This window comes from Mirounga angustirostris, unplaced genomic scaffold (assembly GCF_029215605.1).
Source record: "Mirounga angustirostris isolate CCGP_5_RB_7025 unplaced genomic scaffold, mMirAng1.0.hap1 SCAF_8, whole genome shotgun sequence".
In the NCBI taxonomy this organism is placed as follows: Eukaryota; Metazoa; Chordata; class Mammalia; order Carnivora; family Phocidae; genus Mirounga; species Mirounga angustirostris.
The window spans coordinates 113857439-114001617 of NW_026991716.1; the positions used below are offsets into that span (position 1 = coordinate 113857439).

Sequence of the window (144179 nt, forward strand, 5' to 3'; positions counted from 1 at the left end):
GAGGAGGGCACATTCTGCATGGAGCACTGGGTGTTATGCACAAACAATGAATCATGGAACACTACATCTAAAACTAATGATGTAATGTATGGGGATTAACATAACAATGAAAAAATTAAAAAAAAAAAAAGAAAGAAACACAGGTAGGCCCGACTCCCGCCGTGAAGAAGCTGCACTGGCCTCGGCTGCATCCTTCTCCTCCTCCCGCTCTATTTTGGGGCCCCATGATCTCATGCCCTCTGCAGACCGCACTCTGCAATTTCAGTCCAGCCCGCGCCGCGAGGCCAAGCAGGGCGATTCCTGCAAGTGTTCGGAAGGTGCCCGGGGCGCGGGGAGGGGAAGGCTTTGGGGGAAGTTGAAGACGCGCCCACGTACAGGACCCAAAATAACCGACACGCAGAGTGCCCGAAATCAGACAGGAAGCCAAATAATCCGGGGCGTTGAGTTGCTTTCCCCTCACTTCTAGCGCTGGGCGGGGGGCGCGGAGCCAAGGGCCTGGCGGCGAGGGGCGGGCGCGGCGGCGGGCGGGGCGGGGCGGGGCGGGGCGGGGCGGGCGCGGAGCCTATTAAAGGCGCGGCAGGGCGGCGGGGCCGAAGCGCCGGGGGCCACGATGGAGCGCGACGGCTGCGCAGGGGGTGGGAGCAGCGGCGGCGAGGGCGGCCGCGTTCCCCGGGAGGGCCCGGCGGGGAACGGCGACCCGAGCGTCGGTCGCGCCGCCGCGGCGCCCGGGGACGGGCAGGCGGCTGAGTCCTTGCTGGCCCCCATGGAGGTGGGGGAGGAGCCGCCGGAGAAGGCGGTGCGCGCCCGCACGGCCAAAGACCCCAACACCTATAAGGTGCTCTCGCTGGTAGGTCCGCGGCCCGGCCCGGCGCCCGGGAGGGCGGGGAGGGTGGCGCCCGGCTCCTGCGCGCCGAGCGCGGTCAGCACCGGGGGCCCGGAGAGAGGCAGCGTTGCGGCCGCTTCTCTTCGCCTGCACGCGCTCGCCTGCGGGCGCGCAGACCTGCTCCGCGCTCTGTTCCTGCTCTTTACCCCGGGGGAGTAGTGCGCGCTCCCCTGCGCCACGGATGCTTCTAAGGGCCGCGTTTAGGAAACCAGGCTGTTAAAATTGCCACCTTTTAGAAATACCACTCGTCCCCAGCAGAGTAGGAAGATTTTAGAAGGGAAAAATGACCCGCCCGAAAGTTGTTGGTCTTAGAAAAGGCCAACTTTTCTTTTTTTTTTTTCTTTTTAATCTTTTTTGGGTGACTCTGGGGGTAGTATTGATGACTTTCTTTGCATTAACTGATTTCACTTGAAAAGATTGAACAGAGTTCTTTAAGTTTTATCAGGAACTTTAGGAAATGCCTTTTCTTTTGGCTCTGCTTAGGAATTTCCTTGCAGCTGTTACAGAAATTCCATCAATATTCATGTTATGCGAATGTGAAGAAACGTTGACGATTATTTGTCCACTCTTTTAACCGTAGGTTACATGGTTTTTGTTGCTAACAAAAGTAGCCATTATTCCTCTGCTATTTTGACAGTTGCAAGATCCACAATCAATTTGATGAAATGTGGGGGTTTTCATTCCTATGGTAGGAAGTGCTGGGCTGAGAGTCAGAGCCTGGGTTCTTGGTTTAGTTAGTAATTGCTGAGGCCTTGTATAAGTCTCCCAAACCTCAATTTCTTAATTTGTTAAAATGAGGTCAAAAACTAATGATGTATGGTGACTGACATAATAAAATTAAAAAAAAAAATGAGGACATCACCTCCATTGCCCATTACATAGGATTATTATGAGAATCCCATGGGAACAATGTGGGGAAGTAAATTGAAAATTACAAGTAGACAGTCATTTTTATGCATTATATAGAAGTAACATCACTTACTATGATTGAACAATGCTGTGTAGAGAATATCTTTTCTGATATTTGAAACCTACTTTCATAAGCATTTCCATTTTCACTATTTTTTAGGTATCATGGTGATGTTACAATACTTTGAGGAACCAACATTCCTAAACTAAAGAGATGATGTCATATGCTTAGTAATTAAAACTTAAGCCTAAGGTTCCAAGAGTCACAAACCACATAATGTTTATATCTCAATATATATTTTTGCATCAGGATGAGAACTTACTTTTGGACTTTTGAGTCACCTTTTTTTGTTCCTGTTAATGGGAGACTTTTGCTTCTATGACATGATCACTAAAATTATTTAGTATCCTTTTTTCAGGTGTTTAGCACACTACCAGGTATTCAATAATTGTACATTGAATCTGTGTGCAACTCTAATGTGAAATCATTTCTAAATGCCTATAGCCTTGGAGGATTGCTAAATTGCCAATTGCTATATTCAGTTTTTAAATCTTTCCTATTCATTTGCTTATAGATCCGCAATAGGTATCAGCAAAGACCTACCTTTGCAACATGCATTTCAGTCTTTGACACGTGCAATCAGCTGGTCAAACAGCATTCCATTGTGTTCTGATGGTGTAACTCTGGGTACTGGACATGGAAGTGTCTTAGGTCTTCCTTTCACAAGTAGTATAATCATGAATATTTCTTATTCTATTAGGTGGGGTCTTTTGCTGTAACACGAATCAGCAAAGAATTCTTACCTCCTATCTTCGATGAAATACTGTGGGACATTAAATATACACCTAAACTCATTGCTATGTTTTAATTAGTAATCTTAATTAGTAACACAAGTGAATGTGAAAGCTTTTACCCATTCTTCTTTTTCTTCCCTACGTCAATACCCTACTTCCCCCCTCCCCACCAAATGATGCACTTCTAAAGGGAAAAGTCTCCAGAAGGAATTTGACAACTGACATCAAAGAGTTCTGGGACAAATCTTCTGGAAAGGAGCTGCAATTATGGGATTCCTTTTTTCAGGTTAAACATCAACACACTTTTCATAAAGCTGAAGAAGTGAGTTGACTGACTGAATCCAGGGTTGGGATTATTAGAGGCCAACTACTGATCTGGTTCTCAGCCACACAGTTTTTATCTAGCAGGATAATTATTATAAGACTTGCCTTCCAGAGAGATAATCAGTGGCAACTCTTGCATTTTTCTGAAGATATTTCAGATAAGCTTAAATGATGTAGTAATGAGAGAGTGGATGAAGAAGGGAAGAGGTGTTGAGTCCAGGGAAAGAATTGTAGGCTCTGGTGGCTTTTGGCCCTAGGCCCTGGAAATGCTCATGCCCAGGCACTAAGCCAGACTGCAGAAAACTCAGAGGGCAAGTAGAAGTACTTCTCTGTATATGCTCCAGTAGATGTGTTAAATACTGGATGCCTTTCCTTAGTTCCGAATTAAATTTTGAACTGAAATTTTGACTTTCACTGAGGTTAGACTTGAAGATTTATTTGAAATAATCCTTCTTATTCCCTGGTATCATTTTAAAGGGCAGAGAATTTTCAACCACAGTGCAGTACATTTTTCCACTGACCAGTGAGTCCTTCTACAGCATTATTTTGTGTTTGTGACCTTCTGCAGTGCTTATGAATACGTATACCTGTGTATGTGAAAAGGGCTTTATGTGTGGGTGGTGGTGGTTAAAGACTACTTTCACCTTTCAGTGAAAGAGTTTTTTGCAAGTGGCAGAGGTTGCCCTTGTTTATCGGAGGTTTGGGTATGAAAGTTACTAATTCGGTAAGCTCTTCTCCCCTTTTTACAGCACATTGTCTTATCTCTAAAATACAGTTTGGAGAACATTCAAGGTAATTCTCTACTCTTTTTTTTAGAAATTTATTTATTTGTTTGTTTGTTTATTTATTTATTTAGAGAGCCTGAGCGGGGGGAGGGGCAGAGAGAGAGGGAGAGAAAGACTCTCAAGCAGACTCCATGCTGAGCACAGAGTCCGATGTGGGGCTCCATCTAACAACTCTGAGATCAGGACCTGAACTGAAATGGAGTTGGATGCTTAACTGACAGCCACTAGGTGCCCCTAATTCTCTGCTCTTAATCAGACCTGGAATTGACATTTCTCTTTGGCTCGTAAAATTTAATATCCTCCAGCCATAGTTTAGCATCTTTCAGAATGACCAGAGCATCTTAGAGGCCAGAGAAGTTTCCTGTTTGCCCCTTTTGGTATTTGTCTCACATGTTGTGATAAAATGAATCAAACATTCCTAGGAGGCAAGCAAGATGGTTGTGTTTACCACTGGGCCTCAGACAGTGCCTGACACTCAATGTCGGCTTTTGGTTGAATGAATGACTGCACTGCATTTTTACTTAGACCAAGCGACACTTTGCCTTGGAAAAGAGCAAGATGGGAAAACTTTCTGACCACAGACCCATATGACCAGTTGAAAGTCAGGAATCTAAATATAGATGCGCTAATAGATATGATGCTTGGGTAGAAATTCAGGGATAAGATCAAAACTGCGATATCATTTCATTAGGGCCTTGGGAGACGGAAGAGGCCGTGAAGGAGCTATAAACCAAAGTTTCCAGCCAAGGCCAGCATGCTTTAGGACAGGCCAAGCAAGGCCTCTGTGGTCGCTTGGATTCAGAAGTAGGATCTAACTGCCTGCCATCCTCTTAGGTACAAACAAGCCAGGTGTGGCCGTCAGGCATGCACAGGTTAGGTCATCCTGCAGGTACAGATGGGAGTCGGCTTCACGTGTATTGTGGCCTCTTCTGTGTTAGTGAATTTGCTCTCATACCCCACATTCAGTCTTCATGTCTTTTGTGGGGTACTGTTTTCTTCAGCATTGCTTTCAATTCCTTTCTGCTCTGAGTCCCATTCTGGTCTCTCTCTCTCTCTCACCATTGATACCTCAGCAGGTTTCTGCTCCATGGATACACAGCCATCCTTTCAACGTTTTCTTTATTCCCTTGCGTTCCGCTTGTTCAGTTCACTCTGGACACTCGGTTTTGCTGTCCCCTGCCTCCTTTATTCATCACTCTGAAGAGAATCCCTAATGGCCTTGTTGAGAGACCTTATGCATTCTGTATAATAAAGAACTGAGGACCATTGACCCATTTAGAATAGTTACAGAAATTTTTATCTTTCGCCTTCTCATTGTCCCCCAGCTTACTTTTTTCTCAGATATCAGCATTAAAGGTAAATGAAAACCGTTTTATATTCAGATTGAGTTTGATAAATTTCACTGCAAAATATTCTTGTAACTTCTAACTCATTTGGCAAATGTATTTCATATGTATTATGGGCGTTTTGGACAAGTTAGAGAACTTAATTGTGATCTATAATTTTTTTTTTTGGTAGAAGAGGCATTTCATATTTCAAATGATTTAGGGACATATAAGCTTTTGGAATACAACTTGTAATTAGAGATCTACCTTTGGTTAAAATAAACATGCCTTTATCAACTATGAAATATCCCCAAACAACAGAAAGTAAACAAGAAACCTTTTAGCAAATGAGTTCAAGGCAGAACGTAGATTACTCTTTTAAGCTTGAGTCCTATGCAGCAAGAACTGATATTCAGAAAGCTGACTCAAATGAAAGCCCTTTGGCATCAAATAAAATCTAAGTTACATATTTACTACTAAAGTATAATAACATATTTAAAAGGGCTTTTCAAAAGAGTGACCAGAATGTTCAGCTACATATTAACTAGAACACTCTGTTTCCTGAGAATTTTAGTTATTTGAGGATTAATTACAAGCATTAAGATAACATCTATAATAATCTTTATTTTATCCTCCTTAATTTTTAGTTTTTCTTAAGATTATTTATTTATTTTAGAGGGAGGGGAGGGACAGAGGGAGAGGGAGAGAATCTCAAGTGAGGTGTCCCTCACTTTTAGTTTTTAGTTTTTAAAATTTTTATTCTTTTTTTTTTTTTTTTTTTTTTAGAGAGAGAGAGGGAGGGAGGGAGAGAATCTTAAGCAAGCTCCACACTCAGTGTGGAGCCCAACACGGGGCCCGATCTCACAACCCTGAGATCATGACCTGAGCCGAAATCAAGAGTGGGACATTTAACTGACTGAACCACCCAGGCGCTCCTACTTTCAGTTTTTAGGAAAAGATTTGGTGGAAATGTAGGTGGTAACAGTTTAGATGATGATTATTCACAAAGCACTTTGCAATTTTAGAAAGCATTTTCCCATATATTCTTAATTGATCCTCAACACATCAGCAACTCTGAAACACGAAGGTATAGTGATAATCAGCCCTAGTTTACAGATTAGGAAACAGGCTCACAGGGGTGCAATCAGGTTTCTCAAACTGCAGTGTGCTTAGGAAAACAGCCGGAAACTGTTAGGGACAACAGATTGCTGGGCTCCATTCCCAGAGGTTGTGGTGTGGAAGGCTTGAAATTGTTATGGACTAAATGTTTGTGTCCTTCTCACATTCATATGGTGAAGTCATAATTCCCCCAATGTGATGATATTTGGACCCAGGGCCTATGGGAGGTAATTAGACTTAGCTGAGGTCATGAGGGAGGGCTGTTATGAAGGGCTTAGTGGGCTTAGTAGCCTTAGAAGAAAGGGGAGGAGAGGAGATGTGAGCTGTCTCCTTCCCTTCCCTCATGCCCCTTTCCAACACACCCTAAGAAAGGGTCCTGTGGAGACATCATGAAAGACAGAAGAGTCTTCACCAGGATGCAGTTTGGCCAGCACCTTCATCTTCAACTTGCCAGCCTCTAGGAAGTGAGAATTTCTGTGGTTTAAGCCACCCAGTCTGTGACATTTTGCCACAGCAGTTTGAGCAGACTAAGATAGGAATGGACCCAAAGAATCTGCAGAATATATTAAGTACCTCAAGTTATTCAGATGTAGTTGGTTCATTTACTCTACTTCTAGAAACAGTGGGTTAAATTTACAGGTGAAATTTGGAAGTAGAAAACTTTGATAACCAAAAGGGCTTTTAACTACAGATTTTTATTCTGGATTAATGGCTAATGGCATCCCATTCGTTTGCCTTTTAATCAGTGTGATGTCAATAATCACATGTTACTCTGAGCTTCCAATGTATACAAATTTGGGGGAAAGTGGTTTTCATCTTCTTGATTTGAGTTTCCTTCTTAATACATTTTTAAATGTAGATTAGGAAAATAGAGAGGCCTGATAGAAAGTCATTTTGGAGGGAGTGAATTTTCAGAAGCATATCTCATTTGTGGATGGATCATCTTAGGATGGTATCTTATGTATCTTAGGATTTTACATAGATTTAGGTGGCAAACATTCTATCACAGGTGTGGTTTGAGATCCTTCAAGAGCATGGTTTTCAGGAAATATTTCAGAGACAGAAGCTTGTTCCTAAAGCTGATTTCTCCCTTGAGAAGCTCTGTGGCATTAGCAAGCATCTGGGGCCTACGGTCTGTCGTGGAGAGAGAGACGTGGCAAGGAACTCAGGTAGTTTTTATGGTGCTGTTGTGCAGCAAAAGAAATAGGACTGTCATTATGACATTTTTCCACATAGAGTCTCCCATTGCTCCAGATTACCTTTATTTTGAATACATATGTTTATAAGCAAAAGACAGCACAGGTAGAACAAAGTTGCAAAAGCCAAAATAGCTCAGGCAGCACTCTCAAAGTGTGGTGGGTGGGTCCCTGGGGTGTCCCGAAGTTAAGTCTTTCAGGGGGGCCATGAATTCCAAACGATTTTAACAACAACAGCATGATGTCATTTGCTCTTTTCACGGTGCTGACATTTATACTGATGGTATTAAAGCAAGGGCAGGGGCCACTGCTGTCACCTTAGCAGGCGTCCGGGCAATGGGCAGCCCCACTTACACGCGTGGTCACGTACTTGCGATTATGCCAAAAAGAAATCAGTTTCACTTAAAAGAGTGTAGAGCCAAGATGTTCATCGACAGATGAATGGATAAAGCAGATGTGGTGTATATATACAATGGAATATTATGCAGCCATAAAAAGGAATGAAATCTTGCCATTTGCAAGGACGTGGATGGAACTGGAGGGTATTATGTTGAACGAAATAAGTCAATCAGAGAAAGACATGTATCATATGACCTCACTGATAGGAGGAATTCTTAATCTCAGGAAACAATCTGAGGGTTGCTGGAGTGGGGGGTGGGGTGGGAGGGATGGGGTGACTGGGTGATAGACACTGGGGAGGGTATGTGCTCTGGTAAGCGCTGTGAATTGTGCAAGACTGTTGAATCTCAGATCTGTACCTCTGAAACAAGTGGTACAATATATGTTAAGAAAAAAAAAAGAAGAAGAAGAGGGTAGCGGGAGGGGAAGAATGAAGGGGGGGAAATCGGAGGGGGAGACGAACCATGAGAGATGATGGACTCTGAAAAACAAACTGAGGGTTCTAGAGGGGAGGGGGGTGAGAGGATGGGTTAGCCTGGTGATGGGTATTGAGGAGGGCACGTTCTGCATGGAGCACTGGGTGTTATGCACAAACAATGGATCATGGAACACTACATCAAAAACTAATGATGTAATGTATGGGGATTAACATAACATAATAAAAAAAAAGTGTACTAGATGAAGCAGTAACAATGTCTCCTGGATGAGGCAGATTTTCTTAAATCTCAACCCTGAATGACCTATCTCTGTAGTGTGTGAAGTGGGAAATACACATCCACACGTCTGCCGCACACTGCAGAGCTGTTGTTTTCTGGAGGGAAACTCTGATTGAGTTGTGAGCTGAACTAGCTGCTCCCCCCCCTGCCCCCACCTCAGGCCACCATTTTTATTTGAAAGAACAACTGACACACTGTTATTCAGACTTTCGTATTTGGTACACATTTTCTCAAAATGCATAATGTTAGCTTGTCACTTCAAGCAAAACAAATTAAGGTACCTGTTGCCCCTGATAAAATCCAATCTTTTCAGCAAAAATTAGAATTTTGGAGAATCTTGTATCTGCTACTGTATGATCGATAGCTTCCCAATTTTTAAAGACTTCTGAAGAGGGGCACCTGGGAGGCTCAGTCAGTTAAGCGTCTGCCTTCAGCTCAGGTCATGATCCTGGAGTCCTGGGATGGAGTCCCGCATCAGACTCTTTGCTTAGCAGGGAGTCTGCTTCTCCCTCTCCCTCTGCTGCTCCCCCTGCTTGTGCTCTCTCACTCTCTCTCTTGAATAAATAAATACAATCTTTAAAAAAAGGCTTTCTGAAGAAATTGATGGAAATAGTAAGGAATGTGGTTTTTTTCCCCATAAGGTATAAGACATTGTGTCAACATTTGGAAGAACTACATAACTCAGTAAACTCATGTTTTCCAAGAGACCAATGGAGGATTTACAAAACTATGAATGGGTGTAAGTTTCATTCAAAGTGCAAGATAGACTAAGAGATTTTAATGTAACAGCATGAAAAATGTATTAATATTGTCTCAAGTTTAATGTTGGATTTTGCCTTTACAGAATTACCACTTGTAGAATTTTGGTGTGGTTTTAAAGAATGTCCATGATTGTCTGAAAAGGCTTCTTAGGGTCCTCTGTAAGAGTATAAAGGAATTCTGAGACCAAAAGTTTTAAGAATATCGACTTTAAGGAAAGGTTTACGTTCAATGCTATTTTAAGAAATGAGGGGCGCCTGGGTGGCTCAGTCAGTTAAGCATTTGCCTTTAGCTCAGGTCATGATCCCGGGGGTCTGGGATTGAGCCCTGCATCAGGCTCCCTGCTCCGGGGGGAGTTTGCTTCTCCCTCTGCCTGCCACTCCCCCTGCTTGTGCTCTCTCTCTCTGTCAAATAAATAAATAAAATCTTAAAAAAAAGAAATGAGATTTAGGCATATAAAAAGAATCAGCTAGTTACGACTTACTGTATCTTTATATAAGGTCCTTTCTACATTTCAAAATACTTACACATCTAATACCTCTTTTTGGTCTAAACCACAGCTCTGCCATTATCTCCATGTTAGAGATGAAAAACATGGCTCAGAGAAACTTGGGGGACTTTCTAAGAATTTCTAATAATTCTCTTAATCTTATCCCTGTAGCTTATTGATAGTTTTGAAGTCAGACAGATTTGAGTTTAAATCCTGGAACTGTTATTAGCTGTTTGAATGTAGGCAGATAACTTAAGTTTCCTGAATATCAGCTTCTACAACAATAAAATAGAGACGATCAAATCTTACTGGATGTTGTAAGGAGAATTAAATTAAACAACATATACAAAGTGGGACACAAAATCTGCCCTAAGTGGTTGTTTTTCTTGTGATTACTGATAAGCTTCGGTGTGACTGAATTTTTTATTTTTCTTACTCAGACAGCATGCACATCCTGGCTACCCAAAGTATAGTCCGCAGACTGGAATATCAACGTCACCTCCTTGGCATTTGTACGAAGTGCGGAATCTTGGGTCCCTCTCCAGACCAACCAAACCAGAATCCGCATTTGTGCAGATCCCCAGGGATTTGTCAACACATTAAAGTTTGAGGAGCGCGCTCCTAAGGATGACAAAGTGGTACAGAAGGCACACCAACCCGAATTTCTCTAGCTGGGGGTGCTCGTTCACCTTTGTGCTTCCACAGACTTCATACATGATGCTATGCTTAAGAAAAAATTACTAAATGTTCCTTAACTGTTCAACTTTGTTGGCTTTGGGTTGAAATGGTGCTACTGCTGGGTTGCCTTTGGCCCCTTTCTTTCCTCGGACCTCAGGGTGCCTTGATTAAAGTAGCCCATAGCCCTTGTTGTGTGTACAGGACATGACATAAACGGTCTCTCACCCCCTTTCACGTGTACAGTTTCCGTGTCTCAGGAGCTGACTTGTGCTCTCCTTTGTTTCTTGCACTTTTAATCCCTCTTCCTTACTCTGCCCTGGCTTATCCTTTAATTGCCCTTTATTGCTCTCAGAGGTGCCAATCTTCCGGCTTTGCTGCGATCTGATAACATGGGGATGTTCCTTCCAATTCAAGCATCCATCTATCAGAATATCAAGCAGATTGCACTCCAACATTGCACCATCAAGTAGAATTCTTCAAGTCAGAGTTTCCACGGCCAGTACCTTCTCAACAATCAACAGTACACCTGACACAAAACCAAAACAAAGAAATCTTGGGCCAGGGCTTTTTCAGGTGGCATTGAATCACATTAAATGTCCTTGGCACAGAGTTTATTCCATAATACTTCATTGTCCAAACACATTGGTTTCCTATAGAGTGGACCCTGCATCGCTGAGATTAGAATCTTCTGGAGACTAGGAAACAGGTGAATGAAGTGTATTCAGGTGGGAAGGGTGTGGTTAACATTATGAATACTATGCAGGTCTTGTCTCTTTGAATTAATAAGGGAACTACAGAACAATTCTACTTGTACACTAAAATGCCTTTCCGATCAGTTCAAAAGAAGTAAACGTGAGGAATGTTGATATATAAAAGTATTTACACATTTGTCATCTCTTGGAAACTTTCAAAGGAAAAGAGAACATTGATTTTCCTGGGATGATTCAAGCAAGTCTTAGGAGACAGGGGCACTTAAAGAGTCTGAAACTTGGACTCACAAGAATTAGTTGCTGTGTGACTTTTGAACATTTGCTTTGCTTCTCTGACTTTTCAGTTTCTTTAACCACAATACAGGGGTTTTGGACTAGGTGGCTTTCTTCTAGGTCTAAAATCTTTGTATAGTATCGAGAGCTTATAGTATTTCCCCCTTGTTATAAAAATACTACATATTACAGAAAGTTCAGAAAATGTGGGAAAGTATAAGGAAGAAAATAAAGATTGCATTCTTCTTATTATCTGCTATTAATAGTTTCTTTGATTGTGTTTGTTTTCTACCTCAGGACTTTTCTGTGTGTGTATCACGTTTTAGCAAAAATGGGATCATGCTACAGATGCTGCTCCATTTCCTTTTTTTCATTTATATTCCATTATTAGATTTTGTTATTGCTAGACAGCTTTTTAACCTTTCAGGAATAGGATTTTGAGACTTTTATGAGTTCATGGAGTAATCTTTGAAAGCATCTCTGCTCATACCTCAGACTTACTTAGTCCCCAAGAATTAAAAAAATGTTTAGAACACTTTTTTTTTTGTTTTTGTTTGTTTGTTTTACCCATTCCTCAGCCTCCCCTCCACTGCTCAGGTCTCTTTCTTATGGTTGAATGATTAGTTTTCCTAAACATAACGTACAAGGGGAGATGCACACCCCTAAGCTCAGTCTTCTTTCTGCCTCTTTCTCATTGATTCAGTAACAGTGTTACCAGATGGGAGCTGGGCATGAATAGCTTCATCCATTCCCAGCAGTCCTGGAGGTCTGTGACATATATGTGTGGGCACGGATCAGTCAGTATTTGTCAAGCACTTGGAGTAGACCCTTGTGCATGGTAAGAGCTTTGGAAGTATTTGGTGATTTTATACATGACTTTATGGAGTTGACTCTTTGTCAGACTTGATGGGAAGCACTTTTCCTCCTTGGATTGGCACAATTGTGTGATGTAAGAGGGAGCACAGGTGATGGCTGATAAGTCCGGGCTGGGACCCACACATCAGTAGGACTCTGTGTCCCTCTGTAGTATATGGGACATGCATATGTTGTGTGCCTAACTTGGACTTAGATATTTGAAGGACTCCAATAATTTCCACCTTCGGCTCTTACGGTACTGTGCCAATTGAGAGTCAGCCAAGATCTCAAGGTGCCTGTGTTCCACAATGTCCCGGCTCTGCTGAAACGTACCTCCCATTATGGTCAGCTCAGACTTGTTCTGTTTTCCAGATACACTTTGTATTGATTATTTCTGTTTTCTACCCCAAGAGTGATTTTTTTTTTTTAACCTCCCTTTTTCTTACCTGATACCAGGCACTCCCTGGGATCCGACTCCGTTTCTCCTCTCACAGGGAAACATTCCTTAGCTGCTCTTTGGCTCCATCTCCCCTGTCCGCGACGTGCTCAGTTGCTACTTAATCATAGAAGCCATAGAGTTTAGCGGTTAAGGGCCAGACTGCTGGAGTTGAAACTCACCTTTGTCAGTAACTGCTGTGTGCCGTTGGACAAGTCCCTTAGCTTCTCTGTGCCTTGGTTTCCTCACCGGTAAAATGGGGATAAAAACAGTAGCTAGCTACCTCATTGGTTTAAGGATTAAGTGAATTAATATATGTAAACTAATTAGAAAAGTGCCTGAGAGAGTGTAGATGCTAGATTAGGGTTGCTTGTTATTGTTAGGGTGGGTAATTTATTTAACAGCTATTTGGGGTTCCTACTGTGTGAGCAGTCTCCTGCAAGAAGCTGGGGGCTAAATAGCGGCTAGGGCAAGGGAAAGACGTCCTCCTTGCTCTAGTTATCCATCCCCACAGGACCAGACAGTTATCAAAGAACCTCTAAGATTGTCTCAGGTTGCAGCAGTGATAAGAGCTGCCTCCAGAGCCTTACCCAGGGCCATGAGGGAGAGTCCTGGGGCGGGGGTGGGGGGGTGGGTGGCTTAGTTATAGAGGTTGAAGGTGTCCTGGGGGAAGTGACTGGTGAGCAGAAGAGGCTTCTGAAGGGGGGCGGCTCCACGCATGAAGGCCCTGGACTAGCAGGGAGCATGGTCCATTCCAGAATTGGGAGGAGACTCGGGCGGCTGGTAAGCAGAGGTGTGTGATGGGTGACGAGGCTGGAAAGGGGGTCTGGGGCCAGGTCCAGGCAGGGCCTTGCAGATTGCCATATGGATTTTGCTTTTTGTTGCAAGAGCAATTGGAAATCAGTGAAATATTTTTCTGTTTGTTTTTATTTCTATTTTCATTCTTAGTGACAAAATCTGATTTACAGTTTGTAAAGATCATTTTAGCTTTAGTGGTAGTGATGAGGAAGCAGAAGGCCAGCTGAGGACAAAGCACAAGCTGACCCCCTCCCCCGCCCAAGGTGGGATCTCTGTGACATTCCTCAGACAGCCCTGGCTGCCCTAAGACTAAGCAAAGGAAAAAAACAAATGGTTAACTAATAGAGATCACAGTCCAAAAATACAGGAGCCTCTCTCAGTTTACAAAATGTCTTAGTGATTTACAAGAAAAATGCAATCTTATATATAACCTAACTTCCAGAAGGAAACTCCCAACTGTCTTCATGTTAATGCTTTACTAGAGGGAAAAACAACCTGAACATGATGATGGCAAGGCCTCCAGTATCTTGTAGGTCCTCTTCAGCATACAAAAGAAAATCTCCCTTTTCTTTACCTCTCCTAACTCCCAAGTATATAATCCATCACCCCTCATAACCCAGGAGCTCTTTCTGCCCACGGGGCCTGTGATTTAATAAAGCTACCACGTTGCACCAAAGACATCTCAAGAATTCAGTCATGGGCTCTGGACCTCACCCCACCAACACCAACTCACCTACATTCCAAAACTACATCAGTAGGAACAAATTAAAGAGCATGGTGGATGAAGAAAGAATACGCTTTTACTTTCACTTGGCTGTTTCATAACTACTTCCTCTTTTCTGCTAGGATGTAAATTCCACAAGTATCTATTTAAATTAAAATTTACATTAAGTTTAAATAAAAAGGAATTCAGTTCCTCAGTCACACTAGCCATTTTTCAAGTTTTCCACACAGAAGAGTTAGTCATGACTAGACTGGGCAATAGAGGCAAAGAGAACATTAGCATCTTACAAACTTCTGTTGCTAGAAGGTTGTGATACATAGGGGTTTTTGTTTTTTTTTTGACTTTTATAGTTCTTCCAGCAAGTGATAACATTTACATAGAACAAATGTTCTTTGTTCGAGAAACATTTGTTGGAACAAAAGAAATTGCTCAAAAGGTTTCCTTCGTGAATGTTCTTACAAATGTAATTTCAGGATTTTTTTTTTATCCGAATAATTGAGTGTCATTAAGTTGACTAAGCCTAAATATACGCATTAAAAGGTGACACATTAAATTATGTTCCGTCCTAAATTATAAACCTGTGTATCCCTTACCAGTTTTTAAGTTCCACTGTAATTGTGATTGAGTAACCATGGTGTTATCTCCTTGTTTTTCCCATTTTCTGTCCTTGGGAAGAATTGCCAGGAATCCTCTGGATAGTTGTCTTTTTTTGTTGTCTATTACCGCCCCCCCGCCTCCGATGCCCATCTTTCAAGAATAAATACAAGTTGCTGTGGTCATTATGGTGCAAAAATTATTTGGGGTGGGAGGGGAAACAGAAACAAATCACATAAACTTACCTGAGCACAATGTCCTTTCTCCACCTTTTGTATTTTATCTCTGACCCACCATCTGTGAAGGCAAGATACCTGCCTAGGCAAGAAAAACTGTCTTTTGGATAAAATCCATGGCTCCTTACCTTTTAGCCCATCTGTTTTGTCCTCGGCCTCAGGGTAGAAAGGGCTGTCCTGTCCCATAAATGAACCACTTTTCCTCTTTTCTGTCTCATGAGCTTAACTTAAAACATTTTGTTTTCTAAAATCATTTCATAGTACTTTTAATGACTCATATCTTTCTTGGTCGTAACTTCAAAAGAAATAAACCTTTTTCAGGATTATTTTGGCAATGATATTTTTTTTCTTCTTGAAATCCAACTGAAGCAAGACTTAATTAAAATATGTATTTTTTTTTTGTATCTAGTAGATAGAGAATTAAAAACAAATGAATCCTCAAAATGGAAAGTTCTTTCCTTATATTCACTTTAGTTTAGATTATGCCTTGGGATGTGTGTGTGTGTGAGAGAGAGAGAGAGAGAGAGAGAGAGCGGGGGAGATCCCTTCCTGTATGGGCCAGCATCCAATCAGAAAAACAAAGGCCATACTTGGTAATTTCATCAAGAGAATTTAATATAAGAAACAGGTTGCAAAGCTGTTGGAAAGACTGAAAGCCAAATGGGATGGTGTGGCAATGAGGCAGCCCCATAAAGGGTAACAGAAAGAACCTGCTACCACCTTGAGAGCAGGAGGGGCAAAGGGAAAAGTTTGGTGAAACCAGAGTTGGGATGATTAGCATCTCACATTACTGTGGTGCATTTGTCACAACCAATGAAACCATATTGATACAGCCTCATTAACTAAAGTCCATGCTCTATTCATATTTCCTTAGTTTTCCCCTGATGACCTTTTCTGTTTGGTGTTCCCATATCCCATCCAGGAATACCACATTATGTTTGGTTGTTACATCTCTGTAGGTTCCTCTTGGCTGTGTTTTTCAGACTTTTCTTGTTTAGATGATCTTGACAATTTTGAGGAATACTAACCATGTATTTTGGGGAATGTCCTGCAATTGGGATTTGTCTGACATTTTTCTCATGATTATAGTGGGAATGTTCACTTTTGGGAGGCAGACCACTGAGGTAGTGTTTTTCAATGTTCTTCACTGCTAGAGATACTCTTTTTTGTACTTTTCCATCCTGTACCCTGGAATCCCAGCCAACACTTTTATTAGAGTAGAGTATGTTCTACCTTGAGGGTGGAGTATCTACCTAAATTATTTGGAATTTTTCTGTATGGGAGATTTGTCTGTTCTTCCCCACTTATTACTTATTTATTCAGTCATTTATTTATTTTAGTTTGTACTTACTGATATTTATTTTATACTTTGGGCTATAATCCAAAAATATGTTATTTGTATTTTTGCTCAAATTGTTCTGGCTTTGGCCATTGGGAGTTGGCCCCTGTGTCCCTTTGACCTACCCCATCACTTTGTGTGTGTGTGTGTGTGTGTGTGTGTGTGTGTGTAACACTTTCTTACTTTCTGGTCCTACAAAATGTTTCAGACTTTCAGGCTCATCTTGACCTATTTTTTTCTCTTAAATGTTTACTAATATTGTTTTCTTTATAGATGCACAGGTTTTTAAAATTATAGCTGGCTTTTTTTAAAATTGAAGTACAGTTGACAACAAAAATTGCTTTAATTTCAAAATATTGAGAGTTACAATGTCATGAAATGGAGATGTTCACACACTGGATAATTGGATTGTAATTTTTTTATTGAGTTATAATTGGCATATAACTTTTTATTAGTTTCGGTTGTATAACATAATGGTTCAATATATGTGTATATTGCAGAGTGATTACCACAGTAAGTCTAGTTAAAATCCATCATCACACATAGTTAAAATTTTTTTGTCTTGTGGTGAGAACTTTTAAGATGTACTCTTAACAACTTTCAAACATATAACAGTATTTTTAGTTATAGTTACCATGCTGTACATTAATGACATTTCCAGGACTTATTTATTTTATAACTGAAAGTTTCTACCTTTTGACATCCCTCTCATCATTGTGTGTATGTGTGTGTGTGTGTGTGTTTAGCACTTCATTTACTTTCTGGCACTACAAGATGTTTCAGACTTTTGGCCTCATCTTGTTATATTTTTTCCCTAAATGTTTACTAATATTCTTGATACTCATAACCAAAAGTCTACTTTCCACTTGAAAATTGGGAGTGAACTAACAGAAATGTTTGTGCCTAAATTCTCTGTGCCTGTACCAAAGGAAGCAAAGTACACATCCCATCACTCACATCCCCAAGTCGCTATGTGGAGTGTATTTCAGGCATTTCCCTTTCTTCAGTGAAGTGATGAAGAACCAGCTCATTACCTCTGAATGAAGCTGGCCATTTGTGTGCTGTAAGCAGAGTCAACTCTTACATTCCTCCATTGATCATTTGACCTTGGGAATGATGTAGGCATAAAATCTTGGGAGAAAGAAAACTAAGCATGTTCTCTCCCGTGTTCAGGGAGTCATACTAGTTGGTCCTACCAGCTCAATAAATTCCTCCCTGCTCCGTATCTGGTCGTCAGTTTTATAGATTCAAAACCCTCTCGTGGTATTTGATGGGTCAGGAATTTGGGGAAAGCTTGGCAGGGCAGATGTGGCTCAGGGTCTGTCATGGGGTTGTAGTCAGATGGAGAGTTGCAGCAGCAGGGGATGGAGCATCTAGAGCATCTAGAAGCTGGCTGGGCATCTCGCTCCCACTTCATGTAGTTTCAGGACCTTCCCATGTGATCTAGATCTATGTATAGGATAATTTGGGCTTACAGCATGATAGCCTCAGAATAGACTGCTTACATGGGGTCTGAAGGCTTTAAGAGTAAGCATTTCAGTGATGGATTTACATAATTTCAAAATAATTGATCAGTATTTTATATCATTTGGGTTTACCATAATGCGTTACATTTATTCAATTGTTTATTATCAGAAATTTAGGTTCTTTGCACATTTTTGTTACTACAAATAATGCTATGTAAATAAATATATCTGTATGCATAGCCTTATGCACTTATGTGAAAATTTCTATCAGATAAATGATTAAATTTCGAATTGCAGGAGTGGAGATTATGCACATTTTGATTTTAGGTAGATTAATCTAAATGGCCTTTTAGAAAGGAGCATATACTTCTATGAAGGCAGTGTGAAAGTGCGTGTTTCTCCTTACATCCTTGCCAACACTTGTAACTATTAATCTCTTTAATAATTGTTCATTTCATTGGCTAAAAAAGGACTCTGATTTATAGTTATTTGATTTGTAATGAAGGTGAATATCATGTTTTTATTAGCCATTTTACTTTGCATAGACTAGTTTATTACTTTTGGTATTTTAAAACTGCAGATTATCTTTCTCTACTTGTTTATGTGCTCATTATGTATCATGGATGTTAACCTTCCGTCATATGTTGAAAAAAAATTTTTTTTAATTTTATTTATTTATTTGAGAGGGGGCAAGGAAGGGGCAGAGGGAGAAGGAGAGGGAGAGAATCTTCAGCAGACTCCGTGCTGAGCATAAAGCCTGACATGGGGCTTGATCCCACAACCCTGAAATTACGACCTGAGCTGAAACCAAGAGTCAGACACTTAACTGCCTGAGCCACCCAGGCACCCCTGTTGAAAATGTTTTATCCTAGTTTCCCCCACCCCACTTCTCTTATGTCTGATGTTCTTTTTCTTTGGCATTATAGACATTCCTTATTTTTATGGATTAAATATATTAACTTCTCCTTTCTAATTTCTGAATTTTGTACCATCCTTAAAATAATGTTCACCACCCTAAAATTATAAAAATATTTGCTCATATTTTTCTTCTAGTGATATCATGTTAAATCTTTAAATATTTACTCCATCTATCATTTATTTTGAAACTTTATTTTTATTTCTTTTTTAGAGAGAGAGAGAGCATGAGCGGGGGTGGGGGAGGAACAGAGGGAGAGAGGGAATTTTAAGCAGGCTCTACGCCCAGCGTGGAGCTGACCTCACGACCCCGAGATCATGACCTGAGCTGAAATCAAGAGTTTGAGAACGCTTAACCAACTGAGCCACCATTTTATTTTGTTATAAGTCAAGAGATAGAAATCCAGTTTACTAAACACTTTCCTCAAGATCTTATCTCAATAGACTCCATTTCTTAAGAAACTGAAGTAAGTGAGAAGATACATAGAAGTCACAAAAATGTCTTTGGTGAACTGAAAACAAACGATGGTTAAATAAACCATCAAACCAAGAACAAAATATTGATATTTAATAATTCTGTGATCCCTCGTGGGCACTTTCCATTTGTGGATATAAATGCAAGCTTTAGTGGTAGGAGGCTGTATCTGAGGACTTACCCTCTAGCCTTTTTAAGAATGATCCTGCTTTGTGTTGAGGTATTTTCTGTTACTGATCTTGTTGATGAGGTGCTTACATCCCAAGATTCAGCGAGGGTGTACAGGTCATGGAGTGAAGTTGCCATCACAGCTAAATCCCTTTCCTGAAACCGTAACTTTATACCACCAAATGGCTGTTGCTTTACCCTTTGACCTTTAACTTCAGAGAGAAATGGTCTGTGAAAGCAATTGGTGAGATCTGAGAGAAGTGATTTGCTCACTCAGCCAGAAGTTACAAGTACTGGATATTCTTCTCTTTGAAGGGCTTGGTACTTTTTGAAACAAAAATAAATGAACAAATTTTTCTTTTTATTATATCTATATGAGATGATAGATGTTAGCCGAACCTACTGTGGTAATCATTTCACAGTATACATCAATCAGACCATCGTGTTCTATGCCTTAAACTTATGGTGATGTATGTCAATTATTTCTCATTAAAACTGGAAAGAAATTAAATGAACGTAATAGGAAAAAGAGTTGCTGCCCTGGATAACTCAGTTCTCTGGAGGCTCTGCAGCATTCCAGGAAAAATTTTGACAATGAAGGGTATGGCTCAAGTGAGTTCCTGACTCCCACTTCTGATTCGCCTGAGGAAGTACGTCTCCGGGGCTGGTGTTTCCAGTTCTTTTCATGACAGACCTAATAGTTATTCCACTGGCCTGTGTTCAGTCAAGAATCTTTTTTTTTTTTTTTCTTTTTTGGGTTTTTATTTAAGTTCCAATTAGTTGACCTACAGTGTATAATATTAGTTTCAGGAGTAGAATTTAGTGATTTATCACTTACGACATCTAGTGTTCATCCCAAGTGCCCTTCTTAATACCCATCACCCATTTAGCCCACACTTCCCTCCCACCTCCCCTCCAGCAACCCTTAGTTTGTTCTCTGTAGTTAAGAGTCTTTCTTGGTTTGCCTCTCTTTTTTCCCCCATCTTCATCTATTTTGTTTCTTAAATTCCACACATGAGTGAAATCATATGGTGTTTGTCTTTCACTGACTTATTTCACTTAACATAATACTCTAACTCCATCCACTTCATAGCAAATGGCAAGATTTCATTCTTTTTTATGGCTGAGTAATAGTCCAGTAGTGTGTGTGAGTGTGTGTGTGTGTACCACAACTTCTTTGTCCATTCATTAGTCGATGGACATTTGGACTCTTTCCATAATTTGGCTATTGTTTATAATGCTGCTATAAACATCGGGGTGCATGTACCCCTTCAAATCACTATTTTTGTATCCTTTGGGTAAATACCTAGTAGTGCAATTGCTGGATCTTAGGGTAGTTCTATTTTGAACTTTTTGAGGAAACGCCATACTGTTTTCCAGAGTCAGCCAAGAATCTTAATACATATACATATTTGGGGTAAAATTCCTTAAGAAGAGGCGAGTATAGGAGATGGGGTCGGGAGTGATCCAAATAAAGGTAGGATCAATTGTCAGAGAGAAGTAGATTCACAGATATTTTAGATTTATCAGGGACCATAGAAAATATTCAGTCCAGCCCAATGTGGGGACTATAGATGATGTGGCTTCCTTGGTATTACAAGGCTCCAAATGTAATACATATCCTTATTTGTAATATAAAGGCATGAGACTTATTGGTCTTTTTGTGATTAGGGCCACAGTTTTGCTATACTTATATTTTTATTTGAAAATGGTTAGGATTTTAATAATTTCCTTGCAGCTTATGGTAAAGTAGTAACATTATTTCTGTTTTCTTAAGCCAGCTTTTAATCTGATATTTTATTTTAACCTGTCCTAAAAAGATTATTTTTTAATTATCATTACCAGCCCCTATTGGCTGTTGATATGAGCTTTCTTTGATACTTTTCTTCAAATGTTTGCTTAGCTAGAATAAGTCTTTGAAAATCAGGGCATTGATGAAATGACTTTTTGCTTAAATATCAAAGGTGCCAAAAAAAAAAAAAAAAAACCTTTTCTGGACCATTAATTCTAGTTTAGGGAAGAATCTCCTAGTTTTATCAGCCCAAGAGACTAGTTCAACCAAATATGAAATGTGTTCGTTCAAAATAATGGTTTTAAACTGTGTGTTCTTTTATCAGCATCTCCTAACAGATTTATGTTATATTGGGGGCATTGTCTTCTCTGTCTTTCATGAACATAGTATCATACCTGAAAGTTACAAAATATCTATTTGCTGTTTTCTTTCTTTCTCACTTAGGAAAGGGTTAAATGCCTAGACCTCCACAGTGACACATGGTAGCATTTAAGAGAGCCAGTATTTAAAATAATAATAATTAAAGGTTTCTATTTTGTGTCTTACTAAATAAACTGCTGTACCTCTTAACTTTATTTCTCTTCTGTTTATTTTTTTAAAGATATGAAAAAAAGAACATAAATATTCCAAAGAAGCGTGTATTGGTTTTCATTGGGGACATAGTTCTCCTTACTCACAACTAGAATCTAGGTTTATAAAGTCTGTTAAACTAAGCCTGCTGCAGATTTCCCCCTTTACTAAATATGAGAAGTATTTGCCATTTAAAAAAAAATGCAACAGATTTAGCACTATTTCTGACAAATTAGAAGCAAGTACTATTTGAAATGATGGCATACATTCAGCAATTCTGTTAACTGGTGTTATTAAAAAATGTGTTGATAATGGAGTTTTTGAAGGTCCAAAATTTCTGTGATGTCTTTGGAGATTGTTTTTGTGGACTCCTATCTTAGTATCTCTCATTTTAAAGCCAATATTTTCCCTTTTATGTTTTGGAAAGTGCTATACTAGTATCTATGGAGATTTTTTTATCTGCAGTTCTAGGAATCTCTCTGAGGGACAGTGCTATAGCTTGTGATGTGAGCTTACTTGTAATCGAGAGGTCCTAGAAGTACTTTAGCCGCTGGGTTTGAGCAGGTAGTAACAAGTTGCACCTCATATGCATGGATCTTTGCAGATCCAAAGGAACTGCCGTAGTATTTCCCCTCTGTTATGTTGTCTTTAGTCTTCTGATTGGTCCTTCTAGTTGCTCTTAGAAGCAGTGGTTTGGTAACAGATGGTAACAGATGGCCTTGTCCACAGTGACCCCTCGTATTTTTGGGGTTTTGTTGTCATTCTGTGTGTGTGCTTTAATAAATTGCTAGTTATTGCTTAAAACATCACAAAATGACTGTTATATTTCTCTTTTGTTTTAGCATCTGTTCCTCCTCCTGTCTACAAATTCTTGTCTTTAACCTATACTAGTCGTAAGATGATAAATAGTACTAAAATGACTTTTCTGTGATTCTTAATTGGGACCTGTTAATGAGATAATAAAAAATATCACTATTTCCATAATTGCCAAAACTAACATAATTGTGAGGATAAAGGGCATTATACTTAAGACAGTTATCATACTGGATATGGTACAGGCAGGCATTAATATTTCTTAAACTGAATTTGATGAGCTTGACCATAGATAAGAGAGACAGAAATATAAAACATACATTTCTGGAAGCTATCATAATTCAGAAATAAAGTTTTGAAGTCATAATTTCATCCTGTAAAGAAATTGTGTATGCTTATATATCTTATATGCTATGAAATGTTATAAATGTATTATATATGTATTATGTTGTATGAAGTTAGAGCAGCCTGTGAAGGATCTAGCTGTTGTGTAATTTATGGTGTATGTCCCATAAATAAAGATATATGCAAGTTGATCACACTTTATCTACCATAAGTTATAAAGGTGGTCTCAAACTTGAAGTTTCTCTGTCTAATGTTTTTGGCAGAAGCAAATATAAATCCGTTTTGGATGAAAACATTTTCATCCCAGGCTTCTAAAGAATCCTGAAAATTTTTAACATCAATGAACAGAACACAGTTAAAAAACAACCTGGCACACAGAGGAAAATGGCACCATGAGCAAAAACCAGCAGAAATATCACACAGCAGAAGCAGACAAGTAATGACATGAGATGGTATTGTTACCAGACACAGATTATAGAACTCTTGACTATTTTTGAAGAAAATATAGAAGAAATAGCGCCTGGGTGGCTCAGTCAGTTAAGCGTTCAACTCTTGATTTCAGCTCAGGTCATGATCTCAGGGTCGTGAGATGGAGCCCTGTGGCAGGTTCCGTGCTGGGTATGGAGCCTGCTTAAGATTTTCTCTCTCCATCTGCCTCCCCCCCAACAAAAAAAGAAATTTAAAAAATAAAAAAATAAAAAATCTTAGTAGTTGGGGAGGGTGTGTGTTGTAATGAGCACTGGGTATTATATAAGACTGATGAATCACAGACCTGTACTCCTGAAACAAATAATGCATTATATGTTAATTAATTGAATTTAAATTAAAAAAATAAAAATTCACTTATTTAAAAAAAAAGAAAAAAGAAAATATAGAAGAAATAATAGTGAATTGGAAGAAGGGTAATTTCTTATGATCTTTCTTTTTGTGGTACATGATAGATGATGTTTTCTGAACTATCTTTCACCTTACTAATTCTGTTTTTCACTGTGTCTCTTCTGATGTGAAGCCTTGTCATTGAATTTTGTTCATTTTTTATTCCTAGAAATTTTATTTGGTTCTTTAAAGACTTTCTAGGTCACTTTTTGTAGTTTAATGTTTTCCTGTTAAAATCCATTTCTACTTTTATTTTGGATACTATCTGAAGAGATGACAATTTTCTAGAACTGATGAAAGATACCAACCCTCAGATTTAAGTAGCTCATTGAATCTTAAGCAGAATAAATAAAAGAAATATATATCAACAAATGACACAATAACATTGCAGAATACAAAAGTAAAAATAAAAAGTCATTAAGTGTCTGCCTTCGGCTCAGGTCATGATCCCAGGGTCCTGGGATCGAGCCCCGCATTGGGCTCCCGGCGGGAGACCTGCTTCTCCCTCTCCCACTCCCCCTGCTTGTGTTCCCTCTCTCGCTGTGTCTCTGCCTGTCAAATAAATAAATAAAATCTTAAAAAAAAAGATTTTAAAGGTATTGAAAAAGACACATTTCCTTCAAAAGTGCAACAGACAGCTGAATTCTCAATAGTAATGATTAAAAGCATAACATAGTGCAACGATACCTTCACTGTGCTGAAAGAAGATCATTGCCAAACTGTAATTATGTACCAGAAGAAATATCTTTCAAGAATGAGAACAAAATAAAGACATGTATAAACTAACAAATACTGAGAGAATCTGCCATCAGGAAAATTCTAAAAGAAATACTTTAGGCAGAAGGAAATACATTCCAGATGATTCCAGATAAAAGGTGCAAAAGAAAATGTGTTAAAATGCATAAAGTCATAAATATTTGGGTAAATCTAAACGAACTTATAAAACAACAATGACTTAAGGAGTTTAAAAATTAGAATAAAAGTAATATTAAAGGAGAAGAAAGTCTTAAAGCTATAACCTAAGTAGCCATATCAGTAACTTGGGAAAAAACCCAAAACAAAATGGAAAATTAAACATAGGCTACTGAAGGAAAGAAAAAATAAAGATAAGACCAGAAATCGGTAAAATAAAAAATAAACATGTAAAAGAGAAGACTGGCAAAGAAAAAGTGATTCTTTAAAAAGGAGTATTACTTCTGGTGAGCCTAATTAAGACAAAAAGGAAAGAGGGAATGAAAGAAGGACCACAAACACAGATCTACAGACACTGAAGAAATAAGAAAGGGCTATCACTTTCTACCAATGTATTTGAAAATGTAGATGAAGTGAAAAAGTCCAAGAAGAAAAACAACTTATCAAAACTGACTCAAGAAAAATTAGAAAATGTAAATAATTCTATAACCCATGAAGAGATTGAACCAGAATTAATAAACTTATACAGATCTTTCTAGGCCCAGAGAGCTTCACCAATGAGTTCTACTAAACCTCCAAGGAAAAAATTAACTCTGATCTTATACATCTTTACTGCTCTTTTTAAATTTTATTTTTATGAAGTTGGCATGGCTTAAAGATCTTTTTGTCAGTCGTGTTCTGGAATTTTATAATGATGTGAATAAGTATGAGCCTTCTTTGATTTATTATTCTGGATACTTGATATTAGGACCTCTGATTTGAAGATTTGCATATGTCTTCTTGACTCCCACTGAGAATACTAATTAGGTGTTTTTATTTATTTATTTATTTATTTATTTATTTATTTATTTAAGATTTTATTTATTTATTTGACAGAGAGAGAGAGACAGAGAGGGAACACAAGCAGGGAGAGTGCGAGAGGGAGAAGCAGACTCCCCCCTGAGCAGGGAGCCCGATGTGGGGCTCGATCCCAGGACCCTGGGATCGTGACCTGAGCCAAAGGCAGACGCTTAATGACTGAGCCACCCAGGTGCCCCAGGTGTTTGTTTTTAATATATTTTTCTCTTCCTTTCCCTTTTTTTCCTTCGTGTTCATCTTACACTTTTTGTTTATCTCATATTATAGGCTGACTTCAAATGAGTGGTGAACCATGACTGTTCGCTGATATTTAAGAATGAGGGATTGGGGGTGGCGCTTGGGTGGTTCAGTTGGTTAAGCGTCCAACTTGATTTCAGCTCACATCGTCAGCTCACAATGGAGTCTGCTTGAGATTCTTTCCCTTTGACCCTTCCCCTGCTCATGCACATGCACTCTCTTTCTCTCTCAAATAAATAAATAAACCTTAAAGAAAATAAAAAAGAATGGGAGGAGCTTCTGGTTGGGCTGAAGTTCCCTAAAATGCCAGAATGGGAAAACTTTTGCTCTGGGTCACTAATACCCACATCCTAGCATCCTTAGTTCTCTGGCATTTGGGTTTATCATGGAAACTTTGGAAAATAAAGGTAAGTACCAAGAAGATAAGGAAAATCACTTGTGAGCCCATCAGGCAGAGAGAAGACTATTTATAAAAGATATATCATATATAACAGGAAATTAGAATCATACTGCCCATTTTGTTTTATTATTTGCAATTTGTAATGTGTAGGTGTCTTTCCTCATGCTGTAAAATTTCTACATCATCATTGTTAATGACTATATAATATTCAACTACATAAATATATTTTCTTTAGCCATTTTCTATTGGAGATTGTGTATGTGTCTATTTTTTTTCTTATAAGTGTAAGTGGTGCTACATGTAAACATTTGTAATAAATATTTGTACATAATTTTTTATCTTAGGATAAGCTGCAAGAAGTGTAATTTTGTGAGCAAAAGAATATGAATGGTTTAAGGTGTGTGTTCTTACATTCACAGTGCTTGGATCAGTCTAAGGCTATACTTTGTTAAGTGTGCAGACACGGATCTGTAGTACTCTCCAATATGCAAATTGTTGTTTACATAGATCCCTTTGTCATCAGCATGGGTTGGAGAGCTGCTGTATAGATATAACTAAAATTACCAGTACCACCATCCCATGAAAAACAACATTTTGCCTTCTTTCTCTCTCTAGTGCATCTTTTGGGTAGATTTTTTTAAACCACTACATGGTCTTCAACAGCTGTTGAAAACAAATTTCTGCAGAAAAAAAGGAGGGGGAGGCGAAATGTTAATATACTAGTTCATGGCATTTCTTTTACCAACATATTAAAAAGAATACCCTGTAGTTTGCTTCAACATTGGTTATATTGTCCCTGTGGAAGACTCTTTAGTGGGCTCAAGTCCTCTTGGTGAGTTGGATAGTCCTAGTAGGAACTGTCTTTTATTGACCCCTCGTTGCCATTTATTGAGCACAGTCACCAATCTGGGCACTTTCTGTACATTATGCCCAAAGTTTGTGCCAACTTTGTGAGGTAGGTATTATCACCCCTTTAGGGGTTTTTTAAAAAAAGAAGGTTTAATGAATATATTAAATGTTCCCAAGTCCCACAGTTTCTGGTTGTCTAGAAGTCACTGGAACACAAGCTCCATGAGAACACTGAAATCATTTTGTTCACTGGTATAGTCCCAGCATTAGATCAATCTTGACATGCAGCAGTCTCTCAAGAAATATTTGTGGAATGTTGACAAAATGAATTAAGAGAGGTGGAATTTGAACCCTAGCCATTTTGAACCTGAAACTTTCTACCAGGCAGAAGTCAACTTCTTCAGAGTTTTAATGTTTCACTGAGAGATTAAATGTGAGGTTTGCCCCAGGGTGATGTGCTATTTCAGTGCTTGGTGTCTCCTTCCTCATTTTCATTTGCTCATTTGTATAAATTGCTTTATATAAAATGTCACTGCCACTTAGGAGAATCTACAGTTATGTCAAATATAACTAAAATGATACTGAGTATGTAAGAGGCCAAGCAAAAATTAGAACTATTTCTTTAAAAATTCCTAAATCCACTCAAGCAGTTGTTCTAACATATACTTTGAACTTTGTAATACTTAAAAGTTCTTCAAGAATATGACATTTTCTCTGGTGTCCCTTCAAATGCCCTGTGGAAGTTTCTGAGGATCTAATCCTCATCTTCTAGGGAAAAAAAAAAAAAATTTTTGCCTGAAGACTCAGCCCTGTGTAGAACTGAGTTCTCACAAAGTTCTCTTGAGAGAGCATACAGCTGTGCTCAGAGATCAGAGGACTGATTCATCTTCACCTCAGATGAGCATTTATATTCCATCTGTCACATGTGAATACCAAATACAGCAATCTACCATTTCCTGAAAAAGATGTTTTTCATGTACATTTATTGTAGGCATCATTTATATAAAGCAGATACCAAGGCACTTAGACTGACTCTGTCAAGTCAGATGAAGAAAAAAGATTATGGTTTCCCCTCAAATTACGTTTAACGAAGTCACAGTTTGCCAATTTTCAGTTCAACAATTATTTGTCGAATGTCTGCTGTGTGCTGGGCACCATACTAGACATGGAGAATACAGAGATGAGTAAATTACCCCTCCCTGGAACTCACAGTCTGGTCAGAGACAGATGGATCTCATGGAGCATGGTGAGGGCAGTGGTGCTTGGGAGTGAGGGAGACAGAAGAGGACAGAGCATCTCCTGAGAAAGGAGAGGTGGGTGAGTCCAAGCTCTCATTTCACACTTGGACTCATACCAGAACCTTCCACAATGTTGCCAAAGGCTTTTTCTAGAATTTGTCAATCCAGTCATGTCCCTTCCATATTTAAATACCCCAACAGCTCCCCACTGAATGCCCCTAAGACCATGGCCCCCTTTCAGCCACTCCTGTGTCCCCCGACTGCCCCACTGCTTTACAGCCTGAGTGCCCAAGTTCAAATCTTGCCCCCCGCGGTTTGTCAGCTCTCTGAGCTCAGTTTCCTTAAACTGGATTAATGTCAGTAATCTGTCTCATAATGTTATTGTGAAGATTGAATGATTTGATCTAAAACTCTGAGAAAAGTGCCCTGTGCATAGGACTGGAGAAGTGATGCTTATCACACCATTCCTCTCTGTGTCCCAGACTGGTGGTAGTTTCTGTACCTCCCTGGCTTTGCAGGAGGTGCCAATTGCACGCATTGTTGCTACCATGTGATTTAATTCTTCAGCTGCTTCTCACCATTTCCTGTCTTTAACATCGACAAATTCTGGAGTTGTCAGCCTGATTAGATGGTAAACTCTGAAGATTCGGCATTTCGCCACAGGTGGTTTTTTGTTTTATTTTTGTACTTCCCCACAGAACCTAAACACAGGGCTTATTGCAGACACTCAAACATCTCTTTGTTGATGGAGGGGGAAATCCCTTTTTCTCCAAGTCTCTGTGAAAAAAAAATTTTTTTTTTATCACCATTCTCTCCTTTTCTTCTCTCCACTGTGCTATTAGCATGTTAATGTTTTTTGCATATTTCTGCTGTAGCTCTCCTCCCATTCCATTGTAATCATTCATTTCCATGCCCCCTCCCCCCCCCCCGCCCCAGCTTCATTTCTGTTGCTTTCATTTGTCTCTCTGGCCTTTAGCAAAGGCACTGCGTACAAATAGACACTCCTATATGAGTCAGTGCTCAATAAAGAATAATACATGTTATATTAATGCCACTGTATTTGAGGGAATCTGTGAGAAAAAAAATTGAGTGCTTTCTTTGTATCTATTTCTTTTGGTTCACTAAATGTCCAAGAAAGACCTAATGATTTAAGTACTCCAACTAAACAAGCAGAAAACTCTCAAATATTCTTCTAATGTAGAGGCAAAACATTCCAACAATTTACTTGTATGTCTGGTAGATGCATGTGTTCTAAGATAAAATGTTTTGTCTCTAGTTTCTAAGAGAATATCAAAATATGAAACCTACCTAAATTGTTAGAGAGGTAAAAATGAATAGTGAATTTTGACATTGCTTTTTTTTTTTTAATTTTATTTATTTGAGAGAGAGAGAGCACACACATGCAAGCACGGGGAGGTGCAGAGGGAGAAGAAGACTCCCCGCTGAGCAGGGATTCCCACGCTGGGGCTCAATCCCAGGACCTTGAGATCATGACCTGAGCTGAAGGCAGATGCTTAAACGACTGAAGTTGCAGTTGGGTGATTTTCAGCGCAACAATTATTTGTCCACCTGAGCCACCCAGGTGCCCCTGACATTGCTTTTTTAAACTACTTTGAGAAGAAATTAAACTTGAATTAGATTTCACAGTTCTGACATTTTCTACTAAAAATTATTCTGATTAGGTATTGTATAACACAGTAGTAGATGATACAAGTTTCATCTTTTATGGATGTGATTATAGATGAGAATTGATTGTTCCTTATTTTTTGTTTCATTTCCATGCTTTGCATTATCTTATAAAAGATAAATCTAGGGGCGCCTGGGTGGCTCAGTCAGTTAAGCATCTGCCTTTGGCTCAGGTCATGATCCCAGGGTCCTGGGATCAAGCCCCAAGTTGGGCTCCCTGCTCAGTGGGGAGCCTGCTTCTCCCTCTCCTCCCCGCTTGTGCCCTCTCTCACTGTCTCTGTCGCTATTTCTGTCTCTCAAATAAATAAATACAATCTTAAAAAAAAATAAATCTAAGCAATATCTTTTAGCAGTGGAGAGGTAATGAAAAAAAAATCATGTCCGTTCTGCAGCTTCATAAGAGGGTGGAGACTGCATATATCATGTGTGTTTTAAACTCATGCTTACAATTTACTTACTTAGTTTTACTTATGTTTTTAAAGTAGGCTCCATGCCCAGCATGGAGCCAAATGCAGGTCTTGAACTCCCGACCCTGAGATCAAGAGTCAGATACTTAACTGACTGAGCCACCCAGGCACCCCAATCAAGAATACTGTGTATTTCAAATTTCTCTTTTTATTAACTTTTTATTGCTTTTCAGTAAAGTTCTGTAGTTTTCATTATCTAGGATTTTTAAATTATTGGATTTATTTTTAGACATTTTTGGCTGCTAGGAGCAGTATTTTTCACAAGGTATTTCCATTGGTTGTTAACTGTGTGCAGGACAGGTAGTGACTGTTGAACATTGATTTTTCCCTCACAGACTAACTCACAATCAGACTAGATCACCCACCTACTTCTTCTTCTTCTTTCTTTTTTTTTTTAAGTGGGCTCCTTGCCCATCATGGGGCTTGAACTAACTGCCCCAAGATCAGGAGGTGCACACTCTATGGACTGAGCCAGCTAGGCGCCCCTAATGCTTGTGATTTAAATGCTTGCCTACCACCAAATCTTCCCATAGTTTTTCTCAAGATGAGACTTAATTGTAACAGAACCATTCGCAAGTTCTGTTTTATGTTTAGTAAGAACACTGCAGTTGTTGGTAATACATCTCCATGACTAAATTTCTTACAGCAGTGAGGGAATGTGTATTTTAAGCCAGTACATTTCAGAATATAAATAAAGTTCTCCTACTGTGATTTTTTATTTGTTGGTATAAACTTAACTCTGATTATTAGTGTAAGTACTAGAACTTTTGGGTCTTCTTACTTCCAACAAGTATTTTATGCCAATTTCAGGTTTCTCCTTTTAGTTTCATCTCCGTTCCAAACTGTCCCACTTCTGAGAACTCAATCATAACCTCCATTCTTCCTCCTTCCTTGCTCCCTCCTTTATTCCCACTCCCACAGTTGCCTGATCCCCAGTCTTCTCCCAGTTCTCAAACCTTTGTATCCACATGGTCCCAACCCTGTTCAGCCACTACAGCCACATTTTGACTCTGATTATCAGCTTTTCTGCTCAGTTTCCCCTGCCCTCCCATCTCCCCACGCCATGTTATCTTTTTGTCCCAAACCTCCACTCCCAGCTTTGGGATTCCAGGCCACTTTGTGTCCATTACAGTCCATAATTTCACATTCAGCCGGGCTCCCAAAGCTTGAAGGTCTTTTCACTCTTCTCTTGTTGACTCAGTCTCCTTTGTCTCCATGGATTTGCAACCATTCTTCACTTGGGATGTCCTACGCCCCCTCATTACAGAGCCCCGCTAGGGATGTCCTACGCCCCCTCATTACAGAGCCCCGGCTAGACTTCTTCACTCCCAGGAGATATTCTTACTTGCCCAAGAAGATTGAGGGCATCCACCATCAGCTGCTTCCAACTTCCTCTGGCTGTATCTCAGTTTTGTATCTTCCTCTCAGCCTTCTTCTGACGTGTCTATCTTTGAGGCTAACCTCCTGAGATTGTATAGATTAAACTGACTTTTTAAGCCAGTTTCTTAAAGTGAACTTATTTCTTGGTTTGTGTGTGTGTGTGTGTGTGTGTGTTTGTTGTGAAGACAAACAGTTTTGAAATAAGCAGTCTTGGACAACTCTATTGCCCACTTGTGAGAGTATGGACGGCCCTGGTTTTGCATGAGTCTGTGGCATGCTCAATTTCAGTTACCACAGTTTAATTAAATAACACCAGTCCCCCAACAACATGGTTTAAGTTTCAGTTACCAAGATTTATTAACTGTGAGGAGTTGCATAGAATACAGTCTTTGCTGCTAGCGTTTTCTGTCCACAAATCACTGTGTAAATAACAGATGCATATGGTGGCCAGTGACCAACATGGTTTCTTTTCACGTCTGTCAGTGATTGGTTATGATGCATCTATTGGTCGTTCACAGACAGCAAAGAAAGTGGTTGCGTTGCTTCTTTGTCTGCTGGTGGTAAATGTACATGGCATTTTATACAGATAGATGATCGAAAGAGAGAATTGGCTGATAAAGATGAAAATTCAGTAAAGGAAAGAAAAGTGATAATGCCAGAAGTGAGATTCAGTTCACATGTAAATGGGGTTCTGGAAGAAAAAGGCAACCGTGGGAATGTTAACACTGCCTCTGTTCAGCAGCCTCTAGCTATGCAGCCAGAAGAACTGAGTGATGGTGAGTTTATGGACATAGTGAGGAGCGTGGCTGTGATGGAAAGGATGAAGATGTCCCAGAGGAAGGGACCCCGGCACAAGAATTCATATTAAAGGAACTTGTGGAGATATTTCATATTATTAAAAGTGCAAAGGTTAAAACATGGAAAACTGATCTAAGCTTGGAAAGGAATGTGGCCAGTTGCCAAGGCATGGAAAATATACTCATTCTGTATTATAAGCTCTATGATGAGAAGGAGAAGAAGATAAAGCACTGTTCAAATTGTTCTTGATAAGTTTATTACAATGAAAACTTTAATTCTCCATGTTTTAAATGACAGAAAACTAAATACAGATTAGCTTTACAATTTTTTCATTTCCCTATATGTTTATGTTCAACAGTAAGAGTTTTTAGTGTTTTTGATAGAGACTTAAAAATTACCTTTCATATGTTTGTGTCCACTTACGCCACCATCAAAGATTTAGGGGAATCTGTTAGTGCTCTCTGCTGGTACCTTGTTCTGTTTGCCATTGTTTACTTGTTTGTTCAAGCTCTTCCTCTGGTGGCTCCCTACTTCAATGCACATACATGTACTTAGGTTTTTGATTTCCTAAGAAAAAGGCTTCACCTCGACCCTGTTGTGTTTGAGACCCACTATACTCTTGCTCTCCCTTCCTTTACCCTCATTTTTTTCTGAAATAAGTTAGACCTGCTGATTCAGTTTACTTAACCATTTTCTTTCTCTTTAGTTCTTGTAGTCACTTGATATTAGGCACCTCGAGGACAAAGGTCATGTCTGTTTTATTACTGAGTATACAGTACCTAACCTGGCGACTGGCATATATGGTCAAGACTTGATATGTCTCATTTGAGGAGTGAGTTCATAAAAGCCTGCACCCACCATCCACCCTGTCCCATTCACCCATTCCTCATCTCTATTATCTCTTTAGCTTGGCTTTTGGGAAACACCACTCCACCTGTCCCCACTACATCCATTCCCCTTTGCATATTCTTTGTTCTAGCCAAAGTAAGCTGCTCGTTGTTTATTTGCTGCCTTCCATTTCTTCCTTCAGACCTGTCCTTATGCTGGCCTTCCTCCTAGAAGTGTGCTCTATTATATCATTGATCATATCATATCATCATCTCCCCCTTTCAGAGCCCTGCCCAAAGTCTTTCTCTATGAAGCCTTCTCTGATTTCCTTCTCTTCAACCACTGCAACCTTTCTCCTTCTTTAAACAACTATGGGACTGGAGCTGCCTCCTAGGACTTGCCAAATATGAGCCATTTATGCTGTTATATTTACCTTTTCCCACACAAATAGAAGCTCCCTGAGGCATCTGTTACTCTTTCCTATGTATAACACAGTCTTTACCCATAGTTGGTACTGAATGCATGGTTTGTCGGATTTTCCTGCAAAGTGAGATTCCAGAGAGCTCTCAGGGAAACTCCATGCCACTAAAAATATTGAGGGTTCTCTGGATTTTTTTTTCTAATTCTCAAATAAAAATTCTGTGTGGTGTGTCTACTTATCTTAAAATGTCAAAGGCCACAAGAGTGGAGACTGAGAAAGTGGCAAAATGTTAGAGCTGGAAAGAATTTTAGCGATCCATGAAGTCCAGCCCTTTAATTGTAAAGGTGAGTAATCTGATGTCTAGAGCATGTAAGTGATCTCCCCCAAGTCACACAACCAGTTTGTGGTAACATTTGGGCCCACAGCGCAGTTCCCAGCCCTGTCTAGTGCCTGTCCCCACAAACTGCCGTGGGGCATGGGGCATGTGAGGATATTGTTTAGGGTTTATGTAGTTAAACTATGGAAAAGAGGCATCTAATAGTCTCATATTACCTTTTATGGATTAACAAATAAGAAATTGAATCTCTAATTAGATTTTTTTCCCCCTCTCTCCTTCCCTTAATTATTTCCAAATTCTCTGACTGGATTTATTTGCATTAACTGGGAAATTTCTGGAAGCATTAATCTTCGATGGCATAGATTCATTTGCTAACACTTAAGTAAACTTTTTCTTGAAATAAAACATACATACAGAAAAATGCACAAAGCATAGGTATGCAGTTTGAATTTTCACAAAGCACACACATCCATGTGACCTGCACCCACATCAGGAAAGAAAGCAGCACCAGCAACTTTAGAAACATTTGACGAAATAAAAGCATTTAAAGCTATATAACTTTCTTTTTTCTCCCCACAGGTATTGTCAGTCTGTGTGTTAACAACAATCCTTGGTTGTATATTTGGGTTGAAACCCAGCTGTGCCAAAGAAGGTAATTACTACAGTAATTCGTGTGCACATGTGTGTGTGTGTGTGTGTGTGTGTGTGTTGCTATTTAGACTTCTTCAGAATATGATTAAGAAAGTGTTATGTCCTAATCTGTGGGTCCTCAGTAGTTACTGCAGATTTGATGCTGGTTTGAGCCTTCTTGAAACTCTTTTGTTGAATTAGCCATATAATACTCTATTTGCAAAACTTCATCCTAAAACAACAAAGGGGCTAGGACCAAAAAATCAACCAAGCAAAGCGAAAACCCCCAAAGCAACAAAAAATAAATTAAGAACAGTGAAACAAACAAGCAAATATGGCCTAAAGATTCTGGTGCTGGGCCCCTGGAACCCTCTCCCTGACTTTGTCCAGGGACTCCGAAGACACTCTTTTTCCCCAGGGAGTTAGTTGCTGAAGCAGCTCTGGACGGGTTACTAGGTAACCAGGTAGCATCTCTGGGCAATCAGAAACTTATTGTTACATGCCCTTGGCTTTTAAAATTGCGGGCCTTGGTGGTCAGGAGCTAGGATTATTCCTTTTTTCTGTTGGATTTGCATTATTTTACAAGTGGATTTTAGTAATCTAATGAAAACCTAGCTTTTTCCAGGTATCTAGTAAACAGTTACAACATAAAATTATTGTTTTTGATAAGAAGTCTTCCTTCCATATTCACCATGTATCCATTTAACAAAAACTTGCTAGTACCAACTAGCATCTTGTGGGGTGCCAGGATGCAGTATGCTGGGCAAAATCCACGTGTGGTCTTTGTCCTTAAGCTGGGAGTCTAGTGTGAGACTGGGATAGTAACCAAATACTCTAGTTCGGATGGAAATAAGTGACGGAGGGGAAGGACAAGGTTTTATAAAAGCTTAAAAAAAGTAAATCAGACCTTGACTGGGAAATTTGGGCACCACCTGGATCTGAAGGCCAAATCTGTATTTTAGGTGATGGGGGGAGGGGTACTCCTGCAGAATGTTCGTACGTGGACATCACTTCTTTCATACACCAAGCCTGGGGGTGAGGTAAGTCAGGCATTCTTTCTCTTTCTCTGAAATATTCAGAAAATTAATTTTAAAACTTTATCTCACATTTTGAAATTTTAGAGAACTTTATGGCTGTGTAAGCCAACCTTTTCTGAGCATAAAACATTCAGCACAAGTCCTTCTTCTGACTTTCTTTACCATGCCATAAGGATTTAAGTCTTAGCAGCCCCAGTTGGGTTTGTCATAAATTTTAAAAGTTCTTTTTTTCTATGGCAAGAGAGAAAATCAAAACTCTGTGCCTTCTTTTTGTGCCACTTTCTTCGTGTATTTGTGAAAAGATTTTTGGGTACCTTTATTACGCCATCTGTGTTTTCTAAGGTAGGATTTGAATCTATCTTAGGTATATTAGTTGATGTTTGCTTTGTGCTTCTATGATCTGAAAGCTCTAACTCATTATTCTATATTTTCAGTGAAAAGCTGCAAAGGTCGCTGTTTTGAGAGAACATTTGGCAACTGCCGCTGTGATGTTGCTTGCGTTGACCTTGGAAACTGCTGTCTGGATTACCAGGAGACATGTATAGAACCAGGTAAATAAAACTATGCAGGGAGGGCACCTGGGTGGCTCAGTTGGTTAAGCAACTGCCTTCAGCTCAGGTCATGATCCTGGAGTTCTGGGATCGAGTTCCGAGTCAGGCTCCCGCTCAGAGGGGAGCCTGCTTCTCCCTCTGACCCTCTCCCCTCTCATGCTCTCTCTCTCTCTCAAATAAATAAATAAAATCTTAAGAAAAATATGCAGGGAAAAAGATGGGGATCAGGGACAAGTTCTTTATCTTTTAGGTATGTGATTTATCTAACTCATTTGAGATTTTTAAAAATTTGGCCTTTGTATTTCCTTAGAGAAAAAAATGTCACGAGTTTTGCCTTTGTTCAACACTTTATGGAGAGCCAAACCATGCCTGTTTTTAATGTATGCAGAAAGCCAATATAATCTAATTTGTACTTTAACTTCAAAAAGACTGCTTGAAATATATGAATATTTTCAGTGTGGGCTCATTAAAACAAGAGTTCTTAGGCATCCACTTCTTTTTATTGAAGTATAGAGTTGACACAGAATGTTACATTAGTTTCACATGTACTTACATGTCTACTTACACTTCAAAATAAAACCATCAGAATATGTATGTTTTCTCAGTTTGATTTGGATTTCTCTACGTAGGTCATGGATATTTAATATTTAAATGAGAATAAACCAGATTCAGGTGAAATTTTGAGAACCCTGAAAACGGCTGGTGGGAAGAAGCCAAGAAAGATCTATATAAGAATTGTACGAGGGGCGCCTGGGTGGCTCAGTTGGTTAAGCGACTGCCTTCGGCTCAGGTCATGATCCTGGAGTCCCGGGATCGAGTCCCGCATCGGGCTTCCTGCTTGGCAGGGAGTCTGCTTCTCCCTCTGACCCTCCCCTCTCTCATGTGCTCTCTCTCATTCTCTCTCTCTCAAATAAATAAATAAAATCTTTAAAAAAAAAAAAAAAGAATTGTACGATAATAATGTTTGTCCATGTTTTAAAATGACGAAATTCTGTTCTTTTTAGCAACATAATAACACTTATTGCATGCATGTTTTCTGTTAGTTCACATCAACCACTGTGGTGGCCGACCCTGCGAGGAACTCTGAGGAATGAAAGAGTTCCTTGTGTCTCGTGGATCTTGCCCCGGAGGAGAGCAAGTCTGCGTCCACTTCCAGTGTGTTGAATTTGGACCATAACGTGTATTTTGTTGTTTGTTTCTAGAACGTATATGGACTTGCAGCAAATTCAGGTGTGGGGAGAAAAGGTTGTCCAGAAGCTTGTGCTCCTGTTCAGATGACTGCAGGGACAAGGGCGACTGTTGTGTGAACTTCAGCGCCGTGTGCCAAGGTCAGCTCTCCACGCGCCCATCTGGTTCCACAGCAGCCTGCCATCCTCCTTGGTGGTGGCGGGGTTTTGCAGAGCTGTCATTTTTTACATTAGGGATCCTATTTATTGACCAACTATGTTGGCCGAAAAGATATTGAAAAAGCATTTTATTAAAGAAAAATTCAAACATGAGAGTCAGGAAAGTATGCAGTGAATCTTGTAGCCATCCATCAGTTGAGGAATTCCTATGACCTACACACAGCAAATCTTGTTCTGTGTAGAGTTACTCCCTCTCCCGCTACACCCCTTCATGTTATTTTGACATTAGCTACACATTTAATGCTGCCTTGTGGAAAGATGGCTTTTGCAGTCCTGGCTGATTTCTATGTCCCAAGTGCCCTCGTTGTGAATGAGGACAGTGTCTGCCACATGTTGAAAGAAGAGATGTGAAATTACTGCCCAGGGTTATGGGTATTATGTGAGCTGATGCTATTGTGATGTCTTGTCCAAGGGTTCTTTGAAATTGATATGAGGGGAACTAAGATATCCAGGATTTAGTACTAGAAGATGTTGTTGGGTGGATAAAAGGAGGCTTGTAAATTTTGGCTGAAAATATCAACCACTCAAGAATGAAAAAGGTGCCTTTGGGCGCCTGGGTGGCTCAGTTGGTTAAGCGACTGCCTTCGGCTCAGGTCGTGATCCTGGAGTCCCGGGATCGAGTCCCGCATCAGGCTCCCTGCTCGGCGGGGAGTCTGCTTCTCCCTCTGACCCTATCCCCTCTCATGTGTTCTCTCTCATTCTCTCTCTCTCAAGTAAATAAATAAAATCTTTAAAAAAAAAAAGGTGCCTTTAAGTTCCCACAAATACAGTAATATGTTTTAGTCTTGCAATTACACATTTTTTTTCTTCCTGATATCAACTAACTCTTACTATGAGACATAGTAACTTTCTGTATTTGTTGTATTTCCCTAGAATCATGCCCCATATTATCTACATATCTGTTAACATTTTGTTTTTGGAATCTGTCATAATATGTCTCACAGCATCACAGTTATTGTTACTGTTCAGTGTGTTCAACTTGTTTTATTTCTTGAAAATATTTTAGGACAGAAAAGTTGGGTAGAAGAAACTTGTGAGAGCATTAATGAGCCACAGTGTCCATCAGGGTAAGATGATATTCTGAAATACTATTTTTTTAGAGTACTATTTTTTTTCTCTTTCCACAGAATAAAAATAATAATCAATCATTCGTTCATTAAATGTTGTTTTTAGTCAGGCCTTGTGTTGGTCACTGGTGGTGTAGAGTTAATTATGGAATGACCCTTCACTCTGGAAGCTAACAGAAAAAAAGGAAGGTCATGACTATTTAGTCTTTACTGGCCATGAGCAGTGGGTGGAAATCTTTTGTCTTTCTCATTAGGAAGGAAGACCTTTTACTTTCTTTCTTTTTTTTTTTTTTTTAATTTAATTTTATTATGTTATGTTAATCACCACACATTACATCATTAGTTTTTGATGTTGTGTTCCATGATTCATTGTTTGCGTATAACACCCAGTGCTCCATGCAGTACGTGCCCTCTTTAATACCCATCACCAGGCTAACCCATCCCCCCACCCCCTCCCCTCTAGAACCCTCAGTTTGTTTCTCAGAGTCCATAGTCTCTCATGGTTCGTCTCCCCCTCCGATTCCCCCCCTTCCTACTATCTTCTTCTTCTTTTTTTTTTTTTTCATTTGTAGCTTTGAGAGTTAAACCTGTAGCAAATTACTTTATAGCTTTCTTTTTATTTTTTGTATTTTGGTTCACTTATAAATTTTGGGGGATAAGCAATGTATCTGTGAGAGAATGTTGCATAATTTTTATTATTCATATTGGTTCTTTTTGTCCATAAAGTATTTTGCACAGTACCTTATGTATACTAGGCCATCAAAAAAATTTGTGTGCAATTCAAAGAGGGGAAATTTTATGAAGATGTTAGATATATTTATCTTTGCTCCACTTGAGATCTACTGCCTTGTATAATTTGAATTATTCATCTTCAGAAATACATTTTTACCTTTTTAAAGTCATGATCTTTTTCCAAACTATTAAAAATTTTAAAGCTGTACTTTAGCTTATTTTGTTTGTGTATATAATTTATTTTTGCCTTATAGGATGTGTATTTTTTTTCCTTTGGATGAGAGAGCACTTTTTCGTTTAAAACAACAGTAGTAGCAACAAAAACTAAACCCAAACCAAAAAATTACAATAGAAGAGACTTTTTTCAAAGGGACCTCTCCTGTACCTTGAGCTGTCCTTTAATTCCAAGGTATATTGGAAAATTTAGATTTAGTGAATTTTGAGTCTTTCTTTTCCTTCTACACATTGGTCATTATTTTTCAGTGGTAATATTGATCCTTTGAGTGGAAATGTAACTCTTCCTTTCTTTACAATGAGATCATAATTGGGAACATGTGCTATTATACTGCAAGTCATGCTAGTATATTTACCTGGTGGCACAATGAACTGTTTATGTTTTATGTTGAGTGAATACAAATAATTTCATACAGTTATGGACCATTGAGACCCTATGCAGCTGGTTCTAGAATCTTCTAACTGAGCTATGGTACAAACACTAGTTAGTGGAAGTTACATACCAATTTTTTTTTTCTTTTGTGTTTATGTGTGAGAGTAAGCTGAGGAGGAGGTAGAATTGAAAAAAGGCAAGGCAAAATTAAGCATTTACTCTCAAATTTTAAATTACTGAGTAAACTGCTTTTTACAGTTATCCTGTTATGTACAGATCTCCCATCATCCCCCAGATATCATTAAAAGTTCAAAATTTCTGAACCATGCCTGCTCTGGTTTGGCCATGTAACAGTTGCCCATAAGTTATTCGCTTTGATTGCACACATCATTGTGTTTTTTGCCTCCTTCTTTGGATTTCCACACCACATACATTGTGTGTGTGTGTGTGTGTGTGTGTCTGTGTGTCTGCATGTACGTACACGTGCACCCTCATTGTTCATTCCTAGCTTTGGATCATTTCTTTTTTTATTTAAAAGTAGTGAATACATCTCAAACTTCTCTACTAAATAGTAATATCTTTCAAATATAGTAAATTTAAAAACTAAATTTTATATATAATTTATGTGATATGAGGTACCATCTAGTAGATTCACGTAGAGACAATATCAGAAGATAGTTGTTCAGGAAAAAACTTGATGGAAACAAAAACATATTTAGAAAATGCAGTTTATTAACATTTATTCTCCTGCAAATTGGGAAAATATTACTACATTTTAGTAGCATTTGGTTCAGCTTTTGGAATAGCGGGGACTATGAATATTCTCCATATAGTGGCTCAAAATGGTATGAGTGCTTAAGAAATACTATTTGTTGATATATGTATATATCATATATATTTAATGAAATGTAAAAGCATGTATATAAATGTCAATGTAAAATCTCCTTTATAAGGATGCTTGCTGAGCTTGTTAGTTTACTTTAGATTACATAACCAACCTCAGTGAGAAATCTTCACTGGACCTGTGCCAAGGAAGGAAAAGAACCTTCATGGATGTTTGTCTTCCTTCTCCTTCTTTAAACATTGTTTTTTTCTTTTTCATTATCCAGGTTTGAAACGCCTCCTACCCTCTTATTTTCCTTGGATGGCTTCAGGGCAGAATATTTACACACCTGGAGTGGCCTTCTTCCTGTTATTAGCAAACTAAGTGAGTAACTTCAGAGTTCTCTGTTGGGGGTGTCACCATTTTGGTGAGATAGACTAGGGATGCTGGCTTTTTTTGGAAAAATACCGGCAGAATGTGTTTTACCAAACATCACTACTGCGAAATAGTTGAACCTGATGATAAGGAATTAGTCTCCAATATTATAATTACTTATACTTCTAAGATAATACAGTTTATATATTTTTTTTCTTAGAATTTTGGATTCCTTTTGTGGAAAAACCATTTATTTAATATTTATCACATCTTTAGAATTTTCAAAATGAAAGTATTTCTGATATGATTCTAGTAGTGTGGACATTGAATATTTCCAGGTATCCTATAGTATCGTATAGTATCCTTCCAATTTCTTTGCCTCATACAAAGACCTTAATGGAATGATTATTCTATAAGTTATCGATGTAATAGTAGAATGGTCTTAATATTAATGCTGAGGTTTTAAATCACATTAACCCCCAGTTATGGGTATCACTTGTATCATCATTTTTATTGAGAAAGGAAAAAAAATTGTATATGCGTATAAAAATTGTAGAACTTTGCACATTATCAGTGATCAATAGTTAAGTAGTTACAGTGTAATACAAGGCTGAAATAGAAGTAAATACAATGATTTTAGTGTTCTGGAATTCTAAAATATTATTTACTAGACTTGAGTATATGAGATTAGTTTAAACATTAAAATCATTCTCAGTAAATACATGTGTGCATTTATTTTACTTCTTTTATGAGAAACCTGAAGTATTTTGGGAAAACGTTTTAAAATTTCTGTGTTTAATTTCTACCTAGAAGAAAATAATTTTTATACATAATCATTGACATGGAAAAAAAGTCTTCAGCAAAAAGCAGGCATCGTCAAGGAAGGCTCTGTTCTTACCAGTTCGGCCCATGGGCTTTGAAGCTTGAATCTGGTCCTTTGTGACCATTAGGAGGGAAGTTTGTTTCCATAGCACCAAATATGCAGCCTGAGTTCAGAATTAAGGAGTTGTGGATACTATGTGTGAAGTTTAAAAGAAATCAGCACACAATTAGCCTAAGCCCCAGCTGTGGATAATTGGGGGACATACTTTGTAGCTTTGCACTGTTTGGAAGGCATTGAGATAGATAGACGCTTGCCAATTGGAGGAATGTTTTCAGCAGCGATGTACTGAAATGCTTGATTCATTAGTTTATGTAGTCTTTTCCTCAATAGTAGAGACAGGAGAAAAGGAGCATGATATCAAGGCTAAATCCGGAGCAGTCTGACTTCTGTGCTTTCTCTGGCATGAAGCCAGACGATGCCTTTTATCTTTAGAGACGTGTTGAGTTTGTCCAGAGTTAGCTGGTTCTGGATTTTCACACTGGGACACTGTCCCCCACCCCAGCTACTGCTTCACCCTTGTTTTAATTTTGCAGATTTTGCTACCAGTGCAGTTTGGTTTTGTTTGTTTTTTAACTACCTCTTAAAACTTAGGTATGTGACCACTAAGTAATATCAGACAAAGATCTAGTAGGCATCATTATTACACATGGTCCATCTGGAACTTCATGTTATTGATAAGCATGGGATAATTCTTTCATTGGCTTAATTATCTTGTTTAATATTTCTCTGAGAAAAATTAACTTATCTTAACATTGAATTGAATCTATAGTGTTGCTTTATAATTAACCCTAAAGTTTTATATGGTTTTAATACTATTCAGACTTATTTACTAGCAAAGCTAGATGAAGTAAACAGATTGTCAATTGCATTTAATAGCAATCTTTAATTTTTTTCCCTTGTAGAAAACTGTGGAACGCACACCAAAAACATGAGACCAGTGTATCCAACAAAAACTTTTCCCAATCACTACAGCATTGTCACTGTAAGCTCCAAGTTTCAACTTTATATGTTGTTCACAGAAGTGAGATGTAAATGTTACATTTTTTGAGGGAATAATTAGACATCAGATCAGAAAAGAATAACTTCTTTTCCAGTATATAATTAAGCAAGGAAACCTAGCCAAATCTGCACTTTGGGGAAGGTCACTTTACCTTCTGGTCTCAATTTTTCCATCTTGAAAAGAGACTATAAAGACTCCAACAAATGATTTCTTGGTTTCCTTTCGGTTTTAAGATTTCTCCAATTTTTGTGTCTTGTTTCTTCTTATAGTTTTGTAGCTTGCTGTATTTGTAAAATTTGTCCTACACTCATGGGTTCTCAACTTGTCTTTCCAATCATCTTGATGTATGAGTTTAAGCAATCCGTTTTGCCTGACTCTAGAGAGGATTACAGGCCTGTTTTTGTTTCAAAGTTTCCCAGTTTAATTGGAGTCCAGAAAAAAAGTCAAATTCATTAGGCATTAGGTTGAAGCCAGAAAATTAATTCTTTAGCTTGTAGTAATATGAGCTATTCTCAGACTCAACTAAAACAAAATTTGTTCTACAGAAATGCTTTACTCAGCAATGCAAAAGGAAAATACAACACTTTTTTAAAAATTGGGGAGGCTGTAGGGGTGCCAGGGTGGCTCAGTTGGTTAAGCATTCGACTCTTAATTTCGGCCCAGGTCATGATCTCAGGGTTGTGAGATCTGGCCCTTGTCAGACTCTGTGCTTAGTGTGGAGTCTGCCTGTCCCTCTCCCTCTGCTCTTAGCCCCGCTTGCACTCTGTCTCTCTCAAATAAATAAGTACATAAAAATAAAATCTTTAAAAAAATTGGAGGGGCTGTCATTTATATAGACCCTCATCCATACGATTCCTCACTTATTTTCTCCTGTTACATAATTTACAACACAAATACTATATAAGATCTTGAGTGTTTGGTTGTGTTTTGACAATCCCATTGTTTTGTTCTTCTCTCCTTAAACTATGTTAAGTTTCTTGTAGCTTCAGTTACCTGTTTCTCTTCGATGATTTTGTTCTTTGACTTTTACATTGAAAACTCACAACTTGCATAAAACCTGTTTTTGTCTTTTTTAGGGACTTTATCCAGAATCCCATGGCATAATTGACAATAAAATGTATGATCCCAAAATGAACGCTTTCTTTGCACTTAAAAGTAAGGAGAAATTTAATCCTGAGTGGTACGGAGGAGAACCAGTGAGTTGTTTGTTTGTTTGTTTTAGCTACTAAAATAGTTTGTTTTTTTTTTTTTAATTCTCATCTATTTCAATTAGAGTAAAATAACAGATTCCCTGGAGCTTTTAATAACCTACGTCATTGATCTTGTCCGTGGCCATCCTTTTGTAGATGGGGATGAATGCTGATAATCCTAAATACAGCTTGTATCATTGTGTAATGGGAGTAGTTTTATTTCATAGCTGCATTGGGGAAATTCTGAATCATTTTTTTTTTCTGCTTGATTCTACCTTCTTGTACTAGTAGTTTATAGCAGTGGTCTGGGGGCCATATTTTGATCCACACAAAACTAACTGTTTCTAAAGGAGGTCAACTTTGACTTCATTTGTATATGCTAACTTAGAAGGTTCTTTCTGGCCATGATTTAGATGTGTTCTTTGTATTTTTTTAAAAATTGCCACAAAAATTCTGTGGGGTCTTTTTGGATAGTCTCGATATTCTTCTAAGAAGGAAAAAGAGCATGATGTTTAATTTGCAGGGTATAAATTCAAATTTCTTGCTGATATTTAAAATGATGTGACTTTGGGCAAATTATTCTTTCTGTGGCTCAGTTTTCTCAGATTTATACTGTAGATGATATCATTAACTACCTCGGGGTGTGATTCTGAGGATTAGCCAAATTAATAATTGGGATGCTTATGGAGATACTATTTAGAATTGTAATTGGCAGTAAGTACTTGTAAATGTTAGTTACATAACAAAAATGTCAACAAATTATATACATGTATGCTTGGGAATATTTTCTTCTTTCAAGGGGAGCCCATTAAGTAAGGCCGGGGCTCTGAAAGTTGCAGAGGTTGCCAACTGATGGTGTCTATATTTTTTAGGTTACTTTAATCTCTGATTATTTCATTTCATTTTGCTGCTGAGTCCTACTAAGTGATTATTTTATAGTCTCACTGCTGAAGCTCCTTAACCTCAAAAACACTGTAACACTGGAGAGGAGTGCATTGATGTCACATGAACATGTACTTTCCTAACATGCACGGTTGTACATTTCTGACTTGCCTTCATTCTCTTCCCCAGATTTGGCTCACTGCTAAACATCAAGGCCTGAAAAGTGGTACATTTTTTTGGCCAGGATCAGATGTGGAAATTAATGGAATTCTCCCAGACATCTATAAAATGTATAATAGGTATGTATAGGTGTACTTTTTTCAGAACAGCTAATCTGTTTTAAATCTCAGCTTCTCCTTTTTATCAAGTCCCAAGTTCCAGCATTTCTGTGATGTGTTGGCTGAAAAATGAGAACAGTCAGAAAAAGAACTCTACCTTTTAGATGGAGGGTAAATAAGTTTTGGGTAGTTGGATGGACAGTAAAAGTAGACAAAGTTTTTTTCTCGAAGTTTTGTAGAAAGCGCTGGTAACATGTTGGAATTTGCATTCAGAATCTTTGGGCAGGAATAAAAAATGAAGTTGTGGGGACTGACTCCAACTTTTATTTAAGAGTCACGAGTGAGTGAGCTGTCCATGAGGTACCCTTTGTAGAATGTATTGACACATGGGTTATTCACCTGGTAACAATCGCTGTTCTCAGATACAGGAATAATATCCTCAAGTAGATATAAGAAGCAAATTTTTATTTTTATTTATTTATTTGAGAGAGAGAATGTGTGAGTGGGGCGAGGTGCAAAGGGAGAGGGAGAGAGAGAATCTCAAGCAGACTCCTCACCGAGTGGGGAGCCCAACACAGGGCTTGATCTCACGATCCTGAGATCACGACCTGAGCCAAAATCAAGAGTCATATGATTAACAGGCTGCCCCACCTAGGCGCCCCAAGAAGCAAATTTTTAAACCCAGTTACAGGTTTCATATGTGTAAAGCTTAACCTTTGTTCTTTTATTGGGGAAACAAATTTGAGTTTTCAAATTAAACTTTTGCATTGTTTTAAACACAATTAATGCATGGGATTGTTTTAGTCTTTCAGTGCTATTTTGGGTAAGAAAAACACTGATATTTTAAACTCGGATAATTGTCACAAATTGTTTCATTTTGCTTATTCTTAATTTTAGTTCAATACCATTTGAAGAAAGGATTTTAGCTGTTCTTAAGTGGTTGCAGCTTCCTAAAGATGAAAGGTATGTAAAGGCCTAATTTCTATGGTAAATACTCCTTCGTTTTATAGAAATTACACAATATTTTAAAATGAGCTGCAAGAAACTTGGCAATTGGCTCTGGCCCTTTATATCCAAATGAACTCTTTTTATGGAACATTTTGAAGAATTCCAAACCTGTAAATTATTTCTCAGCAAGTTTAGAAATGTTACCCCAGTGTTGTAGACTTTTTAATCACTATCGATTATTAAATTATTCTTTCCATTCTGTTTTACAATGTGTTTATAAAATATTACATTTTGATGCTGTTTGATTTAGACCACACTTTTACACTCTGTATTTAGAAGAACCAGATTCTTCAGGTCATTTGTATGGACCAGTCAGCAGTGAAGTAAGTACCTTTTTATCAGTGATTACTTCTAACTAAACCTTGCTTTGAAGCATGTTTCTAGACCACTCTCTAAGATTCCAGGATTTGGAATGAGTAGTAAGCACAGTTTTACTAAACCAAAGGATGCGCTTTCGTAAAAATAACAGTAGGGAGAATTTGTCTTGTCTGTACTTTCCACGGTGCTAAATCGAACTGATGGTAAATTCTATATTCTCAATTCCAAAGCCTTTATCCACTCCATTTCTCCCTACATTGACCTAAAAACTAAGGGCTCTTTGGAAATGTTGTAAATGGGTAAGACTCCAGTTTTCTATGTAAATATAGGAGAATTAGCACAAGAAGCCTCCCATGACCTTTCCACCCTAGGAGATACATCTCTGATCTCTGAGCTCAGGCTCACAACAGAGCTCGGGCATCAAAAAATAGGAAATTTTGTCAGAATTGTAGAGAATTTGAAATAACTCTGGTTTTATTGAGCGGTTACTAGTAAGCTAGAGATGGGGAAACAGCTCACGGACTAAGGCTGTCAGTGTAAGGTCTTACTTGACCTGACACTCTTTCAGGAACTTAGCTCACTCCTGGCTATGTTTGTAATCGGTATAGTGCTTTAAAAGATCAAATACTGCTTTCAGTTTTTGTGTGGCCATATAATTTTTGTATCTTGGAGCAGAGGAAGCATTAGAACAGAAAACAATTTGAGCTTCTTTCTTTGTACCTCTAAGCTGACTTCCCTTATGATGTCTGTTTAATCTGTGACCCTAGATCTGAAAAGAAACAAGAAGTAAGGATCTGTGAATATTGTTGGTCATGACGAAAGGAGAATCAGTATAGCCAGCATCCCTAATCTCAGAATCTTTGTTATCTTTTTCCCCATGTGACTCCAAGAGATAAAAGACTAGGAATAGCTAGAATTTCACCTTCAAGCTGGATAGTTTGTGAGCCTCAAAGACTCTTTAGCACCGAGCCTAGACCAGAGCCTATCCTAAGGTGTCTGTTGTGAGCTCCAGTTTGAGACTGCTTCTTGCTCTAAATGCTTGCTTCAGCAACAGCAGAACGAGGGGAGAACATAGGCTCATTTTTCTCACTTGAATTTAAAACACCTGCCTAAACCATCTTCTCCTGGTTTCCCTTACCCTGGGTTTACTCCAGATTTGCCCCTCTTAGAGCATAGGTTCCTCTTAGGCGCCATCTTGTCAGCTAAAAGCGAGCAGAGAGAGAGGGAAGTTAACCCTCAGTCTAGGTCTGTATTTACTCTCTGGATTTTTTTCAATCAAAATCCATCTGCAGCAGCTCTAATGTAGTTAGTGATTCCATGTGCCCTTGCTTGGCTTCTGTCCTTCAGCTAAGCACAAGTGCTCCTTAGAGGGGCAGGAAGGAGGACACCTGGTGGACAACGCAACCATGCCATCATTGGTGAAAGAGAAAAGCTTCTTGTCAGTGTTGTGTTGGTTTGACAGTTGGCCAGATGCTAGGGTAATTTTTATTCGTTCACTAAATTCCCCGACACTTAAGGCTCCTGTCCAGGTCAGTTTGGCTACAAGGAAGTCTAAGGCTCATTTGGTAATTATTAGATTATCAGATCATATGAATTGTAAAGTCAGTGCTTTTCTAATTTCACTGAAGATTTGCCAAAGTACTACTTTGCTGATTCATCTGCATTCAAGATTGAGCCCATTGCTTTTCATATTATATTCACCAACTTGTAACCTCTGTTAAATTCTAATATTACTGCCACATCGAAACCCACTTTAATACTTAAAAATTCCAACTCGAATTACTTGGGTAGTTTTGAGTGAATGAAAGACCATATTGAGGGAGTTTGTTTCATATTACAGTGAAATTCATTGACCATAGAAATAAGACTGATTTGATACATAACAGAAAGCGCATGTAGAATTGCAAAGAATTTTCCTCCGGTGGTTTTGCAAGGAGAGCTGAAAAGAGAAATGTCAAAAGCAAGTTGCTAAAACCATTTGCTCTTTTGTGTCCTTGTGATATGTCATATCACATGCAGTTTGTAAGGAAATACATGCAGTTTGTAAGGAAATAATGGGTTGTATTCCTAGTTCTAATCTTAAAAATCAAATACAAGAACTCTAAAAAGCATTTCATGCATAATTTTAACATTTTTAACAGTTTAGACAATCAGGTCAGCTGGTGTCATTCCCAGTACTTATAATTGAGCACATATGTATGGGATTTGGACCCTTCTTTTATTAATGGGCATTGTTTTACCTGCCCTGTCTTAGCCTAATGTCAATCAGTTCATCATAGTAGTTGTATCCACTGAACTTTCCTTGTATTCACAGAGATAGCTTTGTATAGAAATAGCCATTAGTATGGAATCCATCACATGAAATCGCTTCCCTTTCATAGGTCATCAGAGCATTGCAGAGGGTTGACAACATGGTTGGCATGCTGATGGATGGTCTAAAGGAGCTGAACTTGCATCGATGCCTGAATCTTATCCTTATTTCAGATCATGGTAATCTGACTTTGCATCATTTACCCTTCAGGTTAAATGGTGCTCCCCAAAAAGTTTCCTTGCTTGGTTATTGTTTCATTATTTCTTCTGATTGTTATAGTTAATTTTTTTAATGTGGTTTCTTGTGGAAAGTTTTTAGGAAAAAATTATATTAAACATAAAGTACAAATAAAATACAGAATTCACAGAAACCTAAGAGCCTATCAGTGACAATGTACCCATCTCCTGATTTGGGGAAGGTTTATACCAGGAATTTTAAATAGTTACTTACTTTGACCTTTAGAACATGTTTGTGTAACAGCCTTGGGAGTACAGAAGCAATGAGTGCATAAGAAAATAGAAAACAAGTTCTTTTTGTTTGTTTTTCTTGTTGTTATTGTTTGCTTCAGAAATAATTACTAAAAGCTATTTCTAGAAACGGTTGTAAGAAGTTCTGTTCCAAAGAAGCTACAGTTCTGGAATGAGACTGAGAATTTTATGCTACCATTCGTATTCTAGGTGATCTGGGGAAAATGAGTAGGCTTTTATATTCAGTCTGAAACTGTGATATTCCTCCTCACATAAAGATACTGTAATACATATATAAGAAGAAATATTAAACTAATTGTGGATGAAGGAAGGGAAAAAGTTGGTTTTCTTTGGAAGTAAAGGGGTATAAATAGTTGAAATTTTGTGTCTTACCTATTAGATGCTTAACTAACGTGCGTACTGAGCACATAGTAATTGAATTAAATTCTGGAGGTGAAAGAAATTCTCTTCTATACGTTAAATTCCTTATTAAAGTTGCAACCATGTTTGGGGATTTTTTTCTCCCAGGCATGGAACAAGGCAGTTGCAAGAAATATGTATATCTGAATAAATATTTGGGAGATGTTAAAGATATTAAAATTATATATGGACCTGCAGCTCGATTGAGACCCTCTGATGTCCCAGATAAGTACTTTTCATGTAAGTATATATGATGCTAATTTTGAATATGATTACATCCAGAATACATTCCTCTAACTTATTCTATCTCTACACTAAAGTGCATCAATTAGAGTTAATTTCCTTTTCATGCTTAATTTTCCAATGCAGATCTTCTGCACCCAAAGGGATTTTATAAAGGCACTGGGTGTGAGGACACAGGTCTAACCACTTATCTCTGTTATTGATTGCTAAGCATATTATTTGATGAGCTTAGTACAATTTTATGTTGTAGTGTGTGTTTTACTTGTGTTAGATTCGAGATTACTTGTACTAAAAAAAAACCCCGAAAAGTTCAGCTATATGTATTCAAGTTTAATTAATGACATTCCACTAAAATAGCTTAGAGCTGTTATAGAATAATATTCTATTATGAGGAGGAATGTTGGCAATTCTGTAGTTCTTAAAATTCTATAAACAACTGGTTTCTGTCCTCAGAAATGACTTTCCTTGACCATTCCAAAACACAGTAAGAGTGTGTTTTGTAAACAGAGAAGAAAAAATTTCACATTCTGTCTTGACTACATGTGGAACCCCAACTGCCAAGAAATTTTTTAAAATATTCTTTTGGGGCGCCTGGGTGGCTCAGTCATTAAGCGTCTGCCTTCGGCTCAAGTCATGATCCCCGGAGGGTCCTGGGATCCAGCCCTGCATCAGGCTCCCTGCTCAGTGGGAAGCCTGCTTCTCCCTCTCCCACTCCCCCGCTTGTGTTCCTGTTCTCGCTAACTCTCTCTCTCTGTCAAATAAATAAATAAAATCTTTAAAAATAAATAAATAAAATATTAATTCTTTTGCAAATGAAGTCCATTTCCTAATTGTTTGCACCTCCGTTATGGCCTCCTTTTTGATTGGCGTCTTTGGTAACTGTCAGATACCTACAGCAAGTCTTGTTTATCTTTTTGTTATAGTTAACTTTGAAATAGAGAAAAAAGCTTGTCCGACTTTTATCGGAATTGGTTAGGTTTGGGCACTGCTGTGCTGTACGTTTCCATAGATACTTTTGAATATTCATGAGGAGACACAGATTTCACTGCAGGAAAATGTTTATGCAAATATTAAACAGTGTGTTAACATAGTGACACTCAGCAAAGACTCTGTATATGCTTGGCAAGTTTTAATTAGTATTTTTTTTTTTAATTTATGAAAGTAGTATACAATTGTTACAAAGCCTGTTATAAAAACTGTACAGGTCGGGGCAGTGAGATAAGCTTTGACCACACCCTTATCTCATTAGGTCTCTGTTTTCCAAATTAATTTATCAATATACATACATAAGATATATATATAATACATGTTCTTTTATCTGAATAATTTCCTCAAACTTATGTAAAGTATAGCTAGAAGAATCTTTGGAAAGCTAGACATTTATTGATTTGTAGCATAGAATACACTACATCTGTGGTCTTGCTATACAAATTCAGTTTCAAAACTAGTCTACTTGCACTCTCTTCTAAGATGCCCCATGTCCTTCTTACTTGGAAGTTCTGGAATTATCAAATATCAAAATATGTAAAGTAAAAAGTAACAGTTTCCCTAAACCTCCCTAATTCACAACTCATTTCCTCTCTCTAGAGATAAGCATTGCTAGGCTTGGACAATGTGTTCCCAGATATCTGGTATGCGTATATAAGACATGTTTGTTTTTTAATTTTATGCCATGAAATCGTACTACATCTAGATGCATGGACAGATAGGATGGTCAGATGGATGGACGCATATGGATGCACAGATGGATGGATAGATATTCTGTAATTTGCCTTTTCATTTAACAATATGACACAATTTCACAGGCATGGGGTGGTTCCTAACGATCTCTCTCATTCCTGCCAATGACTAATACATAATGATTTAAATAGGCTGTTTGAAACCTCTTTTGATATTTAAATATAGAGTTTGATTCTGACATTCAGCATTTTTGTTTTATTTTTAATTGTAGCATACCATCAACAATTAATTCTTATCTTTGTCCCCCCTCAGTTGATTATGAAGACCTTGCCAGAAATCTTTCTGTGAGTCTCTTTATGTTTTCATTATCTAGTTATTGTTAGTTTTGTTTAATATATATTTAGAAAAGAGATTCAGTATCTGTTCTTGGGATTTTAGCATTAGAATTTTTGAGTATGTGGGCCAGCATTTAAATGCCCTATTGTTTTTAAAGATCTTTAAGGACATGTCCCAGTAAACTAGCATTGAAAGTTTTTAAGGGGGTACCTGGATGGTTCAGTGGGTTAAACGTCTGCCTTCAGCTCAGGTCATGATCTTGGGGTCCCGAGATTGAGCCTTTGTCAGTCTTCCTGCTCACCTGGGAGTCTGCTCCTTCCTTTCCCCCTGCCCCACTCATCCCTCTCTCTCAAATAAATAAATAAATAAATAAATAAATAAATAAATAAATAAATAAATAAATCTTTTAGAAAAAGTTTTTAAGGATTCATTTATTGTCATTGTTTAATTTTTATGACAGTAAAGAAATAATTGGAAAAAAAACAGAAGGAAAAAAATTTATAGCTATATCACCATAGGTACTGTTAGCATTATTATATATTTCCTACCAGTCTTTTTTATGCCCTTTTAAAAAATAAGTTTTTGTCTTGGTGGTGAGTTATCTATAGTACATTTTTTTACTTGATATGTTTTAAGTATTAAAGAAAATTCTTGATATTGTAGTTATAAGTGTTTGAAAAGAATATCAGTAGTAACTCATAAAAACTCAAAAAAATGGTCTAAGAATTTTGGGGTTTTTATGCAGCAATTCTGATTTCCTGTTAAAAACATGAGTATTGAATTGTGGGAAATGGTCAACTGGGCATTATATAAGTAGTAAGAACTTAGTTATTTTTGCATCTGTGACTTATTGAGCAGGCTGGTAAAACTTTTTATCAGAAAAAATTCATACAGAATTAAGCAATTTCAAGAGAAGTTTACACCTAAGAAAATAATGGAAATAAGAGTATTTCTTTACCTTCTATAATTTCAGTGCCGGGAACCAAACCAGCACTTCAAACCTTACCTGAAACATTTCTTACCCAAGCGTTTGCACTTTGCCAAAAGTGACAGGATTGAGCCCTTGACATTCTATTTGGACCCTCAGTGGCAACTTGCATTGTAAGTTCTAATGGTTTCCAGGTAAACTTAGCCTGATATGTTAGTGATTCAAGGTAACCACTGGGTCCTTTCCAACAATGTTGTTATATGAAAACTGTACAAATATGATTCTCTTCACTCTATCCCGGGGTTTCTCAACCTTGGCTTGTTGACCTTTTGGGTCAGATAATTCTTTGTTGTGGGGAGCTGTCCTGTGCATTGCAGGATGTTTGAAAGCATCCCCAGCTTCTACCCATTAGATGAAAAAGCATACTTTCCACAGTTGTGCCAACCAAAAATGTCTCCAGATATTGCCAGAAATGCCCTGGGGAGGACCATCCACCCCCAGCTAGGAACCGCTGCTCTGCTCACATCCCTATTGATTATTTCTTTTTTTTTTTTTTCCCTATTGATTATTTCTTATGTTCTACATTAGTCTTATCACTTAGCCATTGTATCTCTTCTGCACATTACAGCTATACTAATAATACCTTTAAATCCAGCAAGTAACTGGTAAAAGCTCTTTATAATAACAAGCAATTACTTTCTTCATAGAGTAGTTTTTTTCACCTCAGTTTTTTGGAGTGTTAGAAAATTATTCGGATGGTTAATATTGTTAATATCTCAAAATATGATAATTAACTCTTTTGATGGTTGCCAGGAAGCCAAGGATGATAAAGCAAAACCTAAGCAGTGAACAAGGATTGAGTGAACATTTCACTGTCTCTCCTTTCACTAGAGAGCTGTGCTTTTAGTGTTTGGAAGAAAAACATGAAGGAAGGGATGGTCCTTACCCTCATATGAATAATATACTAATATTTCACGAACATCTACTGTATTCCAAAGATTTCTTTAGACTAAGCCATTTAATTTGTACAAACAACCCAACATGAGGAAATTGAAACCAGGAGAAGATAACTAACTTGCCAAAGTCACAGCTAGTAAATAGCATAGTCAGGGTTCAAAACTAGTTATGTGTCAATGCTGGTGGCTTTTCCCCTCCAGCCACACTGCATATAGAGTTGATTTATCTACAGAATAAAAGATAAAGGTGGCCCTTAATGCTTTCCAAGCCTGGTGGTTTTGTTTACCTTTTTTTGGTTTGTTTAACAAAATAGTTACTTATTCTTTATGGACAGAAATAATGTCACGATTATAAATTTGGCGGTATGAATAGACTTTACATCATTAATTCATATTATGTCAAAATTAGGAATCCTTCAGAAAGGAAGCATTGTGGAAGTGGATTCCATGGTTCTGACAATTTGTTTTCAAATATGCAAGTAAGTAAACTTGTTATACTTAGAAAAATAGTTTATATCTGAAGAAAACTGTATAGAGTTATAGACTTCGAAACGTGGAGGGTGATTGTATGTCTTGAATGAGAATTAATGAAGCTTATAATTTTGTATAGCTGTATTACTTTGGGCATTACATTAATAGAATTTTGTTAAAATTTTATATGCATGTTTCATGAACATGTGACTTACCTCATACTAAATTTCTAATAGTTACTTTGCATATATTTGTGCTCCATTAAGAATATTGCCCCATGGTAAATGAAAACTAGTGATTTAATAGGGGAAAAGATATCATACTTTTGTTTTAAGTGAAGATGATGCCTTACATTCACTTAGCAATTTAAAATTTCAGAATATACTCACAACAGTGATTTAATTTGATGCCTACAGCACTGTGTGAGGTGGGCAGGGTGACATTTATATCCCATTTCACAGACGAGCAATGATTTCATCACCCATTCTGTTCTGTCAAGTCAGGAATTGCAGTAAAGCTGAGAGAAATATCCCACATGTCTTTAGATTAAAGATTAAAATTTAACACAGGTTAACACAGTAGCCCACCAAGTCCATGGACACAGTATTTTTCCCATCATCTTAACCAGTTTATATATGTACAGCATGGATAATGTAAAATAATTTTGTCACCAGCTACGTACATAGCTGAAATGAATTGACACGCTCTTATTTTTCTGGCCCATCTAGGCCCTCTTTATTGGCTACGGACCTGGATTCAAGCACAGCCTTGAGGTTGACTCCTTTGAAAATATCGAAGTCTATAATTTAATGTGTGGTAAGTGGAACAGGCTTCTTTCATTTCTTCTGAAAACAGAGCTGGAATGGGATTATCGAAAGTAGGTCACATGGTGGGCACCTTTGTAGAGATAATGGTGAGGGGAGACAGACCTTCTTCTTCCTGACCCAGAGTCACTGAAAAAAAAATGGGGATCATGCCATTTGATGACTTAGTTTCTTCCACTCGGCTGCACACAGGTAAAGTGGAGCACGCAGACGAGGGAGATCTGTACTTCGCCAGTGCATAGCAGTTTGCCAGGCCTTGGGCTTAATTATATGACAATTGAAACAGGTCTGGGGTGGAAGCCTAAGAAAGAGTTTGGAGTCTGTGAAGGGTGCACAAGACAGGCAGAACCTCTGGTAGCAATGAGTTGAATGGATGACAATGTCAAGGTGTAGAAATTGAGGAGGACCCATTAGATGTATTCTTCATTTACTCTGTACTGTCTTAATTAGTACTTTTATGGTTGGATACTGTGTTTTAAATATTACTTCCTTTTTCTGACAATGATCCTGGGTGTTTGCAAACCTTAAATATGTCGTCAGTGTAATTCTTTTAGTGGGAGCCTATATACTTAAATGAATTCATATGTCCTAAAGCACTGAAAACAGTGCCTGGCATATCTGAAGTGCTTTACTATAGAAGCGTTTGCTGTTGTTATTACCAAGAGCATGAGTCAGACTCAGACAAAGCTGGTTTTGAATCCTAGGTCTTACTCCGTTACTAGCTTTGAGGCCTTGAGCAAAGCACTATGAGTAATCATCTACCAAATATTGGCAATAACTTATTAAATTGTTTTAAGGATTAAGTAAGAAAAATACATTAGCACAGTGATTGGCATATAATGAGCATGCTGTGGAGGTTACTATAGCCATACACATTAAAATTCAGAAGTTTCCATAGAGGGCGCCTGGGTGGCTCAGTTGGTTAAGCGACTGCCTTCGGCTCAGGTCATGATCCTGGAGTCCCGGGATCGAGTCCCGCATCAGGCTCCCTGCTCGGCAGGGAGTCTGCTTCTCCCTCTGACCCTCCCCCCTCTCATGTGCTCTCTCTCTCTCATTCTCTCTCTCAAATAAATAAATAAAATCTTTAAAACAAAAAAAAAAGAAGTTTCCATAGAGAAGTATAGCATACATATCAGTAATTCCATTAAGGATATCATAGTTATAAATGCTCTAAAATTCAAGAGCGTTTCATAGTTTCACTTTAGGTAGAGAGTAAAGAACTCTTATATAGATAAGGTTTAAAAAAAATAAAAGTCATAGGATAAGTCTGCTGTTTATCTGCTTTTGAAACCTCTAAGTAACCATTTACCATTCTCGGAATTACGCAGATTTACTGAATTTGACACCTGCTTCTAATAACGGAACTCATGGAAGTCTTAACCACCTTCTAAAGAACCCTGTTTACACCCCAAAGAATCCCAAAGAAGTCCACCCCGTGGTACCGTGCCCCTTCACAAGAACCCCCAGACGTAACCTTGACTGCTCGTGCCATCCCTCAGTAAGTACTGACCAAAGTGTAGCCCAGTTGGATCTTACAGCACGCTCTGCGTAGCTCATGCTATAGAAACACTTAATGATCAAATTAAAATCTGTGAGTGGGCATAAATATCTATTTATGTTTAATTCTGATGGAACACATGCCACCCTTTTATTGTTTATTTCTCCTCTTCCTAGTTTTTGCATTTTCACCTCTGTCTTTATCCCTTGGTGCTGTGACTTGACTTGGGTGCAGGTTGGGAGAAGTCCAGCTGAGTCCTGGAGGATCCTGAATCATGGAATCTGTGCTGTTATCCTAGCAGTGAGGTCTTGATTATCAACCAAACACAGTATTCTTTCTCTAAAATATCTCTCAATTAATTTTAAATTTAGAGGGAAAATCACATTTTTGGGGGGTATAAAATGGAATATGGCACTGTTTCTTTTTTACTCCCATCTTAACATATAGTTGTAAGAAGATGAAACTATGTGACAAGTGAACAAAACTGATAGTGTCCTTAAAGATCTGGGGAGCAGTTGATTTTATGCTTTCCATTTTGTTTTAGGCTGATAGAAAGACTATAAGAGTAGTGATAAAAATTATAATGCAGCGATTCTTTTCATTCATAGTGTTGTGCTTGGGTAATAGTTTTGTCTTTTTGCAGATGTCATCCGAACTTTTATCCTCTTTGTCAAAAAAATAAGTTTGACTTGTACAAGATGGCTTTATCTTTGTTCCATGATGGAATAATTAGGCTGTAGAAGTTGTTTGTTACGAGATTAAAACATGTCTCAAGGGGCGCCTGGGTGGCTCAGTTGGTTAAGCGACTGCCTTCGGCTCAGGTCATGATCCTGGAGTCCCTGGATCGAGTCCCGCATCGAGCTCCCTGCTCGGCAGCGAGCTTGCTTCTTCCTCTGACCCTCCCCCCTCTCATGTGCTCTCTCTCTCTCTCTCTCATTCGGTCTCAAATAAATAAATAAAATCTTTAAAAAAAAAAAAAAAAACATGTCTCAAGACAAAAATAAAACAAAACCAAACCTCATGTCTCTCATTGCTTAAAATCGTATTATTATCTTTTTAGGTCTTGCCAGTTGTGGATTTTGAGATACAGTTGAATTTGACTGTGGCAGAAGGTAAGGCATGTTTACCCTTGAGCTTGGAATGTGGAAGCAGGCTTTTTCTCAACTGTGTGAACCACAGAACATTGGTTTGGGGCATTAGTTGAGAACAACCAATAACCTAAGAGTAGTGGTGGAGGACCGTCAACCTGAGGAAACATGGAGATGTCTTTGCTTGACGGTCTAGACTATTCGACATAAGGAAAGAAGGGATATTTACAGCACATTGTATATTTAGTGGAAGCTGAATTACTTTTTACGAACATAGTGGAGGTGGTTTGAGATTTTGAAGATTTTTAAAGGTTTATAAGAGATCTTCAGATGTCCATTATAAACACCTGTTAAATTTGTCTCACCTGCTTCTTAGTTCATTATAAGAGAATATAAATTAGCTTATTTATCTAAAGTTATTTCTTCGTAACTTTTGAGTGAAGATTAAGTAGGCTTACTATTCAGACAACTGCTAACATTTGTCAGTTGTGACTGGGATGTTTAGCATCCCTTTGATATGGTCTCTCATACACTTCGATATATTCTCTGAAACACTTTGATATAGTCTTTGGTCCTTAAGTTACTTGGCTCAGTTTTTTCCTTCTGGAATAAAAAGGTGAATTCTGCATAATTCCCAAGTTGAATTTGTCTATATAAAATCTCTGTAAATGTGGGGCACCTGGGGTGGCTCAGTCAGTTAAGCCTCCAACTCTTTGATTTCAGCTCAGGTCATGATCTCAGGGTCCTGAGATCGAGCCCCACATCGAGCTCCACACTGGGTGTGGATCTGCTTGGGATTCTCTCTCTCCTTCTCCCTCTGCTCCTCCCACTGTTCACATGCACTCTCACTCTCTCCCTCTCTCTCAAAAATAAAATCAAATCAAAATAAAATCTCTAAATGTTTAGAGAAATCTTTGATGACCCTGTGATGACAGAGTGTTGTGGTGAAGGATGACACTTCTGGAACTGATCTGTGTTTGAATATGAGTGTAGGAACTATATGTCCATGGAAAAAGTATTCACTCTCTGTAAACTACTGTTTTCTCTTTTGTACAATGGGCGTATGACCTTAATTCATAGGGCTATGTAAGAATTAAATTAGATGATGTATACAAAGGACTCTACAAAGCACTTGACACTTGGAAGAAGTACAATTAATGGTCTATACTATTACTTTTTCATTCAGCTCAGTCTCATAAGTTTAGTTGTGAATTTTTGCTTTCCAAGCATCCATATCATCCAGAAACTTCTCTGTCTGGAGTTTTCCCTGAAGAAAAATCATTAAAATAATGTTTAAAGAATTTTAGCAATATTCTTTAAGTCCTAATGCTGAAATTTCTAGCAATCTCACATAGTGTGTCCTCTTGTGATATCTTGCTATTACATTGATCTTTCAGAATCTTCATAGGCAAAAACTATAGTGAACCTCTTTTGTTAATTGCTTATGGTTCTGCTCTTTGTAATTAGCTTTTTTTTTTTACAGTTAAAAATAACTTTTCAATAGGGTTAAGTAGAGGAAAGAATTGGATGAATATATCATTATATATTGTCATAGAATTCACAGTAAGTATGTTTGAATGGTGGTTTCATTTTTCCCCTACAACCCAAGAGAAGGTTATTAAGCGCAGCACTTTACCTTATGGAAGACCCAGAGTTCTCCAGACGAACACCTCGGTCTGTCTTCTCTACCAGCACCAGTTTATGAGTGGTTATAGCCATGACTTCCTGATGCCCCTTTGGACCTCTTACACCGTCCACAGAAATGCAAGTATTGGTTGCCTCTTTAGCTATGTGTAATTATTTCAAATTATCATTAAGCAAAACATCGAAAGCAGAGTTAGTTTGGGTCAATTAATCTTGGCTCTAGCATCAGTTCCTGAATTAGAAGATCACTGAACTCTGAGTCAGAAGATTAGGTTCTGGTTCTGGCTCTGCCACGAACTAGCCATGTGACTTTGAGACTCAGAGCGGATTTCTTCTTGTGTGAAATGAGGGATGTGCAGGCACTCAAAGTTTCTCTCTTGCTTTTTGTTTGTATTAATATTTTAAGATTCTGATTTTATAATTTTATGGAATCAATTTTGCAGTCAGGCGCAGTGATTCTTCTCTAAATACATAGATGTGTGAGCACAAGGATTTTCCTCTGCGGCGTTCACCTGAGGGGGTCCTCACTGATGGGGAAGGCCATGAAAGCTCAGTAACCTCCCTGCATATACCACTTACAGGAAGACCCCCAAACCAGACCAGAGAGAATCCGGGGATCTGTCCACCTCCCAAAACACAGGAAGGCCTTGAGAAGAGTTGGAGCGGGGGGGGGGAGCAGGCAGAATAAGACCACCATTCCCCCTCACCTCTGCCCCCGGCTGCCCTGGTAGAAAGAGTAACAGAAGCCAGGCCTTGAAAGAGAGAATGGGGAAGGGGAGAAGATTTAGATTTTAATCAAATTGAAGTTTTTAAACTAGACCAACCAGATTTTCAGGAACTGAATGCCTGGCAAGCTACAGGATGCCCTTAAGGGGTGAAAAGGGGATTTGAGAGAGCTTAATTGAGTGTAGCAGCTGGATTTAAAAAATAAAACTATTGTTAATACTCACTGAGAAAGCGAAATAAGAAGATAGGGATATGTGCGGGTATATATGTAATTTCTCTGTTACAAATATATATATTATGTACCACACATAGTCACATAATTCCATAAAGTTTCTACCATAAATTTGATTGTTCTAATTTTGAAGACTATCTTACAACAGTGTAAACACATTTTTTACTTGACTTTGTGATATATAGGAGTCTGCACAGTGTTTTATAGGTCCCCATCAGATTTACTGTTGTTTCATGCCTTAATTACAGTGTTCTTTAATTCTGTTCAAATGTTCGGTTTTCTTCTGTAATCAGTGCTGCATAAATTCAGTCATCAGTGCTCCTGAGGTTTCCATGCTGCACTGCTATTCAGTGGCTCCCCACCCTCAGCCTTAGTCTGCGCAGTTGTGTATGGAAGATAGACTTGGGTCCCCCCAAATCAGCATTTGGCTACATAAAAGTTTGCAGTTGACTAAGCAAAAACATGATACACAAACTTAGCCCAGCATAATAGGAAAATATTTGCACATACATGATAAATGACAAGTATCCTTAATAGCGTAAAGAGTTTTTGCATTTCAGTTAGAAAAAAGATCAATATACTGCTAGAAAAATGGGAAAATGGTGAAGGACAGCTAGAGCTCTATGATCGTATGGTGTGATTCATCTTCAGCTACTCATAAAGCAATCTTCTTTCCTTTTGTATGCCTGACACCTGATGGCTCTTTTCATTTTGTTTTCCAGGACAGTTTCTCTGCAGAAGACATTTCCAACTGTCTTTACCAGGATCTTCGAATTTCTCTTAGTCCTGTACATAAGTGTTCATTTTATAAAAATAACGCTGAGCTGAGTTATGGGTTCCTCTACCCACCACGTAAGTTTCTACCTCCCTGTCCTTCCCTTTCTCTTGGCCTCTTTCTCTCTTCCTTTTCTTTTCCTTATGAGGCCTGGTACATCATCTTGTTTTTTTACTTGGTGGAAATGGTGAATGGGAAGTAAAACTCTTAGGGAAACTTTTTAAAGTGTCTAAAGTTTGAATTTTAGAAAACTTTTGCTTTTGTTTGGAGGGTAGTCTTTTTAGTGCAGACGCTGTAGATAGGACATTCTTTACTTTTCTACATTTCTTTTACACAGAATTTGAGAAAGCTTGGGTCAGAAGGATATATCAGGGTTCTTAGAAGGAGATATTTTGTTTATTAAAAGGAAAAATGTAGGGGCACCTGGGTGGCTTAGGCCATTAAGCATCTGCCTTTGGTTCAGGTCATGATCCCAGGGTCCCAGGGACCAGGGGGCCTGCTTCTCCCTCTCCCTCTGCCCTTCCCACCCACCTACCCCTGCTCGTCACTCATGCTCTCTCTCTCTCAAATAAATAAATAAAAATTTTTAAAAAAGGAAAGATGTAATTTGTCAAAGAACTAGGGGTAGGCAGAGCCTAAATGTGCTTGCTCTTTCACAGAAATGGAGCCGCTAGGGAATAGCTTTCTTTTCTTTTTGAGGTTAAGTGTTCAATTTCTAATGTGGCAAATTTGTGTGTTAATGAGAAGACATTCTGAGGCTGGCCTTAGAAGGCAAAAACCAGAAGGCTCCAGGTGCTCAAATATTCTCAATATCCAGTCCAGTCCCCGGAGTAAGTGTCTGAAGTCAGAGCTTGGCTATTGCTTTATAAAAATAGACCAGGCCCAAGCCGAAAATCCATACAAAGGAGCCTTGTACAGCATTTTGAGGCAGACATCCTGCGATGTTTTTTCTGGGTAGTAGGTGTTCTGAAGCCAGATATTCTTTTTTCTTCTCACTGTGGAAGAGTTTAAGGAAAGAGGGTTGTCAACACAAAACAGTTTTGGTTGAAATGGGCAAATAAGGTAAAATTTGAATATGTTTAATTTGGGGCTGTTATTACGCTTTTGTTTCTTTGATAAATTCATCTTGAAGAAGACGAGATCTAAATATTTTGCTTTTTTTAAGGGACTTGACCAAACACATTGCACTTTCCCTTGACCCCATACCTAGGAATGTTTTATGGGTTTAAGGTGATACTCAGCTAATTTTTTAAAATGCCCTCCCATGAGAAAGTGTAATTTCTAATGTTATTCATGAAGAATGAGATAGTTGTCTTTTTTTAATTTTCTTTGTAGAACTAAATAAAGGTTCAAATCAACTATATTCTGAAGCATTGCTGAATACTAATATAGTGCCAATGTACCAGAGTTTTCAAGGTAAAAAATTTTAACTCTTTATCTCACACTTTCAATGAATTTTCTGTATATTATAGGTATAATTTACATTAATAAGGCTGATCCTCTAAATTAAATGACTATCAAACATGTTTTTATAGGTGTATGTTCTCAGAGGTACACATTTTTATACATTCTTAACTTTGACAATACCAGTACATAGAAATTCTACAACTATTAGAATTATGACATATTCCAATACCTATTATTCTACTTTGTATTTACATGTTTATAAACATTTTTTGATGGAAAAAGTATGTAATATTCTTCCTAAGTTATCTGGCTAATATAGTCTACTAACACATTAACTTCCAATTTGTTTCCCATTTAAGTTTTGGAAGTTATTGATAATTGTTTTTGATCTTGAAATGAATAGATTTTTGTATCCTTATTAATTATCACAGTATTTGGTACTCTTACAAAAATAAATTTAAATTATTCTTCGAGTGACATATAGAATTTCAAAATATAGAGTATACTAGGAGATTTTTACTCTAATCTACGTGTAGAATCATTGTGAATATTTCAAAGGGAATATTCAGATATTAACGGTAAATCTGAATAACCTGCCTTTTTTGTTTATGTTCATGGTTTTTTATGCCTAATGATGATCTGTTATCCAAATTCATGCTGATGCACATGGTCAGAGATGCCCCAAATAGTGTGGAATTCAATGTTTGTCTCTTTGCCCCAAATAGTGTTGAATTCAATGTTTGTCTCTTCTGCCAAAGCTGAACAATGGATTTTTGGCCTCACACTAAGACCGAAGCCAAATTTGACTTTGTCTGTAATTATTACAAATGCTAATTTTGAATAAGGTTGTTGAGTTATTTCACATGACAGCATGGTACCTCCTTGTTTTAGTTATATGGCGCTACCTTCACGGCACCCTTCTGCAGAGGTATGCGGAAGAAAGAAATGGCGTCAATGTTGTCAGCGGTCCCGTGTTTGACTCTGATTACGATGGATGTTATGATTCCTCAGACACCCTGAAGGGGTAAGAACATACTTCATTTACTCTTAAAAACAGCTGTCACTTGGGATTACCATCCAGTTGAGTCTGCGGAGCCTTTTCTGTCTGATACTATTCATATTGATGGACATGACATTTCTTTTTTTTTTTAAGATTTTATTTATTTCTCAACAGAGAGAGAGAGACAGCAAGAAAGGGAACACAAGCAGGGGGAGTGGGAGAGGGAGGAGCAGGCTTCCCACCGAGCAGGGAGCCCGATGTGGGACTCGATCCCAGGACCCTGGGATCATGACCTGAGCCGAAGGCAGACGCTTAACGACTGAGCCATCCAGGCGCCCAACAGACATGACATTTCTGATTACACTGGAAGCCCCTTGAAATATCTGATTAATTTTGATGTTTTGCTCAGTGTTCAGTGGAATGTTTTTTTAGAGGAAAGGAGTGTTTCTCCTCGACTCATCTTAGATGAGTAATTCTTGAGCTCAGATTAAACACTGAACTCTACCATATGTTAAGAAGATAACATCCATGTTTAAAATCTCTGTGTGTAGCTAATTGTTAAGATACTGTCTTCATTAACTACTGCTGGTTGGAAGATAAAGAACCATGTGGTGTGGCTAGAGGCATCCTGAGTGGAAGAAGCAGCAGGGTTATAAAGCTGTAGTGTCCAAGCGTAGGCCTTGGGCGAATGTCACAGCTTTTACCCAGCCTTGCCTAGAGGGAGATTGAATGACATCTTGAAAGAAACCATGAGTGGGTACTAGTTTTATAAAGTAGAGTGACAGAACATTTTAGAAGCCATTTGATCTTTCTTAATAACAGCATGATTTTTTGAAGCAATATTGCTATTAAGGCTACAGGAAAAAGAGAATGAATTGTCTGCTGATGTTCAGCTCTTTCCCAAGAACTGCTTTCTCAGGCGGCTCAGGGATTACTGTTCACACACGTATATCTGTGAGACATTAGCTTGTACTGTGTAATTTACAAACAGTAGTTTGTCAAATGACAGGGTTGTGGGGTTTTTGTTGTTGTTTTTACTATATCCCTTGAGGCATAAGGGTCCCAACCTACTGCCTCAGAGGTCACAGCGGTAGAATGGGTAAAGAAGAGAACTTCATACCTTTCACATCCCACCAGAGCTCTCTGTTTTAATCAGTTTTACATATTATGGTTCCACATAAGATTATAACTGGGGACAGTGCTCCCACTGCCTTAAATTTGGAAAGATGCTGAAAAACAAATAAATAAACTAGCTTTGAGATCAAAGGAAATAGAATTAAGACGAGGTAAAATATTACTTGGGACATGTCGGAGAATATGCTGCAATTTAAAAGAAGTTACTGGGATGAGAAAGGAAATCCTTTTAAAACAAAGGCGAGTTCACAGAAACAGGACTTCTCCGGAGGGGCTGGAATAGAAAAAATCCCACACCAGTTTCCTCTCTGTTTACCATCTGTGCACAGCAGCCTAGAGTTGAGAAGACGGTCAATAATGCTTTAGAATCTTGGTTGTAGGTATTTGAGAATGATATGTTTTTTTCTTTAGTGTCTCAAGTCCTTCCAGTGTCTTAAGGTAGAACTAAAAAAAAAAAAAAAAATCTGAAGTTCAATAAATTTTTATAGAAAATAAAAATTATTTGGCTTGTGTTTATCTGTCTTCTAATTCGTTCTCTCAATTTGGCAGAACGTTGAGGTATTATGATTACTAATCATAAAATTTCATTTTTAGATGCATTGTATTAAAAATATACTTTACTGAAATCTTCATTAAAAAGAAGAGAGTTATTTCTTTCTTAAAGTGAAGATTGCCGTATTTTCCAGAAACAGCAGACTCATCCGTAATCAAGAAATTCTGATCCCAACTCACTTCTTCATTGTGCTGACAAGTTGTAAAAACACATTCCAGACTCCCTCCCAGTGTGATGATTTAGACAGCTTAGCTTTCATTTTGCCTCACAGGACTGACAACAGTGAGAGCTGTGTGGTAAGTAGCCTCTGTTCATTTATTACCTTAAACGTTGAAAATAAGAATATATTTGTGTGTCCATGTCTGACGTTACTGTGGGGGAAAACAGAATGTGAAGATGAACTTTGAAAGGATATACTTTGAAAAGATGTGCTTTGCATGTACTTTGCAGGATGGTTTTAAATTTGATACTCTGAGATGGATGTATCTTTGGAGAAGACCACCCTTGTCTGTTAAAACACAAAAAAAACAAATCAAAATGTAAAAACTTAGTGCCTGCTTATGGCTTAGCCACTAAATTCTAGGTTTATTTGAACTATGAATTTACTCTTGTTTCAAAACTGGATTTATAATTCCCCAAGTGTTAGCACTGTTATAAATTAGTCTTAAAGTTATGGTTAGGTAGTATTTCAGATTAATTTTCTATATATCACTTTATTATAAAAATCATGTTTGTCCCTAATTATCTTTTCTTATTCTATTGTCATTCAGTGTTTGGAAGTAATTGTTTTATGTTCTCTTATTTGCTCAGAATTAAAAAAACAAAACGAAAACTAAATTAGTCTTTGAACATCAAGACTGTATTAAAATTTTAGGAATTTTAAAGTTTTTCCTTATGGTGAGCCAATTTTTTTTTTCTTTCAGAGTACTTCCCAGATTTTCTAGTTGTTTAGGTTTTTTTTTTTTCACTTTTCTTTTTTTGTCTGTTGAAGTTACAGAATGTAAGTGTAGACCTAAGTTTGCGAAGTGATGTAGCTTTCTCACCAGCCTCATTGAAGGGGTGGTGGATAGCTGGAGTCCTGTAGTCAAAAGGATGTTGAGGCCCCCATCTGAGCTCAGCAGGAGGGAGTGCTGTGATCACTCATTCATTCCTCCCTGCATTTATTCCTTTATCCCTTCTTGGATCCAGGCATTCATTCCTTTAATAAATATATGTTGCCAGGTACTCTTAGTACAGAGCACACAGCAGTGAACAAAACAGACAGTAGCTTCTGCTGTGGGCCCAGGAGTAGAATACAGAGATCCACTGTCATCCCTGATCTAGGAGTCTATGTGTCATTCATTAAAATTCATGAAGATATTTCACTCTTTGTTTCTCTGATAAACTGAGAATTAATCGCCCAGTCCTCGTAGAATATATTTCTCATTAAGTTATTTTTCCTTATGCTTCAGAAGTAGGTACGGAATAGCAGGACTTTACCTATTTGGATGCCTATTGGGCATGTGTGTCTACCAGCTGGTCACTGTTGTGGACACTGTTGGATACATACCAAGTGTTCCCTTCTTCAGTGCTTTCTCTTCCTCAAGAGATTGAATAGTCACCAAAGTTATCAGTTAGTGTTGTGTTCAGCAAATAATGAAGAACCCATTTACAATGACTTGAGCAATTAATGGGTACCTGGTGTGATGGGATGCCCAGAAGGAGACAGTCTTGGGTCAATAGCACTATTAGGGACCCAGACCTTTCCTGTCTTCCTTTGCCACTATTCTTAGCATGTGGCACATGTGGGCATGTGATGGTTTCTGCTTTTCTAGATATCATGTCTGAATTCTGGGCCCTCCTCCCAAAGAGACTTATGCATACGTCTCCCTGACCAGAATGATGTCAGGTATTGTGAGTGAGGCGCTGAGTTCCTTTTCCATTTCCACCATTCCAAAAGCTATTGTGCCGATATCTTAAATGCAAACATTTTATCAAATTCTATAATAGCAGTTTACCTAGAAGACACTAAATATTGGACGTGAACCAGAGAGAGGATTTGAAGACATATCACACATACTGACTGATTCCTTCTGTTTCATCTCTGAAGTAGCAACTAAAGATTAGCAGGATGTTAGCCTGAGACATCAGATGTCTTGCCTGTACTTTTTATCTATTCCTGTGTGTGTTGGGACAGATGGAAAATATCTACTGGCCAAGCAGTCCACTGAGGCAGGGTTATTCCTCCGAGAGCCAGAGTGAAGATTGTTGCAGAGAAAGAGACTGAGTGGGGGGGCAGCAAGTAGCCTTGGGTATAGTGATGATTAGAGGCTAATGGGAAAATGGAAATTATTGGTCCATTTCCCTTTTATGTGGAAAGTCTATATTTATCATTTCCAACTAATATTGTCCCAAGGGTACAGAAATCTTTATTGGAGGATGTCTTTAAAGTACAATCGTAGCCCACCAACCAGTGGATACCTTCTTCATCTGACCTTCTCCAGGAGCCATATTCAGAAAAATGTATACTTACACATGAGTGTATGTTGATTTCCATCTCTGTTACCTGCCTCAGCTACCAGCTCTGCTTCCATGTGCTGGAGCATGTGCCTTTACTCCTTGTCTGATCTCCTAGTAGCTGAGACTTCACTACCTCCCTAGAAATGAAATTGTGTTTTACCACATCCCCCAACCCTCTCTTCATTGCAACCATGTAAATAACTGATTCTGATAAGAACGGGTGTTTTCATAGTGCATTTGCACACAGCATTACATCTGATCCTCAAAACAACCCTGTAAGGAGGGTGCAGGTAAGAGAATCAGGATTCAGATGTTAAATAATTTGCCTCAGTTTACACGGTGTGGTAATGATAGGACCCAGACTTAAATCTGACTTTCTTTCTGCTCATCCCATGTTCTTTCCACCATGCCACATTGCTTGTGTTTTCCAACATTTTTTTAAACTCACTCTGTTGAAGTTTCTTGCACCAATGTATTCCACTTATACTTCCCCTTTCCCAAATTTGAGACATCTAATTAAACAAAGACGCATCATATATATCAGATGGTGAGCTACTCCAGAGCAGGGATCATGCCTAACAAAGCTTGTAGCATCTGCCATTTGGGAGCCAGAGGGTCGTAAGTCATTGAAATGGGAAGTTGGAGTGCTTGTAGGGAAAGTGAATTGACTATTCTCCAGTGACTTTTCTTTTTCCCCCATCTTTATAGCATGGGAAGCATGAGTCTTCGTGGGTGGAAGAGTTATTGAGGTTACACAGAGCTCGGATCACAGATGTTGAACACATCACTGGACTCAGCTTCTATCAAGAAAGGAAAGAGCCAATTTCAGACATTCTAAAGTTGAAAACACAGTTGCCAACCTTTAACCAAGAAGACTGATATTTTTTATTCCAAAAACACACCATAAATGTTTCTGAAAGAACCTTTTATTTTATACAGTCCTCTATTCACGCTGTCGCCTTGTTTGGAAACTGCCGACCAGAGTTAGAGCTGAGAATCCTCTGTGATAAACTGTTTCAGGGAACCTCACGGCTTCCGCCCGGCAGTAGAAAAATACTGTTATTGAGCCTCGCACATGTTTGAATGTGTAAGAGTTGTTCCAATTTGGGGAATAAAGACAGACCATTCCTAAAACTGCTCTTCTACTTCTCTTAAGGGCAGAAGTAGCTGTGAAACTTGTCTGGACACCAGATATTTGAATTTTATTTTCACTAATAAACTTTTCTGGAACTGGCCACCAGGACACTAATGGATAGGATTGGAATAGTTTGTGTTACCTTAGTATTTTCACAAGGACTTAAAGGTGATTCTGGATTCTTTCTGACTTGGAGTTCCATTCATTTTAGTTTTAACTGAAAAAATTAGTAGAAGCAAAAAATATTTCTAAGGCCCTCTTTCTGTCTTTGCCGACACCCATTCAAAAGACAAAATATGCGATCCTGTGGGTTTTGTTTTGTTTTTGTTTTTGTTTTGTGATTGGGCTTCTTCAGATTTAATGTCTTTAACAAGTTAAACTTTGAGGGAAGATCTGTGAATTGAGTAATTGAGTCTCTCTACCTGCTATAAAATTTTATTCTGTATTTGCACAAAAAGAAATATATTCCCATCCTGTTCACTGGTAATTAACATAGGTTGAAAATAGCTCTAAAAGTAGCTATTTTAGACTATTAAAAATGTCTTGGTGGAACTTCAGAGAACTTGTCAACACACGCATGGTGGCATTTTTCATCAAGATGGTAGGAATGTTTTCCTCTATGCACAAAAATGACCCCACCAGCAGCAGAACTATGCTGAGCTGTTCGTTTTGAAGTTCCATAGATTTGGAAAGAATGCATAACCATTGCTTTACATCTTCTTGGTGGTCATGATAAATGAACCTGACCTCTCCACCGCATAGACTATACCTCTTAGTCCCAACCTGTGAACCTTCAAAGGCTTCCTTCGCTTTTAGGCTACGTGGGTTTGATTAAGGTGTTATATTAGTCCACCAAAAATTTTTATTTGTCCTTCATAGGATGATCATTCTTCAACAGACTACAGGCCACAAAATCCTTTAGATAATATGATTTGTATCTAAAAATTATTTAATAATTTAGAAAGTTTTGTTGTTTTTTTTTTAGTCCCATAGGGCCCTGAGGGTTTGTACATTGCTTTTTTCCAGTCTGTCTTCTCTCTGTTGTTCAATTTGGGTCATTTCTATTGTTCTGTCTTTAAGTTCACTGATTATTTTCTTTCTCTAATCCATTTTGTTGTTGAGCCCACCCATTGATTTTTCTATTTCAGTTACTGGTTTGTTTGGTTTTTTTCCTAAAATTTCCATTTGGTTCTTCTTTATATATTTCTTTGCTGAGAATTTTTATTTTTTTGCTGAGATTTTCTATTTTTTCATTTATTCTATGCAATTTATAAATACTCACTGAAGCATTTTTACGATGGCTGTTGGAAAATTCTTTTCAAATAATGCCAGCATGTGTGTCATCTCAGGGTTGGCATCTGTTGTCTTTTTTTCATTCAAAAAGATTTTTCTGGTTCTTGGCATGATGAATGATATTCAGTGGAAACCTGAATATTTTAGGTGTTATGTGACTATGGATCTTATTTAAACCTTCTGTTTTAGCTGACTTTCTCTGACATCAGCCTAGTGGGGGACTTAGGGGCACTATCTAGTTCTTCCAAGGTGTGGTTATGAGTCCAGGTTTCCCACTCAGCCTCCAGTGACACTTGGGGCGAGATGGGACCTTTGTCGCTGCTGTGCAGGGTGGGGATTCCGCTCCCCCTTGGGCCTCCATTGATGCCTTCCTGGCTGCGGTGTGCAGGGGGGCCTTGTCACTGCTCCCCTGTGGCGTCCACTGACACTGGGCAGGAATGCTGGGAAGGCTTTATTATGACCAAGTGGGGATGAAATGACCAGTTGCCTGCTCAACCTTCTCAGATACCACCCTGTCAGGGGAGTTAAGGTACTTCATGACAGACTGTCAAGGCTGGAAGTCCAGGCTCCCCACTTGGCCTTTGCTGGCCTGGTTGCAATTACTGTTTTCTCTCTTGCTAGGCTACTCCTCTTCCAGTCCTTTGGCTAGAGAGCAGGTCTTTCTTAGGACTTCTTTTCACCTGCTCTGTTGGCATTTCACAGGTTGTGATGTCTTCAGCTTCAAGTCTGGGACATATGAGCTAAAAAGCAAAAACTCGGGGGAACTCATCACAGTTTTGTCCCTTGGGTCCCAAGGTCCCTAGCCTGCCTGCCTTCTTCTCTCTACCTTTCGGAATCTTCCGAATATATATAATATCTAAGCTTTTTATCTGCACTTAGCAGAAGGATATCTTTTATATATATATATATATATATATATATAATATCTAAGCTTTTTATCTGCACTTAGCAGAAGGATATCTACTTCTTTATAGAAGTGTCTCATTGATTTTTATATATTCTTCAAAATACATGCAGACACATGATTGCCTCTATGTAAAGCATCTTAGCAGATCTTAATTAAATGGGTAGATGTCTCTCCCCTTTGCCAGTCACCAGGTAATACAAAGAAGGACAAGTAATAATCCTTAGAGTTTAGGGAGGGAGAGGATGGAGCAGAAGTGTAGATGATCCCTAAAGGGTGGTAATTGTTTAAATGGAGTCATAGGCAAGGTGCCAGGGAGGACAGAGGAGACACTGGGTGGTGTTGGACAGTTTCGGCAGTGACTTCTCAGAGGTGGTAACATTTGGGCTAGAACTTCATGCGAATTGGAGCTCTTCAGGTGAACAGGAAAGGAAAGGACATTCTAACATCCTTTGGATGGATACTCTTTGGCATTTTCCCATTTACTCCTACTTCTGATATTTTCTACAAGTGTTGCTATGACCAACTTATGATATACAACTACTTTATTTTTCCTGCTTTGTTATAATCATCTCCTGCTCTTAAAAGTCAGACTATTAATGCTATGCTGACTCTAAAGTGAAAAGCATCCACATCTGTTCCTACTTAGCTTGTTTTTTTCACTTGCTCTTACACAGTATTTCCTTTTTTTTTGTCTTGAAAGAGACCTCTCCTTTGACTGTTTCATCATTTTAAAACATGTGACTGGCCTCCAGTCCCCCAATTTGAATGGTAAATTCACATGGCTATATATGAAAATGTCTTCATCCTACTATCTACAATGAAGGCTGTTCTTTGTTTTTCATATGCAAAGCAAAACCTTTATTTTCCCCTAACTTTATTGCCATGCCTCTGATCAGTACTTCTTAAATGAGGTAAGTAACTTCCATATAAAATTTCATAGCTAAGTCAGCTCATTCATGGCAGAGCAAAGAATCAGGTGGAACTTAAAAATATTTAGTAGAAGTTTCAGAGAAAAGAGGGCAAACTTTCAGAGGAAGAAGGCAAATGTTCCAGCAGCGTAGGCCAATCTGTAGAGGACTGTTAGGCCAGTTGGCCCAGTCCTGTTTCAGGAAAGAAGGTGGGTGAGATTGAAGCTAACACCACCCAGTCCTCCAGGAAAGGCTGTTACCACCCCCCATTCTGTCATTAGCTAGAGTAACTATCCTGCCTTGCCCTGTGGGTACCTGCTTATCTATAACAGGAATGAGCATTTGAACTTTGAAACTAAATGTGGTGATTACACTTCATGCCAAAGCCTATCCCAGGAATCTGGTGTGTTGGTGCTTTCATAAGCATTAGGTAAAATTGTAACATGGCTACAGTCCAATGACATTTTCCTTGTTTTTTGGCAGTCTAAATATTGGAAAGGAAAAAGTCTACAAAATATGTCTCTAAGCTAAGAAATGTGGATTTACCAATAAAAATTGTATTACAGAAACTTGGCTGCTTTCGTGTGTGTGTGTGTGTGTTTGGAGGGTGGGGACAGTGAACGGGGTGGTGGCGTTTTCCCAGGGATGATACTGCATGCAAGGGTTGTAGACAATTAACCATGGCTGTATTGTTGGAAGGATAAAAAAGAGCCAAAGTTCATTTCAGGTTCACAGAGTAAACATCAATTTCTGATCTGTGACCTATATTCTTGTTTTTGGTATTTTAATTATTTGCAATCATACTTCTAGGTAAAAACAAAAGACAGGCATGTATAAATATACTTCCAGTATGTAGAATGGTCTGAAACCAGAGGGAAAGTATCCAATTTGTAACTTCCATAGATTTTTTTTCAATGTGAAATATTTATACTTATCCTTTCCATTATACATAAACAGCAATTAAAGGAAAAATAAAGATATTTACTAGAAATTATAGGCATGGCAGAAACTGTAGATGCATAAAATATGTTTTAGTCTGCTAGAAATGAAAGAATCTCTGCAATCAGTATTATCCCTGTTAGATGTCAAAAGGAAGCAACAGAAAAAAGTGCACCTTTCATTCCACCCCAGTGTCATAGTTTTAAATTTAACTTCACACTTGCCCATAAAACCTCAACTCAGGGGGCAGGATTTTAATAAAAATAACACATTCATTTAAAATCCATATAGAGGGCGCCTGGGTGGCTCGGATGGTTAAGTGTCTGCCTTCAGCTCAGGTCACGATCCCAGGGTCCTGGGATCGAGTCCCACATCGGGCTCCCTGCTCAGTGGGGAGCCTGCTTCTCCCTCTCCTACTCCCCCTGCTTGTGTTCCCTCTGTGTCTCTCTCTGTCAAATAAATAAATAAAATCTTAAAAAAATAAAAATAAAAAAAATAAAACCCATATAGAATTTCATTATATATCAAATTCAGAAGTCAGTATAGGCTTCAGCTTTCACAGGATAAAGATTCAAAACAAATAAATTTCCAGGAAATGAGATTTTTATATCTCTTAATAATTTTGCCCCAAGACATCCAGGTATTTTTCACTATCAAATTTTTTTATGCCTACACTTAGATGACATTGTGCTAAGGGTAATAGAAAGAAAGTGAAACTTTCAGAACTGAAGGTTTATAAGTTAATAGAGACTGGAGATTATTTTAAATACATGAGACCAAAATTTTCTCAGTTCAATGAATGGATTTCATTGTTCACATTTTTACAATTTAAAAAATCTCAGATCAAAACCTACAATTTTGCATTCTCTATTATATAAACTATTCTAGATCTTGACACAATGTCACTGTTTTGAAGATTTACTCACTTTTATGAAGGTCCAAACAGAAATAGTGGTTAATCTGTGAGGCCTTGTTTGTGTACTTACGTGTTTTTAAGATGTCACCACTGTTTACTTCAATAGAACACTTCACCACATTCAACTAGATTAGATTCAGTTCGATCAAGACTGACAACAGATTTCAAAGCTGTGTTTACTCTGTGTCAAGGAAATGGGCATTAGGGATAAATTGGGGAACAGAACAGACGGGATGCCTGCCCCCTTGGTGCTTACCAACATTTCACCTGGATTTCAAGATCTAGCCCCAGGCCCATATCCTTTTGACACCAGTACTCTTCTCTTGACCCCTAAAGCATGGTCATGTGATCAGACCCTCCCAGACATTGGAGATGACAGAGCACAGCCCCTCAGGCTAGTCATTGTTCTGTAATCGCAACCAACTGTGTGTGTGTGATGCACTTTTTTTTTTTTTAAGATTTTTATTTATTTGTCAGAGAGAGAGAGCGAGCGAGCACAAGCAGGGGGAGCAGCAGAGGGAGAAGGAGTAGCAGGCTTCCCGCTGAGCAGGGAGCCTGATGTGGGACTCGATCCCAGGACCCTGGGATCATGACCTGAGCCGAAGGCAGATGCTTAACAACTGAGCCACCCAGGCGTCCCTGTGTGATGCATTTTATTGTTCTATAATATGTATGCAATGTTATTAGATGGCACTGTGACCTACTAAGATATTGTACTCAGCCCCTGATACTCGATCCAAATGCATGGCTTGCTAAAGGTAGTCTGCAGCCATAAAAGAAAATAACTTTTGGGTGATGTAGTTATGGGTATAAGAGAATTGTTAGCTTCCACCTAGGGCTTCCAGGGGACCTGGCAGGATCTTATCCTAAAGAGAACACATTCCACAAATCTCATAAGGAAAGTGAGAAGTCCCAAGAAGCTGCACTATCTAGGCATTTCCAGCCGGCGGTCTTTTGTTAAATTTGCCAAGACTATGCTCTTTGAGTTTCTTCCCTAAAACTGTAACTTTGATGAGATTTATGTCAGGAGTATGCTGTTTCATAAGAGATACAACTCAGTCCTGTAAGATTTTCCCCCCAGTGGTTGTAACTCTCATTTAACACTTAAGCATATATTTTTTTTTAATCGATAGATTCCTTTTCAGGTATTTCTTTGTCTTGTCTCCAAAGTTGTCTGTCATTGAGAACAGAAATAATCTTTATAGCCACTGTTTCTAGTACAGCACCTGGCACATAGTGGTTGGTTAATAAAGACAACGTCCAGATGAATAAAACCCAATAAGCTGATCCTACCAAAATATCCATTTAAGACAGCTCAGGAATCATAGATTATAGAAATGCAGCTAGAGGACAATCACACTGACAATTATTCTTTGCATCCCTAGTTTTTAAGTGCCAGATGGTATTTTCAATGGGGTATTTCTCAAAAGGAGTGCATCTCTAGATATCTTCCTAGTACAGGAGGCAGAATTTTAAAAATAAATCTAATACAAATGTAGAAATAAAAATACAATATATATAAGATCAAGAATGCCTTTCAGGGGCCATTCAGTTTCATCGACTCACAGTTTCATTGACTTTCCCGTGCAAAGTGTGATGTGTGGTGAACTGAGGAGGAAAAGAATGAACTTCTCAGAGTTTTGACATCTCACGTGAAAACCTCTCTACAAAGCATGCAGTCTTTCTCCAGCCGCAAAGAGCTGTTGTAAACATTTACTGGCAAAAGTGGACATGCACAGGAGCATCTCTCAGTCCTCACATCCATCAACTTCTGGGAACACCTTTTGCTGTGAGGAAAAACACATCAGCCTGGAAGAAATAAGTCGGGGGTAGCAACCCTGCTTGGGCGCCTACAACAAACATTTTGAGGCAATTTTGCTTTACTCAAGAGGAGAGAGATTTTCCTACCCCTTCTCACTATCTTTGAAATTCAGGGCAGTGGAATCTCGCATTGCCTAACATAGTGACAGATGAAGAAGTATTAGTGATGTGAAATCCTCCCTTTCCATCATGGAAGGTTGACCGTAAACAAATTTGATTATTCATTTACCCAATGAATCGGTCACATTATTATGATAACAAAGACATCTCTGAAACTGGATCAAATATGATGATAATTACAGTAATAGCTAACTTAACTGGGTGTTTCTTTGGTTCCAGACATTGTGCTAAATGATTTACATATATTTTCTCAACAATTCTGTAATGGGGAAATACTAATCCTAACCCTGGCTAGTGGGTTATCACTGGCAGGGATTTGAGCCCAGGTCTTGGTAAATCTCATCTACTTAAACAGCATGTCCCACTGCCTCCTGGAAGAATACATTGAAAATGTTCAAATTCATCAAGTTTTACTCCATCAGCAGCTGAATTCCAAGCCAGAATTAAATTCATTAATAGTGTGAAGCATGAAATACCACCATTTAAAAAGAGCACTTAAAAGCAAAATCAAAAAATGTTAACTCTCAATTGAAAAACGGGCAGAAGTCTGGATTAACACATTCATAAGGAAAAGAGCTGTAAAAAACAAAAACATAGGAATATTTTAGCACTTAAAGATATGCAAATGACATTATTTTTGTGCTTACCACGTGGGAAAAGCTTTTTAAAAGGTGCAGATCTCCAGTGTTGCGAAGTTCATTGGCAGCAGTCACACCTTGCTGGTGGCGGTACACACTGTTACGGCTCAAATGAAGGTAATTTGATAATTGCGTTCCAAAAGTCTCAAAACTGTTCATAAACTATGGCTCACATTTCAGCTCCTCAAATTATTCTGAAGAAGCCATTGTACGAAGACCTAAAATGATGCTCAATCGAAATGGTTGACTCTTATTAGAGAAATAGTCATAGCATTGTATATTCATACAATAGAATACTCTCTAAGATGTGATCTTTATCTAAATCTACTAAAGTGGAAAAACTTCATGATACAGGAATCAACAATGACAGCTTCTAAAACAGCATATGATAATGTATCCATTTTGGTGAAAGGAAAAGTAAAATCCCTTTTCCTCCACTTCCTTCCCTTCCTCTTGTGTATCTTTCCTGTTCAGTTTCTCCCATCTTGTTCTTCTCTCTGGAAGTTAATGCAGTAAAGTATTTACAGTGATTATATCTGCATGCTGGGGCTTGGGGTGACCCTCACTTTCTTGTTCCTCTATAATCCATTACTTGTGTAATCTGGAAAAAAAAAACACCAGTAAAATTCATTTAGATAAAAAAATACTCTTGAATCTTATAAAGTATTTGAAGTATCTTCACCCATATCTATATATGTGGTGATAAGCATCCAAACCGCAGAAAATGTCCAGCACCTCGGATATCAATTAGGTGCGTATTAATAGTGCGTGAATGATATTCCCTCATTACATTGCTATTCGCCATGGTGAGGTTAACACAGTTCAAAAAAGCCCATTTGGACTTGAATTTCACCATATTACACAAAACGTTTGTCTTTTGTCATCTTCCTTTCCCTTCCAAGCTTCTGTGTTCACACCTATCCACCTTCCTTCTAGTCTCTCATGGAGAAAGTGTGATTTCTTTTTGTTTTTTCAGACCTGAGTTCTCACTTCCTCCAGGACTTTGTTTTCCTTGTTATTAACCCTTCTTCCTCAGCCACACATCTGTGATTCCCACCTCTGTGCTACTGCCATCTTTCTGCTTTGAGTATATAGGGTCCTTCCATTTCCCTACAGCGTCTGCCATGTCGCGTCTGTCCCTGAAGCTCCCACAGTGAGACAAGACCAGTAAGTGCCTGGCTCACATCTCCTGACCTCATTTCCTAACTCCTCCCCTTGTTTGAAAATCCAATAATTTGGTTTCTGACCACCTCCCCATCCCTCCCCATTGTCCATTAACCTCTCTTTTTAAAAAAGAACAATGATTTCCTCATGGACAGATTTCATTTTTATTTTGAAAATGTAAAAATATACTGTAAAGCATAAGGAGTGAAGTAATCATCATCCCACACAGCTTCCCACTGTGAACATCCTGGCTTCTTTATTAGCTTTTCAATTACTGCGTTATTCTTTCTTAAATACATTTCCAATCACTGTGATTATCTCAAGCGTCCTTGTCTGCCCCTGATTCCATTTTTCAGCATGTTTATGCTCTTCTTTGCTATTTGTAATTTTTTATTTGTGTATTATTATTTCTTTGGGCCTATTTGCTCTTTTAAAATCTCCTTTTATTGTTTTATCATATCTTCTTTGAGTTTATTTTATTTTATTTTATTTTAATTTTATTCTTATGTTAATCCCCATACATTACATCATTAGTTTTAGATGAAGTGTTCCATGATTCATTGTTTGTGCACAACACCCAGTGCTCCATGCAGAATGTGCCCTCCTCAATACCCACCACCAGGCTAACCCATCCTCCCACCCCCTCCCCTCTAGAACCCTCAGTTTGTTTTTCAGAGTCTATCATCTCTCATGGTTCGTCTACCCCTCCGATTTCCCCTGCATCATTCTTCCCCTCCCGCTACCTTCTTCTTCTTCTTTTTTTTTTTTTTCCTTAACATATATTGCATTTTTTGTTTCAGAGGTACAGATCTGAGATTCAACAGTCTTGCACAATTCACAGCGCTTACCAGAGCACACACCCTCCCCAGTGTCCAAAACCCAGTCACCCCATCCCTCCCACCCCACCCCCCACTCCAACAACACTCAGTTTGTTTCCTGCGATTAAGAATTCCTCATATCAGTGAAATCATATGATACATGTCTTTCTCTGTTTGACTTATTTCACTCAACATGATACCCTCCAGTTCCATCCACGTCGTTGCAAATGGCAAGATCTCATTCCTTTTGATGGCTGCATAATATTCCATTGTATATATATATATACCACCTCTTCTTTATCCATTCATCTGTCGATGGACATCTTGGCTCTTTCCACAGTTTGGCTATTGTGGACATTGCTGCTATAAACATCGGGGTGCACGTAGCCCTTCGGATCCCTACTTTTGTATCTTTGGGGTAAATACCCAGTAGTGCAATTGCTGGATCATATGGTAGCTCTATTTTCAACTTTTTGAGGAACCTCCATACAGTTTTCCAGAGTGGCTGCACCAGCTTGCATTCCCACCAACAGTGTAGGAGGGTTCCCCTTTCTCCGCATCCCCGCCAACATCTGTCGTTTCCTGACTTGTTAATTTTACCCATTCTGACTGGTGTGAGGTGGTATCTCACTGAGGTTTTGATTTGGATTTCCCTGATGCCGAGCGATATTGAGCACTTTTTCATGTGTCTGTTGGCCATTTGGATGTCTTCTTTGGAAAAATGTCTGTTCATGTCTTCTGCCCATTTCTTGATTGGATTCTTTGTTCTTTGGGTGTTGAGTTTGATGAGTTCTTTATAGATTTTGGATACTAGCCCTTTATCTGATATGTCATTTGCAAATATCTTCTCCCATTCTGTCGGTTGTCTTTTGGTTTTGTTGACTGTTTCCTTTGCTTTGCAAAAGCTTTTTATCTTGATGAAGTCCCAATAGTTCATTTTTGCCCTTGCTTCCCTTGCCTTTGGCGATGTTTCTAGGAAGAAGCTGCTTTGGCTGAGGTCAAAGAGGTTGCTGCCTGTGTTCTCCTTTAGGATTTTGATGGACTCCTGTCTCACATTGAGGTCTTTCAACCATTTGGAGTCTATTTTTGTGTATGGTGTAAGGAAATGGTCCAGTTTCATTCTTCTGCATGTGGCTATCCAATTTTCCCAACACCATTTGTTGAAGAGACTGTCTTTGTTCCATTGGACATTCTTTCCTGCTTTGTCGAAGATTAGTTGACCATAGAGTTGAGGGTCCATTTCTGGGCTCTCTATTCTGTTCCATTGATCTATGTGTCTGTTTTTGTGCCAGTACCATGCTGTCTTGATGATGACAGCTTTGTAATAGAGCTTGAAGTCCGGAATTGTGATGCCGCCGGCTTTGCTTTTCTTTTTCAATATTCCTGTGGCTATGCGGGGTCTTTTCTGGTTCCATACAAATTTTAGGATTATTTGTTCCATTTCTTTGAAAAAAGTGGATGGTATTTTGATGGGGATTGCATTGAATGTGTAGATTGCTCTAGGTAGCATTGACATCTTCACAATATTTGTTCTTCCAATCCATGAGCATGGAACGTTTTTCCATTTCTTTGTGTCTTCCTCAATTTCTTTCATGAGTATTTTATAGTTTTCTGAGTACAGATCCTTTGTCTCTTTGGTTAGATTTATTCCTAGGTATCTTATGGTTTTGGGTGCAATTGTAAATGGGATCGACTCCTTAATTTCTCTTTCTTCTGTCTTGTTGTTGGTGTATAGGAATGCCACTGACTTCTGTGCATTGATTTTATATCCTGCCACTTTACTGAATTCTTGTATGAGTTCTAGCAGTTTTGGGGTGGAGTCTTTTGGGTTTTCCACATAAATTATCATATCATCTGCAAAGAGTGAGAGTTTGACTTCTTCTTTGCCAATTTGGATGCCTTTGATTTCTTTTTGTTGTCTGATTGCTGTGGCTAGGACTTCCAATACTATGTTGAATAGCAGTGGTGATAGTGGACATCCCTGCTGCGTTCCTGACCTTAGGGGGAAAGCTCTCAGTTTTTCCCCATTGAGAATAATATTTGCTGTAGGTTTTTCATAGATGGCTTTTATGATATTGAGGTATGTGCCCTCTATCCCTATACTCTGAAGAGTTTTGATCAAGAAAGGATGCTGTACTTTGTCAAAAATTTTCTGCATCTATTGAGAGGATCATATAATTCTTGTTCTTTCTTTTGTTAATGTATTGTATCACATTGATTGATTTGCGGATGTTGAACCAACCTTGCAGCCCAGAGATAAATCCCACTTGGTCATGGTGAATAATCCTTTTAATGTACTGTTGGATCCTATTGGCTAGTATTTTGGTGAGAATTTTTGCATCCATGTTCATCAGGGATATTGGTCTGTAATTCTCCTTTTTGATGGGGTCTTTGTCTGGTTTTGGGATCAAGGTAATGCTGGCCTCATAAAATGAGTTTGGAAGTTTTCCTTCCGTTTCTATTTTTTGGAACAGTTTCAGAAGAATAGGTATTAATTCTTCTTGAAATGTTTGGTAGAATTCCCCTGGGAAGCCATCTGGCCCTGGGCTTTTGTTTTTTGGGAGATTTTTGATGACTGCTTCAATTTCCTTAGTGGTTATAGGTCTGTTCAGGTTTTCTATTTCTTCCTGGTTCAGTTTTGGTAGTTGATACATCTCTAGGAATGCATCCATCTCTTCCAGGTTATCTAATTTGCTGCCATAGAGTTGCTCATAATATGTTCTTATAATTGTTTGTATTTCTTTGGTGTTGGTTGTGATCTCTCCTCTTTCATTCATGATTTTGTTGATTTGGGTCATTTCTCTTCTCTTTTTGATAAGTCTGGCCAGGGGTTTATCAATCTTGTTCATTCTTTCAAAGAACCAGCTCCTAGTTTCGTTGATCTGTTCTACTGTTCTTTTAGTTTCTATTTCATTGATTTCTGCTCTGATCTTTATTATTTCTCTTCTCCTGCTGGGTTTAGGCTTTATTTGCTGTTCTTTCTCCAGCTCCTTTAGGTGTAGGGTTAGGTTGTGTACTTGAGACCTTTCTTGTTTCTTGAAAAAGGCTTGTATTGCTATATACTTTCCTCTTAGGACTGCCTTTGCTGCATCCCAAAGATTTTGAATAGTTGTGTTTTCATTTTCATTGGTTTCCATGTATTTTTTTAATTCTTCTTTAATTTCCTGGTTGACCCATTCATTCTTCAGTAGGATGCTCTTTAGCCTCCATGTATTTGAGTTCTTTCTGACTTTCCTCTTGTGATTGAGTTCTAGTTTCAAAGCATTGTGGTCTGAAAATAGGCAGGGAATGATCCCAATCTTTTGGTACCGGTTGAGACCTGATTTATGACCTAGGATGTGATCTATTCTGGAGAATGTTCCATGGGTACTAGAGAAGAATGTGTATTCCGTTGCTTTGGAGTGGAATGTTCTGAATATGTCTGTGAAGTCCATTTGGTCCAGTGTGTCATTTAAAGTCTTTATTTCCTTGTGATCTTTTGCTTAGACGATCTGTCCATTTCAGTGAGGGGGATGTTAAAGTCCCCCACTATTATTGTATTGTTGTCGATGTGTTTCTTTGCTTTTGTTATTAATTGCCTTATATAATTGGCTGCTCCCATGTTAGGGGCATAGATATTTACAATTGTTAAATCTTCTTGTTGGATAGATCCTTTAAGTATGATATAGTGTCCTTCCTCATCTCTTATTACAGTCTTGGTTTAAAATCTAATTTGTCTGATATAAGGATTGCCACCCCAGCTTTCTTCTGGTGTCCATTAGCATGGTAAATGGTTTTCCACCCCCTCACTTTCAGTCTGGGGGTGTCTTTGGTTCTAAAATGAGTCTCTTGCAGACAGCATATCGATGGGTCTTGTTTTTTAATCCAGTCTGTTAGCCTGTGTCTTTTGATTGGGGCATTGAGCCCATTTACATTCAGGGTAACTATTGAAAGATAGGAATTTAGTGCCAGTGTATTGCCTGTAAGGTGACTGTTACCGTATATTGTCTGTGTTCCTTTCTGGTCTATGTTGCTTTTAGGCTCTCTCTTTGCTTAGAGGACCCCTTTCAAGATTTCCTGTAGGGCTGGTTTTGTGTTTGCAAATTCCTTTAGTTTTTGTTTGTCCTGGAAGCTTTTTATCTCTCCTTCAATTTTCAATGACAGCCTAGCTGGATAGAGTATTCTTGGCTGCATATTTTTCTCATTTAGTGCTCTGAATATATCCTGCCAGTCCTTTCTGGCCTGCCAGGTCTCTGTGGATAGGTCTGTTGTCAATCTAATGTTTCTACCCTTGTAGGTTACATATCTCTTCTCCCGAGCTGCTTTCAGGATTTTCTCTTTGTCTATGAGACTCGTAAGTTTTACTATTAGATGTCGGGGAGTTGACCTATTTTTATTGATTTTGAGAGGGGTTCTCTGTGCTTCCTGGATTTTCATGCCTGTTTCTTTCCCCAAATTAGGGAAGTTCTCTGCTATAATTTGCTCCATTATACCTTCTGGCCCTCTCTCTCTTTCTTCTTCTTCTGGGATCCCAATTATTCTAATGTTGTTTCGTCTTATGGTATCGCTTATCTCTCGAATTCTGCCCTCGTGATCCAGTAGTTGTTTATCTCTCTTTTTCTCAGCTTCCTTATTTTCCATCATTTCATCTTCTATATTACTGATTCTCTCTTCTGCCTCATTTATTCTAGCACTTAGCGCCCCCATTTTTTATTGCACCTCATTAATAGCCTTTTTGATTTCTACTTGGTTGGATTTTAGCTCTTTTACTTCTCCAGAAAGGGTTTCTCTAATAACTTCCATATTTTTTTCAAGCCCAGCCAGTATCTTTAAAGTGATGATTCTGAACTCTAGATCTGACATCGTACTAATGTCCGTATTGAGTAGGTCCCTGGCAGTCAGTACTACCTCTTGTTCTTTTTGTCGAGGTGATTTTTTCCATCTCGTCATTTTGTGCAGAGGAGAATAGATTAATGAGAGAACAAAATGCTAGCAGAGTAACCACGTCCCCAGAAAATATACTTTAAACAAATCAGAAAAGACCTGAAGCAGTGGGATAAGAAAGGGAAAGAGAGAAAAAAGAAAAAGAAAAAAAAGAAAAAGAAAAAGATAAAGATAAAAACAAAAACAAACAAAACAAAACAACAACAACAAAAGAAAAACCAGAATGTGATCAAATATGATCTATATGGTATATAGATCAGTGCCACACACTAGATTTGGGGTGTATTTTGGTCTTTTAGAAGAAAGTGCCTCCCAAAATTTTAAAGAAAGAAAAACTTATATATGTACAAAAATAAGGGTTGATATGATGAAGGGATGGAATATGACTGTAAAAATGGAAATTATAAAAAATTTTATAAAAGGAATTGATAAGAAGTTGTTTGAAAAAAGAAAGAAGAGGATATAAAAAAAGAAAAAAGAAAAAGAAAAAAAAAGGGAGAGGATGTGATTAGGCAGGGGAATAGAAAACACCATATACTAGAGATTTAGGGTATATTTTAATGTGTTAGAAGAAACTATCTCAAAATTTTAAAGAGAGAACAACTTATATATATAAGCCAAAAATATGGGTAACTACTATGAAGGGATAGAATATGACTCTAAAAATGAAAAATAAAAATGTTTTTTTTAAAAAAAAGGGATTGATAAGATGTTGGTTGAAAAAGGGAAAAAGAAAAATTCAAAAAGAAATAAAAAGACAAAAAAGACAGTTAAAAAAAATTAACTTTGAAAGACTAAAGAATCATGGTAAAAAAGCCGTGAATTCTATGTGCAGTAGTCCCCTAGCGCTGGAGTTCTGTCGTTCTCATTGATCGGTAAACTTGGTCTTGGCCGGCTGTTCTCGCTGATCTTCTGGGGAGGGGCCTGTTGCCGTGGTTTCCAAATGTCTCTGCCAGAGGCGGAATTGCCCCGCCCTTGCCCCCTCCCGGCTAAGTAATCTGCTCGGGTTTGCTCTCCGGGGCTTTTGTTCCCTGCAAGCTTTCCGTACAGCTTTGGAGGCGGAGAGTGAAAATGGCGGCCTCCCAATCTCTGCCCTGGAGGAGCCGGGAACTCGGGGCCCCGCTCCTCAGTGAGCCCCCAGAGAAAAGCCGTCAGTCACTCCCGTCTCCCCGGTCTCCAGCCGCACTCCGTGCTCACCCAGCCTGTGACCGCGCGTTTCTATCTCTGGCACCCGACCCCGGGTGGAGTGTCCAAACCCAGCAGATCCCTGCGGTGCCCTCCCGCGCGGCTCCTCCCGGGGGAGGAAGGTGAGTCTCCCCGGATCTGCCGCTTGTTGGGTCCCTGCTGGAGGAGCAGGGGCCCGACTGTGCGCGGATCACGGTTTAGGGCCACCCCGAGCTGAGAGCCTGCGCCTGGGCTCCGCCTCTGCAGCCGGCTTCCCCGCTCCGATCCCTGGGAGCTCTGCCGCACTCAGGCACCCCCGGTCTTTCTGTGACCCCGAGGGTCCTGAGACCCCACTGTCCCGGAGGGTTCCACCCCCCGCTTAGCCACCAGAGTGACGTCCCTCAGCGGAGCAGACTTAAAAGTTCCAATTTTGTGCTCCGCGGCTCTATCACTTGCCACAAGCGGCCGACGGAGGCCCCTCCCCCGCCGTCTATCCTCCCGAATATCGCCGCGGATTCACTTCTCCGCACGTCCTGCCTTCCAGAAAGTGGTCGCTTTTCTGATGAGGGAGTTGTTGCTCTTCTTTTCTTCGATCTCCTGTTGGGTTTGTAGGTGTTCAGAACGGTTTGATCCCTATCCAGCTGAATTCCTGAGAGGGGAGGAAATCCAGGTCTCCTACTCCTCTGCCATCTTGCTCCGCCCCCGAGTTTATTTTTATTTATTGGATTCACATGTCCATTTTTTTCTTATCGGTTGACCTACGTTTTCTTCTAGGTGGAATAGATGAAATAAACTTTCCTTCCTCCCCTCCCACTCCGCCTCCCTCCCTCCCTCCTGTTTTAGTCCAGGGTATATTTGCTGAGTTTAATGCCATTTCTTTTTATCTTACCCCCGTTTGACATTCTATTTTACTCAGAGATGGAGTGGGTGACCATCTTCCAATTGTATCTGAGAATCGTTGGTTTATTCCTTTAAACTATAGTTTCAGAGAGAAATATTTTGCTTCCTCTCCACTTTTTTGAAGCCCAAGGCTAGAGTAGTGGTGGGAGAAAAGAGGGCTTGAGGTTATCCTAGACTTTCTATGATATTTGGGCTCCTTCCCTCTTCTGAGATTGTATCTCATACAAATGTTCATCATGTCAGGGGTGTAAACAGTTCCTGTGTTGGAAACTCTTGGACTGTGGTTCATTTCCTCAGTTTAGTGCATGCCCTGGAGATTGCACATCTCTGTCAACCCCTTGTTCTCTTTCCCTGTGTCACTGGGTTTTCTCCCAGAATGGGTCTCATTACATTTCCCATTTCCCCATTGGAATAGATTGTTTGCTCTTTCTGTTCCGCATGCTTCTTTGCAGTTAACTTTGTTGCTCCAACCTTCAAATGTGGGCTAGCTTGGGGACTTGCTTTGACCCAGAGAATGTGGCCGAAGTGACATTTTTTTCACTTACGAGATTGCCCTTAAGGGTCCTTGCACCTTATGCTTTGGGCTCTGAAAATGCTCCTACCACCAGGTAAGGAAGCCAGGGCTACTCACCAGATGATAGGAGACTGTGTAGAAGAGAGGCTCAGCTCATTACTGGCACCAAAGCCCCAGATGAGAGGGTAAGGCCATCCTATGTCCTTCAGCCCTAATGGAGCTGCCCAAAGGCTGCAGTGGTATGAATGACCCCAGTGAGACCACCAGAAGAACCACCCTGCTGAGCACAGCCATAGAATCATGAGAATTATTAAATCATTCTTATATGCTACTGTGTCTTGGAGTGTTTTTATGCAACGATATATATTTGATACCTGAGAGCGGGTGGTACTAAGTGCAACTTGAAACATGTGGCATTGGCTTTGGGACCAGGCAGTGGGCAGAGGCTGGAAAATGGTACAGAGACTATTGAAGGCAGAGGAAAGGACGACCTATGTTATTACGCGCTACATAACTTTGGAATTCTTCAAAAATCTATCTTCAGTTTGTGAAAGCAACAAGGCTGAGTTAAAAATTGAGATCCAAGTCTTTTGTGTGTGTGTGTATTGATCTTATATTTAAAGGCCATGTTGAGCACACCATGTTTATTGCAGAACTATTCACAATAGCCAAGAGGTGGAAGCAACTTACACGTACATTGACAGATGAATGGATAAACAAAATGTGGTCTATACATACAATAAAAGATTATTCAGCCTTAAAAAGGAAGGAAAATCCGTCACATGCTACAACGTAGATGAACCTTGAGGATATTAGGCTAAGTGAAATATGCCAGACACAAAAAGCCAATATTGTACAGTTCCATTTACATGAGCCATCGAAAGGAGTCAAACTCATAGAAGCCCAAGGTAGAATCGTAGTTCCCAGGGGGGATGGGGAAGGGAAGGATATGTGAGTTAATGGGTACAGAGCTTCAATTTTGCAAGATGGAAAATTTCTGCAGATTCGTTGTATGATATTAATATACTTACCACTACAAAACTGTACACTTAAAATGGTTAAGATGGCAAGTTTTATGTTGTATGTTTTTATTTATCTGTTTTACCATAATTTTAAAAAAAAGTTGAGGAGGGGGAAGGGCATGGTGACAGAATAGATGGTAAGCCCTGATAGTAGATGAGGGATCTGCAAGTTTATGAATGTGCTTTACGGAAATAATAAGGAGAACAGCAGTAAAAATACCAAAAAACACCTTTCACCTTAGCTCCGTAAATGCCTGGCATTGGATAAGATTGAACCTAGGTAACTACCAGAGCCACAAATACAGGTTTCCCCCACTCCCCGAAAGTAGAGCATTCCTATGAAGCTTTTCCTAAGTAGAAATGGCATACAGAGAAGAAGCAGTGACCATTAACTTAGGTGGAAATTGTTTTGAGCGTTGCCCGACCCAAAAAATATTTTCTCTTAGGCTTTTCTGATACCTTAGGACACATTTTGCTGACAGAGGCACAAAATAAATCTAGATAAAGCACAGATGCTCACAGATGCTCACAGACAGGTCAAAGCTGTGGGGGTTTGATGCTGAGATGCTGAGGATAGTTCCGGGAGAAGGAACTTGGCAGAACCCCTCTCGCTGCTGGGGGTTCTGCCTCCGTGAAGCCTCACAGCAGAACAAGTGCTGAATGCTACTTTTGCTTTCTGACTTTTTTTTTTGTAAAAGCAAAAAATCCTCTTCATATTTCTTTTGATTAGCGAAAACAGGTACTCACATAGGGTTTTGTTGTTGTTGTTTGTAAAAGCAAAGTGGTGAAACTCGAACTTTGGAAAAGCAGGAGAAACCTGTAAGTGGTTTGGATTCCAACTCTAAAGTAAGGCGTAGTTCTCCCCCTGCTGGCCGTCGTGGAATTGTTCAGTTTTAGGAAAAACCAGGGCGGCTAGAGTGAGAACATTTCCCTGTAAGATATTCCTGTCATGAAAATGCCGACCTTTTCATTCACCAAAATATTTTCTGTAAACTCTTGTAGCCATTATCTGCAATTATTCACGCATTCGTTCTTCCATTTCTTAAAATTAACATACAGTTTATTTGGCTCCAGCTCATTCATTCACTGCCCTTTATTTAACCCTAATATGGGCCAGGCACTGCACTAAACTCTGAGGTTTCAAAGATGACATTAGTGTGGACCTGGGTTTGACATCTAATAGAATGATACACACATGTAAATCATTAAATGCAGTAAGGATTTATGAGTTGACAGAAGTTGCTCATGTACTAGAGTATGAGAACTGGGGCATAAACAAGGCAGTAAAGCAGTTCAGCAGAGGTATAATTAGTACGTTGGATTCTTGCCCTTAGAACTCATTAATAAGAGGTTATCTGATCACATAGCAGTACACATATATATTAATTGTCAACGAGCATTTTTTTTCTAGTTGGATTTTTTAAAGCAGCTTTTTATTTTTATTTTTATTATTATTTTTAAAGATTTTATTTATTTATTTGACAGAGAGAGACACAGTGAGAGAGGGAACATAAGCAGGGGGAGTGGGGGAGGGAGAAGCAGGCTTCCCGCCGAGCAGGGAGCCCGATGTGGGACTCGATCCCAGGACCCTGGGATCATGACCCGAGCCGAAGGCAGACGCTTAACGACTGAGCCACCCAGGCGCCCGCAGCTTTTTATTTTTAAATAATTACAGCTGACCCTTGAACAATGTGGGGGTTAGTGGTGCCAACCCCAGTGTAGTCAAAAATCAATAACTTGACTCCCCCAAGACTTACCTACTAAGAGCTCACTGTTGACCAGAAGCCTTACTGATAGCATAAATAGTTAACACATATTTTGTATGTTGTGTATCACACACTGTATTCTCACAATAAAGTAAGCTAGAGAAATGAAAATGTTATTAATAAAATCATAAGGAAGAGAAAATACATTTACAGTATAGTGTGTACTTACCCATACTGCAAGGTTATGTCATCTGTTTACAAGATAAATCTCTGCCCACCTACGTAACTATTGTCTTATTTGTATGGTATGTGTAGATGTTACACATGCTATGCTAACACTAGACATAAAAAATGAAAAGACAATGTGAAAAAGAAATTTCATATTTATTTACAGGGGTAATGATTCATACAGTGAAAATGAAGAAGTAGCGGTATGATTGCCTTATGGTAGCCTAGTACAATTAACGTGATTGCTTCACAGTAGCTTAGCTTCTACACTGATGGGTCATCATAAAATTTCATAGCATACAATGTTACAGTCCTATTTACAGCCATCGGAAACATTGTTACAGTCTTAAAAAAAAAAACTTTCGGTGCGCCTGGGTGGCTCAGTCATTAAGCGTCTGCCTTCAGCTCAGGTCATGATCCCAGGGTCCTGGGATCGAGCCCTGCATCGGGCTCCCTGCTGCGCGGGAAGCCTGCCTCTCCCTCTCCCACTCCCCCTGCTTGTGTTCCCTCTCTCACTGTGTCTCTCTCTGTCAAATAAATAAAAATAAAATCTTTAAAACAAAACAAAACACTTTGTGTGATAGTAGGCTGACCTACCATTCCTCCAATTATGAGAGAGGCATACTGTATGACAATATAATTCTCTAAAAGCAAAGTTATAAAACAGGAAGAAAACTAACACATTAGTTGTTTTATATCAAATATTACTCACATTTTGCCTATGTAAGGGTAGTCTGTCCACTTCCATACAAGTCTTACACACAACGTTTTATACAATGAATACCTAGTTGATAATGAGGAAGACACAAAAACGTCTCGTACAGTTCTTGCCATTGTTACTAGATTTTCACATAAAGACACTCACACGTACACAACAGAAGGGCTGATTAACTATATGGCACGATGATTATTTACTATTCATTCCGTGGATTATCATAAAGGTGGAGGAAGGGGAGGTGGGGTCCTGCTGTCCCTGGGGTGGCAGGGGCCGAAGAGAAGAAGGAGGTGGGAGGGAGGCATGAGGGGCAGGCACACTTGGTGGAACTTTACAGAAATATATCATAATTTCTGTCTGACTTTTTGGGCACATTCCTTGGGATTTTTTATGTAGGCCATCATAACACCTGCAAATGAAGACAGTTTTATTTCTTCCTATCCAATCTATCTTTCTTTTATTTCCTTTTTTGTTGTTCTGTTTCACTGGCTAGAACTTAACAGTATCATGTGGAATAGCAGTGGTGAGTGGAATTTTTACCTTGTTCCCAATCCTAGCAGGGAAATATTGTCTTTCACCCTTAACAATGATGGTAGTTGTAGTCTTTTTGGCAAATGTTGGTATTTTCTCTTGATAGAAACATACGTAATCATTTAATTTATCCACCATTCTAAGGTGCATGAAATGCCATTTTATTTAATTTTGTCAAATTAAGTCTAAACATTAGTTGCTATGTTTATGATGAGTATTCATTTTTTTTGTATAAAAATGATAAGTTTTTCAAATAAAAAAATAAGAAAAATAAATAATACCCAAAACTGACATTCCTAGTAAAATTTTATAGTAACCACATGGGTATATTCATAAATAATTTTAAATTTCACCTTGTGGTAATTATATGAAAAGCAGTGATTACATTTATAGTTACCTAACCAGTTAATTTGAAATATCTTTTGCATCTTCTCTTTTTTTTTCTTTTCATAATGAAGTTCTCATCCTTATGAATTAAAGAAAATAAAATAAGTCAGCAACTGTTTAGTTGGCCCTTGTAATTCTGTATAAGTAGAATTGATGTGGGTTTTTTGTTTCTTTGTTTTTTGGCATGATGATTTTGCCAAAAAAAGACTCTCATCTTATTGATGGGATAAAGTGGATAATACGAGCTTTTAAAAATATCATTAGATCTCAGTGATATATCACCATAGGATACCTTCAGTTTAGGAAATACTAGAGGCATATGAACTCAGTGTACAGATGCCATAGGAATTCCTTGGGAACCATGGTCTGTCTGTTTGAGTATCCATCGAGAGCCCAAACACTACGAGGAACTATTTACAGGAGCATCATATGCGAGAAGTGCCTTCCCTTGTATCTCAAAGGTCACTGAAGTCTGGGCAAATCAGCAAAGATCTTCACCAGGCGCATCCAAGCTCTGAGAATAGCCAGCAATGGCGATGCCACTGGGTACATTTCTCTGAACTGCGTGGACTATCTTTTTTCAACTGGTTTTTGCTTTAACAATAACAATGACACTAGAGTACAAAGAGCCCAGAAGTTGTAGCGACGTAGAGTTCAACCGGTTCTTGAAGTAATTTGACCTTGAGTGCTGCACCTCTTCACCCAGCAGGGGGCAGTAAGTGATTATGGAAAAATCTGTAACAGGCCTCTGGGTAAAGAACCTAGGAGCCGGGCTATTTGGAAAGGTAATTCTGAGAGCATATTGGACATCACGCTGATCTGCAGTTAGCTTTTAATGTGAATATAACCTGAAATACTCTTTTATTTGGTGCCTCTAAATTGGTGAAGTAGTACCTACTGTTTAAGCATAAAACAGATTTATAACAGATCTATTTTCCTTGATAGGGGCATGAAGCCTCAGTGACACTTTCCCTAAATACAGCAGACCCTTGAGACTTTGAAGACCCTGCTTTGGCTCAACTTCTCAGAGGAACAAAAGACTTGTAATTCTTATTAGACAACTTCATCTAGATGTCTGACAATCCTCTCCAATTCAACATGTTCAAACTAGGCAGGGGTGTGCTGGGGCCAGCCTCTGGGGGCTCAACGGATAATTTGTCAGAGATTTTGCAAGCTGATGGACTTCACACTGGTAGTTTGAAATTGGCTATCATGGAAGCATTTACAGTAGAAATTTTCTATTGCTATAAACCAGGACCTTCCATCTCCCCCAGCTAGTTCCTCAAAAAATTACAAATAGTACTATCATATGAGCCAGCAATCCCACTTCTGGGTTAAATATTTACCAATATTCCACTGATTCAAACACAGTTGCTTTGTCCCCTTAACCATACCTCTTCTCCTGCTCATGTGTCCTGTTAATTCCCAAACCTCTAATTATCTCACTCTCCAAAGCCCAGTTCAAATTCATCTCTTCCCGTGGTCAACTAATATTATCCAAGAATATGCGATGGAGAAAAGACAGTCTCTTTAATAAATAGCGCTAGGAATATGGGATGTTCACATATAAAAGAATGACACTGGACCCCTATTTTACACCCCTCACTTAATTAAACTCAAAATCAATTAAAAACTTAAATGTAAGACCTAACACCATTAAACACCTAGAAGAAAACATAGGGGAAAATCTTCTTGACATGAGTCTTGGCAATGATATTTTGGATATGACACCTACAGTACAAGCAACAAAAGCAAAAATAAGTGAGTGGGACTATATCAACTAGAAATCTTCTGCACAGCAAAAGAAATGATCGTTAAAATAAAAAGGCAACCTACAGAATAGAAAAAAATGTTTGCATACCATGTATCTGATAAGGAATCAGTATTCAAAATAAATAAGGAACTCACATATTTGCAAACCATATGTCTGAAAGGGGTGCATATGCAAAATATATAAGGAACTCATAAAACTTAATAGCAATAATAATAATAATCGAATTTTAAAATGGGCAAAGGAACTGAGTGGACATTTGTCCAAAGAAGACATTCAACAGGTACATGAAAAGGTGCTCGACATCACTAATCATCAGGGAAGTGCAAATCAGAACCGCAAACAACACAAAAACCTTACATCTGTTAGAAGGCTATCATCAAAAAGACAAGATATAAGTATTGACTAAGATGTGGAGAAAAGGGAAACTTTGTGCTCTGTTGGTGGACATGTAAGTTGGCACAGCCCTTATGGAGAACAGTACGGAAGTTCCTCAAAAAATTACAAATAGTACTATCATATGAGCCGGCAATCCCACTTCTGGGTATATATCCAAAGGAAATAAAATCACTATCTTGGAGAGAGATCTTCAGCCCCACATTTAGTGCAGCATTATTTACAACAGCTAAGATATAGAAACAACCTAAGTGTCCATTGATGGATAGATAGATAAAGAAAACATGGTATATATTTATATATATGCCATGAAATATAATTCAGCCATAAAAAAGAAAGAAAACTTGCCATTTGCAACAACGTGAATGGACACTGAGGGCATTATGCTAAGAGAAGTAAGTCAGGCAGAGAAAGACAAATACTATATGATCTCACTTATATGTGAAATCTAAAAAAACCTGAACTCATAGAAACAGAGAACAGATTGGTGGGGGTAGGGAAAATGAGTGAAGGTGGTCAAAATGTAAAAGCCAAAACAAAATTCACCTCCTCCTGCACGGACACTGAACTTGCTCCCCAGTCCTCCACCTCCACTTTCCCCCCTACCTCTGGCATCCTGAGGCACTTTGTTCATTACAGGTTAAAATAGCCTTATTTTATAGTGTGTGTTTCTCAAGAGTCTCCTGACTAGGTAGTAGACTGTGGGTTCCTGGAGGGGACTTTGAGGACTGTGTCTGAGACATCTTGTAACCTCAGTGGCTATGGTAGAACTTGGCATATGGTGAAATGGTTGTGGTTTGGAGGATTGCCACAAAATAACTTTGTACTTCTTCTACATTCACCTCTGACCCCAGCCAACTTATTAACGTAATTTTTTATTCCTCATCTTCATTCAGCCTGTTATAATTGTGACATTTTACTCAAACCAAGGCCCTTGGTATGCCCATGGCTACCTCCCACCTTCTCCATCTTTGTGTCTGTTTCTCCCTGTCCCCATGGAGTGTCTTCCCCACTTCCTTCAAGCTCTTGCTCAAATGCCAATTTTTTCCCCCATGGAGCTTTTCTCTCCCTATCCTTTCGATTCTGCCACTCTAAGTAATCTGATCTCTCAACACAGGAGTCTTGAAATTGGTCCACTAACTCCTGAAATTCTGTTAAAATGGGAAACTGAACTAATCCACTGTGGTTGGCTAGACCGCAAAGAGGAATGCCAGAGGTCATGAGGAATATTCTGAGAGCCTTGCCAAAGTCACTCCCTTGTCCAGACCAAACAGGAGTGTGAATGATGGATAGAGATTTCGGATGTGGGGCATGATGAACGGGAGGAGGGCAAGGCCGGCAGGGCTGGAGTTCTGTCTATTTAAAGTGGCGGCCTGTTTGGCAGGCCTCCCTGGAGGCGAGAGGGCTGTTTGTGCTCTCATCCATATCAAAGATGCCCACAGCCCGGGTCTGTTAGCCTTCCTCATAAAACCATGTTTGGAGAGATATCTCTGGGGAGGGAATTTTGGTTTGAAACTGGAAGAAAGCAAGCCTGAAACCTAACTGGGAAATAAGAGATAGATCAAGGAACAAAAGTCAACAATCCTGAAGTGGAAAATATCTTGAGGAGTAAAAATAGTGGCTTTTTACATGGCATATGAGGCAGTTTTGCTGTTCACCCTTTCATTAGCTGACTTCCTGTGCCCCACTGGGATGGTTCTCCCAGGGCTGATTGCTGCTTTTGATGCCTCTAACCAGCTGGTGTCACCACTCAGGCCATGGATTCTAGGATTCCAGGATTCCAGAAAGACAGGTAGTTTCGCAAAGAGTTAAAGAAGCTTTGTTTTGGGAAATCACTTACCCAAAATGTGTTGAGCACCTGTTATATGCCAAGAATAGTGACAGGTGCTGGGGGAGGGAAAGGATACAAAAATAAATATGTGATACTATTTTTTTTTTTTTTTTTTTGGGTGCTCTGGGTAGAGTGAATAGTTCTCATTTGGGAAGACAATGTAAAGAATGAAGTGATCATTTATGTTAGAAATGATTCTACCTTCTGGCTTTTAATTCTGCTCACTCACTCCTCTTCTTCAGTTCAATTTTGCACACCTTTATTAAAACCATGCTAGGTGCTAAGTACTTTGATCAGCCCGAGGGAGACACACGAATGAAATATTGTTCCTTTTTCTGCAGGGAGCTCACTGTGTCGTGCTGGAGACAGATTCATAAGCTTCTAACCTTAGTCCCTGAAAAGTGATCATAAACAGGTGTACAAAGTGCAGGGGGAACATTTAGGAGGGAGTGAGTTGGGGAAGGACCTAACATTTCGCTGCTACTTCTTTTTTTTTTAGTCACAAACTTTTTCATCACTGTTTGACAGATCCTGGCATCCCTGATGAGAGAGATAAAATAAACAAGCAAGCTTTTCCGATAGGAAGAGAACACCATACATGACAATGAGGCTTTTCCACTGAGCCTGGACATGGCCTCTGAATCCTCTCAACACAGAGCTCAAGGAAGCTGCTAGTTGTCATTACCATGTAGAGACCTATTTCTCACCCCCACCCTGCTGCAAAATTGTGTTCTGTTCCTCTTTTCTGTTCATTCTTAGGGGTCTAAAATTCCTACTTTTCTGCCCTAACATTCCCTCATGAGAGATTATTTTAATATATGTTTTGTAATTTTGAATTGTGAATTCATCTTTATCTATGGAACTGCTCCACAGCCTGGCTTGGGAATATGTCTCCGCAGAAAGGTTTCCACTTTGCATTAGTCAGGCACACTGAGGACATTTGCATTGTAAAACTAATTTTATATTAACCCCCTAATTTGGAGGCTCCCAGACTACATAAATAGGGTTATTTGAAACCTCAACCTGCTCATGGGATGCCCACGGCTACACATGCCAGAAGGGAGTTGTTCCTATTCAGGCAGACAAAACTTTTTCTCTGGTGCTAATGGGTTTTTTTGGTTTTTGTTGTTGTTGGTGGTGGTGGTGGTGGTGGTGGTGGTGGTTTTTGGTTTTTTCCTAGGCCAAGTGGTCTGGCTTTTTTTTGAGGGAAAAGTATAAGGTGGTGGTCTTATTTTCATCACCACCTCCTGGTGTTAGGGCTTCATATTCTGTGCTTATGTGGGTGCTAAGATCCCAGACTTTGGGTTACTGGGACTGGAAACCCACTTCCCTTCCAAGGTAGCCTCTGTGTAATTTTGCACTCATAGCTTTAGTTTTTTAATTTCTTATAATTGGAAAGCTCTAGAAAATTCCCTTTTTTTCTTGAGAGCCTTAACAATGCATTTTAAAGAATGTTGGTTATATTTTACCCAGAATTTCTAGCTTTGTAGTGGGAGAATTTTCAAGTTCTCTGCCACCCCGAACCAGAAATCTATCCTGCAAATCCTTAATACCTACTGTCATCCAAGCAGTCCTTAGCTTGCCTAGACACGTATGACTGCAGGGTGGTACTACCTGCAAGAGCAGTTCCTTATCTGATTATTTGGATCTTTCCAGGTCTGGGATACAGAAGACTGAGTCCTGCTGATTCTCCCCATGGCAGGAACAAACAATATAATATGCCCATGGCATGAACCAAATCACTAGGTTTTAGTGTACATATACAACCACTTTTCTTTCTTTTTCTGTGTAGTCCCTTTAAATCCAAACACCTTTATTAAAAGAGCCCAATGTCTCTCTTTTGAGGCCCCACAATCTCCAACAAATTATTGAGTACAAAGAGAGGCAGTCCTCCTCCAAGCCCCAGACCGAGCGAACGGTTCTGTCCCTCAGCACAGCTATTGGCAGTCATTGTCACATGGTGTTCCTGTTGACATGGGTCCTGCTGGGTCGAACAGTTATTGACTGCTACAGTTTCTTCCTTGCTGGTACCCTTGTTTGGACAGCAAGGTTACAGCTCTTTAAGTTCCCTCCCAGATTTTCAACAGCTGTGTTTTTAAGCTGTGACAGAAGAGGGCCTTTTAGCCTCAGCCAACCACTGTGTCAAACCAGCTCCTTCTCATCCAGATTTGTCCTGCCCTTCTGCTTTGCAAGAGTGTTCAGACTGCATATATTCTTCAAGGATAGTAAGCTCTCCATTCTTTTCATTTTCAATCCTAAGAAAAATTAATCACATTCACGGATGTAATGCCTTACCATTTCAGAATTCACTGACACTCAACACCCACTCTCTGCAGACAGCTCGGAAGCCCAGAGAGGGGATGAATTTCCCAAGAGAATTCTACAAATTGATAGGAAAACCGGAACTCCACTGGTCTTGCACGAACACCATGTCTTTCAGACACTAAGTCTTGCCACACAGTAAGCAATTTGAGGTGAAAACCGAATATCTTCTGTGACTCTACACACATACTTACTTATGTAAGTGTAGTTCCCCGCACTAGGGGTCTGTTCTAGAACGTCTGGATTCTAGTAGATTCTGGAAGTGTGATCCCTAGACCAGGAGTAGCAGCATCACCAGGGGACATGATAGAAATGCAAATCTCAGATTTTGCCCCAGACCTACAGAGTCAAAAATGCAGAGGCTGGGGGACAGCAGTTTTTATTTTAATAAGTCTTGCAGGGATTCTGATGATCACTGAGGTATGAGAAGCCTGTAACGTGAGAACACGTTACAGGCTCTTATCTGTTAGGTATTCTAGATACAACACTTGCCCAGGACAAAAGGTTTTGCAGGCCGACAAAATGTTTTGTAATTTGGAAAACAAGTTTGATCTCCATGTCAAAAGAAGAAAATACCAAACTGTAAATCAGATTTAATAAGTAGTTCATTAACTATCTAACAAAAACAACATACCAATTAGTCAGCTAATTTCAATTCTCATAATTATCTATACAGGATGTTTAATTAAGAATATGGGTGCATTTTAATCTGTTCGATATGATGTGTAATAAAGCCTCCAGAATAAGTGTATACTTCCATCTTGTTTTGTTATTTAATTCTTGAATGTAGAGACTCAATTCCTCATCTGGCATCTCTGCAGATTAAGGTTTAATATATGAGAACGATAATCATCAATTTCCAGACGTGTTTAGATGACAACAAATATCAGTATAATTAAAGGAAAGAGCAAATGACTATATTTCAGTGGACTTCTACTAAAATACCTTTTAAAACTAAATTACTATAGGGCTCCTGGGTGGCTCAGTTGGTTAAGCAACTGCCTTTGGCTCAGGTCATGATCCCAGGGTCCTGGGATCGAGTCCGACATCAGGCTCCCCCTGCTTCTCCCTCTGCCTCTGCCTGCCACTCCCCCTGCTTGAGCTCTCTCTCTCTCTCTGTCTGTCAAATAAATAAATAAAATCTTAAAAAAACCCTAAATTATTATAAATAAATAAAATGAGAAAAAAAAAACCCAAACTACATATTGTCCTATTAGCCTACACTGGTAGGGTGTTTTGCTTTATTTCAATTTTCTCCTCATCTCTGCTCTTTTACCTGTGTAGTCTCTATCCAAAAAAGATTTAAAAAGTGCTTAAGAGAACCTACTGAATGCAATACTAAATTTTATATTCATATTGAAATACAAGGCATTTATTATTGCTTCTTTTTACAGATGGGAAAACTGAGGTTTAGGAAGCTTTAATTACATTCTAAGGTCACACAACCAGTAAATGTGTATCCAGGATTTAAATGCCAGCCATTGAGACACTAGAAACTCATGATTTTCCCACACTACCATGCTACCTCTCTGAGAAGTAGAATTGATAGTGAATATTGTTTCTGAACAATTTTTACCATGCAAAGAATATTGGTGCCATTAACCATTGCTGTGGGACCTGGAAATTTGTGAAGTAATTAAGCCTTTCTATGTCAGTCTATGTAGGGCATATGTACAAAATAATTATTCCTTATGGATGAGAAGTCCAGGTTGGCTATATTTGAGTTGAACTTCTGAAGTTGACATTTAAGGGGAAAGTTTTTTTTATAAGAAAATCTATTTTGAGACTTTATTACTCCCTGTTCTCTTATAATTCTTTAAATGCAAGCGAGTCTCATTAACCTGTTTTGTATTAGTTGCTTAGAGGCAGTCTGTGACTGGATTTGTCAACTATACAGAGTCACCTCCTAAAAATAGTGTTATTGCTTGATCATAAGCCCGTGCAAGAGAATAGCCCATAACTACTACTGACAGACAACAGTCTGTTATTGTTACTGCAGCCAGGGCAGATGTCAAGGTTTAGCTCATAAATATTCCTGTCATCCGTGGCTCTACTCTGATTCCTGGAGACACATCTCATTGAGTGGTCCAGGGCTCTGCTACCTGTTAGCTCTCCACCCTCAATATTTTAGGAAAAAGTCCGATTAAGTAATGGAGATTCAATTCATATAGTCTTCTCAGCAAGAAGCTCATGCCAATAAACAAGGATCTCTCATTTATTTTATTTTTATTTTTTTTAAAGATTTTATTTATTTATTTGAGAGAGAGAGAATGAGAGACAGAGAGCACGAGAGGGAAGAGGGCAGAGGGAGAAGCAGACCCCCTGATGAGCAGGGAGCCCGATGTGGGACTCGATCCCGGGACTCCAGGATCATGACCTGAGCCGAAAGCAGTCGCTTAACCAACTGAGCCACCCAGGCGCCCCTCTCATTTATTTTAGTTCAGATGAGGTTGCAGATGATATCTATTCATAGGACAAGATGTTCTTGGCATGTTGGGAAGTGGAGAAGAGGTTGTTCAATAGTTCATATAGGATTTTACCATTAAAAATTAAAATTTTAAACAATTTAGAGGACATATATGAATAGGTGATAAAGGAGCACTGTTCAATACGTGTGGTTCAATATGAGCCACATGTAAGTTTTAATTTTCTAGAAGTCACACTTAAAAAGTAAAAAGAAACAAGAAAAATTAATTATAATGGTATATTAATTTATTCTAAAATACATTAATTTTGCATACATAATTATATATTTTATATAAAAAATATAAGTGACATTTATATTTAAGTATATGTTAAGTTATTGTATTAATACATTTTAACAATACATTAATCTTTAACTTTTAATTACTTTTTAATTTTTAGTAATTAATGATATAGTTTATTTAACCGAATATAACATTATTATTTTAACATGATATTAATATAAAATGATTGATATATTTTACATTTCTTTCATACTTAGTCTGTGAAATCTAGTGTGTATTTTGCATTTATAGCCCATCATTTAGACACTAAATTTTGGGGACAAATATGTGATATGTTTAGATTGTGTAAATTTAAAGCTGAAAAATGGATTCATATACCCAAGTTATTCCAGTCACATGAAATTTTCCAACAACTGCATTGAATATCAATTTTAACTTAATTAAAATTAAATAAATTTAAAAATTAGTTCCTCAGTTACACTCGGCACATTTCAAGTGTTCAACAACTACCATCCTAGACATTGCAGCGGTAAAGTTATTCCCATCAAGTTTGGACTGCAGGGTCACCTCCAAACCTCACAGGTTGGCTTTTCCTGTTCTGAAGCCCAGGACAGCGGAGGCTCTGCCCTCTGCTGGCTTGTCCTGCTTCCAACACCATTTCTCTGTTGCTAGGCTGAGTTCCCTTTGTCAGGTCCTCAGTGTACAATTACACAGACGGTGCACTGTGTAATTCCAAGGGACACCACTCACACTGCGGTCCACAGCTAGTGGCCTTCAGTGATACTGTCAGGTCAGATGCCTCCTCACCTGAAGGCTGGTGGGATGGGTTGGGGCATCCGGGGCATCCTCAGCTCCAGATTCTCCCTCCACCAGCCTCCTTTATGACGCGCTCTGCTCCATCTCCTCAACCTTCCTCCACATCTGTTCGGGGCAGGCAGCCAAGTTGTCTCTGATGATACTTCTCTTCAGAAAAGCTTTCACCATGGACAGACAGCTACGTAATAGCTCCCTGATCAGAGACAGCTTGAGAAAATATCTTATCTTCATCCTCCATGGTGAAAAAGGGATGAGATGAGGCCTGAGAATCAGACTCATAATCTTGGTCCTCATCAATCAGGGTATCATTACTAAAGGTGATAAAGATTTTTTTTTGTTAAAAAAAAATATATGTTCTAGAAGTTCTTTTGCAGGCATTAGGTAAAGAGATACTTGATTTTACCATTAGAGAGAAGCTATGGAAACAGTTTTGCCGATGATATATCAATCGTCTCTGCTTCGAAATCAAATGAAAACATAGCGGTCTTCTTCAGACTGGAAACATGAATCCAGTGGGAAATGGGAAAGGTTAGAGGGCTGAGCTGTTCCAGCACAGTCAGAGAAACCCTTTAATCATTGAGGCCACGTGGCTCTATGAGTAAGTCAGTGTAAGTATAAGGGAGTGAGAGTGGATGTGGACATCACTTTGAATCTTGGGAGCAGAAATCAACTTCACCCACAGAAGGAATCTGCCTCAACAACCGAACAGATGATTTCCATTAAACAAGTCCAATCAAGAAAGATTGGAAAAGAAAATCAGAAAAGATACAGTCTTTTCCAGGATCGGAGTCAACAGCCCTTCATTCAAAGTTCAGGACAGCCAAAGGTCCAAGGGAGGGACCTCAAGAAAGGGAGTCCCTCCTGTAAGGAAGGAGCCCAGAAGGGGAGCTATAGCTCTCAGAAAACTTAGGAGGGTAAGAACTGTGTCAGTGCAGGAGTTCTGAAGTCCAGGGGAATAGTCATTTGGGGTGAGAATGTGAAGGCACATTTTTTGCCCCAGGTCAACCACAAAAATATGCTATTCTTAAATGCCAGCTTTTTAGTAGGGCCCATCTCCACAGAGGCCACAGAGGCTCCACTGATCTCACTGTGTAGGTACCCTCTTCCCTCTTCCTCCCTTTCACTCCTGTTCCTCAGGTTTAATCTCAGATTTCTCACTTTTGTCCTGATGTCTCACACATAGATTTTATTCTTTGATCTTTGGACAATATTTGACTTTTTATTTTAGTTTCCTCTCAAAGCTCTGTCTTGGGCTCCATGTTTTGAGAATGCATTTTTCCTCACTCAGAATAGTTCTGGGATAAATTATCTTCAGAGCTATTTAATCCATTGGGCAACACAGGCACAAATCCTGGAGCCTATGAGCTTTTCAGAGGCTGAGAAAAATGTTTGAGTCCTGGAAAAAAAAAAATATGTATGGGCTTCAAATGAGGTAAAAAACAAAAACAAAAACAAAAAAAAACTAGGGGCGCTTGGGTGGCTCAGTTGTTAAGTGTCTGCCTTTGGCTCAGGTCATGATCTCAGGGTCCTGGGATCGCGAGCCCTGGGTCGGGCTCCCTACTCAGCAGGACGCCTGCTTCTCCCTCTCCCAGTCTCCCTGCTTGTGTTCCCTCTCTCGCTGTGTCTCTCTCTGTCAAATAAATAAATAAAGTCTTAAAAAAAAAAAACTAGAAAATTGAAAGTAATAAATGTTTAATTAAAATCTACAAATATAACAGTATGTCAACTGTCTTGTCAATTTTAGTATTTATATAAATTTCATTGCATTTGAATAGAATTTTGGAAGTTGGGATTTCTTACTTTGAAATACTTCCTAAGTATACATAGTAATAGCTAACAAATCATAGCCAACCGTAAGTCAAATGCTACCTGTAGCCAAATAATTTTAAAAGTAAAATTATAAACATCCTTTCAAAAAAATTTATAGCCGAAAATTATAGTTAGTGTGGGTTTGTTTTGATATGTTTTGAGGGTTTGTTTTGATATGTTTTATATGATGCAGAGAGGAGCCTCCACAGTAAAAGAATTCAGAGCCTACCAAGGCCTTAAAATGACCCTGGAAACTGCTCTCCACCCAGCCAATTCTCAGCCTTTCCCTTTCCTGGACAAGGCAACTTCACAGAGTAGCAGTATGATGTGTTGGAAAGTCAGTGGAATTCACATCGTGGACATATCAATTTCTAGCAGTGAGAAATTTGGCAACTTCACTAGCCTCTCAGACTTCCATTTATTTGAATTCACAGAGGATTACATAAGACGACAAGTGGGTCTGGTACCTAGTAGGTTGGTAGTATAGTCTACAAAAGAGAGATGGGTTAAATCCTTGTTCCGCATGGGAGAACAGAATTGAACAGAGGAAGAGAATGGAGCTCAAGATCAAGGATTTAATTACGGAGTTAAAAACTGTAGGAGGCTTTAGAAGCTCCAACTTTGTGAAATTCAGCGTAGTCAATCCGGGGAAGGTAACTTAGGGTGACCATGCTACTGCTTCTCCGGGTAGGTTGCGTTATTGTCTCCGCCGAGTTGCTCCCCTCCCCGTAGGGTGTGTATCCATCCCCGCCCATTGCCAGGTAACTGGCTGAGTCCGCCAATGGGTAGAACGCACTTCCTGCCCGTGTCAGCTTGGCCACGTGACTTGCTCCGGCCAATGGAAGTACGAATGCCACGTCCAAGCAACAGCTTGAAGGGCCGTTGTGGGAGTAGGCTGTCCCCTGTCCTCACCCTCAGCCCGATAATGATGTTGTGGCGCTGCTCCTGGCATGAGAAGGCACCTGAGACCGAAGCTACGCCTGCTGAGGTACAGCTGCTAACACGGAATTGTGCAAGAAATAAACTTTTGTTGTTACAAGCCGTGAGGTTTGGGGTTGGTTTGTCACTCCAGGAGAGCTGATTAATGCGGCTGTTCAGGAAGAAAGCTCCCCCGAGAGAGAGAGAGAGAGAGAGAGAGAGAGAGAGAAGGCTATTCTCATGGTCCTTTCATTGGTCTAATTTGAAAAAAAAAAGAAAAGATTTTTGCATTAATCAGCAATAAAGAAAACCAGCATGTTCCACTGTCTCCATAATTATGCTGTGCATACTTTACAGTAATTAGCACCGAATTAGAAAGCTAACATTAAAGTTAATCCCTGTGCCACCCATGTCACGCAGCCACAACAGGCCGTGTCGGGACACCGGGAGTGACGTCACGGAGCTGGTTCAATGGCCAGTAAAGGTACTTATTTGTCCCTAATGACATCTTTTGGGATTTACTGACGTAAGCATTTTATGTTTTTCAGTTACAAGTGTGAAACATTTTTTGTTGCCAATTTTGCTAGTGTTAGGAATTCTTTGCAAAATTCTTTCTGCACTTCTGAGAGAATCAGCATTAATTAAATCAGCTCATTTCCCAATGGCTTAATTTAGCACGGTCCTTATTTCTCTATAGTGGGAAGCTGTTCTTCTTTGAACTCTAGATAAATGAAATACTTTGACTCGGAGAACACAACCTTTCATGGATCACAGCAAAGTAGCAACTACAAAGATTTGTTGCTGTTGTTTCTGGTTTATTTTTAGGGATCCAGTGAATGCTACTTTTAAGTTTTCTTAATGTAGCCATCTGACCAGGCACCAGTGAAACTAAACAGAGAGATTGTCTGTCTTTTGGAACCTTGGAGCTATTGCACTAATCGGCACATTTTTACATCATCCCATTGTCTATATATCTGCCCTCATTTGTCTTACCATATTCTCTTTATTCATTCATTCAGAAAACATTTATTGACTATCTCAAGTACTGTTCTCTACCCTACAGATATGGTGGAGAATAAGAGAACACCCTGTTCTGGTGGATTTAGAAATTCTTGGGAAAAGGTCTGCCTACGTGGAGGGAATGGAAAGTTCAAAAGCCGTGAAACAGGGCTGAGCTCAGAGCATTTAATGGATGGCCAGAAGGCAACATTGCTGGAATGGAAGAAGACAATGTTACTGGGAAGATTGAGAAAGTCTAGATCATGAAAGCCTTGTGAACTATGCTAAGGAATTAGGATTTTATTCTAATGGGAAGCCATGGGAAGATTTATGCTTGAGAAAGATCACTCTCACTGCTGAATAGAGAAAGGATAGTAGAAGAGCAAGCAGAAGGGAGACCAATGGGGAGGTTCTTGGAGGAACCTAGGAGAGGGTCTGTGGTGACATGGAGAGGAGTTGTGGCAGTGAAGGTATGAAGAAGGGGTCCGATTCAGTGTAATTTGGATATAGAACTTGCAGACTGGCTCGCTCTGCAGTGTGAGCAGAAAAAAGTCAAGGGTGACACTTCAGCTTTTGACCTGTATGATTAGGTAAAAGGCAGTACCATTACCTGTCATGGGAAAGATTGGGAAAGAAGCAGATTATCTGGAGGAAGCCGAGGGGGGGATATTACATGTCTTAGCATATCAAATTGTTGTAGTCTAGAGGCAAATCATTTTTTGCTGGAGCTGCTGCTGCCCACGGGCTTGTTAACGTGATGGCTGTCACTTTTTCTCCTGAGTTCCAAGAGTTGCAAGAGCCACTGGATACTCAGTAGACCATTTTAATTTGGATCCAGGCAAACTTGGGAAAAAAGCAGCCTCCCGAAAGTTATCTGTTAAGATTCTCATTATAGGGCGCCTGGGTGGCTCAGTTGGTTAAGCGACTGCCTTCGGCTCAGGTCATGATCCTGGAGTCCCGGGATCAAGTCCCGCATCGGGCTCCCTGCTCGGCGGGGGGTCTGCTTCTCCCTCTGCCCTCTTCCCTCTCGTGCTCTCTGTCTCTCATTCTCTCTCTCTCAAATAAATAAATAAAATCTTTAAAAAAAAAAAAAAGATTCTCATTATAAAGGAAAAGATGGTTCAAAGACCCAGAAAAACAGGCATATCTATACGACACTACGCATGCAGTGGACATTTGTTGTTTGTATTTGTTTCGGTTGCCTGACTACCATCCTGAGTACATAATTGTCCTCAGTTTCTCTCGAGTGCAGGATTTGGCAAACTACGGCCTGTAGGCAAAATCTGGCCCATCTCCTTATTTTGTAAAGAAATATTTATTGGTACATAGCTATCCCTATTTGTTGATGTAATGTCCATGACTGCTTTTAAGTTATAACGGCAGAGTTGAATAGACAGAAACTGTATGGCCCACAAAGGCTGAAGTATTTATTATTGGGCCTTTTACAGAAAAAGACAGCTGATCCCTGCATTGGTGGAACCATCATCCCCCAGCTTTTAGCCTAGGTTCTTTGGGTAAAGCTGGCTGTGCTCACAGATGATGAAAGTGTTCTCCATCTGTATCATCCAATATGGAAGCCACTAGCCCCATGTTGTTCCTGAGCATTTGATATATTGCTAGTGTCACAAAGAACCTGAATTTCACATCTTATTTAATTTTAATTTACTCAAATTTAATAGCCACATGTGTCTATGGCTACCGTCTGGACAGCAAAGAACTAGACTATGGATAAAATTGACATAAGTGACATAACACAGTTATAAGCAGAGCATTTGGTAGAACGTTTAAAAGAAAAAGGGGCATTGAAGGTGAGAGGATTCATGGAAGTGACTTCTGGGAAGAGCTTAAAAGGTGGTTAGGGTTGATTTATATATAAATATATGCAGGGAGGATGGGTTAAATGGGTGATGGGTTTTAAGGACAGGACTTGTTTTGATGAGCCCTGGGTGTTGTATATAAGTGATGAATCATTAAATCCCATACCTGACACTAATATTACACTGTATGTTAACTGGAGTTTAAATAAAACCTTGGGATAAAAAAATGTGTACATAAGTGTATGCACACACGTTATGGAAGGAGCAGTGAAAGAATTTTGCAGTTAGAGGGACTAGATTGAGTCAGAATGAAACTATTTGGGAAATACAAGTAAGTCCAGTTTGGGTTTTGGCATAAGCAGTGTACAAGAGTAACAGGAGATTATTCTGACTAGGTCCTTTGATATCAATTTGTAGAAGATCATGAATGCCATGTTGAAAGGATAGTGTTTACCTTGACAATGAGTTTTGCTTCCTGTTTTGGAGCATCAAACTTATGGGACCAGAGATGCTAAGCTGGTGGCCGTAATGAAGGAGAATTGTGGAGGAACGGGAAAACTAATTAGCAGTCCCAAACAAGTATCGCTGGCAAAAATAGTGAGATCTGGGATAAGAATGATGGTCATGGAAAGTTGGGAGATGGTTTAGAATTTTTTCAGTTGGGAAGCATGTGAATAGAGATTGGTACCTACTTTTTGTCTAGAGATTTGTGAAGACAGGATACCTTGCTGAAGTAGCTTTCACCATCAAGGTGAAATACGATGGAGAAAAGACCATCCCAGTATCAGTTTATGAAGCCGTCAGAGAGAGAAAAGAAAGACCTCAGCAGTTTCCACTGCTCACTGAAGCATCTGAGAGGTTAGAGAAGGGGCAGAAGTGACAGAACTACCCAGTGACTACTTGGGCTCTTCAGGAAGCTCTACTTAGTCATTTAGTGCAAAATATTTTAAAATTTCTCTTGAGATTTTTTTTCTTTGACCCATGTGTTATTGAGAAGTGTATTGTTGAATCTACAGGTACTAGGGGATGTTCTAGCTAGCTTTCTATTACTGATATCTAGTTTAATTCCATTGTAGTCTGAGAGCAGACATTGGTATTTTTTTTTAAGATTTTATTTATTTATTTGAGAGAGAGAGAGAGCACAGAGGGAGAGGGAGAGGGAGAAGCAGACTCCCCGCTGAGCAGAGAGCCCGATGCAGGGCTCCATCCCAGGATGCTGAGATCTTGACCTGAGCCAAAGGCAGATGCCTAACTGACTGAGCCACCCAGGTGCCCTATGATTTATAATTTTTTGTTGAAAGGTACACATGATGTATTGAATAAAAGGAACTACAGTAAATAAGCCTTTAGTAAGATAGTCATAGGGTGTAGGGGGAGGGGAAGCATTCTATAGTTAGGTCTATAGACCTATGATTAGGTCTCAGTCCTTTGGTGAGCTTGTGCCCCTGTGAACTTCACCAATACTTCTCAGTTTTTGTTTTTCAGTCCTTAGGTGTGGCCACATAGCTAGAGGATTCTGGAGTTAGGTATTTATCTTTCTCTAGATAGGTTAGGTTCTGACAAATCCCCAGTAGGCTAGGCTCTGGTAAAATAATTTCTCCAGAAGGCTGGCCTTGTTAAGAGGAAGAGAGTGCTTTGGTGTATTTAAAAATGGTTTATTTTCCCTTTCCTCTGAATGAAACAAGAGGGGATTTTCCTTCAATATTCAGAGACCTCCTGGAGGTGAAACTCAGAAAAGCATGGAGCCCGCTGTGTTTGGGTCTGAGACTACTTTGCCTTCAAATGGATTTATAAACAGAAGTTAAAAAATTTTAGCGTGGGTAGAAGGGAAATGGAGGATGCCATGATAACGGAGTGTTTACACTTGGGAAGCAAGTAGATTAATAGTGCTATTAATAGAAATACAGAATCACATGGAGGAGCTGGTCTTGAGGGAAATTATGATGCTTTTAGTTTAGAGCACAATAAGACCGATAGTACTCCTTTTTTCCCCTAACATCAAGATGATTCAGCTAAGCATGTGTAAACAAAACAAACCACCTCCTCTCCCCAAACTCAGGTAGATGATCCCAGACATAGCTCTCTATTAGGGACACCCAGTGGTGCTTCCAGTCAACATCTCCCAGTAGAGCCTCTTGGCTGTTGTTCTTGGCAATGATAGTTTCCTCTAGCCACTACTTCCAACAGTGGTTAGCATGAGTTTCCATAGCAGCACCTTCCAGTGGCCACCCATATTGTCACAGGTCCTAACCAGTGGCAGTACGGCTCAGCAGAGCTTGCTGCTGGTGAACACTGCTCCAAGTGATCGCCGGTGGCTCCTGACTGCTATTTCCTTGGAATCCCATTAAAACCTAAAGAGTTAAATTTCAAAGGACTTGAATCCTAAAGAACTTCTCAAAAAAGCTCCTGGTTTCCCTCAGTGGCTAATGGGAACATTAGACTGCCAGCATCATTCCTCAAGGCCAGGTCTTAATAGGCTGCCTATTAAGGCTTTAGGGGCAGTTATAATGCCACGCTGTTCTTTCAGAGTTCTTTGCATCCTCACTGGCTACTCTACATACCTCTGGTAGAAGAATCCCACGCGTGGAGATGCTGGGCTTCTGGCTTGAAAGACTGATGTGTCTTTTCTCATCGTGGGGTCCACTGTGTACTCCAGTTAGCTGAACAGTCTCTGTGTGTAGGAGGTCACGAGACAACCATACCATGTTTGGAATAGTGTGACACAAAGACTTCCACAACAGATTGTAGAAAATTGACAAAAACTCATACCAAAAAACAATGAAAGCCACCAATATTGTATGAATGAACCAAGAGTGTGTATAATAGCACTCAGGATGCTGTTTCTGCTGCCTTTCCCACTTTCTTTTGCTAATTACCGAGGCAGAACACATGAACTGACTTTTCCCAGAGCTCCAGGAGGACCCATCTTCCCTAGAAGTTTATCTCCTAAAAGTCACACTATAAAGCCCACAACTCCCTCCCAAACCCCATGAAACCATAGAGTCTGGTTCATGCCCCACATGCTTCCCTTCTCCCACCATGTCTCTATGTTGAGGTATCTATGCAAACACAGTCCTGGAAATTGCCCCAGAACTTTTAGCGTTTCTCAACATAAATATACAAACTTGCCTATTAACCCCGAGTTAAAAATTATGAATGACATGAAAGAATCTTCACACTGGGATTCATCAGCTGAAATTATGGATGAAGTTTTAAAAATCAACAAATAAATAAAATGCAACAAAAAAAGCAGTCATGTAGAAAAATTTTCCTAAACCCTTGGATTTAATGCCATTTTCGGTACTTTATAATACCTCACTAGTAAGAGTGTAAGAAATACTGATCACGAATCAGAAAAAAATTTAGCTAGAGAGGAATTCGGAGTGGGGAGAAAAAAAAACTGAGTTGGGTTTATTCTCGTTAAAAAAAAATCCTCTGGAATGATATAAAAGAACATCTGAAAAAAGACGATAGTTTATCTTTTATTTTTAATGCTAAGGGTTTTCATTTTAAAGAACTTCAATCCTGAACAGAATAAATCAGTATCAGTTGGATTGAAAAACATTGCTAACAGTGAATGAAGATGTATAAATTCAAACTTTTTTCATATGGGCAATTGAATTCAAAATTTTGATCCCAATTTATCAATTCAAATTACTCTACTGAATTTTGGATTATATATGGTTTTGTGTTAAATTTGTCTGTGTTTCCTAAATTCTAACTTTTTTTTGTATAGCACCCATCATATCAGCATGTAGATTTGGATACTTCCTGTGTTTTGTATATTATTTTCATGATGATGATGATGATTGACTAGAAGTCACTTGAAAATGCAAGATAATGACTACAGGTGTTTCTCAACCAATTAGATTCAGGGACCCTATTATTATTCCCTTTGTCTTTATTAATTAGACTAAATATGTAATTACTATAGTATTTATTTTATAGTCCAGTCATTTCAGGGAAAGGACCCCGATACCCTAAGTGATATTCGTAAAGCCTACTTTCTTGTATGAAACTGAGTCTATGCAGAGTAATGATTTTTAAAAAATAGACAGCTGCACTTGGTTTGAAATTTTGGTTTATTCACATATGAATAAAACTTATTGAAAGTATTACCTCCTTTTCCCTTCTTTTGGCTTTTGCTCTGCCCCAGGATGCTTCATGAACTGGTGTCTCTAGTTTTTTGGTTTTGCTTGTTTTAATTAGGTAAAGGTGGTATGGATAAGAGCAGTTTTTGTTTTTCATAAAAGTAGTATTTTATATCCATTTGCCTGCTGTATCCTGTTGAAATGCACATGCACATAATGTAATGTGTTGATAACTCCTATTGTTAAAGTAGAACTTACATAGTGAGATGTTACTTTTCACATGGAGCTCCAGATACCTTGAAATCTTGTGCTCTAAAATTAAATGATGTTGGGACGCCTGGGTGGCTCAGTCAGTTAAGCGGCTGCCTTCGTCCCGGGTCATGATCCCAGGGTCCTGGGATCGAGGCCCACATCGGGCCCCTTGCTCAGCAGGGAGCCTACTTCTCCCTCTCTCTCTCTCTGCTTGTGTTCTCTCTGTCAAATAAATAAAATCTTTTAAAAAATAAATAAATAAAATTAAATGATGTTTATTGAGTCCCATTAAATAAACATCAATTTCATACTTCCACAGTTTCTATTCACTAGTTTCATTTTGGATTTACATTTTTTTCTGTTTATAAAGTATAATTATTCTTTGTAAACAATTTTGAAAATCTAGAATACTATAAAGGTGGAAAAAATAACCCCTAGGTAATCCTTTTTTAATGTTTTGACAATCTTCCTTTAAAAAGGTGTTTGAATTTATTTACTTAATTTTTAGATCTTTTAATTGAAATCTATATTCATAAATGTGTAACAAATTTTCTCATGCTCCCTTCCAAAGTAACCATTATTCTGAATTCTATCTCCATTAATTAGTGTTCCCTATTCTTCAGTGTCATATAGATGAAATCATACAGTATACAGACTTTTGTATTTGGCTTCTTTCATTCGGCATAATGTCAGTGGTTCTTTTTTTACTGATGTATATTATTCCACTGTATGAATATTCTACATTGTATCCATCTTCCTGTTGATATACATTTGGGTTGTTTTCAGCTTTGGGATGGATAGAACTGCTTTGAGAATTTTGTTTATGCATTTTGTTCATTTCTCTTGGATTTATATCTAAGAGTGAAAGTTTACTGTGTCATAGGTAGTTATATATTTGGCTCTAGTAGATACTGACATACAGTTTTCCAGTTATTATATTGGTCTGAATTACATACGTTCACTGTGCTGACAAAAACTGTTAGCATTTGTTGAACTAATGCAAGTCATGATATGCTTTGTGTTCTTGACATGTAAATTCTAATTAATCAATAATATTTCTTACTAACTTGACATTTCTTCCTCTTTTTTCACTATCTTTAAACATCTGATATCAAAGATGGGTCTTCATGTCTATTTCTTTGGATCCTGTATTTGGATTTGGAATCTGATTTAGTATTTTAAGGATATATTTTACACTGTTTATTCTTAGTCTTAGCAACAGTCTATATATAATCACTATGATTCGTGAGGTAAAGAATAGTTATTAAAAACTTATGAAGAAAAATCTTCCATGATTTTATTTGTGGCATGGGAGAATGAGGTATGAAAATACACTGATATGTATGAATATATGTGGATTCTCTAGAGGTTACATGCGTGTTGCACATGCTCCTAGGAACACAGCTAATTAAGGAATAGTGGCTTGAATAGCTAAGCCATTTATTTATTTATATATCGTGAACAGTTCATTAAATCCCAAATCATGAAAACTTTAAACACATGTTGTTACATTCTCTGCTATGATTTAGTAAGGAGATGAAAGATTTATTTTATTTTTTTGAAAGATTTAAAAAATCTTTTTCTGATTATAAAATCATGTGTGTTCATGTCTGAGAATTTGGAAAAATACAGATTATTTTAAAAGAATATAAAATTACTTTAAACTAACCATCATGAGATGATCACCATAAATTAAGAGATTTATTTCTTTTAAAAGTCATCTTGGAATTACGTCTGGGGTTGGTACAGATTGGGCTGAGCGCTTCTGAGCACTGTGAAATGTGTAGAGTACCAAAAGTCTGATACTTAAATCATCAGAGAGCTTGTGTATAATGAATAGATTCTCTGTCATTCTCAGTTCACCAATTAGGTGTTTTTCTTTAACTATCAGAATGAACTAAAAATTTAAGGATAGTTGATGATCTTAATGTACTGCAATTCTTATCCTTACAGCCACTCAAATTGCCCCATCTTTATTTTATTTTTTTTTAAGATTTTATTTATTTATTTGAGAGAGAGAGAGAGATCACAAGCAGGGCGGAGGGGTAGAGGGAGAAGAAGCTTCCCCGCTGAGCAGGGAGCCCAATGCGGGACTCGATCCCAGGATCCCGGGATCATGACCTGAGCCAAAGGCAGACGCTTAACCAACTGAGCCACCCAGGTGCCCCAAATTGCCCCATCTTTTTTTTTTTAAAGGTTTTATTTATTTATTCATGAGAGTCACAGAGAGAGAGAGAGAGAGGGGGGCAGAGGGAGAAGCAGGCTCCCCGCTGAGCAGGGAGCCCGATGCAGGGCTCGATCCCAGGACACTGGGATCATGACCTGAGGCGAAGGCAGACGCTTAACCATCTGAGCCACCCAGGCGCCCTAAATTGCCCCATCTTTAATAGGAGTCTTTTAAATTTGCCTCCTGTACCTTTTTGACATGGTCTTAACTGTCCTTTTTAGCTTCATTTTTATCCAATATGAAAAGATAATCCCTGATGAAATGTATTTATCTTACACATTCCTTGTGCTAGACCTGGAATAAGCCATTCTCCAAGAAGCCTTAATTTCTTTTAGTGGAAAATAGTATTTCAAGAGCACGATAGTGGCCTAGGAATGCTTATTCCTCTTGAGCTGTCGTTATATCTCAGTCTTTTCAGGGAGTGGATGTAGGAAAAAAATGTGTGTGTGTGTGTGTGTGTTTGTGTGTGTGTGTTAGGAGATAAAATACATCATAAGTTTATGCTGATATTTCTAGTTCAAATTAAGAAATACGGAATTTAACCTAACCACTTTTATATGATATCTGTATTTTGTGACTTCCTCACTAGGAATCCCAGTACTCACCAACACTAGTGATAGAATTAGAATATCCATAATGGCTCGCTTGCTTTGTCCCATATTATACACCCAACAGTCTCTGAATAACAATACCACCACCACCAATAAAAGCAGTTAAATATTTGGGGGGAGGTGTCCACTATGTCCATTCTCCCCCACCCTATGTGGCTGCATTCTATGCTGTCAAAACATGCTGTATAGCCCTGTACACAATGTGTTCTCCTCTTTAACCTTCATTGAATCTTAGCCCTCAAAATAAGCTATATTTGATGTTTTTATATTAGTTTTTATATTAGTATCTCTGAGATATTTTTGTTGTCTGAGCTTTTTCTCTAATAGGGTTTTTCAGAAAGGGCCCACAGGAACAAAATGTTGTAAATTCTTACATGTTTTATTTGTATTTTATTTTACTTATTTATTTTTTTAGAAAGAGAGAGAATGGTCAGGGAAGGGGCAGAGGGAGAGGGAGAGAAAGACTCCCAAGCAGGTTCCATGCCCAGATGCGTGGCTCGATCTCACAACCCTGAGATCATGAACTGAGCTGAAACCAAGAGTTGGCTGTTTAACCAAATGAGCCACCCAGGCACCCCAATTCTTGCATGTTTTTGTCAATTTGTCTGTCTTGAATGTCAGTTCTGGAGGATAAAATTTCTTTAATTCACATTTTCTTTCTTTGAGTATCCTAAATGTTAATCCAATTTTTTGGTATAAAGCATTGCTTAAATAAAGAAAGAAAGAAAGAAAGAAAGAAAGAAAGTGTTGCTGTCAAAAAGTCTGATGATGAGTTAATTTCCTTTTACTTAAAAGATTCATGTTCTCTTTGCCTAGATGTTCTGATGATTTTCCCTTTTTCTTTACATTTCAGAAATTTTACTAGAATATATCTTGGTGTTGGTGGGTTTTATTAGGTACATGGCACGCTCTTTCAATATGTGCTTTCAAATCACTTTTTATTTCAGTCAAGTCTTCTTGACCTATAGCTTTTGTTGTCTTCTCCAGGAACTCCTACTATCCATATGTTAGATCTTCTTTGTTTATCTACAATATATATCAATTTTTCTTGAAACACTTTCATTCTTTTTTTTTTTATTTAAAAAATTTCCCTCCTCCTCCTAACCATCTATTCCTCTTAAAGAATTATCTGTGGTATTTATTCACTCCTGTGTTCCTTCTTGTTTGATATTTTTTTTTATTTCCAATTCCTTCCTGAGTTTTATCAACATATTTCTAAGTTTTACTAACTCTGACATGATGTTGCTGTTTTATGTCATTAGTTGTTTCCTTTTTATCATTTATGTCTACTCTCATTCTTTTAATGTTCTTTTGAAATGATACAGTTTTGATGTGTTTTCTGGGCATGTATTTCTGACATGCTCTTATTATCTGTAAGGATTTATTCTGCCCTTTATTATTTTCATATAATGTATGGGATTTGGCTTTGATAGTTTCATTTTCCTATTTTTTTATGTGAAATTAGTTTTCTTGAACTTTGTTCTGTAAGGACGCTTGGTTTAGACAGCTTTTCGAACTTCACAGACATCCCTCTTTTATTGTTTTCCTGTGATTTTATAAATATGGCAGCTTTACTTCCTCAGACTTTGAACCTTTGTTTCTCTCCTCATTTTTACTTAGACCTTCTCTTTCAATGTCTTTGTTGTCTCTGATCTGCTCAATTTTGATTCCATTCCCACGAGCATGGAATGCTCCCGTGGGAGAGAACTCTGGTTTGTAAGATTTATTTGACTGGGCAGAACCCCTACCCTCAAATTGGTCTCCCACACTTCACTGTTGGCTGCTTTGGAGCTCTCTTCTCAGAAGTATCAGATATCCTGTTGCATCTCTTTGTTCCCACACATATGCTGACACAGTGCACATCTTGTGGCGGTTGATGATTTTCTCCCCCTAACGTTTCAGGATTAAAGGGATGCCTTGCCACCTAATTTTGTTGTAAATATTGTCCATGGGATTTTGATGTTGCAATATAGTTACTCTGTTTTTATGTGGAAAATTGAAAAATCTAAAATCTATGCTTCTGTTACTACTTCTATCTTCCCAGAATTCTCAAATTCTTTTAAAACACTCAGGCTCGGGTGGCTGGGTGGCTTAGTCGGTTGAGCATCTGCCTTTGGCTTGGGCCATGATCTCAGGGTCCTGGGATTGAGCCCCATAGTGTCGGGGTCCCAGCTCAGCCGGGAGTCTGCTTCTCCCTCTCCCTCCGCCTGTCCCTCTGCTTGTGTTCTCTCTCTCTCAAATAAATAAATAAAATCTTAAAAAAATATATAGAACACTCAGGCTCACTTACCATGGCCCTTCATCTTTGCATCTAGAAGTATATTGACAGAAAGAACATGTGGACTAGCCAGTGTGTGTGTGTGTGTGTGTGTGCACGCGCATCTGTGTGTGTACATGTGGGTTTATTTGGGGAAGTGGCGTTCAGCTGCCGACAGTGTTGCTATATACGAATGTGGGTGTAGCCTACAAGTCCAGTGTTTTGGCCAGAAATACTTTGCACATTTTGAACACGGGAAGTTTTCCCTTTGGTTTATGGCATGGACACTATTTGTAGAACTAGTCTTTATTTTCGTCTCTTGGAATGACATGGGCACTACAACATTGCTAATCACCCTGTGATGGGTTAGTTTGTCTGCAACCCCCACCCCCCCCCAATCCACAGCTATACTGATCTGGAGAAAACTGTGCTTTCAGTTGTCTTTGGAATATTTTTGTTTGCCACTTACTTCAGTTGACTTTTTGGAAGAGGCCTGGCTAGGTCCAGTATCATTTCCAGGCTTCCTGAACAATTTCATTTTGTCACGTACCAACTACTTGGTAAGCTATTGATCTTGAAAGCTGATAGTCCAAAGCTTAGGGCAATGGAGATGTTGCTTTTAAGACAAATTTCTACTAATGTTAATAGAAATTATGCCCCTTTTCTACTTAGGCCATCATCTATTTGTGATTGGTTATCATGGCAACTGAAAACAGAATTATACAAAAATGCAACTTATCAAATGGTTCCATTTAAATGCAGATTTTATACTTCGCAGACTTAGCAGTGAAATTATTAAAGTTCAGAAATAGATCTATAGTAGAGCATACAAACTCAAAAAATAGTTAAAACCTTTCCTATGTATAAGGCACATAGACTAGTTTGTGATGTGAAAGGTTGTAAATTAAATGCCTGCAATGGCCAGGGGTATTAAATGTAAACAAGACCAAGTGTAACCAATAGGGGTTTGACTAGTTATCCAAAGTAAATTGAATTTAAATGTCTATAAAGTACTGTGAAGGTAACAAAAAATGCCTGTGTACTCTGTATACACACACACACACGCATATACTATGTATATATATACATATATATATATATACACACACACACTATGTATGCCTGCAAGTTTGTGACACTTGATTCAGTGTGAAATAGGTTTATGTAAAATTCTATTGAACTGATTAACCAATTTATCAGTATATATAAGAGATTTAAAAAATTATAGATGAATTGTTTTAAGACAAATAAAAGCTTCCCCTATATACTCAAGAAAACTCAAATATTTAGAAGAGTAAGTGAATAGCCACACATTTTATAGAAAAAATATATACTTTATTTTCAACTAGAAAGGTGCAAACATGTAACTTTTGGTCACATTCTCAACAAGTAAACTGTCCAAAAAACAGTCATAGTCAAAGTAGAAACAAATGCTTCCAGGTGGAAAAACTGATCAGCTATACAGAGCCACTCGCGTTTTCATAAAGGCCATTTGTTCATTAATAGTGAGGCTACCACATTTCAAACTGACAGATCAGACTTCCAAGGACATCACTGCCTCATATTCAGTAAACAATCTGTTTTGATGAGCAGAATTTCCATTTGAATATCCATTTCATGCTTTGAATTATCAGACAAGCTTTACGTCCTACCTATGGTGTTCAGAATTGAGGCTAACATTTGAAATATCAAAGCATTAAAAACATAAACGAAAAGGCACAAACAACTTTAAATTAACTTAGATAACTGTACAAATATATATATATATACACACACAATATTTACAGTATCAATAAAAAAAAAATTCTGGCTTGTTACAGGCAAATTCGCTTGCCACAAGCTGTCCAGTCTAATAGACAGGATTCTGATTCCTGAACAGTATCATTCAAATCAGAATGTCAGAGCGGAATCTGCTGTTCTGACTTAAAGAAGAACTTGACCCAGCCTCAGGAAGCCTGGAGAACGCGCATCCTAGCTGTCGCTGAAGGTCAGTGAGCATGCCAAAGTTTTCCTTTTCAATTACACTCCAAAGAGCAGGCACATGCTACTTTAAGATGACAATCGTTTCTGCAGGTGCCCTCCCACTGCTCCCAAAGCCACACCTCAGTATACATTCTGGTGCTATGTGCTAATGTAGTCCGCTGTCAAGTCTTAACTTTCTTCAAACCAGTGTCTGGGTTGATAGACTATTTGAAGGTCACATGGCACAATATTTTGAATTTGGTGGGACTTTTTCTTCCCCCCAGTTAGAAAAACAGATTTAAATAACTTGCACTACTGAAATCATGTTTACACAAAAATGAGATGTGAATCAGTTCAAGTTATAGCCTAATGAGTTAATGTCTCTCACACTCCCTGGCTTTACGCCATGTCTCCATACATCTTCCTGTAGTACAGGGACTCAAAGATGTCATTGTCTCCGGGACAGTTGTAATGGCAGGCACAGGTCTTGATGAACATCATATTCTTCTTCATGACCTCCCCGTCGGGGCACTTGAACTCCACAGGAAGAGTGGTGGTTCTGTGTGGGGTGCAGCACCGACCATCCGTGCACACGCCACAGAACTTAGCACGGTAGGTCTTCATGCTGGTACAGCCAGAAAGTTCAAACTTGACCGGCTTGGTGATTTTGGGGGTACGGATGCACTTTTTGCCCTTCTAAGGAAGACAAAGCCGAAAGGAAAAAAAAAAAATCAATGACCCTAGTAAGGGGAGTGGCTTTCTTCAAGCTCTGTGTGTTTTAGTCTTAAGTTGTCTGACTTTTGTTTATATTTTGAGGAGAGGAAGTTTGAGTCTCATTTGCCAGTTTCCCAAAAATAGACATAGCCTCTCTTGGAATGTCTTGAATTAACTAACAGGGTGGAGAATTTCATAGTGGAAAGCTGGGGGTTCCTATTACACAACATCTCATTCCAGCAAAACAGCTCGATGGTTAGATATTTTTGGAGATAAAAGGTCTATAATAACCAGGGCGGTGAGACCCAACTTTGATCCTATCCATTATGATTCCAGGAAAATTAGTTAATAGGAGCAGAAAATGTACCTTGATGTTCTCTTCCAGGTCAGCTTCGCAAGGCCTGACCATGCAGAGGCGGCTCTGCTTCTCCAGCCTGCAGAAGGCGTTGTCATTGGTAACCCGGGTGGAGATGCCCATCCCACAGGTCTTGGAACAGGCACTCCACTCTGTGGTCTGGACCAGGCAGTTGGCCCGGATCATGGTTGGGTCTGGGCCAAACGTGTCTTCCAGTCGGTAAGCTGTGAGAGCAGGGCACACAAACACAAGGTAAGACGCCAGGATAAGACATTTCCCTCTTCCCTTGGCAAAGTTAGGAGTCAGCCCCCGGGGGGGGGGGGGGCAGGATCACAACACTGACTTTGAGGCCGATTCAACTCACCGGCAAGGGCAGGGCCAACCACAGTGTGGTCCTTGGGCTTGTCGCACACCCACTCCTCGCAGCATTTCCCGGGCAGCTTGACCCTCCGCGGGAAGGGGCAGTCAGGGCTGGGCAGGCGGACGTCCATGCTGCACAGGGGCACGCAGCCCACCGCCCCGTCCAGGCAAGTGCACTGGTACTTGCAGCTGCTCTGGAAGGACTCTCCGCTCCGGTACACCGTTCCTCCGAAGACGCAGGGGGCACCATCTTTAGCTGAAGGAGAGGAAGGGAACAAGGGGGCGGGGGGATGCAAGGGTCAGGCATCGGTAGCAGCAGGCGAGTCGGGGATGCGCGGGGAGCAGGGCCCCGGCGGGGAGGGGGGGCGGCGGCGGCCGGGACACTAGGGCCCGGAGGCGGGCCGCAGCTCTTACCGGTGCACACGCCGATCTTGCGGTTGGCCGGAGAGCCGAAGTCGCAGAAGAGGCCCTTGTGCGGGTCGCAGGGGTCGCGCTCGGTGCACAGCTCGCCCAGTTGCTTGGCGCACACGCGGCAGCAGCCGCAGCCGTCCGGCACGAGGCTGACGCCGGCCGGGCACCTGGGCGCCGGCGCGGCCGCACACTGGCACGGGCCGCCGCAGTCCTGGCCGGCGGCGGGCTGCGGGGGGGAGGGGGCGGTCAGCGGGCGCACGCCGCTCGGCGCCCTGGGCCCCGCCCCGCCCGCACGCCCTCCCCCGGCGCCGGCCGCCGCGCGGCTCTGGGCTTACCCGGCCGCAGAGGGCGAACAGGAGCACGAAGGCGCAGCGAACGGGGCCCAGGCCCAGGCCGGCGGCGGACATGGTGGGCGCTGCGGGCGGGGCGGACGGCGGGCGGCGGCGGTCCGGGCGCTGGGTCGCGGGCTCGGGCCGGAGGCGGGTGCCTGGGCGCTCCGAGCTGAGGTCTGGGAGCTGTCGGCCGGGCGGCTGCCGTCGGGGTGGGGAGAGGCGGGCGGTCGCGGGGCTGGAGTTGCGCTGGCTGCCTCCTCTCCGCCGGAAGAGTTGTTGTGTGAGGCTGAGGCGGGCGGCCCGCGGCTTTTATACGCTCCGGGCGGCCCCGGCTCGCCAATGAGCTGAATGGAGTCCTACACAAACAGGGACATTCCTCGCATTCCTCCCCACCTTCCTGCCTCATCAACTCACACCGGATTGATCCTGACCCCTTGACACTCAGCATTCCTCCCGTCTGAAAAAGCTGGCACACTCCAGCTAACCAAAAAAAAAAAAAAAAAAAAAAAAAGGCTCAGTATTTCCAGCACCAAATAGGATTTTTTTCGAAAACCCTTGCTTCTTCGCACCACTCCTGATTTATATCACTGAAGAACACATCAGCAATTACTATTATTTTTTTATACCACTCCCTTCTGTTTCTAATAGCTGTTCCCGCTCTACCCACTGACATAAATGCTTTTTAGGAGGTAGGTAGCCAAAGAGGCTAACAGCAGGGATCCCTAAAAAATTCGGAAGGGTCTCCTTTTTATTATTTTTATAATATTTTGAGAGGCTGTCTGCCTTTGACACTCTTCAGAGAGCTGAAAAGGAGTTAGTTGCTTTTGACCAGCTAAAATCCCCAAGAAGCCTACCTGCAAAGTCTACATTCCATATTGGAGATGTAGGAATTTGATCTTTTCTCACTTGAGATAACAGTTTGGATGCCTATTGAGGGGCAAGAAAGAGAACAAAGCCAGAGGTCAAGACTATGGATGCAGTTTTCTGGGGGAGATTTCCAGCACTCTTGCTTTGTGTTCTCTTAATATATGTAACAGTTTTATTGTTGGGGGTATAGGGAGGGAAAAAAGAGATGAATGCGCGTAAGTATTTCCAGAAAAGTGGGTCTGTTGTTATATCAGAGCAAATGATTATGTGTTGAGCAGGTAGAGGTTCTGGGTGTTGGGAAGAGAGGGGAACCAGACAGGAGAGCCAGCAAGAAGCTTGGGGTTTACTTGGGGTGTTCTAAATACAGTTTGGGTCTTTGAGAAATGAGTGATTTTTTTTTATACTAAAACCTATAATCTTCGAATGTGGATTGGACTTGGTTTGTCTTGCAGTAAAAAATCTGATAATATAACAAGAACAGTGTACCCTATTATTTCTGGTTATAAACTAAGAGTGTCCGTGAATAATATAGTTTAGTAACAACTCTCCACACTTCTATGAATAGTAATTGTGACTTCTTAATATCCAAGGAGCCTGCAGCCTAGTGGAGTAAGATCAGGTCAAGGAAACAACAGGTTTTATTTTCTCTGCTTGTGCACAGAAGTCAAATATGGCCAATAAAGTCTAAGCACATTTCCATATCTTAATATTGCTAGTTAACTTCACTAAAGCCTTAATTTAGCATGCCTTCATCTAGAATCTATTGTTTAACTGCTTTTTGTTGTTGTTGTTGTTGTTGTTAATAATTCCAGTTACCATTTTATGTAAAAAGAGTGATTTCAGGGCCCTGGCATTTTTTTTTTTTCTGTTGTGTTGCCACATCATTTGACACTGGTGTTACCAGTAAGTAAATTCATTTCAGTTGTTGATATTTCACTAAATAGGTTTAAGATAAAGACACCTGTTTATGATGCAAAGATGAGCATTCAGAAGCAACACTACGGATTTATAATTTGAAAACAGCCTGTTTAAACTGGCGGCATTTTTATGTTTCAATTCGCTGTATTGAAAAAGAGCCAAGAAGAAAAGAACCACTCCAGCTTCAGCATCAACCACATCATCCGTACACAATGACCTCCCCAAGCCCGTGCCCATGTGGTACAGTGTAGTTGCCTATCCACAGCATAAGTGGCCAGCAAGGAGGGGGGCTCTGAAGCTCAGGAAGAATTTTCAACATTGTTATTTAGTGTTCTTTCCAAGCATTCCTCAAAGAGAAGAGGCCTAAAAGTTCCTATTTAAAGACAGAACATTCCAAGTTATGTTAATAGCTACATGTGTATTAAAGGCAACTTGGCCCCCAACTTTTTCTTCCCTCGTGGATGATTTTAAAAGTCCAAAATATGTGGGAAGCCACAGTGAAATCTTTTAAGACCTAAACCCCGAATTATGTCTACCACTAATGGTTGGGAAGGTGTGGTAGATGGGGAAGGGTAGGGATGTGAAGCTGGAGCCTCACCTAAGGTGGGATGTGGGTTCGGTGGTGATCTCTTGTGGCTTGCAGGGGTGAGGTAGATGGGAGAATGGTTGAGAATTTTTGAATGCCCTGGAGAGTCTGAGAGCCACCACCAATGGCCTCACGTACAGCAGAGTGGAGACTTTCATTCATGGAAGGGATAAATTGCTGGACTGGCTTACAGTTAGGTGACCTGGTTTATATTCTTAGAACTGCCATTCACAAATCTTAGGGAAGGAAGAGCCATATTTCTAAGTTGACATTATTAGAATGATGATAATGAGAATGTTTTATTTCCCAGGATTTAATGATGATTAACTGGATTGAAATCTTAGGAGTTGATGTCTCCCCGCCCCCTGCCCCGCCATCTTTCTTGATTTTCTTTTTCTCCACAAATGTAGCATGGATACTACCATTCTGCTGGGTTGTTAAAAATAACAAAACATATTATAAAAAGAATTTGGTTTTACTATAAAATTCACATGGTCCCTTGAAGTCTCAAAAAAGTCCATAGTTAGGCTCCAAATGGATGATTTTAATATTGGCTAAGAGAAAATATACTGAAATATATAGAACATGGAATCTCAGAATAGAAAAATAATGTTGTGCATTAGAAGGTTAGGTTGAGGCTTTGTGATCAAAATTCCTTTGAAGAGTTTAAAATGAAAGATCATTATTAAGAAAGTGACAGAAAGAGAGAGACAGAGACACGGAGAGACACACACGCAAAGAAAGAGAATGAGAAGACACCCAAGATATTCACAGACTCAAAAGTATGTTTATATTGTGTTATGGGGACCATCAAGTGCCAGGAAATTCAAAGGGAAAGGCTGACGCTCCATCCTTAACTCATGCCATGGGATCTGAATTCTTGCACTATTATAAATGACTCAGCAAATGTTTGTGTGCACCTGGGCGGTAAAGTGGAAATAGTGGCTTCTTATAACTTTGTCCAACTCTGACTTACCCAACCCTTTTGACTGACGGCAGGTTAGAACTGGGAGAGAAAGGTCTTTGAATTTGTGTGCAAAATGGCTAAGATGCACTAATTTTGTCTTGTAAGCAAGTGTTTATCTAGCAAATGCTTTTTTAGAGGGCTTTTTTTTTTTTTTTAAATGAGGAATTCATGAAGTTGGCCACTGAGTCCTGTTTACAGAGCTATATAAGGTATGTGTGTGTCTACTCAGGCATCACTTGTGCAGGTCGTTTGGTTAAGTCTTGTAAGATGTTCAGCTGTGGATGTACTACATTCCTTCTCTTATGTTTTTTGTTGTTTTTTCCCCCCTAAAAAAAGGTTATTTGATCAGGTATCAGACATAGAGAAAACCTGGCAGGACGACAGGAAAGTGGCCAGACTTTGGAGTGTTTGTGTACTTAAAGAAGGAATCTTGCACATTTTCAACTTTCAGTCATAGACATTTTCTTATAAGAGCAAGTAGGAGTCTGTGCCAGCCCTCAAAGCGGAAATCAGAGCTCCCAGGGAAACATACCGGAGGAATGTGACTCAGTGCCAAGACCCATACGCAATGCATACACTGAGCTGTCAGATTTATAGGAAGTCTGGCCGTATAAGGGCATCTGGACAGGGAGCAGTTTGTTGTTATGGTGGGTTGGGAGTGGGCTTCGGATATTTCTAGCACACCTCAAATTCAATCAGGTCAATGAATTCCACTCCAAAAAATGATATGCCAGACAGCTTTTGGAAAAATCGTTATAAATATTATCCTAAAAGCTTCAGAGACCCTGGCTTGGTTTGCATTGCCTTATATTTGCTTAAGATGAAGGTTAAAGGGAGGGCGTACTCCCTGGGAGTTCAGAAGTGGGAAAGAAGTGCGGATGTTTACTATCTAAATTACATTCATTTCCTCCCTGCTCTTTCCTCCTTGTAATTAGTTCTCGGGCTTTCTTGGGATATTTTCTGATGCAAAGGTGTTGGTCCAGAAGGTAGTCAAGGCTGTTCCATGCGGTCTCTGTTTATGTTTGCCTGTTCATTTACTTGCTTGTAGATGCAGTTGAAGGTTAGAGTGAGAAAGGAAAGGAATTTTTTTTTTAATGACATTTTCTTCAGTTTACTACTTGTCTCACTTACGTTATTAGTTTAATTAAAATCCTGTGCTGCCTCTAGTCTGCTCGCATTAATCTGAGATGGTGCCGGAGAACGTGGATGCTACTACGGGTAGAGATGGGTCTCCAATACTTTTCCTGACATATTAGCGACTCGAATTTACTAGTTTAGCAACCCCAAGTCTTTACAGCCCTTAGTTTTATCAGCCCAAATGGGCAGAGTCTCTTTGGTGATACTTGAGGTGGTAAGAGAGAATGAAAAAGAAGGGAGGTAACCTTTCTTTCAAATGTGTAATTTGGGGAAACCAAATCAATAGGTTTAGGAAGAACAGAGCATTCAGACCAGATAACTATTTCAAAGAATGGGAGAAAGGGAAAGGATAAATTTTTGAAAGGACAAGTGTAAAATTGACATGTGATGTAAATGTGTCTCTAGAGATTCTGCTGAGGTATAGGGAGGTGGGGCAAACTAAGACAGGCCCCATCAGCTCACCCTTTGAAATGTATTCCCACCTCCTACCAACAAGCCTGAGCCCCTTCTCACAACTTCAGGGCTTCCTGGATATGTGTTTTCTTTTTTTCTAATTATTTATTTATATAAGTAACCTCTACACCCAGCATGGTGCTCGAACTCACAACCCCGAGATCATGAGTCACATGCTCTTCCAACCGAGCCAGCCAGGCGTCTCTCCCTGGAGTACATTCAAAAACCATTGGGTAGGGCCAGAGGACTGGCTAGAAGGCTGGAGATATGAGCTCCGTACCTGTCATCTTATACCTGCCATATAAGCTCAGGGAAGGTACCAGTCCTCTCAGAGCCCAAATTTCCCGCTTGCTCAAGGTTATTTTTCAGCCCCAGGACACCATATTTATGAAAGTACTTTTACATAATGTATTAAGATTTTAAATTTACCAATTTCTTCTGTTTTTCACTGGTTCTTCCTTGCCTTTAAGACTAAGCCCAACTCAGCCTTGATTTTAAAAGCCCATCACAGTCTGACTTTATAACACCATTCAGTTTTGCAAGGATTTTAAAGTGTTAGATCTTTGTTAAGAGCTTACACAAAATCAAATCCTACTTCTTTATTTTTCAGATTAGATGCTCAGAATTGACAGAGATACTTCACAAAGGAAACTTTTTTTATTTGTCTTATGCTCTTGCATGTCATCTGTATGGGAGAAATATCACAATGTTTTTCTTTTAATCATAGTTTTCAGGATACATAAAAAGAAATTCTACACTCAGCTTATTTTAGTCACATGATGGCATCTGATCCCTTCATTTCCATTTTATCATTTTCATTCCATTTTTTTTTTCCATGGGGGAAAGGAGATCCAAATAGTCCTTTCTTCAGTGAAAACATAAAAGCTACCACTAATCCTTAGGTAAGAGTACAGTGTGTAAATATTAAAGAAAGAACCAAACAGTTATTAGTGCCTGTGTCCATGATGTTTTCTTTAGATTATTTGTTTCTCAGAAACCAAGATGGTATTGTTTTGCTTAACATAATGCCACAGACATTTTTACACTCTACGTATATTTGAATTGACTTTTTCATTTCATTTTGAAATGTGAACTGTGGCACCATGATATCGACAAGCAAGTTTTCAAATTAAATGGAAACTGGTAGCCAGTAATTCTAGAATGCTGAATACTAAGTTGTTCAAATTGTCCAAAGAGTTTCTAAGATGTTTTCCTATGTGTGAATTTTTAAACAACTATGCCTTTGGGAATCATATATGAAAATCTGAACACATGGATAAAGCTTTCTGAAAAAGTGTCTTACCTTCTAAGTGAGAGCTTACACCACAAATGAAGAAAAGCACATTCTAAGCTCTTGACATCATCAGATTTGGAGTAAAAGTGAACTAATGCATTGTTTAATTTGACAGTGGAATGTACAATGCCGATTTTGTCAGATCAATTTAACAAGAATGCTACTCAGAGCTTTGTCTGGGTGCCTGAAATGGATGCCCTGTATGGCTGTATCACCTTCTGTTTATGTAGAGATTTTAAATTTAAAAACCTTCTCACATACACTGTGTCACTTGAGCTTCCTAGCAACTCTGTGAGGTATTATTCTCCCCACTTTGCAGGTGAGAAAATCGAGGTCCAGGAAGGCTATGTGATGTAACACAAGCTTGGTCAGAGGTGGAGAGGGGACATGTAAATTTGAATTCAGTTCTTGTGAAGGGAACACCCTTGACTCTTCTTCCAAACTCTACTGCTTCTTTTTGTCACATTCTCGATACAGTGATCTCTGAATGCTGCATGTTCTTAAGGTAGTTACTCCAATTTTCTTAGACTCTTAAAGTACACACCGTAGAAACATCCTAAAGTACACATATAAAATAAAAACACTATGGGCTAATTGGCAGAGTCCGTATCATGCTGTGGTCTGAGATAAGCATGAAGTAGAAAGATAATGATTATGATCTGCATGAGGAGAGAACTTTGGGCTTAGACAAAGGGTTTTTTGTTTTTTGGATTTTTTTTGGCAGTTAAGATTTTTGTGATTTTGCTGTATAGACAGATGGGTTGCTTGCGATCTGCTGATGAACTGATGTAGCTGAAAAAGGAAAAATGAGCCAAGATGATGGGTATGCTTTGGAAGGCTTAATATCAGGGTGTGTACCAGCGTGACATCAGCTTCAGCCCACACTGAAAATGTTCAGTCTCTAACTCAGTGCAGTCTTGTTTAGACTGAGTCTCAGACCAACCACGGGCATCGTGAAAGTCTTCTTGAATAATTGCATCATTCACTGATTAGCGACCCTGACGATTAAATATCGCGATAGAGCCTCAAGCCGTTGGCACTGAAGCAACATCCTTCCTAAACATCGATTCTTCCCAAGTATCCCTTAATAGACATGGTCTAGCATGCTGATAACATAATGCTTATTTTGTGAACTTCCTCTTCAGTGAAAATGCACTTTCTTTAAACTGAATACAGTTTGTATTTCAGGCTCACAGCTTTTCCCTTCTCTCCTTTCACAGTGAAATAATGTGATTTGAATCATGCCTAATTTCATGTTGTTAACGGAATGAGATCTATGTCATAACTACACAGAGCAACGGTTAAGAGTGTTATCCAGGAATGGCAGGTTTATAATGAGGGACTTTTTTTTTTTTTTAAAGATTTTTTAAAATTTATTTATTAGAGAGAGTGAGAGAGAGAGCGCAAGAGGGGGTAGGGTTAGAGGGAGAAGCAGACTCCCCGCCGAGCAGGGAGCCCGATGTGGGACTCGATCCCGGGACTCCGGGATCATGACCTGAGCCGAAGGCAGTCGCTTAACCAACTGAACCACCCAGGCGCCCGAGGGACTTTTCTTATTGACTCATGCATGTATGTGAAAATTAGCAACTATAGGAAAAAAGTTTCATATAACCATAGACTTGCTAATGTCTGGAAATATTTCACCATTAAGCTATTTCTCACATAGAGATGATGAAAGTTGATTTTGTCCAAATGAATCTTTTGCGGTGATTTTCATCATTTTCTAACCGCTCTCTGTTTATTCTTCTTGCTCATGTGTTTTGCCCTGCCATTTCCATATATGGTTGATTCTCAAGACTCTGTGTGTTTTCAGCTCCGTAGGTGAGCAAACAAACTTCCGGTCCAGTTCAGCTAGACTTTGAACCAATTTTACTTTGCAGTAGGGCTGGGCACTGCCATGGCCAAAGTATCCCCTGTTGGCTTTGACTACTTTCCAGGCAGGCCTCTCCCTTACCAGTCAAGCAGATTTTTTCCCAGCTAGCTTCTGAAGGAGCTGCCAGGGCGGGGGGGGGGGGGGGGGGGGCAGCATCATGATATCTCTTCTGCCTCTCTGATGTTCTCACCTCGTTCAGCTGAATCCTGGCCTAAATCTAAAGAGGGCTCAGCAACTCCAAACTTCTATATTTCTCATGCATCACATCCAGCTTTTTAAGAAGAGAAAATGACTTTATGTCAAGTACGAAGGGCAATCTGGAACCTACTTTGTCTACAATAAGTAGACTGTTAGACTAATCTGAGGGCAGGTGACCCAAGGCAGCACCAGTGTCCCAAATGCATTGACAGGTGCATCACTGGGCATCCTTTTAGAGAAGCACTGCTGAGGGTCAGTTTGCTGGGGATATCTCATCTTTCCTGGCAGAGGTGGTGGTAGGGAAATACTGTGTTACCACACAGTCCAATATTCAGTCAGGCTGGGCCTGGAAAAGCAAAGGTGAAAAAAGACACTGATGATAGATCATTTAAAAAAAAATTAGATGTTTACATTTTTAAGATCTCAAGAATAAAGCCTGACAAAATAAGCTTGATTCATAATCAAATGAGATTTTCAACAGTTTGAGTTTGATATTCTAGAATGAAATTTTATTACTTAAAGTAAGTTAATTCTGTAGTTTAAAGTATTTCATAAAACTAGCCACTGTTTTGGATTTAGCTAGACCAACTTTTTGTTGTCTTGATTTCAGATGTTCTATTAACAGTAACATAGAATTGACCTGAATATAGAATTTGCTGTATTTTGTATTTCTCTTTTTGACTATTTCAGGAGAGAGTTTCTTTCTTTCTTCTTCTTTGTTTCATTATTTAGCTGTTTTTATTAAATGTGTGAAATCCATCAGGCAAATTACTTAATTTAAGCCTCAGTTGGCTCCTTTCAACTTGGAGATACTAGCAAAACCCACCTCATAAGATTGATGTGATAATTTGTAAGGATTAAATACCAAAAATCTTGTAAAGCACCCAGCACAGTGCTTGTCACGGAGTAAGCACTCAAAAAATGTTTGCTAAAGTAAAATAAAACTTTCCTTTTAGCTCATATCTAAATATTTTCAGATTCTAAATTTCTGCCTTAGCATTTGCCAAAAATTAGCCCTTAGCCAGGTAGGTTTTGGGGTCATGTATTATGCAGATTACCCAGGATGAAAAGAATGTTGTGACTTTCTCTTGACAGCTTTTTTCTAGCAAGGCACATACCATTGTTATGTCACTTGTGAATGATTTATGAATTTTGATTCTGTCCTTAGAATCGCGTTTTCTGTTTTTTTTCCATCAAATTGCCACAGGGGGGAGTATAAGTTCTTGAAAGAAGCAAATAATACAGTTTTAAGGAATTTGATACCAATTATTATTAAGAATGAATGGCCATATCTAAAACAGCTAAACAGATAATATTAATATCCTTGAGAAAATAGAAATATTTATGATAAAATAATAAATTAGGCCACTGTTCAATCTTAGGTTTAACAATTTTGTGGTAGTTGTAAAAACAGTGCCTGGAAAATGTCTCTCTGTGACATGGAGAGGTGAATGCGTGTGTGTGTGCGTGTGTGCGTGTGCGTGCATGTGGGCATTATTGGCTCCATAGGAGAGGGGAGAAATTTTAAGTTTCTAGTTTTTGCCAAGTCATAAAACGAAAGATGAAGAGGGAGAGAAAGAATGAGAGTAAGTGTTAATATGTAAAACGAGGATGAGAAAGACTTGGATATAAGAATGTGACACAGCTTTACAATATGGATGATACTCAACTCCCTGTGTACACATGGGGAAATTTAACCTTATGAAATTTAATAGCTAGATAACTCCAAAATAACTCCTGTACAAGTGGAAAATGAAGTATCTCTTTCAATAATGCAAACGCATTTAATAGCTGCAAAAATTGTGACCTGATTTTATAATAGTAATAGCCCAAAACGTGGTTACTTCCTCTGCCTCGTTGGAGAAAAGTGAAGCACAACAGAAGTCCTAGGGAAGCTAGATAGAGAAACTTATAGAAAGGGCAGGTTGTTTATGGTACCAACATGACCCCTCCTTGTTGGGAGCTAATCAATCATCTTTGCAGATGGTTAGTCAGCCCTCCTCTTTTTTCTTCTTTTTTTGGGGCGGGGGTGGTTCCTTTTTTTAATTTAAATTCAATTAATTAACATATAGTGTATTATTAGTTTCAGAGGTAGAGTCCAGTGGTTCACTGGTTGCATATAACACCCAGTGCTCATTACATCACATGCCCTCCTTCATGCCCATCACCCGGTTATCCCATCCTCCCACCCCCAACCCCTCCAGCAAACCTCAGTTTGTTTCCTGTGATTAAGAGTCTCTTATGTTTGTCTCCCTCTCTGATTTCTTCTTGTTTTATTTTTTCTAGGTTTGTTTGTTTTAGGAACCAGAATCATACTGTATGTATTGTTCTTTGATGTGCTTGTTGGAGATATTCTCAGCCTAGCACACTCCTTTTATCCATATTCCACAGAATTAGTGTCACTATTTGGGTTGCTTCATTCTGCTGTTATAATTATGCCCATTTTTTTGCACAAACTTGAGCACAGTGGCTGGAATTTGAGGGAAAGAGTGTCAGTTTGAATCCTTGTCAGTCTGAGGTCAAGGCGTATTGACTTGGCATTGAGCAGGTGGCAGGCCGTGCATGCTGACTCGGGCTGGAGGGCGGCTGGACTATGGATTTGGGACCCACAGGCCGATGGCATCGTGTGTGATGGGGATGTGGCTGGTTTTGCTTTTAACTTTTGTGGTCAGCCCTCCTTCTATCTCTCTGCTTTTCCCAGAAAGTCCTTCTTCAGGACTTCCTAATAAGCCACATTTGAGACTACATTTCCCACACTTGTCCTCCCTTTCTCTCTCTAGTTTGGTGCAGGATTCTGCAGAAACCCTGTCCTAAAAATTCTTATTCTTAGGGGATTTCTTCTCGTGTGTCAGTATAGCATGCTTACTGATTTTCTGATTTGTTGAGGGCTTTGTACTTGGCTCATGTTCTTTCATTGGTGGCCCCTGCCACCATCATGGGTTTTCTGAATAATCACCAGAACAACCATCCAAACTTACTTCTATGTTCTTGCTGCCTGCTTCTTTTAAGCCAACCAGGACTTGCCCCAAGCCCTTACATTACCTAGAACTACTCCATCCCCTTGCGTCCTAAACCATCTGTCCTCTCCTGCGTGCTCTCTCTCTCTCTCTCTCACTCATTTACCCTTGTTTGACCCAATTGAGACCTTGATCTCTTGCCCCCTTCCTTTTCTTCTGAGCACATGGCTTTGCTTCCTTACCTGTCCATGGCGCCATGTTTTATTTCAACAGTCTCTTGTTAGCACCTCTGACATTCAGCTCCCAACCTTTTATCAAGCCAGCCCCTCGCCTTATTTGTTCCTAGACTGCCGGCCATATACTGTCTCCAGTCTCAGCGGGGCCCTCAGTCCTGCTGTGTTTTGCTTTTCGTTGTTCTGGTCCGCTCTTTCCTATCATTTCCTTTATCTCCCTTCCAAACCTTTTTCCTCAAGGGTCCTACCCTGCCCCCTGCCTCTCAGCATGGCAGCCCTCCTGCCTACATGAGACTGTTGGGATGACCAACTCAAGCGCCCTGCCCAAGGCTGATGGGTCTTCAGCCTCATATCTGTTCCTTTAGTGTAGAGCTGCCCTGTTCAGTTCCATAGCCAGTGGTCACATGTAGCGATTTAAATTTAAATTAGTTAAAATTTAAAATTCACTTCCGCAGTTGTACTGCTTGCATCTCAAGCGTTCAGAAGCCACATACAGCTAGTGGCTACTGTATTGGATGGCGTGGCAACCCTTGATGTTGTTGTGGCAAGTACCTTTGGGCAGCAAGGATTCAGACAGACTTCTGCTGGTCCAACTTCTGTCTGTCTGCTGTGCAACCATGTTCTCTCTTTTCCCTTTCTCTGGTCTTTCAATTCTTTTTTTCTAGTAGTTTCTTCACAGCCTGTAATGATGTGTACATTTCTTTCAAGTAATAAAGAAAAGTCCCCAAACAGAACAACCTTCCCTTTGTCCTACACATCCCTCTGTATACTGCTCTTCTTCTTTTTTTTTTTTTTTACTCTGAAGCGCACATGCTCACACACACAATGACACACACACGCACACTCTGTATTTACTATTGCCAAATACTTACCTTTGAGTTACCATTCAGCCTACTGCAATAAGGTTCCTGACTCTAGCACTGCAAATTGGCACCAAACAACCTCTTTTTTACTAAATCCAGTGGATTCTTTTCAGTTCTTACAGAATTTGGTCTCTCTGTGGGTGTTGTGTTGAGTCCCATTCTCTCTCCTTCTCTTTGACCATTTCCTTTGATCTCCCTTGAAGTCTTATTTCCCTCTGCCTATCCCTTTGATGTGGATGCCCCATAGTCTTTTGTTGCTGGTTCTTTTCTTACTTACATGTTCCTTAACTACACATTGTTGATGGTTCCCTGCTCTCTGGATCTCAACCAGAAACTTTATTCTAGGTTCATCTTTGCTGTGTACAGGACATTAATCTGAATGTCCTACACAGATCTTAAAGTAAACATATTCAAAACCAAACTCATGCCCCCTACCCCCAAATCTGTTCCCTTTAGTGTGTTCCAGGATGCGGTATACCACTCCGTATTAAAGCCTGTACATTGTTGGATGTTCTTTTTTCTCCTTCACCTCCTATATTTAATCAGTCACAAAGCTCTGTGGGCTCTGCCTTCTCATTATATCTTCCCAACATATCATGCCATCAGCATCTTTTGTCTGAATCACTGCATTTGTCTTTCAGTTAACTGGTCATCTGCCTTCTTCAATTTATTCCCTCTGCTGCTGCCTGAAGAATTTATCAATTCCAAGTGCTTACTCAACCTGCTTAAGATATTCATACAGTTTCCATTGCTTCTAAGCGAAGGCCCTGTGTCTGGCTCCTATCTTGTCCATTCTTATGTCTCACTACCTACCACCCCTGCCCTATTCCCTGTTTTTCATTTCCTATTTTGCTCTAGTTAGTTTCAATAACTTACAGTTTTCTCATGTATTTCATGCCTTTATAACTTTGCTCATCTTGCTCATTCAGCACTTTGAGGAGTTATAAGGTGTGTTTACACCAAATCAACTTTTGACTATAGTAGGAGCTCATTTTATATTTGATCCAGGATAGATGCACTCACACATACACATACACAGTGAAACAAATTTTAGAGAGACAATATTTATTGTTGCTATAGGTAATACCTTTGATATTTTAAAATTGATTTCTTTCCATTTAAAAAAATGCTGGTCTTGATCTCTAAGCTTATTTTACTGTCTTATTGAACCCACACTATATATACATTTATATATATATATATATTTATAGTTTCTCAATATTACACTTACAAAATATCCTAGTGAATACAGACTTCATCAATGTGAAAGAGATATAGTTTTGCTTTTACATTTGTATTTTCTAATGTAATTATTTACAACATTTTCTAATTCTGTCATAGTATTGGGATATAGCTATGCTCTTCAGCCTTTTTTTTTAATATAATGGAATGCATAGAAAATGATAACATTTTAATGGCATTTTAGAGCAAAGGCTTTCTAAAATTTCTAAAATTTTGGAATGATAAAGGTAAAGAAATTGTTTTGTTTAAAGATATCAAAGATCATAGCAGAGCTTACTGGCAAATTGCTATCTTTTTTTTTTTTTTAGTTTCTAGGTAATTTAAGGTTTTTCTTGGAAATTGACTTCTGAGTATTTGTGAATAACCTCTCACATAATATCAACTGCAAACAAATCCACTATTGAATAAATTCCTTATGTAAAGTTTGGGAACTAGCTTGAACTTTAAAATATTCTACAAATATTCCATATTTAGCTAAAATTGCATAATTACTAAAGTTTTAGGAACTGTGGTGATTTATATTATAGCATACTTATATCAATTCATAGGTATTTTGTATTTATTGATTATATAAATAAAGTTTCTGAGACTCATGTATTCATACCTGGCAAGTTTATGTTTTTTAGAATACTAGGGACTACAGTGTTTATTTTATTCAAGCCATAATTTATTAAGGTAAATAATTCTCTAGAAAATTGAGTAGTAACACTAGTACGTGTTTAGGAAAAGTTGCTGATTGACTGCTTGATGTAATTTAAAAAGTTAATACAGTTGTTAAAGTTGCCTAACCTAAGGCCTAAGAAGATCTTGGTGGAAAACTATTCCAGACTAATAAATCTATTCAAATAATCAAAATTAAAGTCAATCAGTGATTTGTTGTTTCCCTTCTAAATAAATAATTTATAAATATTTTGATTTTTTTAAGCATTTGCTATGTTTCTAACTGTTTTAAATGCAATGGGATATTAAAAGATATCTAGTTCTTGCTTACAAGGAGGTTACAATCTATTTGCAGAAGCAGGTCATACATAGACTAAGAGATAAACAAATTGATCTCACATTTGTGTGACATAGGAACCACAGGACATTGAGGATTCTGGAGATTGGTATGATGTAATATTTCATGATTCTGAAATTAGAACTTTTGAGGAACTTTGAAGCATAGATTCTGATAGAATCACATGCTATGAGGCTTAAGAGCCCTTGCTCGAGTGTCGATGGGTTGGTGGTAAGGCACTAAGTGGTCATGGAGGGATATAGCACTCAGTGCCCCGTGAGTGAAGAGGGAAATGTAACCAACATGGAGAAACCTGGTGTGACTTTTCATGGACATAAACTGGATTAAATGATAAGGAAAAGAGGAGCAGCAAGGGCATTCCAGACCTTGGGAATGGTGTGAACAGTCTTGACTTTGTAAATGCTGTGGCGTATATGGAAGAGAATAGATGGGTTGTTTTGACCTGAGCCAACACGGGGATATGAATTGGAAAGAGTAAGTAGAGGAGTGCAGTGTAAGAACCAGAATTCTAATTTCTTTCTTTTACCCTTATGTTGAATACATCAATTTTATTTTGAGTCCTCTAATCTTTTGGAACATATATACATTACTTTGCTTTAAAATAGTTCATCAGGGCTTAGAGAGTTTTAAGAACACGTTTGCAGATTTATAGGGTAAAATTAAAGAGGGTCTCAAAAACTAAGAATTAATAATGCTAGAATTGTTATGCTTCTGTTTCTCTTCTTGCTTTAATAAATAGTATATATTACTTTTTCTCTCCACAACCTGCAGAGTATCAGGCATATGGAGAAAACTTAAAGCACAATAAATATTTGTTGAACTAATGCATCTTTCTTGAGGGCAGAGATTATATTTTTTCTTCTTTTTACGATTCTCCATGATTCCTGATAGGATGTTTTGCACACAGTGGGCATCCAATAACTCTAAAGAATTGAAAATGTTTATATTAATCAGGAACAAAAATGGCTAAAGTGAATATCAGTTGGCCAGGTGTCTCACCAATTCTTTCATTCATCCATTCGCTCAGAAATGGATGCACTCACTGGACACGGTGCTAACATGAGGTCTAGTAGTCTAATGATGACTTTAGCAAGAGCTTCATGCTTCCATGCCTTTGTGCAGGCTGGCCAACTCTTATTCTTTCTTCAACTCTCAGTTCACTGGCCATTTTCCCTTTTGGTATTCCAGACTGGGTTAGGACTTACCCTTTCACAGCTTTTCTCTAAATGTATGGTGGTTTGCCTGTATCCTTTACCAGACAGAGTTCCACAAGAGCAGAATTTAATCATTTCCCTTTTTCCCCGATGTACCAAGCCCAGCATCTTGTTTATAAATGTTACTTGATGGGAGTTTGTTGAGTGTTTGTAGAACAAATATAATCTTTAATGATGGTGTTATCAGACATCTGGCTTTGAGCTGGCAACCTGGCTTTAAATACTGTATTCAGAGACCTAACTGAAACAACAAATACCAGAATTACAACAGTTTGGAGAATAGAGATTAGTCAACAAGAAAGAAAAAAGGAAAAGTCACAAAAATGCAATTGTAAAATGCAAAATGAAACTTATATTACCATTAATAGGGTATTCATATTGAGGGGGCGTATACAAGTTTTTATGGTGCTAGACTTCTCCTGTGCATCTAGTGCCTTGTTGAAAGTGTGACACTTTCAGTATACACCGAGTGTGAGAACAGAGGGCAGCGACCTGAGGGGCCATTCAGTGCGAATGCTGGTTAACCGAAGAAATAAAACCAGATTTCAGAGTGCACAAAGGCATGCACCTTTCAGTGATAGAGGCTCGTCTCTGTGGCGATGGGAAGAGGAGCCTCCTCTAACTCTGTCACCCTCGTCTTCTTACTACCCTGTCCTACTTTTCCAGCAACCCCCTGTGTGCAGTCCAGAAATAGCTGTGGGGTCTCAGTGGATGGTGAGTGGTCTCCCTCCTCAAACACACTGTTTCCCTGTGACCATCCATGAGCGTGGGAGAGGAGGCGAGTCTCTCCACAGTCTGCCAACGTGACTGTCACATGTCTTACTGCTAACAGTCGTGGCTACCTTCATTGAGGACCTGTGCCAGACTGGTGGACTCAAATCCTCACACAACCTGCACGTGGATACAATTTACTCCCTTTTTGCAGATAAAGGGAGTGGCAGAGTCTGGGGAGATGATGTATCATGTCCATGCCATGGGACCAAGAAGTGGCAAAACCAAGATTCCCACCTGGCCTCTCTAACTCCCCAAATTCCATAGGGTTTTCCAGACACCACATCACCTTTTATAAAGTAAAGAGGATAGACTGACCTATCCATATTTGTTAGGTAAAGTGGTATATCAACAGGAACAAAGCATAATGTTTTCTGTAGAGTTTAAATACCTACCTCTTGCTGGATAAATGACTATGTGGATTCTTAAAAAGAAAAGGAATCCCGGGACGCCTGGGTGGCTCAGATGGTTAAGCATCTGCCTTCGGCTCCGGTCACGATCCCAGGGTCCTGAGATCGAGTCCCGCATCGGGCTCCCTGCTAGGCAGGGAGCCTGCTTCTCCCTCTGCTGCTGCCTCTCTCTATCTCTCTCTCTGACTCTCATGAATAAATAAATTAAAAAAAAAAAAAAGAAAAGGAATCCCTTACCTGTCACAACATAGATTTAAGATCACTACAGCAACTTAGAATTTCACGAAAATGTGAAGCAGAAAGGCAAAATTCAGAGACTTCTTTATTTTTATTTTTCTAGTAACCATTGCATCAGTAGAGCATGTAATTTTTTATTTGGTTGTGTATAATAATAATAATAATAATAAAAACTAACAATTTTCCTAGGAAAGCATACTTGGAAGAAATTATGGAACTTGTGTAATGCACAGAATATTTTTTTAAACCAGTGTAAATGCCTACCACCTCATTATTTTTAGCTTGAGCTATTATTTCTAAATTTAAAAGGCCTAGTTAAAATATAATTGTTAATGAAGCCATTAATGTTTATTCAAAGTTTAAGTTAATAAAGAACTGTCTATTTAAATACCCAACTTACATAACACTCAAAAATTTTATTTTTGACACTCTCAGAACAAATAAATAATAATTGTATCATTAGATTAGAAATATGGACTGAACAGTTTTAAAATATTTTTCAAAAACTTGGCAATCTTGTTTGTTAACAACTACAGTGAAGTCTACTATCATATCTTTATTTATTTGATTGGGGGTTTTCAGTTCCCACCAGAACTTTTTGAGGATTAATAGAATTTATATATAAGGTTAATGTGGTTATTTACTTTATATGAACACATATGACATTATACAGTTGGAAGCTACAGGCACCTCATCTGTCTTGGATCCTGTGATAGCAATGATGTCATTCTGTTCTCAGAACCTACTTGGAAGAGAAGTTAAAACAAATGCAAAACTTGGGGCACCTGGCTGGTGCAGTCAATTAAGTGTCACTCTTGGTTTCTGCTTAGGATCTGATCTCAAAGTGGTGATCTCAGGGTGGTGATCTCGGGGTCGTGAAATCAAGCCCCCCATCGGGCTCCATGTTCAGTGCAGAGTCTGCTTCAGATTCTCTCTCCCTCTCCCTCTGCCCTTCCTGCTCGTGCTCTCTCTCTCTCAAATAAATAAATAGAGAGAGCAAGCATGAATGGGGGGAGGGGCAGAGGGAGAGCGAGAAGCAAACTCCCTGAGCCCGATGTGGGGGCTCAGTCTCACGACCCTGAGATCATGACCTGAGTGGAAGGCAGATGCTTAACCCACTGAGCCACCCAGGTGGCCCTAAAAAAAAATTTTAAAACCAGAGGGAAGACTAATTACTTTTAGCACAAGTGGATTTTTGTTTCTCCGGATCTGATAAATCTGATAAATCTGAAAAATATTATTTTTCCTAGAAACTCCTTAGGCCCAGTTTGTGCTTGTCTTAAACGTCTCCATATCCCTAGGAGAGTGCTTTGCAGATTAGTAAGTATGAATTTAGCTTGATTGGATCAGGCTACTCTTGGGTCAGCTGGTACCCTAAAGGCGTAGAGATGGAGCATTCCTTTTCACTAACTAATGTGTGCAACTAGTTCCTGTTCCATATAACTCCTGGAACTTCTCTCAGATAGTCACAAAGAGTAGAAAATGGCTGGGTATTAAAACAGGACATAACAGACCCAATAAGTCAACCTTGTTAGATTTCCCTTCCCTTCACTCTGGATTAGAGTATCAGGAGTTATGCAGAAAGGTAAACTCTGAGCTACGCTCCTCTCAAATTCTGCCGGGTAATTTAGGTAAATAGCTTGTCTTTGTGGTGTGTTTATGTATGGATGAAGATAGTGGACTCACTACCATTGAGAATATTACCAAGAGAATTCTAAAACTGTCTGGATGTTATGTAGGTGGGTGATTGTTATCAGTCAGGAGAACTAACAATTGAATTAGAAGATGAATGGGTAGCGGGAGGGGAAGAATGAAGCGGGGGGAATTCAGAGGGGTAGACGAACCATGAGAGACGATGGACTCTGAAAAACAAACAGGGTTCTAGAGGGGAGGGGGGTGGGAGGACGGGTTAGCCTGGTGGTGGGTATTCAGGAGGGCACATTCTGCATGGAGCACTGGGTGTTATGCACAAACAATGAATCATGGAACACTTCATCTAAAACTAATGATGTAATGTATGGGGATTAACATAAGAATAAAAAAAAAAAAGAAGATGAATGGGTAAAACAATGTAAGAGTCAGTATTTGGTGGATGTCTTTAAAAAACCAACCAACCAACCAACCTAAAACATTAAATCAAAAGTAAACCAGAATGGAAGTTCACTAAAATTGGTGGCTCTTAAAAAAAAATAACCAACTTATACTCATTTGATTTGTGGACTAATTCATGATGCATATATTTCACCAAAAATTAAAAAACAAATGCGAAGTGAGGTCAGATTTCTACCTTCCCTCCCCACCCCCCTCAGAAAGGAAGTTAGAATTATTTAACCCACACATTGTATGGGGTTGGTTATTAAAGCTGACTTGATCTGAACAGTTATAAAAGTTCTACATGTATAGAAGTTCACAGATACTGTTATATGGGCAAATCCTAAATGGAAGGGAAATGTAATTTCTACTTTGAATATGCAATTAGCAAATTTAGGAATAGGAGTTTTCTTTTTAGCTTGTCATGAAAATTAACACCATGTCCATTGGTTGATGAAGTGACAGACAGAGCCTGAATTCCTACAGTGAAAAAGGTAAAGTATAAGAAAAGAACAGCACCTGTGGAAATTCAAACCTACGATCACATACTGACCAAATCTTACCATTTAGTATATCCGTTTGGAAAGTAGGTTTTTATTTGACATAAGTATAGCAAAAATACGTGCTTTCTTTTAATTTCAGTTTATTTTTTCTTAAAAACAAAAGGCAAGGCTCCTGTCCTATAAGATAAATAAACTTTAAGAAGTGTTTGCTAATTGCCCTATCTTCTAAATATGGCCTGCGGTTTGTCTTTAGAAAGTTGCAGAGTAATGAAGAGTCACACAGGAAATACTGACAGTTTTATTTATAGGAAAATTTCCATGGAACAAAGGAAACCATTTTTAAACTGTCTTAGAATAGTTTTTTAAAGCTTAGTTTAGGATAGTGTAATGGAAATTAAAACATGACTGTTATTTGCAGTTATTCCTTTAATAATAAGAATGATCACACCAGTTTTGGTGATTAGTAATACTATTGATGTAACTCCCTAAGGCCCTTATGAATTTTTATGTAGGTAAAATTAAAGTCTCCCCCCACCCCCCACCCAGGCTTGGAATATATCCTTAGAGACTTGTCCAAAGCCACATAGCCAGTGGCAGAACTGATGTTAAGTGCACATTTCCTGACTTGAGCTCTGTCTCTATTGCTTTTCCTTTTTTCTCATTACCTCATCCTATCTTATTTAATTTATGATGGGGTAATATATTCTGAGGAAAATAAAAATAAACAGAGAAGAGTAAAATGAATTCTAGCTTACTGCTGTTGTTTTTAGCAATTTTCAACATCCTGGTTTACTTCATTCCCAGGGTACTAATGTCCTGAAGCAGACGCCGGTGTGTAGCAATGCACCACGGTGTCTCCAAAAAATGGGCTCAGGAGTCAGATCACTGGGGTGAGGCTCTCATTAACTGCGAGAGCTTGTGTCTCAGCTTCCTTTCTGGAAAATGAGGAATGTAGTAAAACCTACTTTTTGCAGTTGGGAGAATTCAGTGAAATGTAGTTTATTTAAAGTGTTTAATACAGTGTTGATGTATATATATAAGTGCCCCCCAGCTGTTAGATATTGTCATATTTACTTTGATAATTGATATTATCAAGAAAGAGGAAAGATTTGCTCTCTCAAATTAAAATACTAAAAAAATTGGAGATCAAGTAGAAAGTCACTTTCTGGAGAGGGCTTCTCAGCGTTCCAGTGATTTCTCTTATAAGCATTGTTAGCGCATGGTAAAGCCCAATAAACGAGAAACTGGAGAATAATGTTTTCAATTATTAAAAACTACATAAAGCAGAGTAATTAGCAGCTTAGTTACTAAATTAAATCATTTTGCTTTGAAACTCCAGCTTTATGCTGAAAAGAATAGACTAAGAAGTCCTTTTAGATGTGGCCTCAGTTTTCAGAAAGTAAGTATTGTGATGAATTCTGAGAAAATGAGTTTAAGACATGGATTAAATATTATGGAAGTCTTGGGAATTTGTCTTAGAAATGCTTAGTTTGGGCACCATGAAAGTAGTTTATTTTTGGTTCTGATTATAAAAGTTGACAGCTTTTTTTTTTCCCCCTCATCTAGTTAAACATGAATTAAAATCTTGCAGAGTTGGAAAAATTTCTAGGATCATGTGGTCTTCCACTTTTCATGGCACCTATGGCAGAAATATAATCTCTAGAAACTAAGAGGAGCTAACTTGGTTCTTGCAAGAGAGGGGGCTGGAGTTCGGCTCAGCCCCCTTGCAGAACCCGGGCTCTGTGGAGCGAGGACAGACCTCTCCTGTTACAGGTGAGGAAACGGAATCCCGAGGCATTGTGTGCCTTGCTCAAAGACACACTCTCAGACAGACAGTGGCAGAACCAGTTGGTGAACATACCCTCTCCTCTTCTGTTCTTTTGACTGCACGCTATATCCTTCCTAGTGAAGAAGCTGTAACTTAGAGCCCTTTACAATCCCCGATTCTTTTCTCTTCTCTGCTTTTATTATAGAGCTGCACCTGACAAGAAAGCCCATTTAACTTGATATCAGCATGAGGGGCATTTCCTTGGATTAGTTAGTGCAAACCAATCTCAGTGTTTAATTGACTAAATCATTATTCACCTATTGATCACCTACTGTGTGTTGGAGCTCTGGAAATGTCAAGATGATGAGCACGTCATCTTTTTCCCTAATAAGTATAAGAGGAATATAGAGATAAACACATAAAAAAATGCCATGTCTCTTATAGCTGCTTAGCTAGAAAATAAACATTGTCTTAACAATGTTGATTCTTTAAGCCTTAAATAGTAATCATCAAATAATACATTGCTTGTGGTAAATATAATATGTATACCAGAAAGGCAAGATAGTTGATTAATTTTATATTTTTATTTCAAAAAATTTATTTTCTTATAAATGAGTTTTTATTAAGGAGGTTATTTAGTTATTTCCATGAGTCATGACTCCCATGGGCAGGAAGCCCCCCTGTCTCTGTCAGATGGCTGGGGGACTGATGAGGATGAATAATGCTGAGGATGGAGGAGTCTCTCTTGTAGTCTGGTATAGTAGAACCTGCGGAGATCAAGGTAGATTATAGATCTCCTGATAGCAATCTCTCTTTACGTAATTACCGATGGCCATGGTCATCGCGGAACTAGTCAGAGTTGATTTAAACCTCTCAGTGATTGAGTCTGATTGATTAGCCATGATCTAGACAAGTTGAAAGACTTCCTTTGGCAGGGAAAATTAACTGGAACACCAGAGGGCCCATGTAGCAATGCCAGCTTCAGTTCGGGATTCTTGGCCTTCTTGACGCCTTGCTCGTAGTGGATGTTCAGGATTTTGAGGATCACCTAGTCTGCCTGATGTGAGCGCTCACCTGATTTTCTGCCACTTTGACATTGAACCATGCCTGTCCTTGTCTGCTACAGTAAATCAGGCTGTTTCTACTGCATGCTATTGTAGTCGGCTGCCCGCCTCCATACCATGAACCCCTTCTAGCCTCATTTTACTATGTCAAACTATATTTACTGCTTTACCAGCCTTAAGGAGGGAATTGGATTTCTCTTTCGATGTCCGTATCATGAATGAAGTGTAAGAGGAAAGTGGCCTTGTTACTGGAGTAGGTAGAAAGAAGTCTGGGTGGCTCAGTCGTTAAGCGTCTGCTTTCCGCTCAGGTCATGATCCCAGGGTCCTGGGATGGAGTCCCACATTGGGCTCCCTGCTCAGGGGGAGTCTGCTTCTCCTTCTCCCTCTGCCTCTGCCCCCACCCCAACCCCGCTTGCTGACTTGTGCTCTCTCTCAAATAAATTCTTAAAGAAAAGAATAGGGGCGCCTGGGTGGCTCAGTCGGTAAGCATCTGCCTTCGGCTCAGGTCATGATCTCAGGGTCCTGGGATCAAGTCCCGCATCGGGCTCCCTGCTCGGCGGGAAGCCTGCTTCTCCCTCTCCCACTCCCCCCGCTTGTGTTCCTGCTCTCACTATCTCTCTCTCTGTCAAATAAATAAATAAAATCTTAAAAAAAAAAAAAGAAGTCAGTATTTGGGGCAACCAAAGTGGCTAGGACTAGAGGGGTGCATTTCTGGACAGGAGGAAACCACGGAAAAGTAGTCCCAATATCTGCATATAAATTCTGCTTATTTGCTAGCTACTAACCTGCACATAAACAGGGCAGAGATCTCAAGAGACCTAGTACAAAAGTACATCTGATGGCCAGATAGCTGCCTGGGGATATTTGCAGCCACATGGTGCTTGGGGAGAGATTGGAATTTAAGTGCTGCCAACATAGAGGGGTGTTGGTAAATAGCCTCAGGCTTTTGGTGGAGACCTTGTCTGTCAAGCCCCAGGAGGAGGGATCTTAACTCTGGGGAAAACTGAAATAGACAAGAGCTAACAGAGCTTCCTATCAAGATCACCTGGTGATTTACCATAATTTTTTTTTTCTGAATGCCAAGAAAAAAATTTAACCCTCTTTAAAGAAAGATATCATTCAGAGTCTCCATAATATTCAATAAAAAATTGTAAGACGTGCCATAACACAGGAGGAAATAACCAGAACCTAAGAGGAAAAAAACTACAATAAACCCATAAAGGATTGAGAGATTACACTTATCAGATAGGGACTTTAAAGTAGCTATGGTTAATATGATCAAGACAATGGAGAAAATGATGTACCAAGATAGTTGAAGAGATGAATAATTTTAGCAGAGAATTGGAATCTATAGAAATTCATCAAATGGACATTCTCTAAATGAAAAATACAACACTAAGAACTTTAGTTATTTTGAACAGATGAGGGAATACATCAGAACACAGGATTAATAAACTGGAAGACCAGGTCAAATAAACTAAGAGGAAAAACAAAATGGAAAAAACAGACTAGTGCATAGAAAACAGATGATCCCCAAAGCGGACTTCTGAACTCACTATCTTCCTCACTATCCTCACACTGTGGAGCTCCTCCTTCTAGACTGTTGGATGCTGTTGGAAACATCCTCCAATACATCTAATTTCATTGCTGACCC

At 39.1% G+C, this 144179-nt stretch overlaps 2 protein-coding genes across 3 annotated transcripts; one reads left to right on the forward strand and one right to left on the reverse strand.

The window, feature by feature from the left end:
• The first annotated feature begins 597 nt into the window (after positions 1–597).
• Positions 598–72965, forward strand: ENPP1 (ectonucleotide pyrophosphatase/phosphodiesterase 1). 2 transcript variants are annotated; one of them, XM_045865552.2, is made up of 25 exons: positions 598–847; positions 34754–34826; positions 36276–36392; positions 37595–37720; positions 38805–38865; positions 41314–41411; positions 43188–43267; positions 44362–44481; positions 45547–45656; positions 46533–46598; positions 46894–46966; positions 49343–49451; positions 50268–50399; positions 52395–52426; positions 53392–53519; positions 54712–54781; positions 55502–55589; positions 56926–57095; positions 58156–58207; positions 59793–59947; positions 61508–61637; positions 62896–62976; positions 63859–63991; positions 65788–65950; positions 68862–72965. In XM_045865552.2, exons 1-25 carry the CDS (start codon positions 611–613, stop codon positions 69030–69032), a joined length of 2775 nt encoding a protein of 924 aa, XP_045721508.2. In that variant the 5' UTR covers positions 598–610; the 3' UTR covers positions 69033–72965. The 2 variants fall into 2 exon arrangements, with proteins under 2 accessions (XP_045721508.2, XP_045721509.2); XM_045865553.3 differs by lacking the exon at positions 598–847 and adding an exon at positions 34040–34181.
• A 44075-nt stretch (positions 72966–117040) lies between these two features.
• CCN2 (cellular communication network factor 2) lies at positions 117041–120147 on the reverse strand. The gene is made up of 5 exons (XM_045865554.3): positions 119865–120147; positions 119533–119755; positions 119123–119374; positions 118771–118982; positions 117041–118385 (listed from the first exon to the last, which is right to left on the reverse strand). Exons 1-5 carry the CDS (start codon positions 119934–119936, stop codon positions 118089–118091), a joined length of 1056 nt encoding a protein of 351 aa, XP_045721510.1. The 5' UTR covers positions 119937–120147; the 3' UTR covers positions 117041–118088.
• Positions 120148–144179: the final 24032 nt, after the last annotated feature.

Excerpts from the sequence above, each read along its gene's own strand:
- ENPP1 (XM_045865552.2), top strand. The coding sequence starts at position 611 with ATGGAGCGCGACGGCTGCGCAGGGGGTGGGAGCAGCGGCGGCGAGGGC. Across the intron at positions 34,827-36,275 it reads ACCCAGCTGTGCCAAAGAAG|TGAAAAGCTGCAAAGGTCGC; the intron begins GTAATTACTACA and ends CTATATTTTCAG. Across the intron at positions 59,948-61,507 it reads CTTACACCGTCCACAGAAAT|GACAGTTTCTCTGCAGAAGA; the intron begins GCAAGTATTGGT and ends TTTGTTTTCCAG.
- CCN2 (XM_045865554.3), bottom strand. The coding sequence starts at position 119,936 with ATGTCCGCCGCCGGCCTGGGCCTGGGCCCCGTTCGCTGCGCCTTCGTG. Across the intron at positions 119,756-119,864 it reads TGTTCGCCCTCTGCGGCCGG|CCCGCCGCCGGCCAGGACTG; the intron begins GTAAGCCCAGAG and ends TCCCCCCCGCAG. Across the intron at positions 119,375-119,532 it reads CAAGATCGGCGTGTGCACCG|CTAAAGATGGTGCCCCCTGC; the intron begins GTAAGAGCTGCG and ends CCTCTCCTTCAG.